At 43.2% G+C, this 144,179-nt stretch overlaps 2 protein-coding genes across 2 annotated transcripts; both read left to right on the forward strand.

Annotated features, from left to right (window-relative positions):
- Nucleotides 1–17,738: 17,738 nt before the first annotated feature.
- On the forward strand, nucleotides 17,739–69,543 carry LOC132871268 (calcium homeostasis modulator protein 5-like). Its single transcript, XM_060905389.1, has 5 exons — nucleotides 17,739–18,013; nucleotides 25,974–26,244; nucleotides 27,473–27,741; nucleotides 62,300–62,407; nucleotides 69,537–69,543. Exons 1-5 carry the CDS (start codon nucleotides 17,739–17,741, stop codon nucleotides 69,541–69,543), a joined length of 930 nt encoding a protein of 309 aa, XP_060761372.1.
- A 20,606-nt stretch (nucleotides 69,544–90,149) lies between these two features.
- Nucleotides 90,150–117,771, forward strand: LOC132871597 (calcium homeostasis modulator protein 5-like). The gene is made up of 3 exons (XM_060905878.1): nucleotides 90,150–90,675; nucleotides 114,310–114,580; nucleotides 115,674–117,771. Exons 1-3 carry the CDS (start codon nucleotides 90,401–90,403, stop codon nucleotides 116,049–116,051), a joined length of 924 nt encoding a protein of 307 aa, XP_060761861.1. The 5' UTR covers nucleotides 90,150–90,400; the 3' UTR covers nucleotides 116,052–117,771.
- The last annotated feature ends 26,408 nt before the right edge of the window (nucleotides 117,772–144,179 follow it).

Consider the following 144,179-nt stretch of genomic DNA (forward strand, 5'->3'; position numbering starts at 1 on the left):
TTTATTTATTTATTTATTTATTTATTTTTTTGGTGCCTGAGGTCCTGGGGGAGTGGAATCTTAAGAGATCAAATCAAGTCAAATCAAGTTTATTTGTACAGCGCTTTTAACAATAAACATTGTCGCAAAGCAGCTTTACAGAATTTGAACGACTTAAAACATGAGCTAATTTTATCCCTAATCTATCCCCAATAAGCAAGCCTGTGGCGACGGTGGCAAGGAAAAACTCCCTCAGATGACATGAGGAAGAAACCTCGAGAGGAACCAGACTCAAAAGGGAACCCACCCTCATTTGGGCAACAACAGACAGCCTGACTATAATATTAACAGTTTTAACAGGTATAACCCTCAACTGTCCTCATGGGGCCGTCCTTCACAGGAGTGGGGCGATAAAACTCCGACCAGACACAGGGCACCAGGATGGATCAAGCAGGTCCGAGGGGCAGAAGAGGCCAGCATCTCAATCCCAGGATCAACATGTAACTCAGAGGGACAGATTGGGGGGGGGGGGGGGGGGGGGGGGGGGAGAAAACACGTTGTTAGGTATGCCCTAAAAATGACAAGTATTAAATCTGTGTGGTAGGCTCACAGAGACGAGAGTCTTTACATCAGGCATAACACACAATGGCATGTTAATATGGTAAAATATATCATGACCTGCTCTGGCTGGATGCTTGATTGGGTGATGGGAGCACACTCCTCAGCAATGATGAGATGCAGATGGGACCCTTAGGGCTGGCCAAGACAATTCAGTTACATTTCACCGGGTCTGGGACATGCGACAGAATGTCTGACGGCCGATTCCCTGCAGGCTACGATAGCCAGTCGAGGTCTCCACCGTCTCCACCAAAAGATTTCCTGCTGACTCCATGTAACTCAGAGGGACAGATTTGGGGTGGGGGGGAGGGAAAGAAAACACAGGTGGTTAGGTATGCCCAATGTCACCTGAATAAGTAGGAACAGTATACATACTGCACCGAGTACAAGCAGGGACTCCGGCAACTAACTATGACAGCATAACTAAAAGGAGAGAGCCAGAAGGTAACACAGGCATGAGGGAGCCCCGGGACATAAAGCAGCCAGCCACTACACCGTCAACAAACTCGAGTGAACAAGCGAGTGGGGACTGACAGCATCCATACATCCCAGTTTACCAAAACACTATGTCTGAGGACCCTCCAGATCTACTCCTTTACCTCATAAACACCATTAACAAAAGGCTTGACTAAACAGACATGTTTTCAGCCTAGACTTAAATGCTGAGATGTTTGAATGTTGAAATGGGAAAAAAAATAAACTTGTTGCAATGCTACACATGTCGTCAACTTGATTCAAGATGGTCTCTGGTCTCATATCTAGAGTATTTTACTAATTACAGGTCACAAAAGGAGAATCTTTTAAGCTAGCAATGCTTAGTTGTAGAATTTAACAATCCTAATATTAGTATATTTATCTTAAATTCAGTTTTTACTGCTAAGACTTTGTCATGAATTTAAGTGAAATACCCTTAAAATGAAATAAATAAAAATGACTTGAATGGCTAAATATAAGAAGTATGATCTTGTTATAAGAACTATTTTGATTATTTTGAGTTAATCAGATTTCGCATAATAAGTTCCCCAATCTTATTTTGGAATTATTTAATCTAAAAACAGGTTAGATTTTTCATCTTACTTTAAGAAATCTTACCAAGTCAAATTTGACTAGTTCCATTTGCAGATTTTTTTTTCACCTGATTCAAGCAAATATGCTTTGTTTTAATCTTTTATTTATTATTTTTGAAAGGCCATTTTTTGCAGTGTGGCTAGTTACTTTGGAAGGTAACTAGTCTGGCTGGCGGGAAAAAAAAGAATTTTGAGCCCTGTTGTACATACAGGAACTCATCTAAACACACATTGTCTACAACACTACTGTTTTATATTTAACCAATAACTACAACTGTACTGTTTTAATATAAAAACACATTAACAAAATAAACTGTGTGGAAAATAATCCCAGCCATGCCAAAACAGCCTCACACACAAAATAACTTATCCCAAACAACCTTAGCTTCATTCTGTAAAATACTATGGTTATTCAACTTAATGTAGAAAAGGCACTTACTGAAAAAGTCTGCCAAGTGCATACATGTCAACCTATATGGATTGTCCGGAAATTATATGGATTTTAGCTCATTTCAAGGGCATACGGGCGTATAAACAAAGTCTTACAGATTTTCAGTATTTTCTGACCTAAATTTTTGTGTATCTTACTTGAACATCATCAGCTGATCGTCGCAAAAACATATAAAAGCTCGATTTATAGACAAAGAACAGCATGTATGCAGGGGCAGATAACCCAGACTATGTGAAACTGGATGTTTATTCATCAAGCCTCGTGCAGTATTGCGACTGCGAGACTTCGCTCGTTCCGGTCATGCGCACGATCTGCATTTAAACGTGCCAAACGGTCATTGTTCGAACGAGCGACATTGTTTACACCTGAGAGATTTTGAATAGCGTCTGCTGAGTGAAAGAATGGGACCACCAAGAAAGAAAATGAGATACGGTGGGCGGTATCTTCCTGAATGGAAGGAGACATTTAATGTTGTCATTGTTCAGGCGAAAAATGAGGAGTACGCACACTGCACAGTTTGTGTGCGAGATATAAAAGTTGCGGCGTCTGGAGTTTATGACGTGAGGGAACACACGAGGTCCAAACTACATCAGCGAAATTTGCACCAGAAACAGAATCAGCCACAAATGACGATGTTTGCAAAGCCTAAGACTGATGATCAAACAACAAGTGTAATAAGAGCAGAGGTCAGGAAAATCCACACTGACTGCAGAAAAAACCTGGGCACAGACACCCTTACTGCACTACTGCAATGCAAACTGAACACAGACTTCTGTTGTGACATCACCCCCACAGAAAGGTAGTTACAGCTGGCAAAGAAGGCTGCCAGTGATTATAATCAAGATCATATGTAAACATGACTGACTGTGGACAAAAATGGTGAAGTTTGAGTGCTTTCTCTGGCTATATGAAAAGTTGATTGTGGACAAAAATGGTCTCTGTGAAAAGTATCCCATTGAAATGGGAGCAGCCTACACTTTGACTGACAGTACACAGACAGTGGAGTTTGAGTATTTTCCCTGAGTCTGTAAAAAGTATTTTCCTTTGGAGTGGGAGCAGCCTACCCTATGAACAATAGGATAGCAGTAAATGTGTATTGTACAAATGTACATCAAAATAAAAGTTTGGTGCGATTCGAAGGCTATAAGGATTTTATGTTGATTTTATGGTTTTCTTCCTCTGATACTACAGGTGGACGCCCAAAGGGGTTGACATGTATGCAAGTGCTGCATACAGTGAGTGGACTGGACTGAAGTGGTGTCTGTTGAAACTATTGAAGAAATTGTTGATGTCTGTTGAAGAGCGCGCCCACATGGTCCCGCCCCGTGGGTGTATCATTCTGCTCACATCCGACACTGATCTGGGGAAAGGGTTGGTCTGTCAGACGGAGCCAATGCGGACCTGAGAACATCAGCCATGGACTGTAATGCTATCTGGGATATAACTTCTGGAGATGGCTAACTTTCTGGGCTTTTATTTAGTTTAGCACCACTACAGAAAACAAATAAACATGCTAGTTATTAAGCAACACAGCGAGCTAACAAGATAAGGTTCATGTTCAAGATAATTTATTGCTTATATACTTTATAGAGTGTGGGTAGCTGTGACATCCAGGTCAGACAATTCAGCTCCAGAGTGCCAAGTGTGCCCTTCCCTGAATTTTTAATGACTTCTTCGGTTACTCAGTTCATTTCCTGAGTAACTGGCATATAAGGAACATGGATATGGATAGATGGGTCATTCTATGAAAATGGTAGCTTTTTGAACAGGAATTTCATGTTTCATTTGTATACTTTAACAACTAAAACATGGTCACACAACAGTTAACCACTGACCATTCTAAATCAACATAAATTACAGCTTAATGTATTTTAATATTTTTATTACATTATATTAAAAAAAATGCTTGTTCTGCCTTTTTGTCACTGGTGTTACCTATGTTTTAGATGATAATTCAGGCTTCCTGGGATGTAATTGGACTATTTAATTTGCATATATAATCAAAGAAAGAAAAGGTTAATGACATTTATGAAGACATTTTTTTAAATGAGTAACAATTTAGTGTATACTATGTGTACAGTATTATAATGTGAATTTTTCAATTTGTCATTTACTTTTTAACATAACTTTAGAATTAATTGGCATTGAGTCTTCAAATTTGAAATATCATATCCTTAAAATGTTTACTAATGAATGTTGCAACAGTTAGCTACATAAAAAAAACCATTCAAATAAACTGGGCAACTCTGATGACAGAATACCAATATGCCATACAGTAACACCAGTGATGCACTGTAACACAAGTGACACAATGTGAAGGAAGTGGCACAACAGAAGATGCTTTAAACAGATGTTATCAATTTTTTAGTATCGTCTCGTCTTCTTCCGCTTATCCGGGACCGGGTCGCGGAGGCAGCAGTCTAAGCATGGAAGCCCAAACTTCCCTCTCCCCAGACACCTCGGCCAGCTCCTCGGGAAGAACACCGAGGTGTTCCCAGGCCAGCCGAGAGAAATAGTCCCTCCAGTGTGTCCTGGGTCTTCCCCGGGGCCTCCTCCCGGGGGGATATGCCTGGAACACCTCCCCAGGGAGGCGTCCAGGAGGCATCCGAAAAAGATGCCCGAGCCACCTCAGCTGATTCCTCTCGATGTGGAGGAGCAGCAGCTCTACTCCGAGCTCCTCCCGAGTGACTGTGCTTCTCACCCTATCTCTAAGGGAGCGCCCAGCCACCCTGCGAAGGAAACTCATTTCGGCCGCTTGTATCCGCGATCTTGTTCTTTCGATCATTACCCAAAGCTCATGACCATAGGTGAGAGTCGGAACATAGATCAACTGGTAAATTGAGAGCTTCACCTTTTGGCTCAGCTCCTTCTTCACTACGACGGACCAGTAAAGTGACCACATCACATCCACCTGTCGATCTCACGCTCCATCCTTCCCTCACTTGTGAACAAGATCCCAAGATACTTAAACTCCTCCACTTGAGGCAGGACTTCTCCACCAACCTGGAGAGGGCAAGCCACCCTTTTCCGGTCGAGAACCATGGCCTCGGACTTGGATGTGCTGATTCTCATCCCAGCCGCTTCACACTCTACTGCAAACTGCCCCAGTGCATGCTGAAGGTCCTGGTTTGAAGAAGCCAACAGGACAACATCATCCGCAAAAAGCAGAGATGAAATCCTGTGGTTCCCAAACAGGATTCCTTCCGGCCCCTGGCTGCACCTAGAAATTCGGTCCATAAAAATTATGAACAGAACCGGTGACAAAGGGCAGCCCTGCCGGAGTCCAACATGCACTGGGAACAGGTCTGACTGACTGCCGGCAATGCCAACCAGACTCCTGCTCTGTTCGTACAGGGACTGGACAGCCCTTAGCAAAGAGCCCCGAACCCCATACTCCCGAAGCACCCCCCACAGAATACCACGGGGGACACGGTCGAATGTCTTCTCCAGATCCACAAAACACATGTGGACTGGTTGGGCAAACTCCCATGAACCCTCAAGCACCCTATGAAGGGTATAGAGCTGGTCCAGTGTTCCACGACCAGGACGAAAACCGCATTGTTCCTCCTGGATCCGAGGTTCAACTATTGGTCAAATTCTCCTCTCCAGTACCCTAGAGTAAACTTTCCCCGGGAGGCTGAGAAGTGTGATTCCCCTATAATTGGAGCACACTCTCCGGTCCCCTTTCTTAAAAAGAGGGACCACTACCCCAGTCTGCCACTCCAGAGGCACTGTCCCCAACCGCCACGCAATGTTGCAGAGGCGTGTCAACCAAGACAGCCCCACAACATCCAGAGACTTGAGATACTCAGGGCGGATCTCATCCACCCCCGGTGCCTTGCCACAGAGGAGCTTGCAAACCACCTCAGTGACTTTGGCTTGGGTAATGGACAAGTCTACCTCTGAGTCATCAGCCTCAGTCTCCTCAATGGAAGACATGATGGTGGGATTGAGGAGATCCTCAAAATTATTCCTTCCACCGCCCAGCAATGTCCCCAGTCGAGGTCAACAGCTCCCTACCCGCACTGTAAAGTGTTGGCAGAGTACTGCTTCCCCCTCCTGAGGCGCCGGACAGTTTGCCAGAATTTCTTCGAGGCCGACCGATAGTCCTTCTCCATGGCCTCCCCAAACTCCTCCCAGTTCCTAGTTTTTGCCTCCGCAACTGCCCGAGCTGCAGCACGCCTGGCCTGCCGATACCCGTCAGCTGCCTCAGGAGTCCCGGAGGTCAACATGGCCCAATAGGACTCCTTCTTCAGCTTGACGGCATCCCTTACTTCCGGTGTCCACCACCGGGTTCGGGGATTGCCGCCACGACAGGCACCGGAGACCTTGCGGCCACAGCTCCGAACAGCTGCATCCACAATGGAGGTAGAGAACATGGTCCACTCAGACTCAATGTCCCCTGCCTCCCTCGGAAGCTGGGAAAAGCTCTCCCGGAGGTGGGAGTTAAAGACCTCCCCAACAGAGTGCTCGGCCAGATGTTCCCAGCAGACCCTCACCATACGTTTGGGCCTGCCAGGTCTGTCCAGCTTCCTCCTCCGCCAGCAGATCCAACTCACCACCAGGTGGTGATCAGTTGACAGCTCAGCCCCTCTCTTCACCCGAGTGTCCAAGACATAGGGCCGGAGATCAGATGAAACGACTACAAAGTCGATCATCGACCTCCGACCTAAGATGTCCTGGTGCCATGTGCACTTATGGACATCCCTATGCTCGAACATGCTGTTCATTATGGACAAACCATGACTAGCACAGAAGTCCAATAACAAAACACCACTCGGGTTCAGATCGGGGAGGCTGTTCCTCCCAACCACGCCCCTCCAGGTGTCACTGTCATTGCCCACATGAGCATTGAAGTCCCCCAGTAACACAATGGAGTCCCCAGTCTGAGCACCCCTCAGTACCTCTCCCAGGGACTCCAAGAAGGCCGGATACTCTATACTGCTATTTGGCCCGTAGGCACAAACAACAGCAAGAGCCCTCTCCCCAATCCGAAGGCGCAGAGAGGCGACCCTCTCGTTCACTGGGGTAAACTCCAACACATGGCGGCTGAGCTGGGGAGCTATAAGCAAGCCCACACCAGCCCGCCGCCGCTCACCATGGGCGACTCCAGAGAAGTGGAGAGTCCAGCCCTTCTCGAGGAGCTGGGTTCCAGAGCCCAAGCTGTGCGTGGAGGTGAGCCCGACTATCTCTAGCTAAGACAACACCTTACTGGATAGAACGAACCTCACCATGGACCAGATTTGCACCCTGCTTGACCTCTGCCTGACTACCACTTATTTCCAGTTTAATGAAAGTTTCTACAGACAGAAGCATGGATGCGCCATGGGCTCACCGGTGTCACCTATTGTGGCCAATCTTTACATGGAGGAAGTGGAACATAAAGCTTTGACCACTTTTTCAGGAGTTGCTCCCAGCCACTGGTTCAGATATGTGAATGATACCTGGGTTAAAATCAAAACCCATGAAGTGGAAGCCTTCTCTAAGCACATCAATGCAGTGGATATCAACATCAATTTCACTCGGGAGGACGTCAGTGGGAATAATCTAGCCTTCTTGGATTCTGATGTATACATTAGACAAGACAGAAGCCTTAGCATCGAGGTCTACCGGAACCCCCCCCCCCACACACAGACCAGTACCTACTCTTCGACTCTCACCACCCACTGGAACACAAATTGGGGGTCATTAGGACCTTGCAACACAGGGCTCAGAACATCCCTACAATGGTAGAGGGAAAAGAGAAGGAGCAGAATCACATCAAGAAAGCACTTCAGAACTGTGGGTATCCCAACTGGTCTTTCTTCAAGAGCAGAAAAAGGAACATAACGAACAAGGAGGATAACAGGAACAAATGGAAAAACATTGTCATTCCCTACATTTCTGGTCTATCTGAGAAACTCAGGAGGATTTTCTACAAACACAACATTCCGGTACATTTCAGACCCAGTAACACCCTGAAGCAGAAACTGGTCCACCCTAAGGACAGAATACCCAGACACAAACAGGACAATGTAGTGTATGCAATTCAGTGCAGTGAGGAATGCCCAGACTCATATATTGGGGAAACTAAACAACCGCTCCACAGGCGTATGGCTCAACACAGGACAGCCAGTTCCTCAGGCCAGGACTCTGCTGTCTACCTTCATCTTAACAACAAAGGACATTCATTTCAGGATTGCAATGTACGCATTTTAGCCAGAGAGGATCGTTGGTATGAGCGAGGAGTTAAAGAAGCCATTTTTGTCAACCTGGAACGGCCATCACTGAACAGAGGTGGGGGTCTAAGACATCATTTATCAGCCACCTACAATGCAGTCCTTGGCACACTTCCCAGACAACTGAATGCACACCAAAACCCAGCTGTTTTCAGTCAGTGAATTTACATGCACATCCAAATCGAGCTACTGTCGGTAATCAAGCTAAGGGTCCCAGCAGGGGTGCCAGAGAAATCCAATCCTACATGTACACAAAGAAATTGAGCTATTGTGTGAGGTACATTGTGCACCCGAGCCACAGGTGGCGCTACATGCCCCATCGTGTTGGTACACTTCCGGTTGTCATCATGAAGAAGAGCTATTCAAGAGTATGAACAAAGTTATCAGCAGTGTTGCCAGATACTGCTGATGTTTTCCAGCCCAAAACATGTTCAAATCCGCCAAAATGCACTTAAAACTGCCCAATCTGGCAACACTGGTTATCAGTTCTGTGTTCACAAGTTCCGTGCTCAAGCTGTTAGGCTTGCTCTAACAGACTGTATGGCTACAAACTGTCCTGCGCAGACCACTGTTTTGTAAGACAACTTATTTTGCACAATTGTATATTTTTCTAAAGTCCATTTTTTGCTTACAAAATATTTTTCTAAAGTCAATTTTTTGCTTACAATTTAACTTATGTCTTAATAAACACAAAGTTCAATTGTTTTGTTTTTGACATTCTTCAGATATTGGACACACATATATACACAAATACAGTGACTTGTTTATGTACACAATTCACAGCTATGCAACAGCTGTACAGATGTATTTGGTGATACAGTAAGTGAGCTAAATTTTAACAGTGCAAACAATGCCACAAAAAGAAAAGATTCATGCCGTTGTCATGATTCGTTGTCATGCCGACCGAGGCTGTTGTGTTTCCCGCTTGTGGTCTCGTCACTCGTCACTTCCGGAAGGGGCAGTGCTGAAGTAAGCAGCTCGACTACGTAGCTCGACAGGGTTTACATGCACTAAGTAGCTCGGCTACAATCGCATAATCTAGGTCATGTAGCTCAATTACGAGAAATCAAGTTCGGTTCGATTTCAGCCTAGCTAAGGTGTTTCCATGGCATTTAGAACTTCAATTTCAGTCGAGCAACGGCAGAAATTCGATTTTCTCTATGTGCATGTAAACGCACTGAGTGACTCACAAGAGGACAGAGAGAATCAGCATTCCATTGACCACCTTAACGATCAATCCATTGATCACCCTAACGACTCTCGAGGCCATTCACATCCAGCCCCCAGTGACCCACACCAACAGGATGACTCAACGACACCTTAGATGAGCTTTTCATCCACGAGAGGATAAATACCTGATACTCACTATTAGTCAGACAGAACTGAAGAAGCCTTTCGGATGAGAGGTGAAACGTCTTCAAGAATCTTCAAGCAAGTCCAGTCACTCTCTTTTACCACCCACAGCTAGTTAATTCTTAAAATTGTCAACATATGAAGAGAAGGTACTGACATACCATGTGCTCTTCAAAATGGCCACGCCTCCAATGACCTCTTGACCCAAGATAATGTTTGCAGGGATGCAGCAGTTTTTCAAAATAAAGGTTTTTACAAATAGTAACACCAGTGACATACAATCAAGGGACAGCTATTTTTTGTAAACTGTTTTAATTATTAATTTATATTTTCAGTTTTTTTAGTATTATACTAAGTAACTATAACACTTTACTTTGTATTATGATCTTTAAAAGAGGAGAAAAGCATTAATTTAAATTCAAAATTTGTCACTAAACCATGACTCCTAACCCAAGGGACAAGCCAAATTCATGGCACTAACCATGCTTTTCAAGATATATAAATGTGTATTATAACTGTCTCATGTATGGTTTAATAACAAGAACACACTTCAATTACAACAAAACACATATATATTGTGTCATTGTTTAACACTTTTGAGTGTTTTTCCTGGTGAATAGTGCAGGGACAGGAAAGCTACCATTTTCATAGAATGACCCAGATATGGTGTGAACCCTTAAAGGAGATACACAGAACCATGGCCTCACTTTTTGTTTATAAATGCCTTGAGACCTTAAGAACGGCATAGGAATAGTTTTAAGCCTTAACAATAAATCTCATCTCATCTCATCTCATCTCATTATCTCTAGCCGCTTTATCCTGTTCTACAGGGTCGCAGGCAAGCTGGAGCCTATCCCTGCTGACTACGGGCGAAAGGCGGGGTACACCCTGGACAAGTCGCCAGGTCATCACAGGGCTGACACATAGACACAGACAACCATTCACATTCACACCTACGGTCAATTTAGAGTCACCAGTTCACCTAACCTGCATGTCTTTGGACTGTGGGGGAAACCGGAGCACCTGGAGGAAACCCACGCGGACACGGGGAGAACATGCAAACTCCGCACAGAAAGGCCCTAGCTGGCCATGGGGCTCGAACCCGGACCTTCTTGCTGTGAGGCGACAGTGCTAAACACTACACCACCGTGCCGCCCAACAATAAATCTAATCTAGTAATTTTTATGATTAAAAGGATTCATATAGGTAGTGGTCTGAGTGAATGACCTTGACATCTGTGACATCACCACAGGAAGGCTATCGGTCTCATCGCCATTTCCGCTATACTAAAACACAGAGTTGACTGCAACTTTAAGCTTCCATTTTGAGCTAATTTATCGCCATGCCATGTAGATGTGTTGCTGGCGGTGGATTTATGTTGCAGAAGGTGGATTTTTGTTGCATTCATGGCCCAAGAATGTTCAAACTGCAAATATTTGGATGAGTTTTGTGAGAAGTTCACAGGCACAATGGGTGCCTACGAAGTGGCCTCTTCTCTGCTCTGCATATTTAACTGAAGACTCGTACAAGACCTCTGATCTGTCGAGGAGTGTTGGCTATAAGCCCGTATTGAAAGAGGGTGCAGTACCAACAATTAAAGGAAAAGAAAACTACAAGAAAAGGAAAGTAAGTTCAGTTGCACCAGTTCTCCCGGAGTGTGAGCCAAGGGTTGTTGCTAAAACCCAGGATGGAACGGAATGGGACGTGACATATTATAGCTCGGGACGTTACATGTTATACGTCCCGTCCCAGGTTTTAGTAATTGCCTGAGCCGATCAGTAATGGTGAAATACTTAGTGTGGAGAAAATGGAGAATGAGTGGACCAGCCATCTGATTTCTCCACTGGATATGCTTGCCTCAGCAGCAATATCTTGCCCTTACGTGGAAGAAGCGAATGAACGGAGAACTGAACGAACAACTGAAAGTCAGATTGTTTCATTACAATCGGCCACAAGGTCGGCCTTCAAGAAGCGAGAACACAGATGGGTAAGATGCAACTCTCATTTGGATATAAAACAACAAAAAGAACACTCACTGTTTACCTGCATTTAGATTAATACATGTAACTTGTATTGTGTATTTAAGTTACCAGTATAAGATTAGTTAATTTGCTTCAGAATGTGATTGTCTCAGTTCATCAGATTATTTAATTAGCCTTTTACATTTTATCAGTGAAAATGTATGCATGTACAGTACATGTATGTTGCATAAGTTATAACACCTATCCTGTTTTAATGAGAGTCAACCCACTAATGAAGTCAAATCAGTCTTAGTTAACAAGTCCGGAATGGTATTTCTTACTTTCACCATAAATTTTTATTTATATGACTTTGGTCTATAACTGTCAAAGGCTTCGGCCTTAAAACCGGTTCCTGCTGTGACGTCACACACTCAGGGCTGGCTGGCACAGCGGGGCAGCTCAAATGCCAACTTTGTGGTCAATTTTAACTCTCAAAAATATATATTTTTTTTATCCCCATTTTTGCAGCATACAAGAGTCAAAGATGGAGATACTATCCACTTAGAAATGTATTTAAAAATAAAGGTTCTGCGTATCTCCTTTAATGTTTGCCAAAAATTGTGCAAGTTCTGAGATGTGTTTTTGGACAGTGATCTTGTGTATGACTGTGTTTTGCCTTATAGCGTTTTTATACCTTCCCCAGCCCTCTGATCTCTGTGTGCTGTAGTGATGGCAAAACAAAGTTTTCCAAAGCACTGAAGCTTCAATATTCAAGTGTGTCGAAAAGTGAGCTCAAATATTGGCTCATTTGAAATTTCATGACAGCAACACATCTCAAAAAAGTTGGGACAGGGGCAATAAGAGGCTGGAAAAGTTAAAGGTACAAAAAAGGAACAGCTGGAGGACCAAATTGCAACTCATTAGGTCAATTGGCAATAGGTCCTTAACATGACTGGGTATAAAAAAAAGCATCTTGGAGTGGCAGCGGCTCTCAGAAGTAAAGCTGGGAAGAGGATCACCAATCCCCCTAATTCTGCACCGACAAATAGTGGAGCAATATCAGAAAGGAATTTGACAGTGTAAAATTGCAAAGAGTTTGAACATATCATCATCTACAGTGCATAATATCATCAAAGATTCAGAGAATCTGGAAGAATCTCTGTGCGTAAGGGTCAAGGCCGGAAAACCATACTGGGTGCCCATGATCTTCGGGCCCTTAGATGGCACTGCATCACAGACAGGCATGCTTCTGTATTGGAAATCACAAAATGGGCTCAGGAATATTTTCAGAGAACATTATCTGTGAACACAATTCACCGTGCCATCCGCTGTTGCCAGCTAAAACTCTATAGTTCAAAGACGAAGCCGTATCTAAACATGATCCAGAAGTGCAGACGTCTTCTCTGGGCCAAGGCTCATTTAAAATGGACTGTGGCAAAGTGGAAAACTGTTCTGTGGTCAGATGAATCAAAATTTGAAGTTCTTTATGGAAATCAGGGACGCTGTATCATTCGGACTAAAGAGGAGAAGGACGACCCAAGTTGTTATCAGCGCTCAGTTCAGAAGCCTGCATCTCTGATGGTATGGGGTTGCATTAGTGCGTGTGGCATGGGCAGCTTACACATCTGGAAAGACACCATTGATGCTGAAAGGTATATCCAGGTTCTAGAGCAACGTATGCTCCCATCCAGATGAAGTATCTTTCAGGGAAGACCTTGCATTTTCCAACATGACAATGCCAAACCACATACTGCATCAATTACAGCATCATGGCTGTGTAGAAGAAGGGTCCGGGTACTGAACTGGCCAGCCTGCAGTCCAGATCTTTCACCCATGGAAAACATTTGGCGCATCATAAAACAGAAGATACGACAAAAAAGACCTAAGACAGTTGAGCAACTAGAATCCTACATTAGACAAGAATGGGTTAACATTCCTATCCCTAAACTTGAGCAACTTGTCTCCTCAGTCCCCAGACATTTACAGACTGTTGTAAAGAGAAAAGGGGATGTCTCACAGTGGTAAACATGGCCTTGTCCCAACGTTTTTGAGATGTGTTGTTGTCATGAAATTTAAAATCACCTAATTTTTCTCTTTAAATGATACATTTTCTCAGTTTAAACATTTGGTATATCATCTATGTTCTATTCTGAATTAAATATGGAATTTTAAAACTTCCACATCATTGCATTCCGTTTTTATTTACAATTTGTACTTTGTCCCAACTTTTTAGGAATCGGGGTTGTAAAAATTTATGGTGAAAGTAAGAAATACCGTTACCAACTTGCTTAACTAAGACTTATTTGACTTCATTGATTGTGGGTTGACTCTCATTAAAACAGGATAGGTGTTATAACTTATGCAACATACATGTACATGCATGCATCTCATCTCATCTCATTATCTCTAGCCGCTTTATCCTGTTCTACAGGGTCGCAGGCAAGCTGGAGCCTATCCCAGCTGACTACGGGCAAAAGGCGGGGTACACCCTGGACAGGTCGCCAGGTCATCACAGGGCTGACACATAGACACAGACAACCATTCACACTCACATTCACACCTACGGTCAATTTAGAGTCACCAGTTAACCTAACCTGCATGTCTTTGGACTGTGGGGGAAACCGGAGCACCCGGAGGAAACCCACGCGGACACGGGGAGAACATGCAAACTCCGCACAGAAAGGCCCTCATCAGCCACGGGGCTCGAACCCGGACCTTCTTGCTGTGAGGCGACAGCGCTAACCACTACACCACTGTGCCACCTACATGCATGCATTTTCACTGATAAAACTTAAAAGGCTAATTAAATAATCAGATGAACTAAGACAATTGCGTTCTGAAGCAAATTAAATAATCTTATACCAGTAATTTAAACACACAATACAAGTTACATGTATTAATCTAAGTGCAGGTAAACAACGTGTTGTTTTTGTTGTTGCTTTTTATCCAAATGAGAGTCAGAGCTTACCCATCTGTGTTCTCACTTCCTGAAGGCTGATCTTGTGGCTGATTGTTTTGAAACAATCTGACTTTCAGTTGTTCGTTCAGTTCTCCGTTCATTCACTTCTTCCATGTAAGGGAGAGCTGGCAGCAATATCCAGTTTAGAAATAAGATGGCTGCTCCACTCATTCTCTCCATACTATGTATTCCGCCATTACTGCTCGGCTCAGGCAATTACTAAAACCCAGGATGGAATGGGATGTCAACCAGTTTTAGCAACAACCGCGGGGAGGTCACTGCCCGAGCAATATGTCCCATCCCGTTCCATCCCAGGTTTTACCAACAACCCTTGGCTCATGCTCCAGGAGGACTGGTGCAACTGAACTCACTTTAAAAAAACAAAATAAATACTTTCCTTTTCTTGTTTTATTTTTCTTTAATTGTTGGGACTGGACCCTCTTTCAATACAGGCTTATAGCCAACGATCCTCAACAGATCAGAGGTTTCGTACAAGTCCTCAGTAAAATGTTCAGAGTAGAGGAGAGACCACTTCATAGGCTCCCAATGTGCCCGTAAATTTCTCACAAAACGCGTCCAAATCTTTGCAGTTTGAACATTCTTGGGCTATGAATGCAATGTAAATCCACCTACTGTCATGTTGCTGTACCAGCCAAAAACACATCTACGTGGCATGGCGATAAATTAGCTCAAAGCGGAGGATCAGCATTGCAGTCAGCTCTGTGTTTTAGTATAGAGGAAATGGTGATATGACCAATAGACTTCCTGTTGTGATATTACGGACGTCAAGGTCATTCACTCAGACTGCTGCCTATATAACTCACTTTAATCATAAAAATTACTATATTAGATTTATTGTTAATGCTTAAAACTATTCTTGTGCTATTCTTGAGGTCTCAAGGCATTTATAAATGAAAGTGAGGCCATGGCTCTGCGTACATGCTTTCAGTTGCTCTCAGAAGGGCGGTGAAAGATACATTTTTCTTTGTCCTTCATTTCTGGCCACTAGCATACCTAAAAGTTTTTTGGTAGGGCCCTCAGGATCAAGGTCCTGATATCTCTTGTCAAAATCTCAAGCCTTTGATTATCGGTTGACTTGTCTTTATTGTTGAGTCACCGTGACATCTCAAGCACACTAAACCGCACCCTTAACGCTAGTGGTTGCACAATCAGGTGTACATGCACACGTGCGCGCACACACACACACACACACACACACTCTGCTCTACACAAACTTCTTTTTTTTTTTTGTTTGCACTACTGAGGAAATTAGAACCAACCAAATGCAAGAGTCGTAAACAAAGCCATGCACTTTTGGATGTTACTGGGCTATAATTATAACCATGGCACGCATGTTCAAAGACATGTAAATGAGGTAAAAATACCCAGCCACTGGGGTTGCACAAGCCAGTGCATACTTAGTGCCGGGGCCAAGCCTGGATAGCTTGGAGAGGGTTGCATCAGGAAGGGCATCCAGTGTAAAAACCTATGCCAAATCGAATATGCAGATCAGGATCCGCTGTGGCGACCTCTAGTGGGAGCATTGTTGTGAGTTGGCTGACAAGAAGTGCAAAAGGAGATGAGCAGCAAGGCTGGATTAACTATATGGGCCTGCGGCACAGTGCCCAGGGGCACTAACCACTCACAGCCAGTGGGGGGGCACCACATGACAGAAACTTTAAAAATATTTTTCGTGAATGTTTGTACACTTAAAATGGTTATACACTTGACATTGTTAAATAGTCATATATAATTCATTATGAACACTAATCTCATAACAACAACAACAATAATCATAATTCTGAGCAAGAGTGGCCTATGTGACCATTAACCCCCCTTTCCTCAACCTGTCAGTTGAGCCAGTCCACCTACGGTGAAATGCATCAATTTTTTAAAAACCGCGGTGGAAATGAAAAATGGACAGACATCAATTGAGTGGTTGTGCGAAGAGAAAATTAAAAAAAGAGAAAGACTCCAGGCGTGTAGCTGCAATTAAAAATGTTCCAGTGTTAGATCGTTTTTTTATAAAGACATCGACAACTGCTGTCACTACCAGCGCTGAAGCCGGGGAGGAGGGTATGTGCGAAGCCACTTTAAGCCAGGTAGAGATCAGTTCACACCATGGTGACGAGAAGGAAGACGAGGGTGTTATGGATGTCAACCCAGCGCAGCCGACGCCAGTAGAACACTTCTCTATTTCAACTGATCCTGCGCTATGGGGAGAACATGTCTAGGTTCATACAGAACAGATACTCTTTGAATTGATACACATATGTACATTGTAAATCTGAATATGCTGTACTGGATGTTATTTGAATTTATATTTCAAATTGAGACATTTGAATATGTTGCCTAGATCGATGCTATTTTTATTGATACACATTTTGAATTGACACATTTGAATATGCTGTATTGTATATAGATGGATGCTGTTTAAATTGCTGATGCTGTTTGAATTGATACACATTTTGAATTGAGACATTTGAATATGGATAGAATAGAGTATGGATGCTTTGAAGGTTTTTATTGAGACATACAAATATATGCTGCTCATTTTTGAATAAGACATTTCAATATGCCTACATGCATATCGTTGGTTGTTTTCAGTGAATTTGATGGGCGGATGTAGCCTACTTAATACATTTTCAATGAGGAAGAATGACCTTGTTTATGTGTACTATTGTTTATGTATATGCTACTATTTTTGACAGCAAAGGGTAAGGTTTGTGGGTGTGTGCAGGAGGTTACTGAACGCATGCGTGCAGGGTGGTGGTGGTGGGGGGGGGGGGGGGGGGCACTTGAGGTATAGTGCCCAGGGGCACCGCATTGGCTTAATACGGCACTGATGAGCAGGTGTGCTAAAGGAGGAATAATAAGCAGGGAGGAGTTAGAGAGAGAAACAGATGCATAGATTTACAGGGAGGAGCTTTTGGGGGGAGGGAAAGAAAAGAACAAACACAAAGCACTATAAGAGCAGTGCACACACATCACTTGTCAGAAAATTTTGGGTTTTTTTGTGCCAGATTTCCAGCCAAATAATTGCAATATACCATTCTGTTTCAAAAGTTTACAGTCCTCTTTCAGGTAGTTTTGATCTCCTCCTGAATTATTCCAGTGGCTTGGAAACCCACGATGGCTTTGGGCAGTAGTGTCTACAGCGTCCTCAACAATCAGAAGAATACACTCAGATATGGGTTCATGGCCTTCGGTACCCTCGGCGGACAGAAGGCCACCTTGCAGTCATTCTACCAGTGTCCATGCAACGTAAAGCAGAATATGGCATATGGGCTCTCGTTCCTCCTTGGACCGGCGCTCGTGCTCTTCATCATCAGCATTGTCCTGAGCAAGCATCTGTGGCGCCTCTACACGGGCTGCTGTCTCAACCCCAGAAAACTCTGTCCTCAAGGGTAAGGAGATTCTTACAGGCACAAAATAAATAATTATCACGTCATGTTTCATTGTGAGTGGTCATTGTTATGCTGTTAAGAACTGGTAGAAACTTCTGGCACAATTTTGGAAGAACACAATAGAATAGAATTTGTCTGTATGCTGTAGCATTTAAGATTTCCCTTCATTGGAACCAAGAGGCCCAGATCTATTCCAGCATGACTGTGCCCCTGTGCACAAAGTAACATATTTAGCAAAGGATGGAGTGGAAGAACTCTTGTGTCCTGCACAGACCCCTGACCTCAACCCCCCTCTGAAGCCTCAACTGACAGAAGTGCCTGACATTGCTAATGCTCTTGTGGCTAAAATCTCCACAGACACACTCTAAAACCTAGTGGAAAGCCTTCCCAGAAGAGTGGAGGTTATTATAATAGCAAAAGGAGAACTAAATGTGGAATGGTGTGTTCAACAAGCACATATGATTGTCAGGTATCAACAAATTTGGCCTTAAAGTGTAAATTGATTGATGGATTTACTTTATTGATCCATGAAGGGAAATTTTGGTGGGAAAAAAACCCCAGAAACAAATAAATAAAAGTTGTAACTTAACCCTTCACCAGGCATCTCATATACACAGTTAAACATTATCATTATAATTAGGGCTGTCAATTGGTTAAAACAAATACCTGATTAATTAAATGGTCATCATTAAGGTCATGATAAGCATTTAAAAAGATTTCACTTCAGATAGATTTTGCTAGATTAATGAAAACAGACATTACAAACTTTAAAGCTTAGCATGGCTTTTATTTAGATATATTCAGAACATTTTTTCCACTGTTCATATGTAATCATGGCCATAATGATTAATTATATGAGCTAATGAGTTGAGGAATTAAAACAAAAATTAGAAATGTTTCAGCAAGAACAATGATGGAAAAAAAATCCACAAGTTTCTCATTTTATCCTTGACATTGTAATTATTTTCAGTGTCATTTTTTAATGCAAAAAAAAAACAAAACCCTATACTAAAATTACTTAGGCAACATAAACTAGCAGTAATATATGGTGCAATTTAGGCATGAAACAATTCACGATTTGATTTTCCCATGATATTTCTGAAAAATTGCCGCATTTATAGAGCTTCCTGGTTCTTCAGGAGATGAGAGATCATGACAAACAACAAATTCCATCTTGTTGAAATATCCTGCATCACTTGCTCTCCTTGCCCAGGTTCTGTTTGCTGCAGGTGTAGTTTCTCCATATTAGCAGGGCTGTGTTAAAATAGCCCATTATCTTGCAACACTTTTCCATGTCACCAAACCTGCTGTCACCAAGGCACCAAGTGATGGTTCTCTGTATCATGTGAGCAGTACAAGGCATGTGCTGGAATGGAAGCTTTTTCACTGCAGCTACCATGTTTTAAGCGCTGTCTGTTCAGATGGTGGTGACTTTATGTTGAACTCCCCAGGCCACTGCCACAGACAGAAACTGTTCAGCACAAGCATCAACAAAGTGCCTGGTGTCCGTCTTCAGCATGGTTAACTTAACACAAACTGAAGTTTCCATTCACTGTCAATGATGTATGCCGTCACACAGAAGTAATTGTGATTGCTTACCAAGGTCCAGTGAGCCCCAGTCAGGGCAATATATTCGGCTCCTGCTAATATATCATCGTTTGCTCCCTTTTCTGTTTTGGACACGATTGAATTCAAGTTGTGTCAGAGGATACAATCTGTAAAGCCTCCATTAACCCCCTCTCTAGAATATGTCGAATAAAGTTTCCAAGTATATGTAGCATCGGATATGTAATATATATTATTTTGTTGTGTGTGTATTTTTTAACAGACCTTGATAGAAGCTGATAGTCATGGTTTTGTCTTGTCTAGGGTCTGTGGTAGACTAAATACCTAAAATGTTCAAAATTAATTACATTTGTAGTTATAAAATTAAACTATACTACTTGTCCATTGTGCTCAATAGACACGTCTATTACCTTAAACAGGCAACTCAATCAACTGGCTGACATCCCTTGGTCTTAATCTAAAGGATGAATAAAAAGAAAACTCAATGAATTAATTAAAATAAAACATATTTGAACAAGTATTTAATTATCTGTGCCAACTTTGTTGGAGGAGGTTATGTTTTCACCTCCATTTGTTTGACTTTTCCCAAAGTCACTCAAAAAGTAGTGAATGGATTTTGATGAAATTTTAAGCAACTGATTAGATTTTGATGCAAATCCGGATATGTATGTGCATATGTATGTTTTTGGACAGTGATCTTGTGTATGACTGTGTTTTGCCTTATAGCGTTTTTATACCTTCCCCAGCCCTCTGATCTCTGTGTGCTGTAGTGATGGCAAAACAAAGTTTTCCAAAGCACTGAAGCTTCAATATTCAAGTGTGTCGAAAAGTGGTTCATTCCTCAAAGCTTTTCTCAATGTTGAACATGAGTGACACCTGGTGGTCAAATAAGTAAAGGCGTGTGACTGGTTGTGCGAGTGTAGTGTATTCAGAATTCACGCACATAGGCCAAGCAGTCTTTACTTCTTGAGGAACACTTATCAGAACTTCTCGTTTTCAAAGAGTGCACCATTAACTGTCCTAGCATAGTGTGTGTGGGAGAATGCTAGAAGATTGCTAATATCTTAGATTGCAGAAGACGTCTGATCACTGATCCTGATAAATGATTAGTCTTTCAGATTAACTGAAGGTTTGCTCAATTCATAACAGTGGTGTCATTCTCTGCTGTAGATGGATGATGAATCGTCATGTGACAGGATGACTCATGTTTCATCTCGTCTCTGTCCATTAGCATCTGTACATTAACCAGTGAAGCTTTTATTGATTCTGAAGATTGGAGACTACATTCATTGGCTGTTGTATCAGTCATACCCACCAAATGATTCAGTCTGTCAGTGGACATGGTTTGACTGTAGCTCTTTTGTTACTGTGTACAATTTATATAGAATACAATGGAACAGGACCACACTAATACAGTGGAATAAGACTGCCGATGTTATTTGAGAGATGGACCAATCTCAAAAAAGGTTTAAACCCTCCAAAAGCAGCAGCTAATGACCATAGATGGTGGGGCAGGATACCATCAATAACAACACAACCTCAAAAGAAAAAAAAATTAAATCAGAAGACTATCATACTGGGCGGCACGGTGGTGTAGTGGTTAGCGCTGTCGCCTCACAGCAAGAAGGTCCTGGGTTCGAGCCCCAGGGCCGGCGAGGGCCTTTCTGTGTGGAGTTTGCATGTTCTCCCCGTGTCCGTGTGGGTTTCCTCCGGGTGCTCCGGTTTCCCCCACAGTCCAAAGACATGCAGGTTAGGTTAACTGGTGACTCTAAATTGACCGTAGGTGTGAATGTGAGTGTGAATGGTTGTCTGTGTCTATGTGTCAGCCCTGTGATGACCTGGCGACTTGTCCAGGGTGAACCCCGCCTTTCGCCTGTAGTCAGCTGGGATAGGCTCCAGCTTGCCTGCGACCCTGTAGAAGGATAAAGCGGCTAGAGATAATGAGATGAGATGAGACTATCATACTTGATTAGGCTATAGGCTACTATCTAGCTAATGTGTAGAATGACCCTGTAACAGGTAGCTGAGAGTTGTCATTCAGCAAAGACAGCATTTTGAAATGTTCAGAGACTATATGGGCAGCATAGTTCCTGCCCGAATTGGTCCTCAATTATCACTTGTTGCAGTTCCAATAATAAAAACTGAATGGGCAAATGAGTGGTATGACAGCTTACATCTGTCAAATAACAATTTTAAGTCAAGTCAAGTTTGTTTGTATAGTGCTTTTAACAATAGCTGCAAAGCAGCTTTACAGAATCTGAATGACCCAAGACATGAGCCAATTTTATCTCTAATCTATCCCCAATGAGCAAGCTCGTGGCGACGGTGGCAAGGAAAAACTCCCCCAGATGACACGAGGAAGAAACCTCGAGAGGAACCAGACCCAAAAGGGAACCCATCCTCACCTGGTCAACAACAGACAACATGACTATAACATTAACAGTTTTAACATGAATTCAGTTTCGTTGATGTTATAACTCTTCATTCATGGAAACTTGAGTGCAAAACTGTTCATGACAACCTCAATCCCAAAGTTAGCAAGCCAACTGTAGTCCTCAGCCACAAAAGCATTACTGTAAGTGTCCAGAGTGTCAATATGGGGTTGTCCTCCACAGGAGCGATGTGATGAGACGCCAACCAGACACAGGACATCAGGATGGATCAGGCAGGTCCGAGGAGCAGAAGAGGTCAGCACATCGATCCCAGGATTGACATGTAACTCAGATGGACAGATTTGGGGGGGGGGAGACACAAGTTGTTAGGTATGCCCAATGTTACCTGAATAAGTAGGTACAGTATACATTTTGCGCTGAGTACAAGCAGGGACTCTCTGTGCTAATTTTATTAAATCATTTGGCACTCAAAGAGTTAAATGGTATTTCAACAAAATTTAAAATGTATGTAATTGTGAATGAGATGAGCATTTGTTGAAAGGTGGGGCTCTGCTCAACATGCCCTGATGGAACAAGTGCCACTGCTGTGTACACGAGCACTTTTATTAGCCATGTCCAACTCCTGCTCTTCCATGCACAATTTGTGGTCATTACACACACACACACACACACACACACACACACACACACACACACACACAAACTATATCAGTGTTACTGCTATACTGCTACTGTGGTGGTCTGTTTCCACTGATAGACAGGGCAAAGGGGCAAATTTGTATAATATTGACATACGCTTGGCCAACCGATCCAGAGCAACTTACAGATGTGGTTTGTATTCCTCATCAAGAACATCTTTGTGATAGTACAAATAGGTCATGGATTAAGAGTACCTTTTTCATTAGTGCTCATTTAAGTGCTTGTAAAAGAGGTAAGTCTTTTATTCTTCATAATTATAACAACGCAATTCCACTTGCAGTAGGTAATGTAATTACTCTGATACAGCATGTAATGGGACTTGTTTTTGCTTCTATGTTTGAAGTAGCCTTATTGGGTAACTTTGCTGTAACTACAACAGTTGCTGAGCTGAGTTTGAGTTTATCGTTTCATAGGAAACTGAACTCCAGTGGAGGCAAAGAAAAAGCCTGAAATATCAGAATAAATAAGATTTAGGAAGGTAGAAATAGTTTGCTATCTAAATCATGCTAATCTGACTCCCACTGATAGATTTTTACCTCAAGGTTAACCTTCAAGTAACTAGAATAGCAACAGGATTCATTTAGATAAAGGATGCTTTCAATTAACTAGAAATACCAAGGTAATATTACAACCCCGATTCCAAAAAAAGTTGGGACAAAGTACAAATTGTAAATAAAAACGGAATGCAATGATGTGGAAGTTTCAAAATTCCATATTTTATTCAGAATAGAACATAGATGACATATCAAATGTTTAAACTGAGAAAATGTATCATTTAAAGAGAAAAATGAGGTGATTTTAAATTTTATGACAACAACACATCTCAAAAAAGTTGGGACAAGGCCATGTTTACCACTGTGAGACATCCCCTTTTCTCTTTACAACAGTCTGTAAACATCTGGGGACTGAGGAGACAAGTTGCTCAAGTTTAGGGATAGGAATGTTAACCCATTCTTGTCTAATGTAGGATTCTAGTTGCTCAACTGTCTTAGGTCTTTTTTGTCGTATCTTCCGTTTTATGATGCGCCAAATGTTTTCTATGGGTGAAAGATCTGGACTGCAGGCTGGCCAGTTCAGTACCCGGACCCTTCTTCTACGCAGCCATGATGCTGTAATTGATGCAGTATGTGGTTTGGCATTGTCATGTTGGAAAATGCAAGGTCTTCCCTGAAAGAGACGTCATCTGGATGGGAGCATATGTTGCTCTAGAACCTGGATATACCTTTCAGCATTGATGGTGTCTTTCCAGATGTGTAAGCTGCCCATGCCACACGCACTAATGCAACCCCATACCATCAGAGATGCAGGCTTCTGAACTGAGCGCTGATAATAACTTGGGTCGTCCTTCTCCTCTTTAGTCCGAATGACACGGGGTCCCTGATTTCCATAAAGAACTTCAAATTTTGATTCACAATTTTCCACTTTGCCACAGTCCATTTTAAATGAGCCTTGGCCCAGAGAAGACATCTGCGCTTCTGGATCATGTTTAGATATGGCTTCTTCTTTGAACTATAGAGTTTTAGCTGGCAACGGCAGATGGCACGGTGAATTGTGTTCACAGATAATGTTCTCTGGAAATATTCCTGAGCCCATTTTATGATTTCCAATACCTGTATATGATGCAGTGCCGTCTAAGGGCCCGAAGATCACGGGCACCCAGTATGGTTTTCCGGCCTTGACCCTTACGCACAGAGATTCTTCCAGATTCTCTGAATCTTTTGATGATATTATGCACTGTAGATGATGATATGTTCAAACTCTTTGCAATTTTACACTGTCGAACTCCTTTCTGATATTGCTCCACTATTTGTCGGCGCAGAATTAGGGGGATTGGTGATCCTCTTCCCATCTTTACTTCTGAGAGCCGCTGCCACTCCAAGATGCTCTTTTTATACCCAGTCATGTTAATGACCTATTGCCAATTGACCTAATGAGTTGCAATTTGGTCCTCCAGCTGTTCCTTTTTTGTACCTTTAACTTTTCCAGTCTCTTATTGCCTCTGTCCCAACTTTTTTGAGATGTGTTGCTGTAATGAAATTTCAAATGAGCCAATATTTGGCATGAAATTTCAAAATGTCTCACTGTCGACATCTGATATGTTGTCTATGTTCTATTGTGAATACAATGTCAGTTTTTGAGATCTGTAAATTATTGCATTCCATTTTTATTTACAATTTGTACTTTGTCCCAACTTTTTTGGAATTGGGGTTGTATATTGGGGAGGAACCAAGGAACTGATCATGGGCAATTCCATGTAAATGTCAACCTCACCATGCAAAAATAAAGCAACATGTAATTTGTAATTGTCTATGTTCTATTGTGAATACAATATCAGTTTTTGAGATTTGTAAATTATTGCATTCCATTTTTATTTACAATTTGTACTTTGTCCCAACTTTTTTGGAATCAGGGTTGTAGTTAAAGGATGCTATGAGTAATAAAAAATAACTTTTTTAAAATCTCACTGGTAGCATTCATTTGCTAACGCTTTCATCAATGCACAGTTTAAATATTTTGTAAAACGGTTAATGGAAATGAAATGGAAAATATGGTGAATATGAGAAAATCCGGATATGTATGTGCATCCAATGTAACTCAAAAATAATGAACAATTTTGATGAAATTTGGTGTACAGCTTTTGTATTATCCAAGGTTCAAGTGATTTGATTTTGATGTGGATTGGCAGAGGTATACACTCTACCAGATGCCCTTCTAGTTATGTGCCTGTTAAAGGGTTAAAACAACAATTACTTCGCAAATGATCAAAAAAAAATTGGCAAAGTTCAAACCACTGGTAAATAAATGTCAAATAAGTGGAAAAAGTCTCAAATTAAAGATAATGGACTGTCTGTATGTTACATTGTTTGTATGTTTTATTGCACTGAGGAAAGATCATAAACTTCTCTATGTGAATAATAATACTCATTTTTGAGGAGATTCATAAATAAAAGAAAGACCAATAATCAGCAGTAAAATGCTTAAAAAGTCTTCAAACTCATCATCAAATCCAGACTCTATGAAAATGCAAATTTGCCCCAGGATACACTCCGTTTTTCTCCCAAAACTGTTGTGGTTACAACTGTTACACTGACTATATACTCAAAATGGTAATTGTTCTCATATTTCTGGGGTATAAATGGAATGAAACACTTCAGACCATGCTTCTGATTAGTGATTACCAACCCTGTTATTGATTGTTTTCCAATAACTGCATTCCCCATTGTGTTTTATTCCTTAATTTACAGCATGTCAAGTGTCATGTTTTTCTTTTTGGAAATATGTTATCATATTGTGTGTTGTAGGAAGAAATACATGGGCTGCTTATCTGTGCTTTTAAAAGTGATTGTTGAAGCACTCGTGGCACCAATCATGTGGCTCAGCTTCGCTTTGCTGCATGGTGCATTCTATGTGTGTGCAGTGAGTGGTGTGGAAGAAGAAGTACTCGTGGACTGGTTTTGTAAAAATATGACCAACACATGCAAGTATGAGTTGGCCAAAGTCCCGTGTAATACGCCCAACCTGCTGCCAGTGGACAACAAGGAGCTTCTGCTAATGCTACATGCCCAGTCTCAGGTACTACTACAACAAATTACTGCTTCACAAATGATCAGATAAAATAATTGACAAATTTCAAACCACTGGTAAATAAATGTCAAATAAGTAGAAAGTCTCAAATAAAAGATAATGGACTGTCTGTATGTTACACAATTACTACTACTGAACCAATCCTAGTTTGGTGCTCCAATGCTTGCGTATCTACCAATTAGTTTTTTTCCCCACTCCATTGAATAAATTGCCATTTCTGTCACACCAATATTACAAAACTTGAAATGTAAATTAAAGGTAAAATACATTTTACAACAGCCCATGCGCATGTTTCAGATGTTGTATATGAACTTAAAGCATGAATAAAACCTACAGCAACTCATTATAACTACATTTTACTTTAAAGCATAATCAATAAATAATTCAAGAATCTTATTTTCACATGTCATGCTTGAAACATCTTTTTACATGAATCATCCATAATAGGTTATGAAAAAATGTATGTTTTAATCCAAGAACATTCAATCAGTACTGTTACCTCAACACATTCACCCCAGGGAAATATTTCAAATACTCCACAAGTCACATGCTCAACAGGAATTTGCATCATCTGAATTTCCTGAAGATCATAGGAAGAAAAAAAAAATGACATCCTGGCATTCTTTTTTCTTTATTTTCAGTGATGTGGCAGATATTGACTGCAATATTCCCTTTGAAAGTAAATCATTAGAACATCCCTAATATCCTCAGGCTATTAGCATGGATGCGAGTTCATGACTTTTTTTTTTTTGCTAATTCAGAGCAAAATGACACCACAAATGTGGAATCACCCTAAAATCATTAAGTTTCTCAGTTCATTTAATGAGTATTATCAGTGTCATCCTGTGTTCCAACACTGCATTGACCAATGAACTGATGTTTGTGAGACTATAGACAAGAGGTTATTTCAACACCACTGCAGACTTCCTGAGAGAACAAGTTTATCTATGTTTATTTCATATTTCAAAAATTTCATGCGTTTACACTGGATGTTATGCAAATACAGCTGTGATAGTTAAAGCTGTAATGCTGTCCTTTCCTAACAGATTAACATACCAGCTAGTTTCCATGCTAAGTAGTTAGCCATTTTTAGCAAGCTAATATTGATTCACTTTGGGTGAGACTTGACACTTTTTTGTATTTTTGTGCAGCTGGACAATTAATTCCATATTAATAAATAAATAATAAATTCATTCATAAACCTTCTTTTCCTTAGATCCTCGGCTGGGTCCTGATCGTGATCTATGCTTTGGCTGCTCTGATTGGCACGTGCTACAAAAACTGCCACTCTGAAGTGAGCTACCTGCAGCTCACTTTCCAGAATTTGTACAAGAAGAATGAGAAGATGATGTTTCAGTCCTATGCCAAAAACTACGCTACCAAACTGGCCGACCGAAACCTCAAGAGCTTCTTTGAGAACAAAGACCCTGAGGCATTTCCTTTTCCAAACCACACAGCCTGGGAACAGATCTCAGCCTTATACACATATAATAATTGTGAAGATTCTTACAGTATGCTGCATAAATATGTGGATGCTCGTAAACGTGACAACACTCCAGAGTAGGGCTGCAACAAACGACTAATTTGATAGTCGAATAATATATCGATTACTGAAACAAATAATTGATTAGTTGGATTATGTATTGCCCAGTTACCAAATGACACTTATTTAACCATCAGCTTTTAAATTTCACTTGAATTTGTTTTATGCATGTGCTAACTAACATTGAAGACAATAAAGATGAATACTTCATTCAAAAATTCAACCTTTCAGTGAATTTTCCTGCTGATACAAAAGACAAATAAAAATTCTACTATCCATTTTTCCTGTCAAACTTTAAAAGCAAGGATCAGCAAAGTAGCAGCAAGAAAATAACAAAACTACATCAGTTTCCCTTAATCAAGTAAATCAACCAACCCATCTTAATTTAAACAGTGAGGATCAAAACACACATTCTATGCTTTGTGCATTCTGCTGTCGCAAGTAAATTAGGCTACAATCACAGTACTGTATTGAACTGGAGGAAAGTCAGAATCTCCACATGCTCTTGTGAGAGGCTAGCTCCACCCACCAGACAAACCAAATTAACTATTTAATACCTCAATTATTATAAACTAATGATGCAACTAAACAAACACCAAACATACATACAAAACACTTTCTGTTCACCCAGACCCCTTTGCCCAGACAAAATATCCATATTTACCATTTATATTAAAAACATCCCTGTCAAAATGGACCATACCGCCAAACACCCCTATTTCTCTGTAGTGGTACTGTACAGCTGCCCAGATAAATGGCACAGTGAATAGTAAAACAGTCCAGAAACAGTAATAGTGGCAGTTCATCTCTTAGTTGTTTTTGCCGGTAAACGGTTTACTGTGTGCTCTCATGTGTCATGGCTCTGTCCATCACACTCTAAGAAATCTATATTTAAGCCATATTTTTGTTGCGATTCTAGAATCCTGTGGAGATATTGAACTACACATTGAAATTCACTCTAAATAAATGTTTCCCCTCTTTCCGTCCAGTTTCATGATAAATGGAGATGTTAGTTATTCAGACTGTCACTTCTTCCCCAAAAGTCAGACTCTGATGAGAACAAACCCATAAATCATTCACTTTGACTACACACATAAACAGAAGGTGTAGAATTTTCTTTGTGATTTAGTGAGAAAATATCAAATTCTCCAGACATCTGCAAACTTGTGCAGTAAGCAGCAACACCATCTCCAGCCATAAACATCGCCATGACATTATGACAACGATGCAACATTTAAAATTATAAACATTATTTGGACTCAACAGGTTCGCTGTAAATAGCAGGTTGTTACTTGCTTCACTGTTCCAACTCCATTAACAATTCAAAAGAATATGCATTTCAAATAAATGTGACAGCTCATAACATGAAGGAAGACAGCTTTTAACATTCATGAACTAGTTAGCTAGCTAATTTGCTGAGGTAAATCTTCAGTGAGCCGACCTGCTTCCTCTTCACATGCTCCAACATGAAGGCTGTGCTTCCATGTCAGCTAAGGTCAGCTTTACAAATTATGCAATTCACAACCTTTTTTTTTTTTTTTTCCAGAGTTCAGGGTGAAATGCACTTTGGAGGTTTTTGTTTTTGAAGCTGTCATCACCCTTTTGGTAGCTTCTCTCAAGTAAGCAGCAATGTTAAAACCTTCTTAGCACGAAAAACACGTGATGACATCACCAGTTAATCAAGTATTAAATTAGTGTGCAACTAATTTTGTCGTCGACTAAGTCGATTAATCGTTGCACCCCTACTCTAGAGAAAATACAACTGGAAATGGAGCAGAACCTCTGATAGACATGGACCTCAAGGTCTTTCAGTAAACAACATTCTACTTTGACCTGTTGTTTCAGCTTACTGTCTAACTAGCATTGTACCAAAGCTAGCTAGAAAAACATCCAGATTCGACATGATGGTGATATTTTAAAGTTCACAGTTGCCAAAGTGTTGGCGAAACAACTTTTTTCTCTTTCAGGATTGGTGACAGCCATGGTAACTGGGTCCTAATAAAGCACTTTTAAGATTGTACATAAATGTCATTAAACTTAAGCTGTCTGGGCTAACCACGAACTTAAAACACCACTAACAGGTGAAGTTGTTACTTACTGTACTTACTAGAATGTCGGCCATTTCAGTGCTCCACCCGATGAGAATCAATTCTACATTGAGTGTGTAATACGTGTAAAGTTAATTTTAGTTTAAATGACAAAAATATGGTTTTGTCTAAAGTTTTTTCCTGCCAAAAATATACTTTGACGACTCGAAGCAAACAAAACTATATTTTAATACAATGTTTTATTTTGGTTTTATTTAAGCTATCCTTCACTGTGTAAGAAAGGATGTTGATAGAAATATATGTTTGACATGATTGAAACTGGAACAGGCAGGCTGTTCTGATTGCTACTTCTTTTGGTTAGTTAAATCCTTCAGATTTATCTTTGGTCACACATTCTGATCTCTGGTTACTGAAGGTTATGTTGACCAGTAATGTCTTTCTTCTTTCATAAGATTATGATTCTAACAGGTGATGTAATGGTACATAATGTCTCTCTTTAATAAAGTAGTGTAGTCTAAACTAGTGATGTAATGCTTCATCACCCATTTACGTTACTCTGTCACACATGGACAACTTGGCTTCTGAAATTATCATCATCCAATCATTTCGCTACAGCACACTCTTGAATGTGAATATATACTCATGTTTATCCTACAATAAACTGAAAACCATCTCTGAGCAGCTGTGTCTGTGTCCTGTTTGCTCCCAGATCGATCCATGAGGCAGAATCTCTTAAGCCTCACTCACAACCTGCCGTATGTGCTGCTATGGGTGGTCTACGGTAAAAAATTTGGCAAAACCGTGCTTGAGACTTGCATGACACTTGCATGTGTTCAGCGCCGTAGAAGGTCGCAGACTGCATCTGGAGACTTTTGGTCCTGCACATGCAAATTCTACGGGTCTTGTAACAAATCAAGAACGCATACACTATGTGTAGGACCCGTACTCCTTTTGTATGCCTGAACCAAGTCAGCAGCACGGCTAGTAGGGGCTTTTTGCGATGACAGTAAGATGCATGAGTGACGCATGGTCATTGTACGAGTGACGTGTCTCAGAAGCACTACACAAGTATTGCTATTTGTACTTGCTATTTGTGTGGCCCACAAGACAGAAGTACATCTCACTTTCTACCCCTATGTGTGGCGTGCACGCAGTGCATGTGATCCACATGGAGCGCACGCGACCCACACACACACACGACACGAGGGGCAAGACTCTGGGTATATACAACCCCGATTCCAAAAAAGTTGGGACAAAGTGCAAATTGTAAATTAAAACGGAATGCAATGATGTGGAAGTTTCAAAATTCCTTATTTTATTCAGAATAGAACATAGATGACATATCAAACATCACTCTCAAAAGAGATGTGTTAAAAACAACACATATTTAACACATCAGCGTGTTTATATAAGGACAACACAGTTTGTGTTAATAAATGTTTTGAACTCTATAACACAGTAACTGTGTTGAACTATTTAACACACTAGTGTGTTAAAACAACACAGTTTGTGGTTTTCTATTTATTTATTTATTTATTTATTTAAATAAATAAAACACAAACTGTGTTGTTTTAACACACTAGTGTGTTAAATAGTTCAACACAGTTACTGTGTTATAGAGTTCAACACATTTATTAACACAAACTGTGTTGTCCTTATATAAACACGCTGATGTGTTAAATATGTGTTGTTTTTAACACATCTCTTTTGAGAGTGATTTAAACTGAGAAAATGTATCATTTAAAGAGAAAAATGAGGTGATTTTAAATTTCATGACAACAACACATCTCAAAAAAGTTGGGACAAGGCCATGTTTACCACCCTTTTCTCTTTACAACAGTCTGTAAACGTCTGGGGACTGAGGAGACAAGTTGCTCAAGTTTAGGGATAGGAATGTTAACCCATTCTTGTCTAATGTAGGATTCTAGTTGCTCAACTGTCTTAGGTCTTTTTTGTCGTATCTTCCGTTTTATGATGCGCCAAATGTTTTCTATGGGTGAAAGATCTGGACTGCAGGCTGGCCAGTTCAGTACCCGGACCCTTCTTCTACGCAGCCATGATGCTGTAATTGATGCAGTATGTGGTTTGGCATTGTCATGTTGGAAAATGCAAGGTCTTCCCTGAAAGAGAATGCAATGCAATTCTGAGAGTCTGGATGGGAGCATATGTTGCTCTAGAACCTGGATATACCTTTCAGCATTGATGGTGTCTTTCCAGATGTGTAAGCTGCCCATGCCACACGCACTAATGCAACCCCATACCATCAGAGATGCAGGCTTCTGAACTAAGCGCTGATAACAACTTGGGTCGTCCTTCTCCTCTTTAGTCCGAATGACACGGTGTCCCTGATTTCCATAAAGAACTTCAAATTTTGATTCGTCTGACCACAGAACAGTTTTCCACTTTGCCACAGTCCATTTTAAATGATCCTTGGCCCAGAAAAGACGTCTGCGCTTCTGGATCATGTTTAGGTATGGCTTCTTCTTTGAACTATAGAGTTTTAGCTGGCAACGGCGGATGGCATGGTGAATTGTGTTCACAGATAATGTTCTCTGGAAATATTCCTGAGCCAATTTTGTGATTTCCAATACAGAAGCATGCCTGTATGTGATGCAGTGCCGTCTAAGGGCCCGAAGATCACGGGCACCCAGTATGGTTTTCCGGCCTTGACCCTTACGCACAGAGATTCTTCCAGATTCTCTGAATCTTTTGATGATATTATGCACTGTAGATGATATGTTCAAACTCTTTGCAATTTTACACTGTCGAACTCCTTTCTGATATTGCTCCACTATTTGTCGGCGCAGAATTAGGGGGATTGGTGATCCTCTTCCCATCTTTACTTCTGAGAGCCGCTGCCACTCCAAGATGCTCTTTTTATACCCAGTCATGTTAATGACCTATTGCCAATTGACCTAATGAGTTGCAATTTGGTCCTCCAGCTGTTCCTTTTTTGTACCTTTAACTTTTCCAGTCTCTTATTGCCCCTGTCCCAACTTTTTTGAGATGTGTTGCTGTAATGAAATTTCAAATGAGCCAATATTTGGCATGAAATTTCAAAATGTCTCACTGTCGACATCTGATATGTTGTCTATGTTCTATTGTGAATACAATGTCAGTTTTTGAGATCTGTAAATTATTGCATTCCATTTTTATTTACAATTTGTACTTTGTCCCAACTTTTTTGGAATTGGGGTTGTATATTGGGGAGGAACCAAGGAACTGATCATGGGCAATTCCATGTAAATGTCAACCTCACCATGCAAAAATAAAGCAACATGTAATACATCAAAACCACTCCCAGAGATATCACCTCGGCCTGTATTTTACAGATGTGAATAAGTTGAACCAATTTGTAACCAACCTAATATGTCACTGTCAGTCTTTCTTTCTTATAATGTAAAACCCAAGCTAAAATCAACTTTGATCATGTACAATTCTATATTATTGCCACAAGCCACAGAAATGTATGCTAAAATCCACAAAACAGCAAAACAATAGCCATCCTAAATATTATTTAAGAACTTTGATAGTTTTAGCTGATATTTAGAGAGTTTTTCAAAGGGTTATGGTGGTTAAATTGCTGATTTTCTAAACATATGCCATGTCTATTTCAGACGCGTCACATCCATAACGGAATTTCGTCACATCCATAACGCTGACTTTTCCTTCCGAAACTCTGCATGAAATACAAAATATTTTAAACAAAGATTTTTTAATATTCACCTTGGACCCCTCTATCAAATGGATATCTCCATTTCGACATTAGGTTTACAATTTCACAGAGTTTGATAAAAATGTACAGTCACCCAAGAAAAGTGATACTTTTTCTGTCACATCCATAACGCATCTTTTATTGGCATTTTCTGGCATGCCCTAGATGTACTATGGGAATTGTTCTTGTTCTATCACTTCTCCAGTATGGTACAGCCTTAAAATATGCAACACCTGTTTAAATACTGGGAGACAATAAAACATGCACTGGGTCATTTGTTGCCATTTTGAGTTCAAGTGTCACATCCATAACGCTGGAATTGCTCTCATGTAGCGTGTAGCATTGTAGAAGGGAAGAAGGCCACCTCATTTGCTGTTTTTATCTGAGTATATGTTAATTTACCATGCAAACGTCAAATAATAAAACACGAGTATAAGGGAATAACACATTTTGTTACATTGTAAAAAATCCCAACTAAATAGCCCAACAGTCTGAGCACTGAAACACACTTTGACTCTGACTCCGAGCTACTGTCCTGCTCCTACTTCTGCTGAGTGGTGGGAGGGGGTGTTGGGATGTCCTTGTCCTTACCACTGAGCATGGCACAATGGCCTGACAGCGATGATGAGACTGCAATGTCCTCACTTCTGGGTGTCGTTAGCTGAAACATACATGAAAATCAGCATATTACTTGTGTTTGGGTGCTGTGTGAGACAGCTGCCTCTCCAGTAGTTCTTTAGTTTTTAGCTCTTTAAACCTCTTTTATTCCACCTTTTTTTTTACTTTTTTGCTCTTCTTAGGAAGACATAGTGTGTTTTACTATATAACATGGATATATTTAACTTTAACATGCAACCAGGAGCCAGTTTTCTCACTTATTCGAGAGAGGAGCTGCTGGCCCTGAAAACAATGGGACAGGCCAGGATACGATACCCCATCCCGGCCGAGCTGAGGAGGAAACCCAGGGGCTGCAAAGCTGGAGCTAAGCTAAAGGCTAGGCTAGCGGGCAACCGGTGGCGCTACAAACCATCCATTCCCTCCGTTATCATGGGGAATGTGAACTCGCTGCCGAATAAAGTCGATGAGCTTTCCGCTCTGAACAACCAGAGGATTTACCAGGAGAGCAGCTTATTTATCTTTACAGAGACATGGCTAACACACCTTGTACCGGATGCTAACGTGGACCTGCGGGGATTCACTGCTGTGAGAGCTGACAGAGATACTAACACATGTGGGAAAAGCAAAGGTGGGGGACTCTTCATTTATGTTAACAACTGCTGGTGTAACCCAGGACATATCTCCGTAAAGACAGTTTTATGTTGCCTGGACTTGGAGCTGCTAGCCATTAGCCTGCAGCTATATTATCTGCCGAGGGAGTTCAGTCACGTGATCACCATCTGTGTTTACATCCCTCCGAGGGCAGATGCAGCCGCTGCATGTGAGAGGATTCACTCTGTCACAGCAAGGCTGCAGACACAGCACCCTGAGGCATTTATGATCATTTCTGGGGACTTTAATCATGCTACTTTGGACTCTACTTTGGCTGCTTTTTACCAGGCTGTGGATTGTCCAACAAGGAACAACAGGACAATTGACTTGCTGTATGCTAATGTGAGGGATGCATACAGAGTCACACCCCTCCCCCCACTAGGGAAGTCTGACCACAACCTGGTTCTTCTACAGCTGAAGTACACCCCCCTGGTTCAAAGGCAGCCTGCAACAACTAGCTCCATCAGGAGGTGGTCCCCTGAAATTGAAGATGCCCTCAGAGACTGCTATGACATCACGGACTGGGATGTGCTGCTTAGCCCACACTGTGAGGACATAGAGGGGCTGACACATTGTCTGACAGATTACCTCCACTTCTGTGCAGACGTGGTCTCCCCCGCTAAGACTGTACGGTGTTACCCAATAACAAGCCATGAGTAACACAGGAAGTCAAAGCTGTCCTCAACAGGAAGAAGGCCGCCTTCAGGAGCAGGGATAGGGAGGTGATGAAAGCAGCACAGCAGGAGGTGAAACGCTGCGTGAGGGAAGCTAAGGACAGCTACAGGAGAAAGGTGGAACAGAAGCTGAAGGAGAACAGCATGAGGGAGGTCTGGGAAGGTGTGAAAACCATCACAGGCCACAATACAAAGACCAGAGTCGTTGAGGTGACAGCGGAGAGGGCGAACGAGTTGAATGACTTCTTCAATTGGTTCAACCAGTCCACATCCCCCCCACCCTCTCCCTCACTGCAGCTATCTCTCCTTCTTCCCTCAACACACCTTCCCCCAGTCATCACAGCAGCCCCCTCCTCCCCCACCTCAACACAGACTCCTCTATGCATTACTGCAGACCAGGTCAGAGGTCAACTGAGGAAGCTTCACTCCAGGAAAGCAGCAGGCCCGGACAAGATGTGTCCATAACTACTGAAGACCTGCACTGCTGAACTGGGTGAACCACTCCAGCACATCTTCAACCTCAGCCTGCAGCTGAGGAGAGTGCCAACCCTCTGGAAGACATCATGTATCATTCCAGTTCCCAAAAAGAATCGGCCCAGTGAGCTGAACGACTTCCGACCAGTGTCACTCACTTGTTTTTGAAGGCACTCGAGAAGTCCAAGAAGAGGATCCTCATCTGGATAAGTCCAGATGCGAGTGGGCTCGGTGTCGCAGGTAGAGGATGGCGTCTTCCACACCAACACCTGCACGGTACGCAAACTGCAGACAGTCCTGGGCATGTTGTACCTGGGGTCTGAGGAGGCTGAGGAACAGCTGCTCCAACGTCTTCATCAGATGTTGGAGCGGCTGTTCCTCAGCCTCCTCAGACCCCAGGTACAACATGCCCAGGACTGTCTGCAGTTTGCGTACCGTGCAGGTGTTGGTGTGGAAGACGCCATCCTCTACCTGCGACACCGAGCCCACTCGCATCTGGACTTATCCAGATGAGGATCCTCTTCTTGGACTTCTCGAGTGCCTTCAACACCATCCAGCCCCTATTGCTTCAGGACAAACTGAACAGGATGTGAGTGGACCCCTGCCTGGTCACCTGGATCTCCAGCTACCTCACTGACAGGCCGCAGTATGTCAGGCTGAAGGACATCACGTCTGACACTGTAATTAGCAGCACCGGAGCACCCCAAGGCATGGTGCTGGCCCCTCTTCTCTTCACCCTGTACACCGCGGACTTCTGCTACAACTCGGAGCTGTGTCACATTCAGAAGTTTACCGATGACACAGCCATCGTTGGGTGTATCAGTGACGACAGAGAGGAGGAGTATAGGAGTATAGTGCGTAAACCAGGAAGTGCTTCCTGGTTTACGCACTTCCTGTTTCCTGAGTTGTTCGCGCCGAGTCCTTTTTCCCGCGAGTGCCGGCGTTAATTACTAATCCTTTTTAAACTTTTTTTCTATAAATAAATTTCCAGTATCCTCTTCATTTTTATTATACTGTCGCTTTCATTTTTGTACTTTTCACTTTCGCTTTCCTTTTTCCGGTTTTTTTCCCCGGTTTTTTCTCTTTCTTTTTTCGGAAGAACGCCGAGACTGGAAGCTTTCTTTTTCTCTCCTCCTGTGTAAAGTCTACAAGCGGAGGCCATCTGATCTGCTTTAATATCAACAGATCTTCATTTAAGGTACGTGAATCTTTTCATCATGGCACACCTTCAGCCTGTTCAGTGTGCTGAGTGCAGGATGTTTAGTCATTCTTCCTCCGTCACTAGCGATAGCTCTATTAGCTTTACTTGTGATAAGTGCAGATTAGTTAGCTCTCTGACGGAGAAGATTTCAGTGCTAGAAGCGCGTGTCCAGGCTTTAGAGCAGGTTAGTGAGCGTGAGAACAGTGTAGTTTCTGTTAGGGAAAGTCTGGACGCCCTAGGTGGAGTTAGCAATCCCCCAACTCCGGCATTAGAGCCCTTACAGCGGGGCGAATGGGTGACGGCTCGGCGGCATAAGCGTAGAGCCAAAGCTACCGCTGAGGCTCGCCCACGGGAGCACCACTCCTCTCCGCGTCACGTGTCGAACAGGTTTGCTCTCCTTAGTGATGCACCCACTGAGAAACCTGAAAGAGCTCTGGTTATAGGGGACTCTATCATACGGCACGTGAAATTAGCTCAGCCTTTAGGGGCACCAGCAGCTTTAGTCAGGTGTATACCGGGAGCCAGGGCGCCGGACATAGCAGGTAATCTTAGGGTCCTAGGCAAGCACAGGTTCTCAAAGATAGTTATCCATGCAGGAGCTAATGATATACACCTTCGTCAGTCTGAGGTTACTAAGAGTAACTTTGTAGAGGTGTTTAAATTAGCGAAGGCGATGTCCGATGCTGTAGTATGCTCTGGCCCCATCCCAATGCGGCGTGGCGATGTAGCTTACAGCAGGTTATGGTCGCTGAACTGCTGGCTGTCCAGGTGGTGCTCTGAAAACAGTGTGGGCTTTATAGATAATTGGGCTAATTTTGAGGGCACTGCTGGCCTGTTAGGGCGGGACGGTATCCATCCCACTCGGGAAGGTGCTGCTCTCATTTCCTGCAGCATAGATCATAGTCTCAGAACAGGCCTAGTTAATTTCTGACAATCCAGAGCCAAGGCCAGGGAGCAGACGAACAGGCTAAACCAACTGTCTGCTAGCTGCACAGAGTCGTCACTCAGGGCCCACTACATCGAGACTGTGTCTGTTCCCCGAGCTCAACAAAAAGGTAGAAATTTTCAGAGAGTTTGTTCCAGTAACCTAATCAATATAAAATTAGATCAGACTGACTGTACAGCTGCTGCCAGCACCTTTGATCTAAAGGTGGGGCTATTAAATATTAGATCTCTTACATCTAAAGCGCTAATGGTTAATGAACTCATTACTGATCAGGAGTTTAATGTACTGTGTTTAACAGAAACATGGATTAAGCCAAATGAATATATAGCATTAAATGAAGCGAGTCCTCCTGGATACAGTTATATACACCAGCCTCGTCTAACTGGCAGAGGAGGAGGCGTCGCGGTTATTTATAACGATTATCTAGGTGTAACACACAAACCTGGTTATAAATTTAATACATTTGAAGTTCTTCATACTCATATAATGTATGTAGCCTCGAAAAATAAGTCTACCCAGTTAATTCCATTGCTTATTATTTACAGGCCCCCGGGGCCATATTCCGAGTTTCTTTCTGAATTTGCAGATTTTATCTCAGATTTGGTTATTTCCTTAGACAAAGCTTTAGTTGTCGGAGATTTTAATATTCACTTCGATAACCCAGAAGACCCTTTAAAAACAGCGTTTGTGTCCATCTTAGATTCAGTCGGGATTAAGCAGAATGTCATAGGACCGACCCATAATGGTGGTCACACCCTTGATCTAATACTAACATTCAGATTAAACGTAGACAATATAGTCATACTTCCACAGTCTGAAGTTATCTCAGATCATTGTCTCATCTCATTCAAAATATGTCTGAGTAATAATATATGCACCTCACCACGCTACTGTATTAAACGTACTTTCACGTCAACTACTGCACAGAGTTTTATAAATGATCTCCCAGAGCTGTCAACTTTGATTGGGTCACTGTCAGCCCCTGCAGAACTTGATCAGGCAACTGAATGCTTAGAGTCAACATTCCGCTATACTTTAGATAATGTAGCTCCTCTAAAAAGGAAAATGGTCAGAGACAAAAAATTAGCACCCTGGTATAATGATGACACTCGCACATTAAAACAGACCACTCGAAAATTGGAACGTAAATGGCGTCAAACAAAATTGGTAGTGTTCAAATTAGCTTGGAAGGAGAGCTTCCTGAAGTATAGAAAAGTTCTTAGTGCTGCGAGATCAACATATTTCTCCTCCCTAATAGAAGATAACAAAAATAATCCTAGATTCCTATTTAATACTGTAGCAAAATTAACCAGGAATAAGTCCACTATCAACACATGCACACCTGCAGTATGTAGTAGCAACGACTTTATGAATTTTTTTAATGACAAAATTGAGAATATCCGACAAAAAATTCAAACTACTAATTTAAGGTTAGACAATGAAAGTGACCTTGTAGTTAACAATATAACTGTATCAGATCATCAGTTAGAATGTTTTACTCCCCTAAAAGAAACTGAATTACTTTCATTAATCTCTACATCAAAAGCCTCAACTTGCGTACTAGATCCCTTACCGACACATCTATTCAAACAGATAATGCCTGGAGTAATTGAACCGCTTCTAAAAATAATAAATTCTTCTCTTATGATTGGCTATGTACCCAAATCCTTTAAACTAGCAGTTATCAAACCCCTGATTAAAAAACCTGACCTTGATCCCTGTCAGCTGTCCAATTATCGGCCAATATCAAACCTCCCCTTTATCTCCAAGATCCTTGAAAAAGCTGTGGCACAGCAGTTATGCTCATATTTACATAGGAATAACATCCATGAAATGTATCAGTCAGGATTTAGACCTCATCATAGCACAGAGACAGCACTGGTTAAAGTAGTAAACGATCTACTGTTGGCGTCTGATCAGGGCTGTGTCTCGCTACTTGTGTTGCTTGACCTTAGTGCAGCATTTGATACCATTGATCATTCCATTCTTCTGGATAGACTAGAAAATGTTGTGGGAGTTAAGGGAATGGCCCTCTCCTGGCTCAGGTCTTATCTAACTGATCGTTATCAGTATGTTGATATAAATGGTGATATTTCTAGACGTACCGAGGTAAAGTTTGGTGTTCCACAAGGTTCTGTCTTGGGTCCACTGCTTTTTTCTCTATATATGTTACCTCTGGGCGATATTATTCGTAAACATTGTATTAGTTTCCACTGTTATGCTGATGACACACAGTTGTATGTCTCTGCAAAACCTGATGAGAGACACCAGCTTAATAAAATTGAGGTATGTGTTAAGGACATTAGACACTGGATGCTTATTAATTTCCTTCTGCTTAACTCTGACAAGACTGAAGTACTTGTGCTAGGACCACATACAGCTAGAAGTAAGTTTTCTGATTCCACAGTAACTCTGGATGGCCTTTCTGTTTCTTCACGTGCAGCAGTAAAAGACCTCGGAGTGATTATTGACTCCAGTCTTTCATTCGAAACTCACATTGATAACATCACCCGGATAGCTTTCTTTCATCTCAAAAATATTGCAAAGATAAGAAATTTAATGTCATTGCATGATGCAGAAAAACTAGTCCATGCTTTCGTTACCTCCAGGTTGGATTATTGTAATGCCTTACTGTCTGGATGTTCCAATAAGTGCATAAACAAGCTCCAGTTAGTTCAAAATGCCGCAGCAAGAGTCCTTACTAGAACTAGAAAATATGACCACATCACGCCTGTCTTGTCCACACTGCATTGGCTCCCAATCAAGTTTCGTATTGATTATAAAATACTACTATTGACCTTTAAAGCACTAAATGGTCTCGCACCACAGTACCTGAGTGAACTTCTGCTCCTCTATGACCCGCCACGCCTACTTAGATCAAAAGGTGCAGGCTATCTGCTGGTACCTCGTATAGTGAAGGCTACATCAGGGGGCAGAGCCTTTTCTTACAAAGCCCCACTGTTATGGAACAGCCTTCCAAGTAATGTTCGGGAATCAGACACAGTCTCAGCATTTAAGTCTAGGCTGAAAACATATCTGTTTAGTCAAGCCTTTTGTTAATGGTGTTTATGAGGTAAAGGAGTAGATCTGGAGGGTCCTCAGACATAGAGTGTTTTGGTAAACTGGGATGTATGGATGCTGTCAGTCCCCACTCGCTTGCTCACTTGAGTTTGTTGACGGTGTAGTGGCTGGCTGCTTTATGTCCCGGGGCTCCCTCATGCCTGTGTTACCTTCTGGCTCTCTCCTTTTAGTTATGCTGTCATAGTTAGTTGCCGGAGTCCCTGCTTGTACTCGGTGCAATATGTATACTGTTCCTACTTATTCAGGTGACATTGGGCATACCTAACCACCTGTGTTTTCTTTCTCTCCCCCCCCACCCCAAATCTGTCCCTCTGAGTTACATGGAGTCAACAGGAAATCTTTTGGTGGAGACGGTGGGGACCTCGACTGGCTATCGTAGCCTGCAGGGAATCGGCCGTCAGACATTCTGTCGCATGTCCCAGACCCGGTGAAATGTAACTGAATTGTCTTGGCCAGGCCTAAGGGTCCCATCTGCATCTCATCATTGCTGAGGAGTGTGCTCCCATCACCCAATCAAGCATCCAGCCAGAGCAGGGTCATGATATATTTTTTACCATATTAACATGCCATTGTGTGTTATGCCTGATGTAAAGACTCTCGTCTCTGCGAGCCTACCACACAGATTTAAATACTTGTCATTTTTAGGGCATACCTAACAACGTGTTTTCTTTCTCTCTCTCTCTTCCCCCCCCCCATCTGTCCCTCTGAGTTACATGTTGATCCTGGGATTGAGATGCTGGCCTCTTCTGCCCCTCGGACCTGCTTGATCCATCCTGGTGCCCTGTGTCTGGTCGGAGTTTTATCGCCCCACTCCTGTGAAGGACGGCCCCATGAGGACAGTTGAGGGTTATACCTGTTAAAACTGTTAATATTATAGTCAGGCTGTCTGTTGTTGCCCAAATGAGGATGGGTTCCCTTTTGAGTCTGGTTCCTCTCGAGGTTTCTTCCTCATGTCGTCTGGGGGAGTTTTTCCTTGCCACCGTCGCCACAGGCTTGCTCATTGGGGATAGATTAGGGATAAAATTAGCTCATGTTTTAAGTCGTTCAAATTCTGTAAAGCTGCTTTGCGACAATGTTTATTGTTAAAAGCGCTGTACAAATAAACTTGATTTGATTTGACTTGATAGGAGCCTGGTGAGGGACTTTGCTGTGTGGTGCAACAGGAACCATCTGCAGCTCAACACCTCGAAGACCAGTCATTGACTTTGGGAGGTCCAGACCAAGGTCACGACCAGTTCTGATCGAGGTCATCGAGGTGGAGGCTGTGGATTCCTACAAGTACCTCGGGCTGTGGCTGGACAGCAAGCTGGACTGGACTTGCAACACCAAACACTTATACAGGAAGGGACAGAGCAGACTATACTTCCTTAGGAGGCTGTGGTCCTTTAACACCTGCAGGAAACTCCTGTGGATGTTCTATCAGTCTGTGGTCGCCAGTGTCCTGTTTTACACCGTGGTGTGCTGGGGTGGCAGCACATCCAAGAAGGACACATCCAGGCTGGGCAAACTGATCAGGCGGGCTGGCTCTGTTGTCGGCATGAAGCTGGACTCTCTAGTGACGGTGGCAGAGAAGAGGTCTATGGACAAACTATTGAACATCATGGATGATGCCAGTCACCCTCTGCATACCGTCATCAGCAACCAGAGGAGCCTGTTCAGTGATACAATGCTCCTTCCCAAGTGCAGGACGAACAGACTCAAAAACTCCTTTGTCCCTCATGCCATCAGACAGCTCTCTGGGGGGGAGGAGGGGTAACAGGAGGACAGAGGATGGGAAGGAGCAGTAGCCTAGCCTAACAATAAGCAATTCTGGACAATGTGCAATATAATGTGCAATATCTTTCCTGCTCCCTCCCCCCCCACACACACATGCACTTACCCTAACCCCACTTCTCCCCCCCTTTCCCCCTCCCCCTTTCTCTCTTCCCCATATCTTATTCTTTTATACTTGTATATGTAAATACTTAATTTATTTTAATTTATCTAGAAGTTTTTCCTCTATTTCTTTTCTCTGTTTATCTGTAATGATGCTACTGGAATCTTAATTTCCCTGAGGGAACCCTCCCAAAGGGATCAATAAAGTTTTATCTAATCTAATCTAATCTAATCTAATCTAATCTAATATTAATTACATAAGCATATAGATACTGAAATTATTGTTTAAAACATGTATTTACCTGTGAAAATACCTCTAGCGGGGTGCTGTGCCTTCTGCCGGCTTGAAAGCATACTTCTCCCTGTCCATGCAGAGCTTGCCGGTGCTGCTACCATCATCATCAAATTCTTCCTCCTCCTCCCCCTCTGCTGTTTCAGGCTGGGTTACTTCATTTTTGCTCGCTTCTTCTTGGGTCACATTTTCTAAACTTTAAACTGAAAATTTACAAATTTTTCCCACAAAATATCCAATGTTCTTCAGCTGAAAGACAGATGCAGAATGCTGCAGACACACTAGTTTTATACCCACTCCTGGCTTGTATCACACGCAAGTTATGAGTGATTGTAACGTGCTAATCACATGCGTCACACATGCTTCACAAGTGCGGCCCGTACTCATAGCGCAGGAAACTGGTAAAATGCAAGTCACATGCACTCCACACTCACTGAACACGCGCTGATCACGTGCATCAGACATGCACTTTCCACGGGGCACAATTTTTCCCACGCCTCAAGGAAGTCAGGCGTGCAACCTGTACTTGACAAGTACTTTGCCTGTACTCCTCCCCCAAACTTTCCCCTGGGTTCACCGCGACCCTGTGGCACGGCTGCGAGCTACCAAACCCTGCAACCTGTGCGTGTCCAAAATACTTACAGTGGGTTGTGAGTGAGGCTTTAGGCAGCAGAAGTCTACATTCCTAGATCATACTTTGTCAGTTCAACCTCCTTCAGTACAGACAGGTCAAAACCTAAAGCTTCACTCACAGCTTCACTAAGTGTTTTGGACATGCATGGGTCGCAGGGTACTCATGTTTTATTATTTGATGTTTGCATGGTAAATTAACATATACTCAAATAAAAACAGCAAATGAGGTGGTCTTCTTCCCTTCTACAATGCTACATGCTACATGACTGGTTCCTTGGTTCCTCCCCAATATATATACCCAGAGTCTTGCCCCTCATGTCATGTGTGGGTCGCGTGCAGGTCACGTGTGCTGAGTGCAGGTCACGTGCGCTGTGTGCATGCCACACATAGGGGTAGAAAGTGAGATGTACTTCTGTCTTGTGGGCTGCACAAATAGCAAGTACAAATAGCAATACTTGTGCAGTACTTCTGAGGCACGTCACTCGTACAATGACTGTGCGTCACTCGTGCATCTTACTGTCATCGCAAAAAGCCCCTACTAGCCATGCTGCTGACTTGGTTCAGGCATACAAAAGGAGTACAGGTCCCGTACATAGTGTATGCATTCATGATTTGTTGCAAGACCTGTAGAATTTGCATGTGCAGGACCAAAAGTCTCCATGGGCAGTCTGCGACCTTCTATGGCACTGAACACACGCAAGTGTTGCGCAAGTCTCAAGCATGGGTTGTGAGTTTATGGCTGTTACAGTCATGTGAAAAAATAAGCATATCCCACTGAAATTGTAGACTTTTCTCAATATATTTAAACAAGCAAACATTTCACTCTCTCTGATACAAGGCCTACAGATAAAGGTGATATATAAGTGAACAAAACAACAAGGACAATTAGCTCTTTCAATCATTTTTTCAACAAAAATATCATTTTGATGTAATATTTGGGGTGGCATGGTGGTGTAGTGGTTAGCACTGTCGCTAACCCAGGTGGTCTGTACAGTGGTTAGCACTGTCGTAAGAAGGTCCTGGGTTCGAGGCCAGCGGCTGGCGAGGGCCTTTCTGTGTGGAGTTTGCATGTTCTCCCTGTGTCTGTGTGGGTTTCCTCTGGGCGCTCCGGTTTCCCCCACAGTCCAAAGACATGCAGGTTAGGTTAATTGGTGGCTCTAAATTGACCATAGGTGTGAACGTGAATGGCTGTTTGTCTCTGTGTCAGCCCTGCGATGACCTGGCGACTTGTCCAGGGTTTACTCCGCCTCTCGTCCATAGTCAGCTGGGATAGGCTCCAGCTTGCCTGCAACCCTGTCGAACAGGATAAGTGGCTACAGATAATGGATGGATGTGATATTTGTCTGTGGAGAAAGTAAGTACACCCTTGGATTCAGAAGCTAGTATTGCCACCTTTAACAGAAATAACTTCTTGTAGGCATTTTGCATGACTGTCCATCAGTCTCTGACATCAGTTTACTGAATTTTTTGACAACTCTTCCATGCAAAATTCCACCACCTGGATCTGTCAGTGAATCATGTCTGAGTCTTTACATGGGAAACAAGTGGTGCACACACTTTTTAAAATAAACTTAAAATATATAGGCCACACAGACCACACACTTGGGATGGGGCAGTACATCTTTGCTGGGGTCTCCAGAAAATAATAAAATTAATATTAAAATATATTTTTGGATGTTCATTCCATTGTTTCTTGTTGTTCTTAAATGATAATACTCCATTGTTATTTCAGGGTTTTTTTCCCAATGTTTTTGGGACATAGTAGTAGGATCTTCATTTAAAAAAAATAAAATAAAAATATTTAAATTCTTCTGATATAGACCACTTCTGCTCAAACACGAATACAAATATTTGGAGCATTAAACAAATCCAGATAGTGGGGTTGCATTACATCACACCTCAAGTTCATAAATTTAATGGTAAAACCAATGTGTTAATTTTTCAGTTTTACTCTTGTACCCCTTTGCGGCCAACAGGGAATGGGTTCTTAAACTGATTCCATTCAGGATTCTTTGAATCCTGGTGCTAGCTAGCAAACCAGCCCACATTTGTACCAGTTTTGAGTAGAAATATTTTAATCAAGCATGCATCATCAACAGAAGGCGTTGCCCAATGCACAATGAAAAGAAACAGTAAGATGATTACCTGGAAGCTTTTTTCTGTCATTGCAGATATTTGTTTTCATCCAAAAAAAAAAAAACAAGCAAGGGCCAACTACTAATTATAAGATGATGTAGAAACTCTCCAAACTAATCACACCCACTGATGCATCATGGTCGGTGCTGGAAAAACCAGCTATCTTTTGGCTCCAGCTGGGAACCAGCTTTTCAGGTTGCAAACCTGTTTATTTTTGGTCAAAATGCTCTGAATGTTTCAAAATTTGGTGCGCGGACCAGAATGGAATCCATTTGTTGTTGGTGCAAAATGGGTATTAGTGTAATGTCCTGGATCTTTATTTTCTCCTAGATGATATTTTGGTATTTTGATGTTAAACTGACATGCAAGGGAAAACTGAAAACCTTTTTCCTGAGTAATCGGAGTGTTTGACCACTCAGTTATAGGTAGTTAAATTAAGCACTTAATATCTCATCTCATTATCTCTAGCCGTTTTATCCTGTTCTACAGGGTCGCAGGCAAGCTGGAGCCTATCCCAGCTGACTACGGGCGAAAGGCGGGGTACACCCTGGACAAGTCACCAGGTCATCACAGGGCTGACACATATGCTGTGTTCACACTTATACCGGTACGAAAGTGGTATAACTGTATCGATACAAAGTATACCGGTACAGTTTAGTGCATCTGTCCACACGAGCGAGAAATGTTTGCGGTTTTCTTTCACGGTAGTTGAAGTGCGCGAAATGTTTCCGTGGTTACCGAGTAACTTCCTTCCGAGAATATATGGCATCCGTTATTTCGAGATCTCGAGAAAACAAAACAATTATTTCATGATCTCAGCTGGATCACTGTATCTCCGTCAGTAGAGACGAAGCCGGGCCAGTCTTCTGTGGAGATGCCGCGGACTAATTTTGAAATTATCCCTTATTAAAAGACTTAATGCAATCTCTCCCTGTGTCAACCCCTGATCAAAATATTGACTAGGTGATCGATTATTCCAGTCTTTCTAATGACCAAAGTTGCGTCTATACAGAATGAGAAATAGCCCCAAAGTCAGCATATCACAAGTCTCTTGGCGCACCCGAATGAACCATTTCTCAGCTGTTTACTTGAGATCATGAAATAATTGTTTTGTTTTCTCGAGATCCTGAATTAATTATGTCATTATCTCGGGATAACAAGGTGAATAAAAAAAAAAGGATTATATGAAGGGCCTCTCTCGGCTTCCGTACGGATGGAACAACGTGTGTGTGCTTTTTGTTGTCAATGTACAGTCTGTATGGTGGTCATTTATTCAGTCGAATCGTATAAAACGTGCGAGGCAGTTGAGAAAGAAACAAACGAATCTCCGTTCTTCACTATTTTATTCAGCGAAGACATCGATTGAGGTGTGTGACTTTGCTTATGCGCATTATATTTGTATCGATACAGAGCCACTTCATCTGTCCACACTACAGCGAAGCGCTACAGTACCGATACGAAACCCATACATTTGTGGGTTTTGTACCGATACAGTTATACCGCTACAGTACCGGTATAGTTGCTAGTGTGGACAGGTGTTGCGGTACGAAAGTAGTTTCGTATCGGTACAAAATCCCTAGTGTGGACAGGGTAATAGACACAGACAACCATTTACACTCACATTCACACCTACGGTCAATTTAGAGTCCCCAGTTAACCTAACCTGCATGTCTTTGGACTGTGGAGGAAACCGGAGCGCCTGGAGGAAACCCACACGGACACGGGGAGAACATGCAAACTCCACACAGAAAGGCCCTCGCCAGCCACAGGGCTTGAACCCGGACCTTCTTGCTGTGAGGCGACAGCGCTAACCACTACACCACCGTGCCGCCCCAGCACTTAATATATAAACTGAAATCTCAAACAATCACATTTCCATGCTTCCAAATTCTAACAAACTAAAAAGTGCTGCTTCATCAAAGAAGCTTTTCCACCTTTAAAATTTTACTTCAACCTTTAATAATCTACGGTACACTGGTTCAATTCCAAACAGGAGATAAATTTGTTACATGTGTTAGAACCAGTATGTTTTGGTATCGTTGTATATTGTTGTGGGGGGTTTTCCCATAGACATATAAACATAGATGCTGCATTCTGTGTAGAATCATACGTCATCCTCGCCGCCATATTGGATGTGGCAAAGTGGAGATTCTTCAACTGTCTCTGGTATAGCATCTAGACAGTAGCCGAGAATAAAGATGCCTCATTCATGTGCTGCGTTTAACTGTACCAACAGGTTTACCGTCCAAACGAGATCACATGGGATTACCTTTCACAGGTGAGACTGGAAAAATACTTTTCAATACTGTTCCTTCAGTCTTCAGTTTCCCAGCTCATCTCCACCGGGTAGGTGTATAGTTATAAGCAGTGAGAATTAGATAATACAGTGCCACACTATGATGAACGTTTTTGAATGTATGATGAATGTTTTTAACCTTTCTGAATGTGAAGGAATCAGTGATGTATTTTGTTTTGGTATGACATTAGAACCTGGCCAAACTCAGTTTGGCGGTCATTCAGCTCACTTTATTCAACGAGAGTAGGTCTGTGTGGTGACTCAATAAATAAAACAGTAAATTTTTATTTTCATTCACTATTTCCAGTTTTTCCACTATTTCCATCATTTATCATATTCAGTCTTGTAGGTTGGTTATTGTGGCCTCAGGTTTTGGTAGCTTGCTACGGTATGCTGACTGATTAGCTTACCTGAGCTATCTATCGCGTATCTGTCGCTAGTTTGCAGTGTACAGGGTATTTCGCACACTATTTATAACCATCACATTAAAAGTTATGTGTTGTTTTGATGCCTGTTTGTTTCCCAAATATATACGTGTGTGTCTTAATGGGTGAATAAAAGGCATCGAGTTAAATATTATTGTAGAAAGGGGCTTTATGAAGTTCAGTCCATTTACTTGCATTGGTTTACGGGGAAGATTTGCCACATCAAATATGGCGGACACTCTGATGTATCCCAGCAGCGGGGCCACCAGCTCAATGCGGCGTCTATGTTTATATGTCTATGGGTTTTCCCCCCAAGTGAAAAAAAAAGAAAAAGAAACAGCAGCTCAGGAAACCCTGACTCGCCTCTTTATAACTACACGAGAAGGAAATGCCAGTTAAACGTGTTTCAATCATCTGAGGCATAATTTACAAACTCTTCAGTAAGCATTTTTATTATTTTTATGTTATTGTAAATACAGTGGTGCTTGAAAGTTTGTGAACCCTTTAGAATTTTCTATATTTCTGCATAAATATGACCTAAAACATCATCAGCTTTTCACACAAGTCCTAAAAGTAGATAAAGAGAACCCAGTTAAACAAATGAGACAAAAATATTATACTTGGTCATTTATTTATTGAGGAAAATGATCCAATATTACATATCTGTGAGTGGCAAAAGAATGTGAACCTCTAGGATTAGCAGTTAATTTGAAGGTGAAATTAGAGTCAGATGTTTTCAATCAATGGGATGACAATCAGGTGTGAGTGGGCACCCTGTTTTATTTAAAGAACAGGGATCTATCAAAGTCTGATCTTCACAACACATGTTTGTGGAAGTGTATCATGGCACAAACAAAGGAGGTTTCTGAGGACCTCAGAAAAAGCGTTGTTGATGCTCATCAGGAAAAGGTTACAAAACCATCTCTAAAGAGTTTGGACTCCACCATTCCACAGTCAGATAGATTGTGTACAAATGGAGGGAATTCAAGACCACTGTTACCCTCCCCAGGAGTGGTCGACCAACAAAGATCACTCCAATAGCAAGGCGTGTAATAGTCGGCGAGGTCACAAAGGACCCCAGGGGAACTTCTAAGCAACTGAAGACCTCTCTCACATTGGCTAATGTTAATGTTCATGAGTCCACAATCAGGAGAACACTGAACAACAATGGTGTGCATGGCAGGGCTGCAAGGAAAAAGCCACTGCTCTCCAAAAAGAACATTGCTGCTCATCTGCAGTTTGCTAAAGATCACGTGGACAAGCCAGAAGGCTATTGGAAAAATGTTTTGTGGACGGATGAGACCAAAATAGAACTTTTTGGTTTAAATGAGAAGTGTTATGTTTGGAGAAAGGAAAACACTGCATTCCAGCATAAGAACCTTATCCCATCTGTGAAACATGGTGGTGGCAGTATCATGGTTTGGGCCTGTTTTGCTGCATCTGGGCCAGGACAGCTTGCCATCATTGATGAAACAATGAATTCTGAATTATACCAGTGAATTCTAAAGGAAAATGTCAGGACATCTGTCCATGAACTGAATCTCAAGAGAAGGTGGGTCATGCAGCAAGACAACGACCCTAAGCACACAAGTCATTCTACCAAAGAATGGTTAAAGAAGAATAAAGTTAATGTTTTGAAAAGGCCAAGTCAAAGTCCTGACCTTAATCCAATCGAAATGTTGTGGATGGACCTGAAGCGAGCAGTTCATGTGAGGAAACCCACCAACATCCCAGAGTTGAAGCTGTTCTGTACGGAGGAATGGGCTAAAATTCCTCCAAGCCAGCATGCAGGACTGATCAACAGTTACCAGAAACGTTTAATTGCAGTTATTGCTGCACAAGGGTTCACACCAGATAAGCCTAGGTCACAACCGGACGTACGATTTTTTGGCCATGCGATTTTTGGCGTTTCCCAAATCGCTGTGTTTTTTTTGTTCATGGAGAAAGACGCACGTTGGCCGTAAGTTTGTCTTGCAACCTGAAAAAACGTAAGCGCCCGTAGAGTTTGTTTGACATGAGAAAGAACCTCTGCGGCCAGTCTGCGGCCAGTCTACGGCTCGAAAATCAGCACGTCACATGTGTGCCCTCCGTGCGTTTCACGCGCGCCCTCCATGCGTTTCTTGCAAGTAGACCGGCCGTAGGAGCATGTATGCCCGGTTGTGACCGAGGCTATACTGAAAGCAAAGCTTCACATACTTTTGCCGCTCACAGATATGTCATATTGGATCATTTTTCTCAATAAATAAATAACCAAGTCTACTATTTTCGTCTCATTTGTTTAACTGGTTTCTCTTTATCTATTTTTAGGACCTGTGTGAAAATCTGATGTTTTAGGTCATTATGCAGAAATATAGAAAATTCTAAAAGGTTCACAAACTTTCAAGCACCACTGTAGATGTTCATGTGATTTCTAAGCATCAGTGAACAATCTGACCAAAAAGTAAGTAAGTAAATAAATAAATAAATTTTACCCCAACACAATAGATTTACAAGATCCAGAATGTCACCTTGTTTAAAATTTCTGGAGAATTTATGCATTATGAATACAAGAAGTAGTAAATTTCTTTTTTTCCCCCATAATTCTAATTTCATCACATGTAATAAGCATGATGTTTCTAAAACTTGTTGGGTTTGTTGTGTAACTGAAGAAACATGAAACAGCTCATCTGGCCTTTCATAAACTCATGCACACAGGAAATGCCCACCCCAATTTTGGTTTCATTCAGCTCGTGAAGGAATTGATTAATTTTTACACGTGAATTTGCTGATTCTGCTCCTGATTTTAAAAAAAAAAAAAGGAAAAATTGTATTATGATGCAACTTACCCAGGGTGTACACTGCCTGTTGCCCAAAATCATCTAGGATTGACTCCAGCTCTCCCGCAACCCTGACGGATAAGTGCTATAGATGGTGGGCAGATGGATGGATGGATTATGATGCATTTAATTTATACAGTACCTTTCTTGACTTGGGCCCTAACTATGAAAAAGAAGACCTTTAAATAAATGCATTTTAGTCTTTTTCAGTATCCTCACATGCTTCAGTAAGTGTGTGTATACACACACACTACCGTTCAAAAGTTTGGGGTCACTTTGAAATGTCCTTATTTTTGAAAGAAAAGCACTGTTCTTTTCAATGAAGATCACTTTAAACTAATCAGAAATACACTCTATACATTGCTAATGTGGTAAATGACTATTCTAGCTAAATTCTACTAAATGTCTGGTTTTTGGTGCAATATCTACATAGGTGTATAGAGGCCCATTTCCAGCAACTATCACTCCAGTGTTCTAATGGTACAATGTGTTTGCTCATTGCCTCAGAAAGCTAATGGATGATTAGAAAACCCTTGTACAATCATGTTAGCACAGCTGAAAACAGTTTAGCTCTTTAGAGAAGCTATAAAACTGACCTTCCTTTGAGCAGATTGAGTTTCTGGAGCATCACATTTGTGGGGTCGATTAAATGCTCAAAATGGCCAGAAAAATGTCTTGACTATATTTTCTATTCATTTTACAACTTATGGTGGTAAATAAAAGTGTGACTTTTTCATGGAAAACACAAAATTGTCTGGGTGACCCCAAACTTTTGAACGGTGGTATATATATATATATATATATATATATATATATATATATATGCGGCATGGTGGTGTAGTGGTAAGCACTGTCACCTCACAGTAAGAAGGTCCTGGGTTCGAGCCCAGAAGCTGACGAGGTCTTGTCTGTGTGGAGTTTACATGTTCTCCCCGTGTCTCTGTGGGTTTCCTCCGGGTGCTCCGGTTTCCCCCACAGTCCAAAGACATGCAGGTTAGGCTAATTGGTGGCTCTGAATTGACTGTAGGTGTGAGTGTGAATGGTTGTTTGTGTCTATGTGTCAGCCCTGCGATGACCTGGCCGCTTGTCCAGGGTTTACTGGACAGCTGGGATAGGCTCCAGCTTGCCTGCAACCCTATACAGGATAAGCGGCTACAGATAATGGATGGATGGATGTATATATATACACACACACACACACACACACAGGTTTTTCTGATGTAAAAAAAATGAAACCATGATATTTCAAAACTTTCCCACCTTTAATGTGGCCTATAACCTGTACAATTCAATGGAAAAACAAACAAATCTGTTAGGGGGAAAAACATAAAAAAAAACAAGTGTTGCCAGGCAAAACAAACCTCACCCAGTCACGCTTATGCTGAACATGAAGGAAAATATCGTGAAAAAATAGGTACCCTATGGGTACGTGTGGCTACTGCTTATAAATAAAATTGTTTTCTGATACCATGTCCATTCAGTAAATATAGCACATATGAGGCAGTAGCCACAAAAATTAAGCATAATCCAAAAACGAACAAGTTATAAATCACAGAAGTAAAATATACCAAGTGTCTGTACTTTATATTATTCTACTCTTACTTCATACAGTTTTCGAAACTGAAACATTCAAACCAAGGCTGACATACACACGCTGTCACCATGATCGAAACTCTTATTTCCCAGAAATAGCCTGGTGCTAGAGCTCAGTGGAACACACTTTCCCTCTGTAATAAGCATAAACATATCTGAAAGCGATTTCTTTAGTCTAGTCCATTTATTTCGAATGGTGAACCAAATTGTATACACTCACCAGCCATTTTAATCTGAACCTGTGTATGCGCATGCACTGTTACATTCTTCCAGCATGATGACATAGTGGCTAGTGCCTCTATATGAGGCAGTAGCCACAACAAAAATGATTTTGACCTTTTTGGTGACCTTGACCGGATGACCCCCAAAAAGTTGGAGGTTCTATTTGAGACCAATGCCCATCTATCCTGAAAGTTTCATGAAGATTGATCCAGCTGTTTTCCCATAATATAATTAACAAAAAAAAAACAAAGAAACCCAACTGAAAACAATACCTCATCCCCTGGTGGACTCCGTCCCAGGCGAGCTAATAAAAAATGTACAATAAGCTGGTTGCATAAGTGTGCACACCCTTAAACTAATATTTTGTTGAAGCACCTTTTGATTTAATTACAGCATTCGGTCTTTTTGGATGGGAGGCTATATCCTGCTACATCTAGACTTGGCAATATTTGCCCACTCTTCCTTGTAAAAGCACTCCAAATCTGTCAGATTGTGAGGGTATATCTTTTGCACAGCCCTCTTCAGGTCACCCCACAGATTTTCAATTGGATTTAGGTCTGGGCTCTGGCTGGGCCATTCCAAAACTTTAATTTTCTTCTGGTGAAGCCATTCTTTTGTTGATTTTGATGTATGCTTGGGGTCATTGTTGTGCTGAAAGATGAAATTCCTCTTCATCTTCAGCTTTCTAGCAGACACCTGAAGGTTTTGGGCCAAAATTGACTGGCATTTAGAACTGTTCATAATTCCCTCCCCCTTGACTAAAGCCCCTGTTCCAGCTGAAAAACAAAAAACAAAACATGATGCTACCACCACCATGCTTCACCATGGGTATGCTGTTTTTTTTTTTGGTGATGTGCAGTGTTGTTTTTGTGCCAAACATACCTTTTGGAATTGTGGCCAAAAAGTTCAACCTTGGTTTCATCAGACACACATTTTCCCACATGCTTTTGGGAGAGCTGATGTATTTTTTTTTGCCAAATGTAGCTGGGCCTGGATGCTTTTCTTTGTAAGAAAAGGCTTCCATCTTGTGACCCTACCCCATAGTCCAGACATATGGAGAATAGGGGAGATTGTTGTCACATGTAGTACACAACCAGTACTTGTCAGACATTCCTTCAGCTCCTTCAGTATTGCTGTAGGCCTCTTGGCAGCCTCTCTGACCAGTTTTCGTCTTGTCTTTTCATCAATTTTAGAGAGACATCCAGTTCTCAGTAATGTCACTGTTGTTCCATATTTTCTCCACTTCTTGATGACTGATTTCACTGTGCTCCATGACATATGTAATGCTGTGGAGATTTTTTTGTACCCTTCTCCTGGCTGATACCTTTCAACAATGAGATCCTTTTGATGCTTTGTAAGCTCTCTGCGAACCATGGCTTTTGCTGGAGGATGCAACTGAGTAAATGTCAGGAAATTACAGCACGTGAAATTAGCTCAGTCTTTAGGAGCACCAGCAGCTTTAGTCAGGTGTATACCGGGAGCCAGGGTGCTGGACATAGCAGGTAATCTTCGGGTCCTAGGCAAGCACAGGTTCTCAAAGATAGTTATCCATGCAGGAACTAATGATATGCGCCTTCATCAGTCTGAGGGCACTAAGAGTAACTTTGTAGAGGTGTTTAAATTAGTGAAGGCAATGCCCGATGCTGTGGTATGCTCTGGCCCCATCCCAATGTGACGTGATGATGTCGCTTACAGCAGGTTATGGTCACTGAACTGCTGGTTGTCCTGGTGGTGTTCTGAAAACAGTGTGGCCTTTATAGATAATTGGGCTAATTTTGAGGGCACTGCTGGCCTGTTAGGGTGGGACGTATCCATCCCACTCAGGAAGGTGCTGCTTTCATTTCCTGCAGCATAGGTCATTGTCTCAGAACAGGCCTACTTAATTTCTGACAATCCAGAGCCAAGGCCAGGGAGCAGACGAACAGGCTAAACCAACTGTCTGCTAGCTGCACAGAGTCGTCACTCAGGGTCCACTACACCAAGACTGTGTCTGTTCCCCGAGCTAAACAAAAAGGTAGAAATATTCAGAGAGTTTGTTCCAGTAACCTAATCAATATAAAATTAGATCATACTGACTGTACAGCTGCTGCCAGCACCTTTGATCTAAAGGTGGGGCTATTAAATATTAGATCTCTTACATCTAAAGTGCTAATGGTTAATGAACTCATTACTGATCAGGAGTTTAATGTACTTTGTTTAACTGAAACATGGATTAAGCCAAATGAATATATAGTATTAAATGAAGCAAGTCCTCCTGGATACAGTGCCTTGAAAAAGTATTCATACCCCTTGAACTTTTTCACATTTTTCCACCTTACAACCATGAACTTAAGTTTTTTATTGAGATTTTATATGATAGACCAACACAGAGTAGCACATAATTGTGAAGTGAAATGAAAATGATAAATGGTCTTCAAAATTTTAAACAAATAAAAATCTGAAAAATGTGGTGTGCATTAGTATTCAGCCCCCCTGTGTCAATACTTTGTAGAGCCACCTTTTGCTGCAATTACAGCTGCAAGTCTTTTGTGGTACGGTATGTCTCTACCAGCTTTGCACATCTAGACACTGAAATTTTTGCCCATTCTTCTTTGCAAAATAGCTCAAGCTCAGCCAGATTGGATGGAGAGCGTCTGTGAACAGCAATTTTCAAGTCTTGACAGATGCTCAATGGGATTTAGGTCTGGACTTTGACTGGGCCATTCTAACACATGAATATTCTTTGATTTAAACCATTCCATTGTAGCTCTGGCTGTATGTTTAGGGTCATTGTCTTGCTGGAAGGTGAATCTCCTTCCCAGTCTCAAGTCTTTTGCAGCCTCCAACAGGTTTTCTTCCAGGATTGCCCTGTATATCCATCTTCCCATCAACTCTGACCAGCTTCCCTGTCCCTGCTGAAGAAAAGCATCCCCATAGCATGATGCTGCCACCACCATGTTTCATAATGGGGATGGTGTGTGCAGGGTGATGAGCAGTGTTAGTTTTCCGCCACACATAGCGCTTTGCATTTAGGCCAAAAAGTTCAACTTTGGTCTCATCTGACCAAAGCACCTTCTTCCACATGTTTGATGTGTCCCCTACATGGCTTCTGGCAATCTGCAAACAGGACTTCTTATGCCTGTCTTTCAACAATGGCTTTCTTCTTGCCACTCTTCCAAAAAGGCTAGATTTGTGGAGTGTACGACTTATAGTTGTCCTGTGCACAGATTCTCCCACCTGAGCTGTGGATTTCTACAGCTCCTCCAGAGTGATCATGGGCCTCTTGGCTGCTTCTCTGATCAGTGCTCTCCTTGCTCACTCTGTCAGTTTAGGTGGACGGCCATGTCTTGGTAGGTTTGCAGTTGTGTCATACTTTTTCCATTTTTGAATGATGGATTGAATAGTGCTTCTTGAGATGTTCAGAGCTTGGGATATTTTTTTATAACCTAACCCTGCTTTAAACTTCTCCAGAACTTTATCCCTGACCTGTCTGGTGAGTTCTTTGGTCTTCATGATGCTGTTTGTTCTTCAGTGTTCTCTATCAAACCACTGAGGCCTTCACAGAACAAGTGTATTTATGCTGAGAGTAAATTACACACAGTAAGACTCTATTAACTAATTAGATGACTTCTGAAGGCAGTTGATTGCACTGGATTGTATTTAGAGGTATCAGAGTACAGGGGGCTGAATACTAATGCACACCACATTTTTCAGATTTTTATTTGTTTAAAATTTTGAAGACCATTTATCATTTTCGTTTCACATCACAATTATGTGCTACTCTGTGTTGGTCTAACATAAAATCTCAATAAAAAACGTTTAAGTTCGTGGTTGTAAGGTGGAAAAATGTGAAAAAGTTCAAGGGGTATGAATACTTTTTCAAGGCACTGTACAGTTATATGCACCAGCCTCGTCTAACTGGCAGAGGAGGAGGCATTGCAGTTATTTATAATGATTATCTAGGTGTAACACAAAAATCTGGTTATAAATTTAATACATTTGAAGTTCTTCATACTCATATAATGTACAGTATGTAGCCTCGAAAAATAAGTCTACCCAGTTAATTCCGTTACTTATTATTTACAGGCCCCCGGGGCCATATTCTGAGTTTTTTTCTGAATTTGCAGATTTTATCTCAGATCTGGTTATTTCCTTAGAAAAAGCTTTAGTTGTCTGAGATTTAAATATTCACTTCGATAACCCAGAAGACCCTTTGAAAACAGCATTTGTGTCCATTTTAGATTCAGTAGGGATTAATCAGAATGTCATAGGACCGACCCATAATGGTGGTCACACCCTCGATCTAATACTAAAACATAGGGTTAAACATAGAAAATATAGTCATACTTCCACAGTCTGAAGTTATCTCAGGTCATTATCTCATCTGATTCAAAATATGTCTGAGTAATAATACAGTATATGCACCTCACCACACTACTGTATTAAACTTACATTCATGTCAACTACTGCACAGAGCTTTATAAATGATCTCCCAGAGTTATCAACTTTGATTGGGTCACTGTCAGCCCCTGCAGAACTTGATCAGGCAACTGAATGCTTAGAGTCAACATTCCGCCATACTTTAGATAATGTAGCTCCTCTTAAAAGGAAAATGATCAGAGTCAAAAAATTAGCACCCTGGTATAATGATGACACTCGCACATTAAAAAAAGACCACTCAAAAATTGGAACGTAAATGGCGTTAAACAAAATTGGTAGTGTTCAAATTAGCATGGAAGGAGAGCTTCCTGAAGTATAGAAAAGCTCTTAGTGCTGCTAGATCAACATATCTCTTCTCCCTAATAGAAGATAACAAAAATAATCCTAGATTCCTATTTAATACTGTAGCAAAAGTAACCAGAAATAAGTCCACTACAGACACATGCACACCTGTAGTATGTAGTAGCAACGATTTCATGAATTTTTTTAATGACAAAATTGAAAATATCTCATCTCATCTCATTATCTCTAGCTGCTTTGTCCTGTTCTACAGGGTCGCAGGCAAGCTGGAGCCTATCCCAGCTGACTACGGGCGAAAGGCGGGGTACACCCTGGACAAGTTGCCAGGTAAAATTGAGAATATTCGACAAAAAATTCAAACTACTAATTTAAGGTCAGACAATGTAAGTGACCCTGTAGTTAACAATATAACTGTATCAGATCATCAATTAGAATGTTTTACTCCCCTAAAAGAAACTGAATTTTGTATGGTCAAAAGCCTCAACTTGTGTACTAGATCCCTTACCTACACGTCTATTCAAACAGATAATACCTGAAGTAATTGAACCGCTTCTAAAAATAATAAATTCTTCTCTTACGATTGGCTATGTACCCAAACCCTAGCAGTTATCAAACCCCTGATTAAAAAACCTGACCTTGATCCCTGTCAGCTGTCCAATTATCGGTCAATATCAAACCTCCCCTTTATCTCCAAGATCCTTGAAAAAGCTGTGGCACAGCAGTTGTGCTTATATTTACATAGGAATAACATCCATGAAATGCATCAGTCAGGATTTAGACCTCATCATAGCACAGAGACAGCTCTGGTTAAAGTAGTAAATGACCTACATGCAAAGACGAGTTGACCAAAGTCCCATGTAAAGTGTCCAGTCTGTTGCCCATGGACAGCAAGGAGCTTCTACCCATGCTACATGCCCAGTCTCAGGTATTACTACTACTTAAAAGAAAAAAAAAACAGCCCTAACACTACTGTAGCTACCACTTAGTCCCCCCCACTCTATGAATGGATTGCCATCTTTGTCACACTAATATTACAAACTTGTAATGTAAATTAAAGGTAAAAGATGTTTTACACTCACATAAAGTGTCTTTTACAACAGCCTGTGTACATATTTCAGATGTTATATATGAACTTAAAGCATGAATAAAACCTACAGCAGCCCATTATACTTCAATGCAGTTATAATCAATAAATACTTCAAGATTTTTATTTTCACATTAATGTTTAACATCTCATGCTTGAAACATCTTTTTCCATGAGTCATCAATTATAGGTTATGAAAAAAAATTACATTTTAATCCCAGAATGTTCACTCAGTACTGTTACCTGAACACATTCACCCCAGGGAAATATTTCAAATATTCGTGAAATTATATGCTCAACAGGAAGTTGCATCATCTGAATTTCTGAAAGATCATAGGAAGAAGAAAATGACATCCTGGTATTCTTTTTTCTTTATTTTCAATGATTTAGCAGATATTGACTGTGATATTCCCTTTGACAAGAAATCATTGGAACATCCCTAATGTCCTCAGGCCATTAACATGGATGCTAGTTAATGACTTTTTTTCCTAATTCAGAAAAAATGACATCACAAATGTGTAATCACCCAAAAATCATGAAATTTCTCAGTTCATTTAATGAGTATTATCAGTTTTAACATGGATGGGAATATTAACACTTCCTCTTGTCCACTTCCTCTTAGTCTAGACGCTTTGACCAATGAACTGATACTCGTGAGAATCTAGAGATAAGAGGCTGATTCAACACCACTGCAGACTTCCTGAGAGCACACGTTTACCCATGTTTATTTCATATTTCAAAAATTTCATGCGTTTACACTGGATTTTCTGCAAATACAGCTGTGATGGTTAAAGCTGCAATGCTGCCCTTTCCTATGGTGACCAGATTTCCCTAGTCTGAAACCAGGACACTTTTGCACACGACCATGCTCGTGCATGCACACCTTTTTTTTTTTACGTAAACGTGACACTCAGAGAGGTGCTCTTATCATTTTGTTGAAGCTCACATTTATCAACATCTCACATGAAATAAAACAAACAGGCATTTTGTTATCTAGTAGCATAGTAGTATACAGATCAGTTAAATTATGGTCAGACAACAGATTTTGTAATGGCTGAGAATAGGCCAGGCTATGTCCATAGGCCAAATTTAAACTGATTTATTTCACCTGTTTGTGAGAACACCAAGGAGAATGCATATGCACATGTAGGCTATATCTCTAAAATTATATGCACTATAGCATGAACTTAAAAAGTAGATATGTGACCTCAACATAGCTTAGGTCAGAATCAACCTTACTAACCATTCCTCACAACTGAATGAATAAAGCAAGAAGATGTGTACAAAAGTGAACACTTTAATGGAAGGTGCAACAAGCTGTTCAACACAGCAATATGGCCAAACTGTCAGAATGGTATGTTAAACAGAAACAAAAAAGAGATAAGTGATTTGAGAATATATACCTACGAAAGCCGAGAGAGGCCCTTCATATAATCCTTTTTTTATTCACCTTGTTATCCCGAGATAACAACATAATTAATTCAGGATCTCGAGAAAACAAAACCATTATTCCGAGATCTCGAGAAAACAAAATTATTCCGTGATCTCGAGAAAACAAAACAATTATTTCATGATCTCGAGTAAACAGCTGAGAAATGGTTCATTCAGGTGCGCCAAGAGACTTGTGATATGCTGACTTTGGGGCTATTTCTCATTCTGTATAGACGCAACTTTGGTCATTAGAATGTCTGGAATAATCGATCACCTAATAAGGCAATATTTTGATCAGGGGTTGACACAGGGAGAGATTGCATTAAGTCTTTTAATAAGGGATAATTTCAAAATTAGTCCGCGGCATCTCCACAGAAGACTGGCCCGGCTTCGTCTCTACCGACGGAGATCCAGCTGAGATCATGAAATAATTGTTTTATTTTCTCGAGATCTCGAAATAACGGTTTTGTTTTCTCGAGATCTCGAATTAATTATGTCGTTATCTCGGGATAACAAGGTGAATAAAAAAAGATTATATGAAGGGCCTCTTGCGGCTTCCGTAAACATACACTCAAACAAAACAGCACTAAAGGAGGAGAGGGGCGACAGCCCGAGGAAAGCCCCCACAGGAGCGCACAGCATTTGCAACATAGGCTACCCAACTCAGTACAAGAACAAAGCACTTACAGTGTGTGCAGTAGGCTTCGTGTGCATTGTTCTGCACCTCTCGGAGGAAGGGGTAGGTGCCCTGTAAATCTTTGGAAAAGGTACATTTTCTTTTTGGCATAATTGCTGCAGCATTACTGCTGCTAGCTACTAGACAAAGAACATTCGCGCCAGTTAATGTTTATTTTATTGTTGCATGACAACACGTTCTGTTGTCTGGAATAATGTGGCTAAATAAACACCCATGCCACAGGGCCAGGGGGCAGTAACCAGGAAAGTTTGCGATTCCTGTCAATTAATCAAAATAGTAAATGCAGACATTTCTCCGCTAATGATTCCCACGCTGCTCAGTCGCAAACGTCGTGAGTGGCAAAAACCGGGACATATCCGTGTCCCGACAGACTTTTGTCGGGACTCGGGACACACAACCCCAAATCGGGACTGTCCCGGTAAAACCGGGACGTCTGGTCACCCTACCCTTTCCTAACAGATTAGCACACTAGCTAGTCTCCATGCTAAGTAGTTAGCCATTTTTAGCAAGCTAACATTGATTCACTTTGGGTGAGAGTCGACACATTTGTATTTTTGTGCAACTGAGCAATTAATTCCATATTAATGAATAAGTAATAAATAATTCACAAATCTTCTTTCCTTATACCGGTATCCTCGGCTGGATCCTGATCATGAGCTCTGCTTTGGCTCCTCTGATTGGCACGTGTTACAAAAACTGCTGCTCTCAAGTGAGCTACCTGCAGCTCACTTTCTGGAAAGTGTACAAAGAGAAAGAGAGGGAGAATTTTGAATCTTATTTAGATGAGTATGCTACCCAGCTGGCCGAGCAAAACCTCAACAGCTGGATAGCGTAAGAACAAAGACACTGAGGCATTTCCACAGCCTTATACACATATAATCATGGTGAACACTATTATAGCACGCTGCAGAGATATGTGGAAGCTCCTAATCGTGACTACACTCCAGAGAAAATACCAGTGGAAATGGAGCACAACCTCTGGTCAGCATGGACCTCAAGGTCTTTCAGTAAACAATATTCTGCTTACATTTGACCTGTGGTTTTGGCTCACTGACTAGGTAGCATTATATCAAAGCTAGCGAGAAAAAGCTTCCAAAATAGACGTGATGGTGATAAGATAGTACTTAAATGTCCTTCAACAAATAGTACCCAAACTTATCAAAGCAATTCATCATTATCTTCATAAGTGACATATTGAAAAATATGTCACTTGATGTCCTGGATGTCTTTCCCAGTAAAAAACACACACACACACACACACACACACACACACACACACACAGCTTTGGAAAAAAGAAGAGACCACTGCAAAATTATCAGTTTCTCTGTATTTACTAGTTATATGTATTTGAGGAAGTTGAATATTTTTTGTTTTAGTCCATAAACTGACTGCAAGTTGGCCTAGTGATTAGCGTGTCCGCCTCTCAACTGGGAGCTTGCGAGTTCTACCCGTGGTTGGATCATACCAAAGATCATCATAAAAATGGTACCTACTACTAAGGCAAGGCATGCTGCAATACAGATGCAAGTGGGGAAGTCAAACTCTAGCGGTTACCAGAGGACTAGCCCCCCACTGTAACCCTAGCTGTAGTGGCTAGAGGCCAAGGGCTAGCGAAACAGAGATAGGCACCTTAAAGAGTTGTAACCGACTCTTTATTGGGACAAGAGACTGCCCTGGAAGACCAGATTCTGGCGTGAGAGGGACTTTGACTTTGATTCCATAAACTGCTGACAAAATTTTCCCCCAACTTCCACATAATATTCTCAGTTGGAGCATTTAATTGCAGAAAACGACAACTGGTCAAAATAACAAAAAAAGATGGAGTGTTTTCAGACCTTGAATAATGCACATAAATCAAGATCATATTCAATTTTAAACAACACAGTACTAATGTTTGAACTTAGGATGAGTTCAGAAATCAGCATTTGGTGGAATAACCCTGACATTTAATCACAGCTTTCATGCACCTTGGCATGCTCTCCACCAGTCTTTCATGATGCTCTTGGGTGATTTTATGCCACTCCTGGCACAAAACTTAAATCAGCTCAGCTTTGTTTGATAGCCTGTGACCATCCATCTTCCTCCTGATCACATCACAGAGGTTTTCAGTGGGGTTCAGGTCTGGAGATTGGGCTGGCCATGAGAGGGTCTTGATCTTGTGGTCCTCCATCCACACCTTGATTGACCTGGCTGTGTGGCATGGACCATTGGCCTGCTGGAAAACCCAATCCTCAGAGTTAGGGAACCTTGTCAGTGCAGAGGAAGCAAGTTTTCTTCCAGGATAACCGTGTACATGGCTTGATTCATGTGTCCTTTTCAAACAAAAATCTGCCCCATTCCAGCCTTGCTGAAGCACACCCAGATCTGTTAGGACTGGGACTGTTTTGGCCTCTAGAGGCAGCTGTTATTTCCTTTGTTTGGTCATGTTTGTTTTGGCCTCTAGAGGTCGCCACTGTGTTCTGTGTTTTGTGTTTGTCTTATTGCCTGTTTCCTGCCCCGCCCTGTCCTTAATTAGTGTGTGTATAAATACCCCTCTGTTTGTTCCCTTGTCACGGAGTCTTTTTCCTATGTTATGCTGTTAGTGCTAGTTCCCTCTGTCCCATGTACCTTGCCTGTGTCTTTGTATTCTTGGTTTTTGCTTCTTTCTTTTGGACTTTGTGGATTTTGTTTTTGACTTTGAACCTTGGGATATTTTATTTTTGTTTATCTTCTGAGCTTTGGATTATTCTTTTTGTTTTTTCCCTTGGATTGTACATAGTGTAAATAAACTGTTTTTGATACTTTTCTACTTCCACCTCACGCCTCTGCACTTGAGTCATCCCCCTGGTGGCCTAGTGGGGGTTTGCTGGATTATCACACCAGCGAACCAGGTTCGAATCCCAGCAAAACCCTAACAGAAAGACTCCATCATGACCGACTCAGCAGAGGCTTCTTCATCTGTCTACCCGGCCAACCCTCAGGGAATGATGGCTGCATTAACATGCCTCGGATCCACAATGGACACTCATGGACGGACTCTCGCAAGCCAACGTGAGACCCTTACTCGCCACGAGGTACTGCTTCAGCAGATTGGGAAAACCCTGGCACAGCTGACTTCTCTGCCCCCATCTCCTCCACCTGATTCTGCTCCACCATCCACTCCTGCTCCAGTGCCTCCTGCCATGCTGCCTTCTTCACCTCATGAACCCAGCCTTCCTGCACCACAGAGGTATGATGGCAAGCACAGTGAGTGTCGAGAGTTCCTTACCCAGTTCCAACTCACCTTTGAGCTTCAGCCTACCACCTACACTATGGATTGCCGCAAGATTGCCTTTGTGATAACCTTGTTAGCTGGTAAGGCACGAGCCTGGGCCACTGTTATCTGGCAGAGACAGGGACCTGAATGCTCTGATTTCCAGCTGTTTACTGAGGAGATGCTTCGTGTCTTCGATCAAGCAGACATCAGTAAAGACGCAGCCAGAAAGTTCATGTCCATCCGGCAAGGGGGAAGCGTCGCAGACTATGCCATCTCGTTCCGGACGCTTGCAGCAGTAAGTGGATGGAACGAGATGGTCTGTCTGACCCCATCAAAGACGGTCTGGCTTCTATCGGATGCTCAAGTGACCTCAAAACACTGATCTCACATTCTACTCGTCTGGACAACAGGATGAGAACGCCGCCAAGTCCTGAGCCTCCCCAGCCTCCCTGCCTCTACCTGGAGCCCATCTACCTCCTCCAGTGACTGTCCAGAACCCATGCAAGTGGGTTGTACTCGCCTCTCCGCATCTGAGAGGGAGCGCAGAAGGAGGGACAAGTGATGCATCTACTGTGGCAAGCCTGGTCACTTCCAAGCATCATGTCCCGAACTCTCAGGAAAAGGACCGCCCCATCCAGCTGAGGGAGGGTTGTGACGGGGCCTACCCTCTCTCCTGAACTCCCTGGCCAAGGAGTCTACATCCCGGTCTCCATCTCCTGGGGTGAGTCTGTCCACTCTTGTCAGGCCTTGTTAGACTCCGGGGCGGCTGGAAACTTTATGGATATTCACTTCGCCCAAAGTATCAATGTCCCGACTGCACCTCTTGAAGTCCCACTGTCTGTGTCTGCCCTGGATGGCCAAGCCTTAGGTGACGGAAGAGTCACCCAAGTAACTTCTCCAGTCTTCCTCCAGTCTCAAGGTCACAAGGAAGAAATATCCCTGCACCTGATTCCTTCACCTGAGTTCCCAGTTATTCTAGGTCTCCCTTGGCTTACCCACCACAACCCTCGTATAGACTGGGTCACTAGCCAGGTTGTGGAGTGGGGTCCTGCTTGCTATGCCTCTTGTCTGCTCTCTAGCTCTCCTGTGTCTCCTGCCGAGCCTCCTGATCTCACCGAGTTATCTCAAGTTCCCACAGAGTACTGGGATCTTAAGGAAGTTTTCAGCAAGAGCAGGGCCGCCGTTCTTCCTCCGCACCGTGCCTACGACTGTGCCATCGACTTGCTCCCTGGGACTACCCCTCCTCATGGCAGACTGTTTTCCCTCTCTCAGCCAGAACGCAAGGCCATGGAGGAATACCTCAAAGACGCCCTGGTCTCTGGATTCATTCGACGCTCCACCTCACCCGCTGGTGCCGGCTTCTTCTTTGTTGGCAAGAAGGATGGGGGGCTCCGACCATGTATTGACTACAGGGGCCTGAACAAGATCACTGTGCGCAACCGATATCCCCTTCCGCTGATGTCCACAGCATTCAACCTGCTCCAAGGCGCCACTGTCTTCACCAAGTTGGACCTACGGAACGCATACCACCTCATCCGTATCCGACAGGGAGACGAGTGGAAGACTGCCTTCAACACCCCGTCTGGGCACTATGAATACCAGGTGATGCCCTTCGGACTCACCAATGCACCAGCTGTTTTTCAGGCCCTAATCAACGACGTCTTGAGGGACATGATTAACCCGACATCATGGAGCACCTGGCTGCCATGGGCAGAGTACGCCCACAACACCCTGCAGTCATCGGCTACCAAGCTGTTGCCATTCCAGTGCCAATTCGGGTTCCAGCCACCTCTGTTCCCGGACCAGGAGGAGGACGCGGGGGTGCCCTCGGTCAACCAATATGTGAGACGGTGTCGCAAGACCTGGAGCAAGGTCAGGAAGACCCTCATCCAGACCTCCAGAACCAACCAGACTCAGACCAACCGCCATAGAAGACCTGCCCACGCTTTCTGCCCTGGGCAGCAGGTTTGGCTGTCCACTAAGGACCTTCTGCTGCGGGTGGAGAACTGCAAGCTTGCTCCTCGCTACATTGGCCCCTTCAAGGTGGTGCACAGGGTGAACCCTGTCGCCTACCGGCTCCAGTTGCCCCGGACTCTAAGGATTAACCCCACATTCCATGTTTCCCTGTTGCAGCCCGTACTGACGTCCACGTATGCCCCTGCCCCTAGGAACCCCCCACCCCCCCGCATCTTCCAGGGTCAGACTGTGTTCACCGTGCGCCGCCTGCTGGACTCCCGCTGGGTTCGCGGGGGTCTCCAATATCTTGTGGACTGGGAGGGCTATGGCCCTGAGGAACGCTGCTGGGTCCCAGCTCGGGACATACTTGATAAAGAACTTTGTCGGGACTTCCATTCGGCCCATCCTGATCGCCCTGGGAACGTCAGTAGACGCTCCTAGAGGGGGGGGGGTCCTGTTAGGACTGGGACTGTTTTGGCCTCTAGAGGTCGCCACTGTGTTCTGTGTTTGTCTTATTGCCTGTTTCCTGCCCCGCCCTGTCCTTAATTAGTGTGTGTATAAATACCCCTCTGTTTGTTCCCTTGTCACGGAGTCTTTTTCCTATGTTATGCTGTTAGTGCTAGTTCCCTCTGTCCCATGTACTTTGCCTGTGTCTTTGTATTCTTGGTTTTTGCTTCTTTCTTTTGGACTTTGTGGATTTTGTTTTTGACCTTTTTGATCTTCTGAGCATTTGAGTTTTTGCCTTTTTTCTTATTTGGATTTTGGACTTTGAACCTTGGGATATTTTACTTTTGTTTATCTTCTGAGCTTTGGATTATTCTTTTTGTTTTTTCCCTTGGATTGTACATAGTGTAAATAAACTGTTTTTGATACTTTTCTACTTCCGCCTCACACCTCTGCACTTGAGTCATCCCCCTGGTGGCCTAGTGGGGGTTTGCTGGATTATCACACCAGCGAACCAGGTTCAAATCACAGCAAAACCCTAACAAGATCATCATCGATCATCCACCCAATTTCACAGTGGGTGCGAGATACTGTCTTGTAGGCCTCTCCAGGTCGCTGTCTGACCATTAGATGACCAGGTGATGGGAAAAGCTGAAAATTGGATTCATCAGAGAAGATGACCTGCCTCTATGGTCTAATCCTTATGGTCTTTAGCAAGTCTCAGACTGGCTCCTCTTTGCTTCTCATTGATGAAGGGCGTTTTTATTATTATTATAATTTTTTTTTTTAGCTTTGCATCACTTCAACCCCACCCAGAAGAACCTGTTTCAAACTCTCCTTGCTGTGCACTTAACCCCAGCTGCCATTTGCCATTCTTTTTGTTGGTCACTTGATGTCATCCTACGGTTGTTGAGTGACATTCAAAGGTCACTGGATTTACAAGCTGATGATCATCCTTGTCAGTGGAGAGTAGTTTTCACTCTCTGCCAGTCTGTAACTTTGTTGTCCCCAGTGTCTGCTGCTTGAGCTCATTCTTATGAACTACAGTCTTTGAAATTTTGAGGATGGAAGCAACCTGACGCTCACTGTATCCCTCTGCCAGTAAAGCCAGAATTTAACCCTTATTTTTCTTGCTCAAAACTTTTCCTTTTAACTCTTTTGGCATGATGAATAGATATTTTTGTATTCCAATTAAATTTTAGGTGCTACTAGTACTGTTTTTGTGATCCAACCTGGTCCTACTGCAAGAGGATAGTGATGACCACAGCAGTGGGTTTCATACTTTTCCTTATTAAATAAGATTTGTTTCAGGTGATCACATAATCAGTACCTCATTAGGTAAAATGAGGCATGCTTGTGTTGGAATTCCAGTGCAGACACTGGAACGAAATGGTTGCCATACATAGAGATGCTGATTTAAGAGAAAAAAAATGAACTGGTCTCTTTGACCGATCATTATCAGTTTATGGTCATTGTTACCATGTATGGTGTGGAAAGCACTTAGTTGTAGGGTGCTACACCCAACCTCAAATCTAGGGTTCTAGATTGAACATTATTTAATGAGCATTCATTCAGAAAAGGTCGTGTTAACACAACAAATATACAGACATAATTTTGATAAAAAGTTCATTTTAGTGATTGTATAGTAAAACAATGCTGCCACCTACTGGATATATTGTGAGCTGCATGCTTAAGATAAAAGTTTAATCAAGGGTTTTTAAGGGTTTCTAGGATAATTAAGGGTTCTGAGCTTACAAAATAGGGTTCTACTTGGAACCATGTTGTTTCTTTTATCTTTAATTTCTTAATTTGTTCTTTGTTTAATGGAACACACACCAAAAACAACAAATGGCACATAATTACTCAAATAGATGTACTACCATATAGCAGCAATTATCTACAAATGAAAAATATGACAGATAAAATTCTAGTACTATAAGAGAATAATGCATGTGATTTACTGTTAGTTTCATAGGGCTTACATATTCCAAAACTAGGACAGTTTCTTCTGTAAAATTCTGCAAAAATCCTGTGAATAATGAGTCTTCATCAGTATATATTTGAAAATTAGCGCAGTTTCACAGACTCTCATTCAAGGGCGGGGCTTGGGGAAGGTGGGCCGCCCTCTTCTGCTTAGAGGGTGTTAACATTCACTCTTTTTTTTTAAATAAAAATTTCATGATGTAGAGAAGTACCAAATGGTTGACTCTACGTCAGCAACAGCCTTGCAAGATTCAGGGAGATTTTAACCAGTAGATGGAGTTTTAAGCCATTTTCAATCCAAAAAAAAATGCTGATTTTTCTAAAAATTGAATTTGTTAAAAATATTAACATGAGCACTGATGTGTTTCATGTCATTTAGTTTACAGCTCAAAATCTATGTCAGTCTGCAGCACGTCTTTAAAGATGAATGGACAGAGAAGTATTTATTCTCCTGTCACCACATTTAAAACAGATCTGTCTTATCTGTTCAGGGTCTAACATGAAGTGATACTACAATCCAAACATAACCATCTCCAACTTTCTTAATTATAGCCATAGACTAATCATTAGTGGTTAAATATTGAAATCCCAGATAGCAAAAATCAGTTGAATCAACATTGAAATAGCATTTGGCAGAAAACATTGAAATAATGTTGAAATGATATTGAAAGTGTCCCCTTGAATTTGGGTTGAATCAATGTTGAATTTTCAACCCTATCAGCATTGAATCAATAGTGATTCAACCATCATCTAAATAGAAATTTCTATTGATTCAATGCTGATAGGGTTGAAAATTCAACATTGATTCAACCCAAATTCAAGGGGACACTTTCAATATCATTTCAATGTTTTCTGCCAAACGCTATTTCAATGTTGATTCAACTGATTTTTGCTATCTGGGAATTGCTCAAGGGCACCTCAGCCCAAGGCCACCCCACGTCAACCTAACTGCACATCTTTGGACTGTGGAGGAAACCCACACAGACATGGGGAGAACATGCAAACTCCACACAGAAAGGCCCTTGCTGGCCGCTGGGTTCGAACCTGGAACCTTCTTGCTGTGAGGCGACCGTGCTAACCACTGCACCACCGTGAGAAATTGGGTTGATGTTGATGTTTCACCGTACACAATGATGGAAAGGCCTGTCTGTGGATATGAACCAGATATGATATGAACCAGAAAGGATTATACAGTCTTTACCTGGACAATAAAATATTGCCTAAATACAGTACTAGCAGTTAAACTTACTGTACAATTCAAATAACTGCCTGACTAACAAAATATTTGAATATTTGCTCCGGTTTCCCCCACAGTCCAAAGACATGCAGGTTAGGTTAACTGGTGACTCTAAATTGACCATAGGTGTGAATGTGAGTGTGAATGGTTGTCTGTGTCTATGTGTCAGCCCTGTGATGACCTGGCGACTTGTCCAGGGTGTAGATACGCCGCCTTTCGCCCATAGTCAGCTGGGATAGGCTCCAACTTGCCTGCAACCCTGTAGAAGGATAAAGTGGCTAGAGATAATGAGATGAGAATACATAACATGTCATAATAAGTCTGTATAGTAATCCTCAGTCACTGTTTTATCCTACTCAGTATGGTGGTGAATCTGGAGCCTATGCCAGGAACACTGGGCGTGAGGTGGGATGGGGTTCTTGTCCATCAGAGTACCATGTGTACAAGCACATGTTCACTTAACCACTATTTTTAACCACACTACCACAAAGAGGAGAACTGGCCAGTGTTGTTGAAGCAAATTTCTTCAGTCGCAAGCACAGACAGTCTATGGTCGCAAGTCTCGTCGTCAACGGAGCTCGAGCTCTTCTGAAAGTTCTTCTGAGAGACGGTTATTTGGACCATTCCAAATAGCGGCCGGTACGGTAGAATTTTCTGTTCGTTTTTTCCTTACATGTTGCACACACAAGATTTGCACATAACCATAAATAATAATCTATTCTTCATAGTTCCTTGTGCTCTATTAAAATTCTAAATTAAATAAATGAAATTCAATGAAATATAGGAAACCCCCCTCCCACAAAATGGTCTCACCCAGAGTGCACCCCAGGCTCCCGTCCAGTGGTGCAGTGTATGATGACAACAAAATCAACATATATTCAACATTGATCAAATGTTTCCTTCATTGAGTCGAACACATTTTTTCAACTTTTTATCAGTGGTGGATTAATGGTTGATCCACCATCAGTGTTCAACTATAACTGTAAATCAACCATCTTGACCAGATATCAACATTGAAATAACATCATTTGCTATCTGGGATTTAAGTGTTCTCATCATTCAGTCATGTCTGTGAAGATTCTCAGTCATCCAGTCATGGGCGGATCTACCGGGGTGGCATAGGGTGGCAAATGCCACCCTAAAAGAAAGCCTTGCCACCCCTGCTGCCACCCCAGTTGGCAGCGACGAATTCAAAGAAAAATTACGGCCAATTTGACATTTACATGCGCAAATTTCCAATGTCCGACTGCGGCGAATGCAGCACTAGATAACGCCAGAGATTGGTTGTTTTGGAAAATTGAGAGGCGCGAAGCGAGGGAGCCAGGAGTCGCGAGGAAAGGAGACACGGGAGGAAAGAGGTTAAAGCTGATTAACTATCAAGAAATGAAATTATAATGAATGAACAGTGCTAGCATAGTTGCGATGCTGATTTTGAGAGGATAAAAATCAGGTTGGAGAACGTTATTTAGCTAACTATACATGTAAGGTGAAGCGTTTTGCTGAGCAACATGGAAATTGCCGCATTCAGCTGTTGTAGGCATGACAAGTTCATGTTATGCTCACTGGTGAGCCTTTACAAAGTGTGAGGAAAAAAAAACCTATAAAATGTGACACTGGTGTAAATGGTTTAAATCATGCTGAACTTGAAGCAGTGTTGTTATTGTTGTTGTTTTTTAGTGTCTGTTCTTTTGCATATACAGTATAAAACTGTCCAGAAACGGTATAGACCTCATCTGAGAATGTGTGTTCTTCGTGAACAATAAAAGCATAAGATTAAGTTTGTCTGTATGAGTTTGTAAATGGCAGCCCATGCCCTTTTGTAGTGTGTACATACTATTTGTCATCAGACTGTGATAACTGTGATTAAATTCAGTATACAGTTAGGTCCATAAATATTTGGACAGAGGCAACATTTTTTAAATTTTGGTTCTGTACATTACCACAATGAATTGTGAACAAAACAATTCAGATGCAGTTGAAGTTCAGACTTTCAGTTTTAATTCAGTGGGTTGAACAAAATGATTGCATAAAAATGTGAGGAACTAAAGCATTTTTTAAAACACAATCCCTTCATTTCAGGGGCTCAAAAGTAATTGGACAAATTAAATAATTGTAAATAAATTGTTCATTTCTAATACTTAGTTGAAAACCCTTTGTTGGCAATGACTGCCTGAAGTCTTGAACTCATGGACATCACCAGACGCTGTGTTTCCTCCTTTTTAATGCTCTGCCAGGCCTTTACTGCAGTGGTTTTCAGTTGCTGTTTGTTTGTGGGCCTTTCTGTCTGAAGTTTAGTCTTTAACAAGTGAAATAAATAAACTTTAATAAACTCCTGGGCTCAATTGGGTTGAGATCAGGTGACTGACTTGGCCATTCAAGAATATTCCACTTCTTTGCTTTAATAAACTCCTGGGTTGCTTTGTCTTTATGTTTTGGGTCATTGTCCATCTGTATTATGAAATGCCGACCAATCAGTTTGGCTGGATTTGAGCACACAGTATGTCTCTGAATACCTCAGAATTCATCCGGCTGCTTCTGTCCTGTGTCACATCATCAATAAACACTAGTGACCCAGTGCCACTGGCAGCCATGCATGCCCAAGCCATCACACTGTCTCCGCCGTGTTTTACAGATGATGTGGTATGCTTTGGATCATGAGCTGTACCACGCCTTCACCATACTTTTTTCTTTCCATCGTTCTGGTAGAGGTTGATCTTGGTTTCATCTGTCCAAAGAATGTTCTTCCAGAACTGTGCTGGCTTTTTTAGATGTTTTTTAGCAAAGTCCAATCTAGCCTTTTTATTCTTGAGGCTTATGAGTGGCTTGCACCATGCAGTGAACCCATGCAGTCTTCTCTTTATGGTAGATTTGGATATTGATAGGCCTACCTCCTGAGTGTTGTTCACTTGGTTGGCTGTTGTGAAGGGGTTTCTCTTCACCATGGACATTATTCTGGGATCATACACTACTGTTGTCTTCTGTGAGTGTCCAGGTCTTTTTGCATTGATGAGTTCATCAGTGCTTTCTTTCTTTCTCAGGATGTACCAAAGTGTAGATTTTGCCACTCCTAATATTGTAGCAATTTCTCGGATGGGTTTTTTCTGTTTTCGCAGCTTAAGGATGGCTTGTTTCACCTGCATGGAGAGCTCCTTTGACCGCATGTTTTCTTCACAGCAAAATCTTCCAAATGCAAGCACTACACCTCAAATCAACTCCAGGCCTTTTATCTGCTTAATTGAGAATGACATAATGAAGGAATTTCCCACACCTGCCCATGAAATAGCCTTTGAGTCAATTGTCCAATTACTTTTGGTCCCTTTAAAAACAGGGTGGCACATGTTAAGGAGCTGAAACTCCTAAACCCTTCATCCAATTTTAATGTGGATACCCTCAAATGAAAACTGAAAGTCTGGACTTTATGCCCATGTCCATTATATAACTATAACTTGAATATGTTTCAGTAAACAGGTAAAAAAACAAAATTTGTGTCAGTGTCCAAATATATATGGACCTAACTGTATATACGTCTGTAGTACGTTGCCACCCCTCAAAAATTCCTACCCCCTCTTGCCATCCCATAAATATTTTTCTAGATCCGCCCCCGCATCCAGTAAACTGTGGGTGGTAAAAGAGAGCAACTGGACTTGCTTGAAGATTCTTGAAGACGTTTCACCTCTCATCCGAAAGGCTTCTTCAGTTCTGTCTGACTAATAGGGAGTATGAGGTATTTATCCTCTCATGGATGAAAAGCAATCCTAAGGTGTCGTTGAGTCATCCTGTTGGTGTGGGTCACTGGGGGCTGGGTGTGAACGGCCTAGAGAGTCGTTGGGGTGATCAATGGTTGTTGGTTTTCTCTGTCCTCCTGTGAGTCACTGAAAACAGCTGGGTTTTGGTGTGCATTCAGTTGTCTGGGAAGTGTGCCAAGGACTGCATTGTAGGTGGCTGATAAATGGTGTCTTAGACCACCACCTCTGTTCAGTGATGGCGGTTCCAGGTTGACAAAAATGGCTTCTTTAACTCCTCGCTCATACCAACGATCCTCTCTGGCTAAAATGCGTACGTTGCAATCCTGAAGTGAGTGTCGTTTGTTGTTAAGATGAAGATAGACAGCAGAGTCCTGGCCTGAGGAACTAGCTCTCCTGTGTTGAGCCATGCACCTGTGAAGTAGTTGTTTTGTTTCCCCAGTATATGAGTCCGTGCATACCTCACTGCACTGAAATGCATACACTACGTTGTCCTGTTTGTGTCTGGCTATTCTGTCCTTAGGGTGGACCAGTTTCTGCTTCAGGGTGTTACTGGGTCTGAAATGTACTGTAATGTTGTGTTTGTAGAAGATCCTCCTGAGTTTCTCAGATAGACCAGAAATGTAGGGAATGACAATGTTCTTGCATTTGTTCCTGTTATCCTCCTTGTCCATTATGTTCCCTTTTCTGCTCTTGAAGAAAGCCCAGTTGGGATACCCGCAGTTCTGAAGTGCTTTCTTGATGTGATTTTACTCCTTCTCTTTTCTCTCTACCGTTGTAGGAATGTTCTGAGCCCTGTGTTGCAAGGTCCTAATGACCCTCAATTTGTGTTCCAGTGGGTGGTGTGAGTCGAAGAGTAGGTACTGGTCTGTGTGTGGGGGTTTCTGGTAGACCTCGAAAGTGTGTAGTGAGGGTATGCTGGGAATGTCTGGCAGAGGCTCCTGTCTGTTGGATCTTCAACTGTCACCTCTGGCAGAACTTCAACTGCATGCCAGGGGAGGATGGGACATTGAATCTGAGTGGACCATGTTCCACACCTCCATTGCTGAGGTGGCCATGTGGAGCTGCAGCTGCATAGTTGTTGGTGCCTGTCGTGGTGGTAATCCCCGAACCTGGTAGTGAACACCGTCAAGCTGAAGGAGTCCTATCAGGATTGGTTAGCCTGTGGGTCTCCAGAGGCAGCTGACAGGTACTGACAGGCCAAGCAGAACGCGGCTCTGGCGGTCGCTGAAGCAAAAAACTCAGGTGTGGGAGGAGTTTGGTGAGGTCACAGAAAGTGACTTTTGATCGGCCTCAAGGAGATTCTGGAAAACCGCCCAGCGGCTCAGGAGGGGGAAGCAGTGCTCTGTTCTGACTGTCTACAGTGGGGATGGAGTGCTGTTGACCTCAACTGGGGATATTGTCTGACAGTGGAAGGAATATTTGAGGATTTCCTCAATCCCACCTTCATGTTGTCCAAAGAGGATGCAGAGTCTGAGGGCGATTGGGAGGACTCCAGGGGTGGATGAGAGTCGCCCTGAGTTCCTGAAGGCGCTGGATGTTGCTGGGCTTTCTTGGCCAGCACGCCTTTTCCACGTTGTGTGGAGATCAGGGACAGTGCCTCTGGACAGTGCCTCTGGATTGGCAGACTGGGGTGGTGGTTAGGGATGGGAATTGATAAGATTTTTACGATTCTGATTCCATTTCAGATTCTGCTTAATGATTCGGTTCTTTATCAATTCTCTTATCGATTCTCATTTGAAAAAAGAGGAGAACAAACAGGTCGATTAGCATCAACTTTGTTTAGTTTAGGCGTAACACACATGACCTTACAAACCCAACAGTGAATTACTCACATGTTAAACATTATTCTAATAGAAAATAAAATTCTCCTTCTTAAAAGGATATGTGAGATGAGCACTCAAAAAAAACCTGTCATAGACAAATACAATCAAGTAACTGTGCATTGTTCAAATCTGCAAATACCAACTATGAAGAATTAACAATTCTTTTGCAGAAAAATTAGCATGTCTGCTTTTTCAGGAAGGATATGTGATCTTTCTGGACTAATGGTGTCTCCAGCTGTGGAGAACACCCTTTCAGATGGAGTGGAGGATGCCTGCACACACAGATGGTCATCTTCTAAATGTAATGCATGAGAAGGCATTCATTTAATGTTAACTGTTAGTAATAGGTTTTACAAAGAAGCAAATGGCGCTAACATGATGTGTGTTACTTAATTACCTGCCGTAGTAACCGCAGAAGACATGCTAGCATGGCTGCTGCTGCTGGGTTGAGATTCACCAGTCCGAAGCATGTTGAAAACATGACATTCATTTAAAAGTATCGTATGCTGTGTGTGCAAATGTTTTTGCATATTACTCGTGTTCCCTCCCGACGATGTAATATCTACTTTGCAATGGCTGCAGGTCGCCCGGTTGTCATCTTTCCTTGAAAAATGCAGCCAAACTTTTGAGCGTTTAAACCGCTTGGTTGCCATGTTTACTGCTTACTGCATGTCGCTACGCACATTGCGTAACTTGCGTAATATACATGACGTTAGTCATGCCCGCTGGAATCGATAAGGGAATCATTAGCAAATCTGGCAAACGATTCCATGGAATTGAAACACTGGGAACCGGTTCTCAACAAGAACCGGTTTTCGATTCCCATTCCTAGTGGTGGTCCCCCTTTTCAAAAAGAGGGACTGGAGATTGTATTCAAACTATAGGGGGATCACACTTCTCAGCCTCCTCAGGAAAGCCTATGCTGGGGTGCTGGAGAGGAGAGTCCGGGTGATAGTTGAACCTCAGATTCAGGAGGAACAAAGTGGTTTTCGTCTTGGGCGTGGAACACTGGACCAGCTCCATACCCTTGCAAGGGTGCTGGAGGGTGCATGGGAGTTTGCCCAACTGGTATACATGTGTTTTGTGGACCTGGAGAAGGCTTATGACCATGTCCCTTGTGGTGCCCTGTGGGGGGTGCTTCGGGAGTATGGGGTTCAGGGCCCACTACTGCAGGCCATTTGGTCCCTGTATGACCGGAGCAGGAGTTTGGTTCGCATTGCTGGCAGTAAGTCAGACTCATTCCCGATGCAGGTGGGACTCTGCCAGGTCTGCCCTCTGTCACCGGTTCTGTTTATAACTTTTATGGGCAGAACTCAGTTTCTAGGTGCAGCCAAGGGACGGAGGGTATCTGGTTTGGTGGCCTCAGGATCACATCTCTGCTTTTTGCGGATGATGTGGTCCTGTTGGCCTCATCAATCTGTGACCTCCAGCAGGTGCTGGGACAGTTTGCAGCCAAGTGTGAAGCAGCTGGGATGAGGATCAGCACCTCCAAGTCTGAGGCCATGGTACTCAGCCGGAAACGGGTGGAGTGCCCACTTCAGGTCAGGGGGGAGTTACTGCCTCAAGTGGAGGAGTATCTCAGAGTCTTGTTCACAAGTGAGGGTAGGGGGGAGCAGGAGTTGGACAGATGGATTGGGGCAGCATCAGCAGTGTCGCGGATGCTAAACCGGTCTGTTGTGGTAAAGACAGAGCTGAGCCAAAAGGCAAAGCTCTCAATTTACTGGTCCATCTACATTCCCACCCTCACCTATGGTCATGAGTTATGGGTAGTGACCAAAAGAATGAGATTGCGGATACAAGCAGTCAAAATGACTATTCTCCGCAGGGTGGCTGGGCTCTCCCTTAGAGATGGGGTGAGAAGCTTGATCATTTGGGAGAGGCTCAGAGTAGAACCACTGCTCCTCCACATCAAAAGGAGTCAGTTGAGGTGGTTCAGGCACCTTGTTAGGATGCCCCCTGGACGTCTCCCAAGGGAGACTTTCTGGGCATCTCCCATGGGCAGGAGACCCCAGGGCAGACCCAGGACATGCTGGAGAGATTACATCTGGGAACACCTTGGTTTTCCCCTGGAAGAGTTGGTGGAGGTGGCCAGAGAAAGGGAGGTCTGGACAGCTCTGCTTAGGCTGCTACCCCCGCGACCCGGACCTGGATAAGTGGCAGAAAATAGATGGATGGATGGGTAAATATGTATTGCACTAAAAAAGAATGCACTTGCAATTGAAATTTTATATATATATATATATATATATATATATATATATATATATATATATATATATACTGGAGATCAAAATTAGAGAACAACTTATAAAAACTTGAATAATTTTGAAATAATACCATCTTCACTGCTCAACAGTTTAAGGACATTTTGTTGTGTCTATACCATGCTACAACAACACTTTTTCACAAAATGGATAACGCATTTCAACAAAAAACCTGCATTTTGCAAAAAATGCACTGATCAAAATTAGAGAACACTTTCAGGTGCCTCCCACTTAATGGTGCTAATCTAGCACATGGTGCTAATTTCCTTGATTATCAGTCAACCCCTATTTAAGTGGCATTCTAACTGCCAGTTTCATTGACTTTGCAAGATGGTGGGTCGTTCTAAAGTGACTGAAAGCCTCCGGCAGCAGGTTGTCCAGATGAAAACCAAAGGGATGACCCTATCAGCCATAGCAAGACAAGTTGATCGTTCCAAATCTGTGATTTCAAGAATATTGAATCTTTACAAAACTACAAACTCATTCAAGTCGCCCAAGAAGGCTGGTCGTCCACGGAAGACAAATGCAAGAGAGGACAGGTCACTGCGAAGGATGTCAATGGGTAATCGTTTCCATATTGCAGGTGGAATTGCTCGCCAGTTCAGTGCTGAACATGGTAAGGATCTGTCTCGGCATACAGTGGCTCGCCGTTTAAGAGCATTTGGACTGAAGGCCCACACTGCAGTGACCAAACCTCTCATTAGCAAAAAAAATCAAAAAGCTAGACTGAGCTTTGCTGAGAAGCATGTTGTGTGGACAGAGGAGAACTGGTCCAGGGTTCACTTCAGTGATGAAAGCAAATTTAATTTATTTGGGTCTGATGGGAAGCATTATGTTCGGCGACACATTGGAGAAAGACTAAACCCAAAGTGTGTAAAGAAGTCAGTGAAAGGTGGAGGAGGAAGTGTCATGGTTTGGGGCATGTTTTCTGCTGCGGGAGTTGGGCCTCTTGTACAGCTACATGGCCGAGTGAATGCAAATGTGTATCAGAACCTTCTTCAACAGCACATGGTTCCTTACTTGCGTTCATCGCCCAATCAGCCTGCAGTCTTTATGCAGGACAATGCTCCATGTCACACAGCAAAACGGGTAAAGAATTTCCTTGAAGGTGAAAACATTGAATTAATGGCATGGCCTGCCCAGAGTCCTGATCTCAACCCAATAGAGAACCTCTGGAAAATCCTTGGTGACAAAGTTATGGTCAAGAAACCCTCTACAATCACCGAACTGTGGAGGAGGCTGGAAGAAGAATGGACCAAAATCACACCAGAGCAGTGTGAGAGACTAGTGCTATCCTGTGGCCGCAGATGTGCTGAAGTCATTCACAGCAGAGGCCTGTACACTTCTTACTAATTGCTGACTGTTGTAACCTTCAGATTTTTGTTCCAGATTGTTGTTCTCTAATTTTGATCAGTGTGTTCTCTAATTTTGATCAGTGCGTTTTCTGAAAAATATTTTTTTTTGTGAAATGCCTTTAGTCATTTTGTGAAAAAAATGTTGTTGAACCATGATATGGACACAATAAAATGTCATTTAACTGTTGAGCAGTGAAGATGGTATTATTTCAAAATTATTCAAGTTTTTATAAGTTGTTCTCTAATTTTTGAAATTGCATGAAGAGGTACAATTGTGGTGGAAATGTACTGTACATATTGCATTTTAGTGAGATGAAATTGCATGAAGAGGTGTAAGAGATGGGGGCAATGAGGGTGAAGTGGTGACAAGACCTAGTTATTGTTAGTTATTGTCTTGGTTAAGAGCCTGAATGGCCTGAGGGAAGAAACAGCTCCTCTTCATTCTCTCTGTGTTGGCCCTAAGGGAGTAAAAGCGCTTCCCTGACCTCAACTGAGAGAAGAGTCCATAGTTGGGATGGCTGAGGTCCTTCATTATCTCCCTGGCTTTGGTCCGGCATCGCTTGGTGTAAGTAGATTGCAGGTCGGGGAGCTTGGCGTGGATGATGTGCTCGGCTGATCGCACCGCTCTCTGGAGAGCTCATCTGTCCTACTTGGTGCTATTCCCAAACCAGGTGGAGATATTTCCCATCAGGATGTGCAGGAGTAAAAGTTCCTCAGCACCCTTGGTGGAAGATGGAAGTCTCTGAGACATTTTAGATGGAACAAACACTGGAGGGCCTTCTTTACCAGGATGTTGATGTGGCAAGACCATGACAGGTCTTGTGTAATGTGAACACCCAGGTACTGAAAACTATCCATGCTCTCCACTGGGGTCCTGTTAATGTAGAGGGGCTTGTAAGTCCTTTCCTGCTTTGTGCAGAAGTCCATGATCAGCTCCTTTGTCTTGCTGATGTTTAGGAGGAGGTTTTTGTTCTGGCACCAGTTCTCTAGGTTTCTGACCTCCTCAAGGTAGGCCTCATTGTTATCTGAGATCAAGTCTACCACAACAGTGTCACCAGCAAACTTGACAATGGTGGTGGAGTCTGATGAGGCTACGCAGTCATATGTGTACAGAGAGTACAACAGGGGGCTCAGAACACAGCCCCAGGGGGCTCCAGCAGGTTTCCTCCGGCTGCTCCAGTTTCCCCCACAGTCCCCACATGCAGGTTAGGCTAATTGGTGGCTCTAAATTGACCATAGGTGTGAATGTGAGTGTGAATGGTTGTTTGTCTCTATGTGTCAGCCCTGCGATGATCTGGTGACTTGTCCAGGGTGTACCCTGCCTCTCGCCCATAGTGAGCTGGGATAGGCTCCAGCTTGCCCGCGACCCTGCACAGGATAAGTACTTATGGATAATGGATGGATGGATGGATGGATGGATATTTAATGTACAACATAATAGTATGAAATTAAATAGTTACCATCTATTGATGCCTTGCTTTCTGCTATGTTTGTTTGTGCCATCCCCTACTTGGCAGCTTGGGGATCATAGGAAAGTTTCCCCTTAATTACTAAACAAACAACTTTGTTTGACCATTTATGTGCTTGGAACAACGTAATTATGATATTTCCAATAGCACATGCAGGTCACAAAATTCACACAAAAGTCATACTGTTTTTTCTGCACCGCCATTTCAGTCAAATGTGTTTTTGGGCACCAATGTGCTTCATAATGCAGTTCAATGAATCACTAATGAAATTTGTTGCCAACTATTTATTTTTACTATCAAATTTGTCGATTAGTTGTTTCAGCCCTAGAAAACACATTCTATCAAAAATGTCTAACCTGTTGTGGCATTCTGTTTCACCTTGGGAAATGAAATTAGCTTGTTAGCACATCAACACACACACACACACACACGATCCCAGTTTAACTTTTTTCTAATAATGTTACTCCAACACCAAACTGATGACGTTATCAACTAAATGTCGCCAGATAACAAAATCTGCTGTATACAGGTTCGACAGTAAGCATTTGTTCATTGTACAGTAAAAATGCTGTGAAAACTACAGAAATTTGTCACAGTGCATAGGTTAGGAGTACCTTTTTAGTCGTGCTCATTTAAGTGCTTGTCACAGAGATCGGTCTTTATGCTTCATAATTATCTCAGTGATGTAATTTCATTTGCAGTAAGTAATGTAATTACTAAGATACAGCCTGTAATGGGCCTTTTTCCTGCTTCCATGTTTGAAGTAGCTTTACAGGGTAACTTTGCTTTCACTACAATCACAGTGGCTGAGCTGAACACTGTTTGAGTTGATAGTTTCATAGAAAACTGTGAACTCCAGTGGAGTCAAATAAACAACTCGAAATAGAATAAATTTCACTTCAAGTTTAATCTTCAAGTAACTATAGAATAGCAACGGGATTCATCGAGATAAAGGATACTCTCAATTAAATAGAAATACCTAGATAATATAAAATTAAAGGATGCTATGAGTAATAAAAAGAATTTAAATATCACAGGTAGCGTCCTTTTGCTAACTCTTTCATCTATGCACAGTTTTAGCAATTTGTAAAGTGATTAATGGAAATGAAATGGAAAATATGCTGAATATGAAATAATACATATTGTATTAAGTGCATATCTAGCTACGCATCATCGATGCTAAATTATCAAATGCCACCAATCTAAGCTGTGAGTCGAGTGATGTTTTGTGAAGACTGATAGAAAATGAGTACCACAAATGACCAGGTTGCCTCTGCCAGAAGGTTACACATTGGCAGTCGGTGGATATTTGAAGAAGATTGAGCTCAATTTTATACAATGTTTGTTTCAAACATTAAGATTTGAACACCGGTCCAAATTTCATGCACGAAGAGATTGAATGCATGACATTAGCATTGTTAGACATACATTTGTAAGACATAACTTCAGAAGCTTGATATTGCAGGACTTCCGGTGGCTACCCAGGTGTGATGCATGTGTAGTTCTGAGCTCCGTCTCAAAAGTCCGATAACCTACAAAATATCCTACAATTCGGAAACTACTTTGGTTTAACTGACGTCTAAATATCGCTACACAATGTCGAGCGGGAGAGGAGCGAAAAATAAATCGTCTACGGACGAGACAGCGGGCAAAAAGAAAGTTTTGGGCCAAGAACCGGAGGACACTTCAAACACAGCCATTTTGTTAGCATTGCGCGAGCAAGAAGAAAGGCTAACCGGAAAAGTTAAGTTGGCTGTAAGAGAGGCAGTCGAGGAAATGCTGGCCGGTGAAATACAAGCCCTGAAAGCTATGATTGAAGCCTCCAACTCGGCAGTGAATAAACTCAGCGTGGATATTGCACAGCAAACCAAGGTCGGTAGAAAGCTGCAAGGTAGGCTAGACGCTACATCGGCTAACATCAGAGCAGTGAAACACGACGTTGGTGACCTCCAGAAAGAGCTACTGAACTTCCGCCAGAAAGTCGCGGAGATGGAGGACAGATCACGGAGGTCTAACCTCCGACTTGTCAACCTACCAGAGACAGCGGAGGGGGAAAACGCTATTTAGTTTTTACAAGATAACTTGCCTCTGTGGATCCCCTCCCTGGCCGGGGAGAAAATTGAAATTCAACGGGCTCATCGTATATTCACCACTCAGGACAAGACCAGCCGTCCGCGGACACTCATCTTCCGGCTACTTTGTTACCAGGACAGGGAGAAAATTTTCAATGGAGCCAGGGCCCTTTCGTCCACACCTACACACCAGATAACCAGCGAGGGGCAGACATCGACATCCAGGCTGCTGTTCTTTCCCGACTACAGCAACGATACCGCGCAGAGTAGGAAAGCCTTCGATGCGGTGAGGAAACAACTTGCCAACAGAGGGCTACGGCTGTTCCTGAGATATCCTGCAACGCTGAAGGTTAGACACAACAGCTCGTTGCATTTTTTTGAAAGTGTGGCGGACGCGGAGACCTTTATGGCCAGGCTCGACCGGAGCCCTCGCTCAACATCCAGTGAAGCCGACACCCCCCGTGTTTCTTTCCCCACCATATTGGATGATGAGGGACCCTCAGCGGATACTTTCCCCGCCTCAACTTGATCCAGACAGCGGATCACTTAATGTTTCATGCTGCTTACTCTCCTCTAGACTGTACTAAGTATTTGGCTTAGATTTATTTAAAGCATGCTACCTTTTAATACTGATGGAGTTACTATAAGTTTTTAGTTCAGGTTAATGCAGACTGATTCTGTGGAGATAATTTAATCAAAGCCCAATTTTGTCTCACAAGTGGATGGTTAATTAAGTTAATGTTTCCGATACCCATACAGGCTCGGACGGGAGGCGTGTATCACTGTTGAGGCCATAGTTAGTCGATAAAAAGCCCCCCCCCCTTTTGTTTGTTTTAAATTTTTATTTTCTTCTCCATCCTAAGAGAACATTTATCATCTCTTGCGGATGGATTGTTTTGTTGTAAATGTTCTGTGTTTGCTGCCTGAGCCTTGCCATTTATGTAGAAGTTGTTAAACGTTTTTTTCTGATTTGCTTGTTTTACATTTGAGGAGCCCCATTTTGCATAGACCTACATGTGTTATCCTCCAGGTGATAAGATGGCACAAGCTTGTGTATGAGTAACTCCTTTAATGTAAATGTCGTGGAATGTACGGGGCCTAAATTCTCCAGTAAAACGCACCAAATGCCTAGAATTCCTTAAACGTAAAGAGATCGCCATTGCTTTGATCCAAGAAACACATCTGAAAACAACTGATATTCATAGGTTTCAGAATAGGTTTTATAAGTGTGTTGCTCACTCTTCTGCATCAAACAGGACAAAGGGAGTAGCTATTTTATTCAGTAGGAAGTTAGGGGTGAAGGTGGAAAAATCAGGTAATGATGACATTGGCAGAATGAGTTACATCTGTGTTACAATTAACAATACAAAAATTTGTCTTGCATCAATATATGCCCCAACCATCCATGATCCAAATTTCTTAAGCTCAATCTCTAATACTCTCTTAGACCTTCCAGGTCATCAGCTTATAGTTGGGGGTGACTTTAACCAGGTGTGTGACACAAATTTAGACAAATCTGAAAGTGCAAGCTCAACTCAGGACTCCCCTCGTGGGATTAACACCTTTATTTCCGAGCTTAATATTATTGACCCATGGCGCTTAAGGAACCCTTCAGTTAAGAATTATACCTTTTTCTTGGCCAGACACAAGACATACTCAAGAATTACATATTAATTTCTGCCTCCCTGAATCATTGTGTCAATTCCACCGATATCCTTCCTATTATAATATCAGATCATGCCCCTGTGTTATATAACTTTAAGTTCCTACCGACATGCAGTAAGGATACACACAGGTGGCGTTTCAATAAGACATTACTTCAGAATGCAGATTTTTTGAAAAAACTAAAAAAATAACCTTAAAGTATTTTTAGAAATTAACTCAGAGATGGGCACGGTGGTGTAGTGGTTAGCGCTGTCGCCTCACAGCAAGAAGGTCCGGGTTCGAGCCCCGTGGCCGGCGAGGGCCTTTCTGTGTGGAGTTTGCATGTTCTCCCCATGTCCGTGTGGGTTTCCTCCGGGTTCTCCAGTTTCCCCCACAGTCCAAAGACATGCAGGTTAGGTTAACTGGTGACTCTAAATTGACCGTAGGTGTGAATGGTTGTCTGTGTCTATGTGTCAGCCCTGTGATGACCTGGCGACTTGTCCAGGGTGTACCCCGCCTTTCGCCCGTAGTCAGCTGGGATAGGCTCCAGCTTGCCTGCGACCCTGTAGAACAGGATAAAGCGGCTAGAGATAATGAGATGAGATGAGAACTCAGAGATGGCAGCCTCACCCCAAATACTTTGGGAAACTACTAAATGCTTTATAAGGGGAGAGGCTTTGTCATTTGCCACTCATTTGAAGGCGACCAGGAGGCGCAGGGTTACGCAGTTGGAAGATGAGATACGGACCTTGGAATCAAACCTAAAACAGCAGTTTTCTGAACAAAACCACTCAGCTCTCTCGGCCCTGAAATTTGAACTGAATAATCTGCTTAAGGCTAAAGCTGAGTTTATAATTCATCATACGAGACTCACATATTATGATCAGAGTGAAAGATCAAGTAAGCTTTTAGCTGCCAGATTAAAACAAAATGAATCCTATTCCACTATTAGTGCAATCCAAACATCATCCGGATCAGTCACCTATGACCCAGGTGAAATAAATAATACTTTTGCTGAATTTTATTCTCATCTCTATATGGCGGACCCTGCTCCTGACTTGCCTGCCCTTAAATCGTATCTGTCAGAACTTAAATTACCATCACTAGCTGTCAATGATGCAGAATCCCTTGAAGCACCACTTCCTCTTTTAGAACTTAAAGAGGCATTGAGCTTGATGCAAAAAGGGAAATCGCCTGGTCTTGACAGGCTTCCTCCAGAGCTGTTTTTGGTACTGTCGGATGTCATTGGGCCATTGCTTTTAAATTCGCTTAACTATGCTTTAGACACTGGTTCCTTTCATCGTGATTAAAATGCATCTATATCAGTCCTACTTAAGAAAGATAAGCCACCTTTGAGATGTGGTAGTTACAGGCCGATATCACTTATCACAACAGAACTGAAGCTTTTTGCCAAAGTGTTAGTCAGAAGATTGGAGCCATGTGTAGGTAAATTAATTCATTGCGACCAAACAGGAATTTTAAAGGGGAGACTTGCATCAGATAATATCAGACGCCTTTTCCATATATTACAGGTGTCCGAATTGGATAAACACCCTGCAGCGATATTCAGCTTGGATGCACTAAAAGCCTTTGATCGAGTGAGCTGGATATATCTGCGGCAGGTTTTGGAGAATTTCGGATTTGGCAAAAAATTTATATCAATGATCAAAACACTATATACCAACCCTTGTGCAGTTGTACAAACAAATAATATTCTGTCCAAAACATTCCATCTGCAGCGTGGAACTCGGCAAGGCTGTCCACTGTCTCCGCTCCTTTTTGCTTTATCACTTGAACCGCTAGCCCAGACGATTAGATTAGACCCACACATATCACCCATCAATATACAAGGTACACTACATAAAATTTCGCTTTACGTGGATGATGTATTACTTTTTTTTACTAGAATTTTTGAGTCTCTACCTCAAATATCAAATCAAATCAAGTTTATTTGTATAGCGCTTTTAACAATAAACATTGTCGCAAAGCAGCTTTACAGAATTTGAACGACTTAAAACATGAGCTAACTTTATCCCTAATCTATCCCCAATGAGCAAGCCTGTGGTGATGGTGGCAAGGAAAAACTCCCTCAGACGACATGAGGAAGAAACCTCGAGAGGAACCAGACTCAGAAGGGAACCCATCCTCATTTGGGCAACAACAGACAGCCTGACTATAATATTAACAGTTTTAACAGGTATAACCCTTAACTGTCCTCATGGGGCCATCCTTCACAGGAGCGGTGCGATAAAACTCCGACCAGACACAGGGCACCAGGATGGATCAAGCAGGTCAGAGGGGCAGAAGAGGCCAGCATCTCAATCCCAGGATCAACATGTAACTCAGAGGGACAGATTGGGGGGGGGGAAGAGAGAGAGAAAGAAAACACAGGTTGTTAGGTATGCCCTAAAAATGACAAGTATTAAATCTGTGTGGTAGGCTCGCAGAGACGAGAGTCTTTACATCAGGCATAACACACAACAATGGCATGTTAATATGGTAAAAAATACTTAAAGTTTTCACGCAGTTCAGCCTATTTTCCGGTTATAAAATTAACTGGGATAAATCCCTCCTCATTCCTTTAAATGCCCCTGCAAAAGACCTCACTTGACCAGTTATTCAACATATTCAATGGCATAACTCTGCATTTACATACTTAGGCATAATTGTAATCAATTTCTCAGATATATCACATGCTAATTACAATAAGCTTAAAACAGAGATTGCATCAGATATTCAGAGGTGGTCTACTCTCAAGATGTCATTGCAAGGTAGAATGAATGTACTGAAAATGAATGTACTTGGCCGACTGAATTTCCTGTTCTCTATGATCCCTATACCTCCTCCACCTAATTATTTTGAGGAGCTACAGTCCATGACCACTAAATTCATATGGAATGATAAAAGAGCTCGTATTCGTCTACGCACGTTACAGCGACCAAAACACTCTGGAGGCTTGGCAGTTCCTGACTTTAAACTATATTATTGGTCATTTCAAATAAAGCAATTGACAATTTGGTGCAAAGAGAATGTAGTCACACCCTGGCGTCAGATAGAGAAAGAGATGGTAAAACCACATAGGATGATAGACATACTCTTACTGTGTGCTGGAACCTAGATCTGTGTGTAGAAAGTTTGGACCAATCATAGGCAACTCCCTGAAAATTTGGTTTGCTGTCCAGAAACATATGGGGTGCAAGGTAAAGCTCTGTGACCGCTCTCCTGTTTGGTATAATTACAATCTATTACAGCATTCTGGTCCCTATTATAATGACAGTTGGGCTTCTGGAGGAATTTATACTCTCCAAGGTCTGTATGGTAGAAATGGTTTGATTTCGTTCCAAGAGCTTAAAGAACGTTATTCTCTCCAGGGGTTTCCTATTTACAGTTGAGATCTGCAATCCGTGCTCATGGAGTTCCATGGGACTCGCCTTTACTCTCTCATCCGTTGGACTCTTGGATTTCCGCTCGAACACCCTCTGCTGGATTAGTGTCTGTTATCTACAATGAACCGATATCTAAGGATGTTAAACCTTTGGGAGTGATCAGTTCTTGGAACCGTGAACTTGAGGGTCAGGGTTATAATCTGGACTGGGACAATATTTGGTCCAACATACCCATCTCATCAAGAAATCCAGCACATCAACTTATTCATTACAAGTTTGTGCACAAATTTTACGCCACACCATACAGACACTTTAGAATGAAACTGACAGAAAATCCCAACTGTACAACTGTGATCAGAATGTTGTTGGCACCTTCATATTTTTTGGGAATGTCCCTCTGTGTCTGGCCTCTGGATCAGGGTGCATAGTTGCCTTGAAAATATTTTAGGTTTTCACATTCCCATGCACCCCCCTCTACTTCTATTCAATGATGACACCATTCTCAGTGGCAATACCAGATTGGCACAGAGGAAAGTTATATTTGCAGGTTTAACGGCCGCTAAGAAGACAATAATACATTCATGGTTTTCCCCGGACATATGGTACCATCGGCAAAAGAGTGGCTAAATCATTTTAGAGACATTGCTGTTTTAGAAAGGTCATTGGCTGTCATACATAAAGCACGAGCATCTACTATGGAGGCCTGGGACGCTCTTATCAGTTCTCTTTCTGACAGAACATTGCTTGCGCGCATGTAAGGTGTATAGCTCCTCTTTTTATTTACTTAGGTGTATAATGTAAGTGTGTATATAAGTGTGTATGTGTATATGTCTTAAAAGTCTTTTATGGCAAGGCAAGGGCATTATGTTTGTAATACAAGGTTCAAAATGTTCAATAAAAAAAAGTTTGTCACAAAAAAAGAAGCTTGATATTGCACACTTTTTGTTGTTGTTGTTTAAAAAATAGTAGTTAAGTTGCTTTCACAAATGTGATCTTTCTTTGTTCTTCATTTCTGACCACTAGTATACCTACAATCTTTTTGTTGGGGCCCTCAGGATTAAGGTCCTGATACCGGTATCTCTCGTCAAAATCTCAAGCCTCTGTCTATGTTTTGACTTGTCTTTTATTGTCAAGTCGCCATTCCATCTCGAGTCTGCATGATTCACTCACACACACAAACTTATTTAGCACAGCAGCACAATGCCAGACTAAGCTCTCGAACTGCATGCACAATGAAACACACCCTTAACATTCAGGGATAGGGTGGTTATCCCCAATCATGTTACCAATTAACCTGCTTATTGTGGAATCTTCCAAAATGGTGTTACGTGAATATCCTATAAACTTTTCAGTGTGTTGCAGTCTTATTTTGCCTCTGTCCCAACTTTGTGTGTGTGTGTTTGTGCGTGTGTTTTGCAGGCATCAAATTCTAATCTTTGTTTATCTCATCTCATTATCTCTAGCCACTTTATCCTGTTCTACAGGGTCGCAGGCAAGCTGGAACCTATCCTAGCTGACTATGGGAGAAAGGTGGGGTACACCCTGGACAAGTCACCAGGTCATCACAGGGCTGACACATAGACACAGACAACCATTCACACTCACGGTCAATTTAGAGTCACCAGTTAACCTAACCTGCATGTCTTTGGACTGTGGGGAAAACCGGAGCACCCGGAGAACATGCAAACTCCACACAGAAAGGCCCTCGCCGGCAACGGGGCTCGAACTTGGACCTTCTTGCTGTGAGGCGACAGCGCTAACCACTACACCACCATGCCGCCCATCTTTGTTTATATTTCCAAAATACAATTAAGTTGGTCAGTAAATTGATTGAAAATCCGTTCTTTGTACTTTTGTTGGTTAAATAAAGGTTCACTTGAATTAACACGGATTTGCGGTTTTATTGCATTTTGGAAAATATCCCAACTTTTCCGGAAATGGGGTTAGGTAACCAAAGTCAAGAGTGGTAAATGAAACCATGCACTTTCGGATGTTATTGAGCTATAATTATAGCCATAGTGTGTGCAGGGAAAGGTTGTGAGTTGTCTGACAAGGAAGTGCAAAACAGATGAACAGGTATGCTGAAGGAAGAATAACAAGCAGGGAGGAGTTAGAGAGAGACGCATATATTTACAGAGAGGAGATTTTCGGGAGGAAAAGAAAATAACAAATAGGAAGCACAATAAAAGCAGCGTGCGTCTCTCTAGTCAGGAAGTTCGGTTTTGTTTTGGGGTTTGTTTGGGGGGGGTTGTCCCAGACTTCCAGCTACAGAATTGCAATATCGTGTTCTGTTTCAAAAGTTTGCATTCCTTTTTCAGGAGGAGAACAAAAATACCTGAATGATTCCAGCGATTCAGATATGGATACGCCCAGAGCTGTCTTGCGCTTCTTCAGCAATCAGAAGACCAAAATCGGATATGGTTTCATGGTCATTGCTACCATCGGTGGACAGAAGATCTTCTCGCTCTCATCCTTCCAGTGTCCGTGTAACGTAAAGCAGAACATGGTCTACGGGCTCTCTTTCCTCCTCGGACCGGCGTTCGTGCTCTTCACCGTCGGCGTTTTCCTGAGCACGCGCCTATGGCGCCTCTACACAGGCTGCTGTCTCAATCCCAGAAAACTCTGTCCTCATAGGTAAGGAGACCCTTACAGGCACAAAATAAATAATAATCAGGTCATGTTTTTTGGTGAATAGTTATTGTTATGCTCTGAGGAAACGATGGAAACTTTTGGCACAAATTTGGAAGAACACAATACTATAGAATGTGTTCGTATGCTGTAGCATTAAAGTCAAACAAAACCCAAGAATAAATGCTGTTTGCTGATCATGGGCAAGTGCCCTGATGTTGCCCTCCACACATCTCATCTCGTCTCATTATCTCTAGCTGCTTTATCCTGTTCTACAGGGTTGCAGGCAAGCTGGAGCCTATCCCAGCTGACTACGGGCGAAAGGCAGGGTACACTCTGGACAAGTCACCAGGTCATCACAGGGCTGACACATAGACACAGACAACCATTCACACTCACGCTTACGGTCAATTTAGAGTCACCAGTTAACCTAACCTGCATGTCTTTGGACTGTGGGGGAAACCGGAGCACCCGGAGGAAACCCACGCGGACATGGGGAGAACATGCAAACTCCGCACAGAAGGGCCCTTGCCGGCCACAGGGCTCGAACCTGGACCTTCTTGCTGTGAGGCGACAGCACTAACCACTACACCATCGTGCCGCCACCCTCCACACATTTAAATTAAAAATAAAACTTTATAACAATAATTTGTCCATTTTAAAAGTTTTTATATTGCTAAAAAATAGGCTTACCTGGATGCAACCATATGCACTGAAACGAGATGTCCACCTGTGACGTAACTGGCACACTAGTAATATTTATGTAACATTTGACATTGTTACATAAAGCCATCAAATAAATGCTTTGAATTCTAAAAAAAAATCCCCAGGCACCACTGCTCTCTCTCTCTCTCTGTGTTCACTGCTTCAGCAGGGTTGAATACAGAGAAAGAATTTCACTGTGCTGTAATGTATATGTAATAAATAAAGGCTTCCAATTCTAAAAAAAATCCACAGACACTGGAGCACAGCCCCTCACTGCTCTGGGTATGTGTGTGCTCACTGTTCGTGTGTGTGTGGGTGTGTGTGTTTCACTGCTTCAGTGATAGGGCTTATTTTTTACAGCCAAACATTTGACACTCAGACATCTTGAGGGTTGTTTACAACAAGTTAGAAGCGATGTGTCCACGAGATCCACTAGCCTCGGTAAGTCATGTAGTAAGTGCCATCTTAATCTTGGATTCTCTTGTGTAATTTGGACGTAGAACATGATATTTGAACCTCAAAGAGAGTGTGATGGCAGCATCAGCAATATCGTTTTTCTTTGAACATAAAACAGTACACAGTATACAGTACAAAACACAGTATACAGTACTGTGAACATAAAACAGTACACAGTATACAGGTCCAAACATGAACAAGTGAACACTTCAACATGTCTTGTATGGATATTATCTGTCAGTATAAAGGAGTTTATTTTGGGGTTTTGTTAATCTTTAAGATTTCCCTTTACTGAAGCCAAGAGGCCCAGACCTGTTCCAGCATGGCTGTGCTCCTGTGCACAAAGTGACATATTTAGCCAAGGATGGAGTGGAAGAATTCTTGTGTCCTGCACAGAGCCCTGACCTCAACCCTACTGAACACATTTGGGATAAACTGGAACACTGACTGCACCCAAGGCCTGCTCACCTGACATAAGTGCCTGACATTGCTAATGCTCTTGTGACTAAAATCCCCACAGACACACTCCAAAATCTAGTGGAAAGCCTTCTCAGAAGAGTGGAGGTTGTTATAACAGTAAAATTAGGACTAAATGTGCAATGGGATGTTCAACAAACACATATTTTCAGGTGTCAACAAACTTTTGGCCTTAAGGCTTCCAATTCTAAAAAATCCACAGACACTGGAGCACAGCCAATTGATTGATTGATCCATGAAGGGAAAGTTTGGCTTAAAAAACACATAAACAAGTACAAACCCCATTTCCAGAAATGTTGGGATATTTTCCAAAATATAACAAAAACAAAAATCTGTGAGTTGTTAATTCATGTGAAACTTTATTTAACTTGCACAAGTACAAAGAAAAGGCGGCACGGTGGTGTAGTGGTTAGCGCTGTCGCCTCACAGCAAGAAGGTCCTGGGTTCGAGCCCCGGGGCCGGCGAGGGCCTTTCTGTGTGGAGTTTGCATGTTCTCCCCGTGTCCGCGTGGGTTTCCTCCGGGTGCTCCAGTTTCCCCCACAGTCCAAAGACATGCAGGTTAGGTTAACTGGTGACTCTAAATTGACCGTAGGTGTGAGTGTGAATGGGTGTCTATGTGTTTGTACAGAATGTTTGTACAGAAAAACCTATGAATGTTGGCACGCGTGCTGTTGAACAATACTCATGCCAAAACGAAAGACATCCTTTAAAGGGATAGTTCGGGATTTTTGACATGAATCTATATGGTATCCCCGTCAGCAGTGTCGTGCATCCACACTGACTTTGTTATAATTGTGACAGTGTTCTGTGAGCCTAGATATTGTACAGTGTTGGTCAGTGCACAAGTAGTTCCGGCAGGTTTCCTGGGGTCTGCAAAGTAACACGTTTTTCTTCTCAAAACAGCTCATGTTCGAATGAGTGATTTATTAGCATAACAAAACCCTTGTAGTCCAAAAAGTCACACCTTGTAATTGCTTGGGGCTACTTTCTCTCAATAGCGATCAGTGCGCGCTGTCACTGTTAACAGTTGTGTGCGAGCTAGCCAACAACTTTCATTAGTTGTTCGACAGTGTTTAGCAGCAGCAAATTGCTTTCCTCCTCAGTATACAAGTGCGCTTCCATGGCAGGGAAAAAGAAACTACCACTGCTGCCTATGTAGTGCCCTCTTTATACAAATAGGAGTCATTCAGGATTCAGCCATGTTTTTGCTCTGTGTCATGGCTGAATCCTGAATGACTCCTATTTGTATAAATAGGGCACTACATAGGCAGCAGTGGTAGTTTCTTTGTCCCTGCCATGGAAGCACACTTGTATACTGAGGAGGAAAGCAATTTGCTGCTGCTAAACACTGTCAAACAACTAATGAAAGTTGTTGGCTAGCTCGCACACAACTGTTAACAGTGACAGCGCGCACTGATCGCTATTGAGAGAAAGTAGCCCCAAGCAATTACAAGGTGTGACTTTTTGGACTACAAGGGTTTTGTTATGCTAATAAATCACTCATTCGAACACGAGCTGTTTTGAGAAGAAAAACGTGTTACTTTGCAGACCCCAGGAAACCTGCCGGAACTACTTGTGCACTGACCAACACTGTACAATATCTAGGCTCACAGAACACTGTCGGGGGTAAGTCAGTGTGGATGCACGACACTGCTGACGGGGATACCATATAGATTCATGTCAAAAATCCCGAACTATCCCTTTAAAAATGCTTGGTGCTTAGAGCATCGTTTTGTCGGCAAGAGCCAAAAAGGAGAACACTTCGCCTTCTGCAAGCTCTGCCGCATTGACATTGATGTGGGGAGCAGAGGGAAAGGTGCGATAGACAGACAGACCGCCACAGAGAGAATGCCAAATGTAAATGACATGGTTGACTGTCATTTTTCATGTTTTTCTTTTTGATATTTTTTTTGGATGAGCATAAATGAACACAACAATGTTTTGTTTTTAGTTTAGTTCCTGTGGATAAGCCAAGGCCAGTATAGTAGGCTAAATGACAGTAGGCCTACATGTTTCTTGACTCATTTTTCGATTTTTCATTTTTTTTTCTTTTTGATGGTCATTTTCAAGTGAATAAATATGTTGGCCTATGGCATGGCAAAGACTGTTTTTTTTTTTCAGTGTCTATAGATGGACACAACTCTTTACAGTGACTTTACAGTGATGTTTTGTTTCTTGTTGACATGGTCTTGACCATCATTTTCCACATTTCTCTTTTTGATAGGTGTTCCAAGTTAACAAATATATATTGACTTCATACGTTTTTTTTTTATAAGTTTTTCTTACCCCCCCCCCCCCCGTAACGCGACGGTGTCCTAACTTTAGGGCCTTTGTCCTCACTTTTGGACACAAGTGTCCTAACTTACAGACTCATGTCGGTGGTCACCCTACAGGTAAGACACAGCCAACTTTTTCCAGTCCCGTAAAGTAACCCCAACCAAGGCACGTGCGGCACGCAATTCATGTTACAAATGAGGGGAGAGCAAATCACACTGAACACCATATCAAACGCACAGGGCACTGAATCATTTCATAACCACAACGGCTTAATAACATTGTGTTTCATATATCTGATTGAAGCTAAGAATATTCACATTAGCCCGCAATCATATCCCGCCGTTTCTCGAGTGGTGTGTTCTTCTCTGCTTTTCACACTGGACAGTACGCACGCACAGTATACTATGTTCGCCCCCAGCCCTGTCCGAAATCCCCCGTCCATCGCTGCTCCTTCAAGAGCACCCCAATCGCGTGATTATAGTAGACTATCCACGAGTTTAGGAAGGCATTGCGGAGGCTGTCGCATGCAGGCTTGGGGCGTAACGGAATACATTTAATGGCGTTCGGTTAAAGGATGTGTGTGGGGGTTGGCCCGGGGGGGGCCCATTCAGAGCATTTTGTCCCGGGCCCAGCCAAAGCTGTCAGCGGCCCTGGTTTTACTGACCAACTTAATTGTAACTGGTTAACTGGTTTTCCCGAAAACAAGCTGAAATGTGGACTCATCTGACCACAGCACGTTTCCACTGTCTTTTGGTCTGTCTGAGATGAGTTCAGGCCCAGACAAGTGGGTGGTGTTTCTGCATAAAATTAATGAATGGCAACGATCTCATGGTTAACGAGATCCCTGCAAGACTCCTGAAGGATGCAGCCAAATATAGCCAAAGCGATTACATCTTTGATGAATCAGACGTTGCTAACAGAAAAAATTCCAACTCAGTGGAAGGAGGCCAAAGTCATGCCAATCTTCAAGTCTGTTGAAATGGATGATAAAAACAACTATCGCCCCATCTCAGTACTCTCTCTTATCTCCAAGGTTATGGAACACGCGATACAAGTTCAGTTGCTGCAATTTTTAAAGGATAACAATGTTCTCTTGACATTCCAGTCAGGCTTCTGTAAAAAGCACTCAACAGAAGCTGCTGCTGTTTCCCTGGTAGAACATATCTTGGAAAACATGGACCAACAGAATCTTATTGGTGCTGTCTTTATTGACCTTAAAAAAAGCTTTTGATCTAGTAAACCATTAATGTCTTCTCCACACATTGGAACATTATGGAGTCAGAGGTCAGAGCCTAAATTGGTTCAAAGAGTATCTAACTACACACTTTCAAAAAGTACAGTATAAACAGGACTTACCACCTCGTCTACACCTTGATTACGGTATCCCACAGAGTTCTTTACTTAGGCCTTTACTTTTTGTCATTCATACAAATGACTTACCACTGTGTTTAAAAAGATCTTTGATCAGCATGTATCCCGACGATACTGTCATCTACTTCTTTGGAACCAGAGTAAGTGCTATCAAGGATGCATTACTAAACCGTGTTCAGCAGTGGATGGAGGGAAGTCAACTGGTACTAAATCAGAGTAAGACCAAAGAACTACTCTTTGGAATGAGACAGAAGTTAGAAGACACTGCAGATTTCATTCTCCAACTCAAAGGAAAGACCATTGAAAGAGTCACAAAATTTAACTATCTAGGCATTATGCTACATGAAAATCTTGCGTGGAAGGAACATTCTGACTTTGTCTCCAATAAAGTGGTTAAATGCTTGGGTCTTCTCTCATGTGCTCGACACTGTCTCATTTTCAAAGCTGCAAAATGTGTTTACCATAGTAGCACCAGTTCTAAACTATGCTGATAGTGTATGGGGTAGTTTATCCGTTGGAAGTTGCACGAACTTACAGAGGCTACAAAATCGAGCTACTCGCATTATCACCAGACAAGACTCCTGTAAAGATGCTATAGAAGTTTTAAACTGGATTGATTTAGAGAAAAACAGAAAAATTCATAAGTGTTTGCTAGTATTTGAATGCCTTCATAATTTAGTTCCTAAATATTTGAGTAATTATTTCGTTAGGCACTCAAGTATTCATAGTTATAACACTCGAAGTAAATCTGACCTGCATTTACTAAGCTCACATTAGGTAAATGAACTTTTGGATATTCCGGTTGTTGGAGCCATATTTGAGATTGATAGAAATTAGCTTTGAGTTGCTGGCAACCTGTAAAAGAAAAAGATTTTTAGTTACTTATTATAAATACTTACCTGTTATGTTTATATGCCTACCTCTTTGTTTATATACTTACCTCTTATGTATACTTACCTGGACCTAAACACCCTCTGTCTGGCCCAATGCACCTGTGATGTGGGTGGTACTGTGAAACCCCTCCCTCCGACGTGCATTGGTGGTGCGAATCACAGGTGCCTCGCAGACAGAGAGTGAGTAAGACACAGTTTTCGACCGCATAGCGTACCCTCTTAGTTTATACCTTTTTTTTTTTTTACCTTGTTTGTTGGATTCATTGAAAGTCAACCGGACTGTGGAAAATAAATGGAACAACATCTCATTTTATTTCACTCTCCGTGTGTGCTCACTTTGGAATGCGCGTCTAAACAACCCCACACTCTGCCTCGTGTGGCCAAGGAAATGTTTGGTATAAAAAATGGCCACAACATTAGTCGAAAACTACTCCGAAGATTGACGCAGGAACAAAGGATTACAAACCTGGAAGATACCATTGTGGATTATACGGAAGCAAGGACAGGAGAAAGTTTGCTGCGTGAGCCGACATTTAAGGACACAGCACAATGAAGAGACTTCACCTGGCATTGTGAGTAATTAATGAATGAACTTTTGGAAATTACTTTGACGGACACAAAAGCAGCAGAACTTTATTCTTTGATCCTCTATCATTTGTTAAAAACGGACAGTTAATTGTTTAAGTTAAAATGACTGACACGGAAGCCCAGACGGAAGCGGAGGAACTTTTAAAATCACTCTGTGCAACGTGAAGAGGAAAATTAGGAACATGTACAAGGAAAAGCAATGAAATTAAAGCCTTGCTTATCGAAAATGGAGATGTGGAGCTAGAGCTGCTTATGAAAGACTTTGTAGCATACTTAAATGACTTTAAAGATCTACATGGAAAGGTGCAGGATCTTCTCGGCGAAGATGAAAGGGAGACTGATTACGTGGAGTGGTACGAGCCCCGAATGATGAACTTTGAATATTTTATGAAGGATATGGACACTTGGAAAACGCAACAGCTCAAGCTGCAAGAGCTCGTTGACCACAAAGACTGTTTCCATTGTTTCCCGGGTCTCGACTAAATCGTCTTCCTCCTCCTCTTCTGTTAAAGTCGCTGCGGCTGAGAAGGCTGCACTGGAGGCGCGCTCCAAAGCTCTGCCTACATTGCATGCGCTGAAGATGGAAGAAACTGCTGTAAAATCAAAAATGGAACAACTAGAACTTAAGACAAAGCTGGATGCTGCTGACGCTAAATTAAAAGTGTTGTGTGAGGATTCTGAACACCAGGGAAACGTAATGAATGAATATTATGATCAGAATGTGCCCCACAGAGAACGAACACACTCTCACTGATGCATCCACCATTGAATACGCTCCCGTTACTACAGTGCCCAGGACGCCATTGCAAAAGGCAGTGAAACACATCAGCAAAAGTGAGCAATTACCAACTACTTCATCTAGCCCCCATGGTAACTCTAGTCATAACAATGTCACAGATCTCAGTGCTACAATGTTACAAACACAAAAGGAGCTCATGGAATTAATGTTACAGCAGCAAAATCTCTCATTATTGCCACAGAGAGAAGTGCCAGTGTTTAATGGAGATCCACTGTCTTATCAGTCATTTGTACACGCATTCAAGTATCTCATTGAAGACAAAACAAGCAATTGCCAGGATCGGCTTTATTTTTTAGAGCAGTTTACATCAGGGCAGGCCAAAGTTCTAGTGCGTAGCTGCATGCACATGAACCCTCGCCAAGGCTACACTGAGGCCAAACAGTTGCTCGAACAACACTTTGGCAATGAAATGAAAATAGCTAATGCCTACATTGAAAAGGCCTTGAATTGGACACCCATTAAGCCTGATGATGGAAAATCATTATAGTCTCATCTCGTCTCGTCTTCTTCCGCTTTATCCGGGACCGGGTCGCGGAGGCAGCAGTCTAAGCATGGAAGCCCAAACTTCCCTTTCCCCAGACACCTCGGCCAGCTCCTCAGGAAGAACACCGAGGCATTCCCAGGCCTGCCGAGAGACATAGTCCCTCCAGCGTGTCCTGGGTCTTCCCCGTGGCCTCCTCCCGGGGGGACATGCCTGGAACACCTCCCCAGGGAGGCATCCAGGAGGCATCCGAAAGAGATGCCCGAGCCAATTCAGCTGATTCCTCTCGATGTGGAGGAGCAGTGGCTCTACTCCGAGCTCCTCCTGAGTGACTGTGCTTCTCACCCTGTCTCTAAGGGAGCGCCCAGCCACCCTGCGAAGGAAACTCATTTCGGCCGCTTGTATCCACGATTTTGTTCTTTCGGTCATTACCCAAAGCTCATGACCATAGGTGAGAGTCGGAACGTAGATCGACCAGTAAATTGAGAGCTTTGCCTTTTGGCTCAGCTCCTTCTTCACCACGACGGACCGGTAAAGCGACCGCATCACTGCGGAGGCTGCACCAATCCGCCTGTCGATCTCACGCTCCATCCTTCCCTCACTCGTGAACAAGATCCCAAGATACTTAAACTCCTCCACTTGAGGCAGGACTTCTCCACCAACCTGAAGAGGGCAAGCCACCCTTTTCTGGTCGAGAACCATGGCCTCAGACTTGGAGGTGCTGATTCTCATCCCAGCTGCTTCACACTCAACTGCAAACCACCCCAGTGCATGCTGGAGGTCCTGGTTTGAAGAAGCCAACAGGACAACATCATCTGCAAAAAGCAGAGATGAAATCCTGTGGCTCCCAAACAGGATTCCTTCCGGCCCCTGGCTGTGCCTAGAAATTCTGTCCATAAAAATTATGAACAGAACCGGTGACAAAGGGCAGCCCTGCCAGAGTCCAACATGCACTGGGAACAGGTCTGACTTACTGCCGGCAATGCCAACCAGACTCTTGCTCCCTTCGTACAGGGACCGGACAGCCCTTAGCAAAGGGCCCCGAACCCCATACTCCCGAAACACCCCCCACAGAATACCACGGGGGACCTGGTCGAATGCCTTCTCCAGATCCACAAAGCACATGTGGACTGGTTGAGCAAACTCCCATGAACCCTCGAGCACCCTATGAAGGGTATCGAGCTGGTCCAGTGTTCCACGACCAGGACGAAAACCGCATTGTTCCTCCTGGATCCGAGGTTCGACTATCGGTCGAATTCTCCTCTCCAGTACCCTGGAGTAAACCTTCCCTGGGAGGCTGAGAAGTGTGATTCCCCTATAATTGGAGCACACTCTCCGGTCCCCTTTCTTAAAAAGAGGGACCACCACCCCAGTCTGCTACTTCAGAGGCACTGTCCCTGACCGCCACGCGATGTTGCAGAGGCGTGTCAACCAAGACAGCCCCACAACATCCAGAGACTTGAGATACTCAGGGCGGATCTCATCCACCCCCGGTGCCTTGCCACCAAGGAGCTTGCAAACCACCTCAGTGACTTTGCTTGGGTAATGGATGAGTCCACCTCTGAGTCATCAGCCTCAGTCTCCTCAATGGAAGACATGACGGTGGGATTGAGGAGATCTTCAAAGTATTCCTTCCACCGCCTGACAATGTCCCCAGTCGAGGTCAACAGCTCCCCACCCGCACTGTAAACAGTGTTGGCAGAGTACTACTTCCCCCTCCTGAGGTGCCGGACGGTTTGCCAGAATTTCTTCGAGGCCGACCGATAGTCCTTCTCCATGGCCTCCCCAAACTCCTCCCAGTTCCGAGTTTTTGCCTCCGCAACTGCCCCAGCTGCAGCACGCCTGGCCTGCCGATACCTGTCAGCTGCCTCAGGACTCCTGGAGGTCAACATGGCCTGATAGGACTCCTTCAGCTTGACGGCATCCCTTACTTCCGGTGTCCAACACTGGGTTCGGGGATTGCCGCCACGACAGGCACCGGAGACCTTGCGGCCACAGCTCCGAACAGCCGCGTCCACAATGGAGGTAGAGAACATGGTCCACTCAGACTCAATGTCGCCCATCTCCCCCGGAAGCTGGGAAAAGCTCTCCCGGAGGTGGGAGTTAAAGACCTCCCCAACAGAGTGCTCGGCCAGACGTTCCCAGCAGACCCTCACCATATGTTTGAGCCTGCCAGGTCTGTCCAGCTTCCTCCTCCGCCAGCGGATCCAACTCACCACCAGGTGGTGATCAGTTGACAGCTCAGCCCCTCTCTTCACCCGAGTGTCCAAGACATAGGGCCGGAGATCAGATGAAACAACAACAAAGTCTCTCATCGACCTCCGACCTAAGGTGTCCTGGTGCCACGTGCACTTATGGACACCCCTATGCTCGAACATGGTGTTTGTTATGGACAAACCGTGACTAGCACAGAAGTCCAATAACAAAACACCACTCGGGTTCAGATCAGGGAGGCCGTTCCTCCCAACCACGCCCCTCCATGTGTCACTGTCGTCGCCCATGTTTGCATTGAAGTCCCCCAGTAGCACAATGGAGTCCCCAGTCTGAGCACCTCTCAGTACCTCTCCCAGGGATTCCAAGAAGGCCGGATACTCTACACTGCTATTCGGCCCATAGGCACAAACAACAGCAAGAGCCCTCTCCCCAATCTGAAGGCGCAGAGAGGCGACCCTCTCGTTCACTGGGGTAAACTCCAACACATGGCGGCTGAGCTGGGGAGCTATAAGCAAGCCCACACCAGCCCGCCGCCGCTCACCATGGGCGACTCCAGAGAAGTGAAGAGTCCAGCCCCTCTCGAGGAGCTGGGTTCCAGAGCCCAAGCTGTGCGTGGAGGTGAGCCCGACTATCTCTAGCCTACCTCTCAACCTCCCGCACAAGCTCAGGCTCTTTCCCCCCCAGCGAAGTGACATTCCATGTCCCAACAGCTAGCCGCTGTGTCCGGGGATCAGGTCGTCGAGGCCCCTGCCTTCGACTGCCACCCAATCCACACTGCACCAGCCCCCTACTGCTACCTCTGTGGGTGGTGAACCCACAGGAGGTCGGGCCCACGTCACCTCTTCGGGCTGAGCCCGGCCAGGCCCCATGGGCAAAGGCCTGGCCACCAAGAGCTCGCATGCAAGCCCCAACCCCGGGCTTGGCTCCAGGGTGGAGCCCCGGCTGCACCATACCAGGCGACGTCTCGGTCCTTGGTTGTTGCTCCATTCGGGGTTTTGGTGAACTGCTCTTGGTCTGGCCTGTCACCTAGGACCTGTCTGCCTTGGGAAACCCTGACAGGGGCATAATGCCCCCGACAACATAGCTCCTAGGATCATTCAAGCACACAAACCCCTCCACCACAATAAGGTGGCATTTCTAGGAGGGGATCATTACAGTCATATGTTCTATACCTGAGAGAATGCCTTAACGCCATGAACGACCTGGAGCACATGGATGAATTAAATGTTGCATCCAACTTGAAATTGCTGTTGTCAAAAGTTCCATACAAACTGCATGAAAGATGGCGCACTATAGCGTATGAATCTGAACAGAAAAGGACTCGCATTAAATTCAGACAACTTGTGGAATTTCTGGAGACCCAGGCCAACATCTTGCTGCATCCCATATTTGGGGATATCAAAGATCCTGTCCCAGTCAAAAGCGTAATATCAAAATCAAGACTGACCAGTTCAAAGACTCCCAAGAAGAGCTTTGCAACCACTATGGCATCAACTGTGGGCCAAAAACACAGACAGCTACCTACCTTGCCAACATGCAGTTTCTGTGATGATGCCCATTCAGTAATTTACTGCACCAAGTTTGCACTGGAGCCTCATGTTGCGAAAGTAGAACATCTGAAAAACAACAGTCACTGCTTTGGCTGTCTTAGAAGGGGTCACATGAGCAAAACCTGTCAAAAAAGACTAGAATGCCAAACATGTAAAGGAAGACACCCCACACTGCTGCACATTGACCATGCCGACCACAAGCAGCAGCAGCCTTCAGCAAAGCCCACCAACTCAAACACCCCTGTGGAAAGCACTCAGGTGTCAGCAAATCATGCAGCAACAGGGGCCAGTAACAACTGTGCTATGGCCATTGTACCAGTTCAGATCAAAGTGGCAAATGAAAGTAAGACCATCCAAACCTATGCTTTCCTTGATCCTGGCAGCATGGCCTCATTCTGCACTGAACACCTGATGGAAAAGCTGAACACCAGAGGGTGCAGTACTCAAATTATCCTGAAGACCATGGGCCAAGAAAGACCTGTGAAATGCTATGAGCTCACAGGATTGGAGGTTGGTAGCATAGACAGTAGTGTGTATATTGACCTGCCAAAAGTGTACACACAAAAACACATCCCAGTCTCAAAAGGGGACCTGTTACAGTAACTCAACAAGACCTGAGTCAATGGCCATACCTGAGTGAAGTCACACTTCACAACATTGATGCTGAAATTGAGCTACTGATTGGGATTAACGTTCCAAAGGCTAGGGAACCTTGGCAAATCATACACAGACAAGGCAATGGACCGTATGCAGTTAAAACACTCTTTGGATGGGTGGTCAATGGCCCAATCAGCAACACTGCTACGGAAGAGGATGGAACAAGAATGGTGACAACAAATCGTATCTCTCTGGGAAATATCAAACCACTACTGATATCTCAGTACAATCATGACTTCCCTGAAAAGGAGTATGAAGAGAAGCGAGAGATGTCTGTTGAGGATCAAATGTTCATGGACATGGCATCCAATTCTCTCATTCGTAAAGATGGACACTACTACTTACCTTTACCTTTTCGTGTCACGGATCCAACTTTGCCTGACAACTATGACATGGCAGCACAGCGTGCATGGAGCCTGGCTAAGAGATTGAAGAAGGATTTTGCCTATGCCTCTGAATACAAGACTTTCATGGAAAGCGTCCTGGAGAAGGGCTATACAGAAAAGGTGCCACAAAGCCAATTGCAAAAGTGTGATGGCCGCATACGGTATATACCACACCATGGCGTGTACCACAAACAAAAGGGAAAGCTTTGTGTAGTCTTCGATTGCTCATCGTCATACAAAGGCAAATCACTCAACACCATGCTCCTTCAAGGCCCTGATCTTGCCAATCCACTCCTGGGCATCCTGCTGAGATTCAGACATGAGAGAATCGCATTAATGGCAGACATTGAAGCAATGTATTATCAGGTGAAAGTCCATGAACATCAACGTGACTTCCTGAGATTCCTTTGGTGGCCACAAGGAGACACCAGCCAACCAATAGCAGTCTATCGGATGACTGTTCACCTTTTTGGCGCAGTGTTGTCACCAAGCATTGCGAACTTTGCTTTGAAACAGACAGCAGTGGACAATTCGCATCAATTCAGCATTGAAGTGCAGGACACAATCAAACACAGCTTTTATGTGGATGACTACTTGAAGAGTGTGCCCACTGTACAAGAAGCAATCCACCTCACCAGTGACTTGAGAAAGGCATGTGCCCAAGGTGGCTTCACCTTAAACAAATGGGTGAGCAACAGCTACAAAGTTCTGGAAACCATCCCTGAAAGCCACAGAGCTGCAATTGTGAAACATCTTGACTTGGATTTAGATAAACCACCACTGGAAAGGGCATTGGGAATACAGTGGAACATCAAAAATGACAAATTCACCTTCCGTGTGGCTGTGAAAAACAAAGCCCCTACCAGACGCAACATTCTCTCTGTGGTGAGTTCCATTTATGACCCACTAGGGGTCCTTTCTCCCTTTACACTTCAGGCCAAACAAATCTTGCAGAAACTCTGTCAGGAAAACTATGGATGGGACGACATGATTCCTGATGAGATGACCGGACCCTGGAAAAGATGGCTCGCAGAATTAGATCAGTTATGCAGATTTGAGATGGACAGGTGCATGAAGCCTGAGAATTTCACTACGAAGACTGCTGAGCTGCACCATTTCTGTGATGCAAGCGAGTCAGGATACGGAACCGTAAGTTACATCCGACTTATCATTGACACCAATAATGTTCATGTTGCATTCGTTCTTGGGAAGGCTAGAGTAGCTCCTCTGAAACAGCTAACAATCCCAAGACTGGAGCTTGCAGTTGCAACACTGGCTGTGAAGGTTGACAGGATGTTACAACAAGAACTCCACAGGGAACTGTGTACTTCCACCTTCTGGACAGACAGTACAACAGTACTGAAGTACATTCACAATACAACAAAACGATTTCATACTTACGTGGCAAACAGAGTTGCAGTAATCCACAACCTCTCCAACGAACACCAATGGAGGTATGTACGCTCTGAACAAAATCCAGCGGATGATGCATCACGTGGCTTGTGTATAACGTCACTCTTGAATTCCACCAGGTGGCTCAATGGCCCCCTCTTCCTGTCACAGGATGAAAGTGAATGGCCTGGCATGCCACAGGAACTCGGCCATATCCCTCCTGGTGACCCAGAGGTAAAGCCTGATGTCACTGTGAACACCGTCAACCTCAACAATGCTGTGGCCACCACCACTCTGAGTATTACTCTTCATGGAAGAAATTAGTAAGAGCTGTGGCATGGCTAATCAAGCTTAAGAGATGTCTGCTACAAAATTACAAAGGGAAAATACTTACCAACAAACAGGATGAGCCAAAAGGCTTAACAGTGGAGGACCTGGACGAAGCAGAGAAATCAATCATTCATTATGAACAGCAACAACACTTTGATTCAGAATTGAGACTCTTAAGAATGGACAAACCAGTGAAACCTGATAGCTCTGTATTCAGACTGGATCCAATCATCGAAGATGGCATCATGAAGGTTGGAGGATAGATAGGTAAAGCACCAATATCTGTGAGTACAAAGAACCCAATTATACTCCCCAAGTTATCTTGTATATCCAAGTTGATCCTGAGGGATATCCATCAGCAAATTGGACACTCAGGAAGGAATCACATACTTTCAAGACTTAGACAAAAATTCTGGCTTCCTTCTGCTAACTCTTGTGCTAGACACATTGTAAGATCTTGTGTGTTTTGCAGACGGATGCAGGCCAGACCTGGAACCCAGAAGATGGTGGAGCTACCACAGGATCAGGTCACTCCCAGATTGCCACCATTTTCACATGTGGGCATCGACTTCTTTGGACCTATGGAGGTCAGGAGAGGCCGCTCACATGTGAAACGTTGGGGAGTGGTCTTCACCTGCCTGGTATGCTGAGCCATCCATCTTGAAGCAGCCTGGAGTCTGGACACCGACTCCTGCATCAATGCCATCTGGCAGTTCTTGTGTAGGAGAGGACAAGTACTTACCATAAGAACAGACTGTGGCACCAACTTCACATATGCACAGAAGGAACTGGAAACTGCGTTGAATCAGTTAGATAATGAAAAGATCCAAGATTCTCTGCTAGCCAACTATGTCAAGTGGCTATTCAACCCACCATCTGCAGCATACTTTGGAGGAGTATGGGAAAGACTTATCTGCCTGGTTAAGAAGATACTCCTCTCAATCATACGGCAACAAACACTGGATGACGAAATGCTACAGGCAGCCTTGTGTGAGGTTGAATGCATTCTCAAGGACCGACCCCCCACCACCACATCCAGTGACCCAAATGATCTGACACCCTTGACGCCTAACCACCTGCTGCCGTTGAAAGGTGAACCGCTGTCACCTCCTGGTCTCTTCAACAAAAAGGATGTGTACAGCAGGAAACGGTGGAGACAAGTCCAATATCTGACAGATCTGTTCTGGCGAAGGTGGACCACGGAATACCTACCACTAATGCAGCAATGACAGAAGTGGACCCACGCTAAGAGGAACTTCAGAGTTAATGACATTGTGGTGCTGGTAGACCCGGCAGCACCTAGGAATTCTTGGCCCCTTGGTAGGGTGGTCAAGGCCCTGCCCAGGCCCAAAGGTCTTGTGCGAAGCGTGTTGGTGAAAACCAAAACCAATGTGCTGCAAAGACCCATCAGCAAGCCCTGCTTGCTTCTTGAAGGTGAAGAGTCACCCTAGTTTGGCTCTAAAATTCCCATTGCACGCTCCCATTACTGACAAACCCAAACATTCCTGTGCGTGCTCACACACCAGCCCATACACTTGCATTCATGGACTTCACAATTCTGCACCACATTTACATTCATTGTTTGCACATACATTGACTTTGCCATATTGCACTACATTTACATTGGACTTCAACTTTTTTCAACTTCTTTGAACCTTTTTGACCTTTTTCACCTGAAGGACTTTACTGGCGCACAAAAAAAAGAACAAAATGTGAAAAAAAACAAATGTAAACATTGTTGTGATTGATATTTGGTATTACCGGTACCTGATGTATAGTAATGTAAGAACATCAGAAGTTCTATTGCATTTCATTCAGTACTTCTGGCTCCCTTTAGTAGCTTATGGCTTCCTTTGTATATATGGACTGATGTATTATGGTTATGGAACATGAGAAGGTGTCTTGCATGGCATCCATTTAGTGTCGTATGGCTCCTTTTGGTAAATAATGTTAGTAATTGTGCTGCAGTAGCCATGACAATTAGGGGCCAGTGAGTTGGAGCCATATTTGAGATTGATAGAAATTTGCTTTGAGTTGCTGGCAACCTGTTAAAGAAAAATATTTTTAGTTAGTTATTATAAATACTTACCTGTTATGTTTATATGCCTACCTCTTTGTTTATATACTTACCTCTTATGTTATGTATACTTACCTGGACCTAAACACACTCTGTCTGGCCCAATACACCTGTGATGTGGGTGGTACTGTGAAACCCCTCTCTCCGACGTGCATTGGTGGCGCGAATCACAGATTTAATTGGTACACTCACAGGTGCCTCACAGACAGAGTCTGAGTAGGACACAGTTTTCGACCGCATAGCGTACCCTCTTAGTTTATACCTTTTTTTTACCTTGTTTGTTGGATTCATTGAAAGTCAACCGGACTGTGGAAAACAAATGGAACAACATCTCGTTTTATTTCACTCTCTGTGTGTGCTCACTTTGGAATGCGCGTCTAAACAACCCCACACTCTGCCTCGCGTGGCCAAGGAAATGTTTGGTATAAAAAATGGCCACAACACAGGTTCAATACTTTTTAATTCACTGCCAGCAAATATTAAATCAACTACATCTCTACATCAATTTAAAAGGCTCATTAGGTCATTATAGTCTTATTATATTATTGACATTTTTGTTAGTTTCATATATCTATTTTTATAATTTTCATTGTATTTTTTCCTCTTAAGACCATAATAGTTTTAATTAAATTTTTAGATTATTCATATTAATGAGATTATTAAATATTATTGTAGCATATTTTTGAATTTACAATTTCAAAAATATGCTACAATAATCTTTAATAATCTCACATGATTAATGAGATTTAATAATCTCATTAATATGAAACAGCAGTGAGGTGTGCAGTTGGAACGACTGAATGATTCAAGGTGAAGGTGGGACTTCATCAAGGATCTGCTTTGAGTCCTTTCTTGTTTGCCAGAGTGATGGATAGCTTGACGGACAAAGTGAGGCAAGAGTCACCATGCAACATGATATTTGCGAATGATATTGTGATATGTGGTGAAAGTAGAAAGGAGGTTGAGCTGGGTTTGGAGAGATGGAGGTATGCATTGGAATGAAGATGAGCAGTAGCAAAACAGAATGCATGTGTGTCAATGAGAATGGGGATGGGAGTGTAGTGAAGATGCAAGGAGCAGACGTAAAGAAAGTTGGTGAATTCAAGTACCTGGGGTCAACTGTGCAGGAAAATGGGGGCTGCGATAGTGAGGTGAGAAAGAGAGTGCAGGCAGGGTGGAGCAGTTGGAGAAGGATTTCGGGAGTCATTTGTGAAAGGAAAGTCCCAGCAAAAGTGAAAGGTAAGATGTATAAGACAGTAGTGAGACCAGCTGTGATGTATGGATTGGAGACCATACCCTTAACGAAGAGACAGGAGGCAAAGTTGGAGGTGCCGGAGTTGAGGATGTTAAGGTTTGCAATGGGAGTGACAAGGTTGGACAGGATAAGGAACGGGCACATCAGAGGGACAGCGCATGTGGAGAGCTTGGGAATTAAGCTAAGAGAGATGAGACTGAGATGGTATGGGCACATCCTGAGAAGAGTTGCAGAGCATGTTGGAAGGAGAATGTTGAGGATGGAGCTGCCAGGCACATGAAAATGAGGAAGGCCAAAGAGGAGATGCATGGATGTGGTAAGAGAGGACATGAAAGTGGCAGGTGTGGTAGAGAAGGATGTGGAAGACAGGAAGCAATGGAGACAAAAGATCCACTGTGGCAACCCCTAATCAGGAGCAGCCAAAAGAAGAAGAAGAAGATTTTTGAAATTGTAAATTAGTATAGTTTTGCAGGGTCCCTATGGATACCAGCTGTGTTGAATGGGCCACCCTGTTAAAATGAAGTCTGTCTGTCTGTCTGTCTGTCTGTCTATCTATCTATCTATCTATCTATCTATCTATCTATCTATCTATCTATCTATCTATCTATCTATCTATCTATCTATCTATCGGTTTCCTCCTTGTATAATACAGGTTCAGGTGGCATTTCTGGATGCAGTGGCGGACTGTGTTAAGTGACAACAGTTTTCCAAAGTATTTCCGAGCTCACGTGGCTTTATTTGTCACATTTAGCCTGACGGTTTCTCAGGCAGTGCTGCCTGAGGGCTTGAAGGTCACACACATTCAACAGTGACTTTGCCCTTTACGCACTGAGATGTCTCCAAATTCCCTGAATCTTTTCACAATATTATGTACTGTAGATTTTGAAATACCTATGATATTTTGTTGAGAAATGTTCTTTTTGAATTGATTAATATTTCCCTCATGAATTTTACCATAAAGAAGTGAGCTATGACCCATCCTTGCTTGTAAAGACTGAGCCTTTGGTGCATGACAGCAATTAACCTGCTTATTGTGGAATCTTACAAAATTGTGTTACTTGAATATCCTGTAAACTTTTCAGTCTTATTTTGCCTCTGTACCAACTTTTTTTTTTTTGAGTGTGTTGCAGCCATCAAATTCTAATTTTGGTTATATTTACAAAATACAATTAGTTGGTCAGTAAAATGACCAAAAATCCTTTCTTTGTACTTTTGTCAGTGAAATAAAGGTTCACTTGAATTAACAAATCACAGATTTTTTTTGTTTTTATTGCATCTTGGAAAATATCCTAACTTTTCTGGAAATAAAAGTTGTAACTTAACCCTTTATCAGGCATCTCATGTACATATTTACACATATCATTATAACTAGGGTTGTCAATTGATTAAATTAATTAATTAGGTAATTGTTTTAATGTTTAATTAAGGTTAATCACAAATCCATCTGTATTTGTCATGATAAGCATTTAAAAAGATTTTACTTCAAATGAATTTTGGTAGATAAGTGCATTAATGATAAGACTAATGTCTTTAAAGGTAATAAACTTTAAAGGTTAACATCACTTTTATTTCCTATAAATTCAGAACATTTTTTTTCGCTGTTCCTATGTAATCATGGCCATAACAATCAATAATATGACCTAATGAATTGACAAATCTAAAAAAACCCAGAAATGTTTCAGCAAGAATAAAGATGGAAATAAGTCCATAAGTTTCCCATGTTATTCTTGACATTATAATGATTTTCACTGTCACTTTAGATGCAGAAGAAGAAAAAAAAATTACTGAGGCAACATAGACCAGCTGTAATATATGGTGCAGTTTAGGCATGAAATGATTCATGATTGAATTGATTCAATTCACAATATTGGGTTCATGATTTGATTTTCACATGACATTTTGAAAAAAAAAATAGCTGCATTTACGATGTACTGGTTCATTAGGAGACGAGAGATCACAGCAAGCAACAAATTCCATCTAGTTGAAGTATCCTGTAACACTTGCTCTCCTTGCCTAAGTTCTGTTTGCTGCAGGTGTAGTTCCTCCATATTAGCAGGGCTGTGTTAAAATAGCCCACTATCTTGCCAACACCTTTCCAATGTGTCACCAAACCTGCTGTCACCAAGGCAACCAGTGTTGGTTATCTGTAACACGTGAGCAATACAAAGGCACGTGCTTTACCCAGGCCACTGGTAATAATAATGATAATTTTTGTGGTGATTTTATATATATATATATATACACACACACACACAGTGGTGCTTGAAAGTTTGTGAACCTTTTAGAATTTTCTATATTTCTGCATAAATATGACCAAAAACATCATCAGATTTTCACACAAGTCGTAAAAGTAGATAAAGAGAACCCAGTTAAACAAATGAGACAAAAATATTATACTTGGTCATTTATTTATTGAGGAAAATGAGCCAATATTACATATCTGTGAGTGGCAAAAGTATGTGAACCTTTGCTTTCAGTATCTGGTGTGACCCCGTTGTGCAGCAATAACTGCAACTAAATGTTTCTGGTAACTGTTGATCAGTCCTGCACACCGGCTTGGAGGAATTTTAGCCCGTTCCTCCGTACAGAACAGCTTCAACTCTGGGATGTTGGTGGGTTTCCTCACATGAACTGCTCGCTTCAGGTCCTTCCACAACATTTCAATTGGATTAAGGTCAGGACTTTGACTTGGCCGTTCCAAAACATTAACTTTATTCTTCTTTAACCATTCTTTGGTAGAATGACTTGTGTGCTTAGGGTTGTTGTCTTGCTGCATGACCCACCTTCTCTTGAGATTCAGTTCATGGACAGATGTCCTGACATTTTCCTTTAGAATTCGCTGGTATAATTCAGAATTCATTGTTCCATCAACGATAGCAAGCTGTCCTGGCCCAGATGCAGCAAAACAGGCCCAAACCATGATACTACCACCACCATGTTTCACAGATGGGATAAGGTTCTTATGCTGGAATGCAGTGTTTTCCTTTCTCCAAATATAACGCTTCTCATTTAAACCAAAAAGTTCTATTTTGGTCTCATCCGTCCACAAAACATTTTTCCAATAGCCTTCTGGCTTCTCCACATGATCTTTAGCAAACTGCAGACAAGCAGCAATGTTCTTTTTGGAGAGCAGTGGCTTTCTCCTTGCAACCCTGCAATGCACACCATTGTTGTTCAGTGTTCTCCTGATGGTGGACTCATGAACATTAACATTAGCCAATGTGAGAGAGGCCTTCAGTTACCCTGGGGTCCTTTGTGACCTCGCCGACTATTACACGCCTTGCTCTTGGAGTGATCTTTGTTGGTTGACCACTCCTGGGGAGGGTAACAATGGTCTTGAATTTCCTCCATTTGTACACAATCTGTCTGACTGTGGATTGGTGGAGTTCAAACTCTTTAGAGATGGTTTTGTAACCTTTTCCAGCTGATGAGCATCAATAACGCTTTTTCTGAGGTCCTCAGAAATCTCCTTTGTTTGTGCCATGATACACTTCCACAAACATTTGTTGTGAAGATCAGACTTTGATAGATCCCTGTTCTTTAAATACAACCCCGATTCCAAAAAAGTTGGGACAAAGTACAAATTATAAATAAAAACGGAATGCAATGATGTGGAAGTTTCAAAATTCCATATTTTATTCAGAATAGAACATAGATGACATATCAAATGTTTAAACTGAGAAAATGTATCATTTAAAGAGAAAAATTAGGTGATTTTAAATTTCATGACAACAACACATCTCAAAAAAGTTGGGACAAGGCCATGTTTACCACTGTGAGACATCCCCTTTTTCTTTACAACAGTCTGTAAATGTCCGGGGACTGAGGAGACAAGTTGCTCAAGTTTAGGGATAGGAATGTTAACCCATTCTTTTCTAATGTAGGATTCTAGTTGCTCAACTGTCTTAGGTCTTTTTTTGTTGTATCTTCCATTTTATGATGCGCCAAATGTTTTCTATGGGTGAAAGATCTGGACTGCAGACTGGCCAGTTCAGTACCCGGACCCTTCTTCTACGCAGCCATGATGCTGTAATTGATGCCGTATGTGGTTTGGCATTGTTATGTTGGAAAATGCAAGGTCTTCCCTGAAAGAGACGTCATCTGGATGGGAGCATATGTTGCTCTAGAACCTGGATATACCTTTCAGCATTGATGGTGTCTTTCCAGATGTGTAAGCTGCCCATGCCACACGCACTAATGCAACCCCATACCATCAGAGATGCAGGCTTCTGAACTGAGCGCTGATAACAGCTTGGGTCGTCCTTCTCCTCTTTAGTCCGAATGACACAGCATCCCTGATTTCCATAAAGAACTTCAAATTTTGATTTGTATGACCACAGAACAGTTTTCCACTTAGCCACAGTCCATTTTAAATGAGGCTTGGCTCAGAGAAGACGTCTGCACTTCTGGATCGTGTTTAGATACGGCTTCTTCTTTGAACTTTAGAGTTTTAGCTGGCAACAGCGGATGGCACGGTGAATTGTGTTCACAGATAATGTTCTTTGGAAATATTCCTGAGCCCATTTTGTGATTTCCAATACAGAAGTATGCCTGTATGTGATGCAGTGCCGTCTAAGGGCCCGAAGATCACGGGCACCCAGTATGGTTTTCCGGCCTTGACCCTTACGCACAGAGATTCTTCCAGATTCTCTGAATCTTCTGATGATATTATGCACTGTAGATGATGATATGTTCAAACTCTTTGCAATTTTACACTGTCGAACTCCTTTCTGATATTGCTCCACTATTTGTCGATGCAGAATTAGGGGGATTGGTGATCCTCTTCCCATCTTTACTTTTGAGAGCCGCTGCCACTCCAAGATGCTCTTTTTATACCCAGTCATGTTAATGACCTATTGCCAATTGACCTAATGAGTTGCAATTTGGTCCTCTGGCTGTTCCTTTTTTGTACCTTTAACTTTTCCAGCCTCTTATTGCCCCTATCCCAACTTTTTTGAGATGTGTTGCTGGCATGAAATTTCAAAATGTCTCACTTTCGACATTTGATATGTTGTCTATGTTCTATTGTGAATACAATATCAGTTTTTGAGATTTGTAAATTATTGCATTCCGTTTTTATTTACAATTTGTACTTTGTCCCAACTTTTTTGGAATTGGGGTTGTAAAACAGGGTGTCCACTCACACCTGATTGTCATCCCATTGATCGGAAACACCTGACTCTAATTTCACCTTCGAATTAACTGCTAATCCTAGAGGTTCACACACTTTTGCCACTCACAGACATGTAATATTGGATCATTTTCCTCAATAAATAAATGACCAAGTATAATATTTTTGTATCATTTGTTTAACTGGGTTCTCTTTATCTACTTTTAGGACTTGTGTGAAAATCTGATGATGTTTTAGGTCATATTTATGCAGAAATATGGAAAATTCTAAACAATTAAAGTCTTTAAACTCATTAGGAATTCCAGACTCTATGAAAATACAAATTTACCCCCAGGAAACACTCTGTTTTTATCCCAAAACTGTTGTGGTTACAATTGTCACACTGACTGTATACTCAAATAAAATTGTAATTGTTCTCATATTTCTGTGGTGAAAGTGGAATGAAATGCTTCAGACCATGCTTCTGATTAGTGATTACCAACCCTGTTATTGACGGTTTTCCAATAACTGCATTCCCCATTGTGTTTTATTCCTTAATTTACAGCATGGCAAGTGTCATGTTCTTGTTGGAAATATAATGTTATCATATTGTTTGTTGTAGGAGGAACTGCGTGGGCTGTTTATCTGTGCTTTTAAAAGTGATTGTTGGAGCACTCGTGGCACCAATCATATGGCTCAGCATCACTTTGCTGAATGGCAGGTTCTATGAGTGTGCAGTGAGTGGTGTGGAAGAACGGGTACTTGTGGACTGGTTTTGTAAAAATAGGACCAGCACATGCAAGGACGAGCTGGCCAAAGTCCCATGTAAAACATCCAACCTGTCGCCGGAGGACAGCAAGGAGCTTCTGCTAATGCTACACGCCCAGTCTCAGGTATCACGACTACTACTACTACTACTAAAAAAACAGTCTTGGTGTGGTGTTCTGATACTACTGTAGCTAACAAGTAGCTCTCCCCCCATGAATGGATTGCAATTTCTGTGACACTGATATTACAAGCGGGCGGCACGGTGGTGTAGTGGTTAGCGCTGTCGCTTCACAGCAAGAAGGTCCAGGTTCTCCCCGTGTCCGTGTGGGTTTCCTCCAGGTGCTCCGGTTTCCCCCACAGTCCAAAGACATGCAGGTTAGGTTAACTGGTGACTCTAAATTGACCGTGAGTGTGAATGGTTGTCTGTGTCTATGTGTCAGCCCTGTGATGACCTGGCGACTTGTCCAGGGTGTACCCCGCCTTTCGCCCGTAGTCAGCTGGGATAGGCTCCTGCGACCCTGTAGAACAGGATAAAGCGGCTAGAGATAATGAGATGAGATGATATTACAAGCTTGTAATGTAAATCAAAGGTAAAAGACATTTTACACCCACATAAAGCGTCTTTTACAACAGCCTGTGTGCATGTTTCAAATGTTGTATATGAACTTAAAACATGAATAAAACCTACAGCAGCCCATTCTAACTGCATTTTACTTTGAAGTATAATCAGTAAATACTTCAAGAATCTTATTTTCACATTAATGTTTAACATTCATGCTTGAAACATCTTTTTCCATGAGTAATCTCTTATAGTTTATGAAAAAATGTACATTTTAATCCCAGAATATTCACTCAGTACTGTTAGCTGAACACATTCACCCCAGGGAAATATTTGGAATATTCCACAAGTCACATGCTCAGCAGGAAATTCCATCATCTGAATTTCCGAAAGATCATGGAAAGAAGAAAATGACATTGTGGCATTGTTTTTTCTTTATTTTCAGTGATATGGCAGATATTGGCTGCCATATTCCCTTTGAAAGCAAATCATCAGAACATCCCTATTTTCCTCAGGCCATTAGCATAGATGCTAGTTCATGATTTTTTTTTTTTTGCTAATTCAGAGCAAAATGACACCACAAAACTGGAATCACTCAAAAATCATGACTTTCTTAATTCATTTAATGTTTATTAAAAGTTTAATAATCTTTTCCTTAGATCCTCGGCTGGATCATGATCATGAGCTCTGCTTTGGCTGCTCTGATTTACACATGTTACAAAAACTGCCGCTCTCAAGTGAGCTACCTGCAGCTCACTTTCTGGAAAGTATACAAGGAGAAGGAGAGGGAGAAGTTTGAATCATTCGCAAATGAGTACGCTACCCGGCTGGCCGAGCGAAACTTCAAGAGCTTCTTTGAGAACAAAGACCCTGAGGCATTTCCTTTTCCAAACCACAAAGCCTGGGAGCAGATCTCAGCCTTATACACTTATAATCGTGGTGAACAGTATTACAGCATGCTGCAGAGATATGTGGAAGCTCCTAATCGTGACTACTCTCCAGAGAAAATACCACTGGAAATGGACTGCAACCTCTGATAGACATGGACCTCAAGGTCTTTCAGTAAACAGTATTCTACTTACATTTGACCTGTGGCTTTGGCTTACTGACTGGCTAACATTGTACCAAAGCTAGTAAGGGAAAAAAAATCCAAAGTCTAAATGATGGTGATATTTTAAAGGTCACAGTTGCCAAAGTGTTGAAGAAACAACAACTTTTTTTCTCTCTTTCAGGATTGGCGACAGCCATGTTAAATGGGTGCTAATGAAGTAGATTTAATATTGTACTTAAATGTCTTTAAACTTAAGCTGCCTGGGCTAACCATGAACTTAAAACACCACCACTAACAGCTGAAGCTGATTGAAGAACTAAATACAAGCATGATACAATATAAGACTCAGGTTTCATCCCAGGCGGCACGGTGGTGTAGTGGTTAGTACTGTCGCCTCACAGCGAGAAGGTCCGGGTTCGAGCCCCGTGGCCGGCGAGGGCCTTTCTGTGCGGAGTTTGCATGTTCTCCCCGTGTCCACGTGGGTTTCCTCCAGCTGCTCTGGTTTCCCCCACAGTCCAAAGACATGCAGGTTAGGTTAACTGGTGACTCTAAATTGACCGTAGGTGTGAATGTGAGTGTGAATGGTTGTCTGTGTCTGTCAGCCCTGTGATGACCTGGCGACTTGTCCAGGGTGTACCCCACCTTTCGCCCGTAGTTAGCTGGGATAGGCTCCAGCTTGCCTGCGACCCTGTAGAACAGGATAAAGTGGCTAGAGATAATGAGATGAGATGAGGTTTCATCCCAAGTCATATTCATATCTACTTACTGTGCTTACAAGAATGTCAGCCATTTCAGTGCTCCACCCTAAGGGAATCCATTCTACATCGAGTGTGTAATAAGCCACCAAAGTGGCTTTTTTTAAAAAAGTGGCTTTTTCTGACCAAAGTTTTTCTGCCAAAAGTATACTTTGACATCACTACTCTCCACAAACATAAATATATTTTAACAAAATGTTTTATTTTGGTTTTATTTAAGCTATCCTTCTATGTAAGAAAGGGAATGAATGTTTATAGCTATTATAACCAATGTTATAATGAATAACTCCATAAAAATATGGAGTTATTCTTTAATTAATAAACAATTGTGACTGTTTTGATTGTGAATTAAAATTTCTCTTTCCCCTCCAATAAAGATTGCAGGCAGGCACAGAGACTTAAAGAGAGAGAAAGATAGATTTTATTAAAGAAGCTTCATGTATGTACACTGGTGTTGTCTGAGACACTCTCTGCCCCAGACACTCTCTCTGAATGCCCAAAAAAACAAACTCTCACTCACTCTCTGGCTTCTCACATCATTCTCTTTCTCAAAAAATTTAATCCATAACACAGATAAGGATGTTACTGTGGGCACATACACATGCTGTTTTTCTCCATCAGGCAGTGGATTACAAATATTCTGAAATAATACGAATTTTAAGACGCCCTTAACCATTCTTCCGGTCAGCAAGTTGCTGTTATATAAGTCAAAGTCCCTTCCACACCAGAATCTGGTCTTCCCTGGCAGTCTCCTATCCCAGTACTAACCAGTTCTTTGAGGTGCATGGGTGTGGCTGTGCAAAGGAAATGTGGATGTTCGGGAAGCTAAATTGAAGATGAAAATGGATTCTTACCCAACTGCTATTTGAATTCATCAGGCCTGCCAAGCAAGAATGTCAAGACAATTTGATAATTGTTTTTATTCATTTACAGTGCCTTGCAAAAGTATTCACCCCCCTTGGTGTTTATCCTGTTTTGTCACATTACAAGCTGGAATTAAAATGGATTTTTGGAGAGTTAGCACCATTTGATTTACACAACATGCATATCACTTTAAAGGTACACATTGTTTTTTTTTATTATGACACAAACAATAATTAAGACAAAAAAAACAGAAATCTGGAGTGTGCATAAGTATTCACCCCCTTTTGTATGAAACAAACTGTGACAAACCTGACAAGAAAAGGCCGTCCACCAAAACTCACAGACTGGGCAAGGAGGGCATTAATCAGAGATGCAACAAAGACAACAAAGATAATGCTGAAGGAGCTGTAAAGATCCACAGCGGAGATTGGAGTATCTGTCCATAGGACCACTTTAAAGGGATAGTTCGGGATTTTTGACATGAATCTGTATGGCATCCCCATCAATAGTGTCGTGCAAACACACTGACTTACCCCTGACAGCATCCTGTGAGTCCAGTTCTTGTTCAGTTTTGGTCCAGACGAAAGTAGTCCGGCAAGTTTGTTGGGGTCACGAAAGTAAAACGTTTTTCGTCTCAAAACAGTATGTGTTCAAAAGAGTGATATATTTGCATCACACAACCGTTGTCAAATAAAAAGTCAGACCTCGAAATCGCTTGGCACTATTTTCTCTCCCTTCTTATCACTGCGCGCTGCCGCCAGGTGACAGCGAAACGCAGACCCACTAAGCTGGTGGGAGACCAAGGCTGCACTCTATCCACGGCTTACACACGTGATGGCATGGAGGATGTGTATAGTGGCAGCATCAGTCCCCCCAGAGAGGATCTTTTCAAAAGCAGGACAGATTATAACTGAGAGGAGAAATAGAATCAGAATTAACTAGTTAATTGCAGCAATTAAAGGAATAGGTAGGAAAAGGAAGGCGCAAAGACACTGCGCAGCGCCTGAAAACGGGTTTTCAGGCGCTGCGCACCCGTTTTCAGGCGCTGCGCGGTGTCTTTGCGCCTGCAGCGGTGCTTTGCCTGTGCTGTGGCTGAAAATAGTTTCAGATATAAATTGGTCTAGTAAATCCCTTCGTGTTAATTTGCATTGATATGTGTACTCGATGTGACTGTACAAGTCATGAGAAATAATTATAAAAAATCTTGAGTTATTTAATTCACTTTGTAACGACAATGCTAGCTGGACACGCCGGATTACAGCGACTAAGCTAACCTGGGTGTTTATAGATCAGGACAATGGCTGGGTCGGCTACAAAACGCTTTGGCTCACTCATCCAACTCTAGGGACTGCAGGGACTAACTCAATTTCATCTGGGGGTGGCGTATTACTTTAAATCAAAAATAAAATCTCAGGAGCCAAAAGAGCTGGCTCCTTATAGTAAGAAGAGCCAAAAGAGCCGGCTCCCGAAAAAGAGCTGAAATTCCCATCACTAGTAAACAATGAATGAAACAGCCGTGGCTGTCACCTGGCGGCAGTGCGCAGTGATACCGAGGGAGAGAAAATAGTGCCAAGCGATTTCGAGGTCTGACTTTTTATTTGACAAAGGTTTTGTGATGCAAATATATCACTCTTTTGAACACATACTGTTTTGAGACGAAAAACGTTTTACTTTCGTGACCCCAACAAACTTGCCGGACTACTTTCGTCTGGACCAAAACTGGACAAGAACTGGACTTACAGGATGCTGTCAGGGGTAAGTCAGTGTGTTTGCACGACACTATTGATGGGGATGCCATACAGATTCATGTCAAAAATCCCGAACTATCCTTTTAAGCCGTACACTCCACAGAGTGGGGCTTTATGGAAGAGTGGCCAGAAAAAAGTAATTGCTTAAAAAAACATTTTTGAAGTTTGCCCAACAGCATGTGGCAGACTCCCCAAACACATGGAAGAAGATTCTCTGGTTAAATGAGATAAAAATTAAACTTTGTGGCCATCATGGGAAATGCCATGTGTGGCACAAACCCAACACCCTGAGAACACCATCCCTACAATGAAGCATGGTGGTGGCAGCATCATGCTGTGGGGACATTTTTCATCTGCAGGGACAGGAAAGCTGGTCAGGACTGAAGGAAAGATGGACGGCACTAAATACAGGGCAATTCTGGAGGAAAACCTGTTTGAGTCAGTCAGAGGTTTGAGACTGGGACAAAGGTTCATGGTCTAACACAGGGGTGTCCAAACTGATCCATAAAGGGCTGTGTGGCTGCAGGTTTTCATTCCAGCCATGCAGCAGCACCCTGATTTGGCTTATTCAATCAACTGACACACCCACCCTTTAATCAAGGGTGGGTGTGGCTGCAAGTATTTGACTATGTGAAGACAGTTCAGTTGATTGAATGAGCCAAGTCAGGTGTGCTGCTGCATGGCTGGAATGAAAACCTGCAGCCACACGGCCCTTTATGGATCAGTTTGGACACCCCTGGTCTAACAGGACAATGACCCTAAACATACTGCTAAAGCTACACTGGAGTGGTTTAAAGGGAAACATTTAAATGTCTTGGAATGGCCTAATCAAAGTCCTAATTAAATTTATGCCACAGATTCTCAATTGGACTTCAATCCAATTGAGAATCTGTGGCATAACTTGAAGATTGCTGTACACCAACGCAACCCATCTAACTTGAAGGAGTTGGAGCAGTTTTGCCTTGAGGAATGGGCAAAAATCCCAGTGGCTAGATGTGCTAAGCTAATAGAGACATACCCCAAGAGACTTGCAGCTGTAATTGTAGCAAAAGGTGGCTCTATAAAGTATTGGGGGGGGGGCAATCTGGGGACACTCCAGATTTCTGTTTTTTCATCTTAATTATTGTTTGTGTCATAATGTGCACCTTTAAAGTGGTAGGCATGTTGTGTAAATCAAATGGTGCTAATCCACCAAAAATCAATTTTAATTCCAGCTTGTAATGCAACAAAACAGGACAAACACCAAGGGGGATGAATACTTTTGCAAGGCACTGTAAAACTCATGCCTGTGTCAGTATGCTGTGATACACATATAAATTTAAAATTTTGACAAACTGATTATAATCAGGGCTTTGAACCGGAATTTTTTTCCTATTGGTTCGTTCCGAACAGAAACGGAATTTTAACGTTTCCGGTTTTGGGTTCCACCATTAAATAGACGTTCCCGAACCGGTTAGAACAAAAAAATTTCGTTCCCGGAACGGTTAATTATGTTCCCTGCCAGCTGTTTAACAAATGGCTATAAAATTATGTCTCTGTCTCATCCAGCTTAAGCCAAATGTAGGCTAATTCTATTACAACCTTCATTAAATAAGACAAGAAATAATTCAAAACAATTATTATTTCAAATGTTGGCGATTTGGATTCTCAGTATGTCTTCCCATCTACACAAACAGAAAAAGTGCCAAAAATGAAAGAGAATTCGTTTAGTGTGTTACCAAAGGCTAGTCAGGCCCTATAGCGGGCTACCGCATGACGTCACCGCGCCGCGAGATTTTGTTAGGCGCCATATTGGAAGACCAAGTACACATCTATGCAAGTACATACATACATAACAAACTACAGCTGAAATGTAGCCAGGGCCGGTTCTGCCCTAATCTGGACCCGGGTGCAACATCGCACCCCCCCCCCCCCCCCCCCCCCCAAAAAAAAAACAGTCTAAATCAGGACAACCATCATATAACTATAACTATAAACATTTTATATCAACTATTTTAACTAAATGGGCTATAATAAATAAGCCTGCAGGCAGCCACGGCGGGCTGCCTCAGAAAAGTAACCATTTGTCCTACCTTAAAACTCGTTTTGCATTTTCTGCCTCCTTTTTTGTATTTTCGACCCTCCGTTTATTTTCTTTCCTTTTCTGAAAACCCGATTTGTGTCCAGACATTTTGTTCTGCTACCAACGAACTAACTGGTCAGGTCTCGTCTCTCGAGCCCGCGATGATTCCCGTGGGAAGGGCAACAACTGATACATTTTTACAAACAGCCAATAAACAGCCAATAGGGAGGTTGCATCGTTCAGGCTCTTCTTTGCTCAGACACTCAGTAATGCACTTACTCACTAGTAGTCCACCCTCCCGCTCTCTCCATTCAATCAGCGAACGTCACACAGGAAGTGAACCCCAGCGGGTCATAGAAACTTGCGCAGGAGAAGAATGACTATTTGTAGGCTACAGAAACTTTGAGGAACGAAATAAAAACCGGTATTAACCGGTTACCATTATTTTTAATAAGCGTTTCTGTTCCGGAACATAAAAAATAATAAAGTTTCTGGTTTCGTTTCTGTTCCATGTGAAATAGAAAAAGTTCCCGGTTTTCGTTTTCGTTCCTTGAACCGGTTCAAAGCCCTGATTATAATCGTGTAATATTTGATAATTTCTGTAAATTATCTGCTCTCTGTCTGAAGTGGAAGTTTCCCCCCATAATTCCACCTGCTCAATTCCTTACAAGTCCCTTTTCCCTTGACTTATATAGCTTTTCAGCTCACTCACTCTCTCACACACACATTTCTGGTCGGGAGAGAGCTCCCTTTCTCTGCTCTCTCTCTCCTTTTATAGGGCGCGGTCACTGGAGGAGACACACAAACACAGGTTAATTCACATCAGGTGCAGTGATACTACCACTTACCTTCCCTGACTCTGCCCTCCATTCACAGACCGACGCTTGACCACGCCCCTGCTACCACATAGACGTATTAATTTCATTGAAAATTTTTAATTCTTGGGTATGTTTTGGCAATTAATTAATAATTTACTGATTAATTAATCCATCCATTATCCATGGCTGCTTACTCTGTGCAGGGTCATGGGCAAGCTGGAGCCTATCCCAGCTGACTATGGGCGAGAGGCAGGGTACACCCTGGACAAGTCACCAGGTCATCACAGAGACAAACAACCATTCACACATTCACACTTACGGTCAATTTAGAGCCACTAATTGGCCTAGCCTAACCTGCATGTCTTTGGACTGTAGGGGAAACCAGGGCACCCAGAGGAAACCCACACAGACACGGGGAGAGCATGCAAACTCCATACAGAAAGGCCACTGTTGGCCTCGAACCCAGAACCTTCTTGCTGTGAGACGACAGTGCTAACCACTGCACCACCCTGATTAATTAATCAAAAAACAAAACTTTGTAAATTTTATCCATTTACAGTGCTCTCCATGATTATTGGCACCCCTTGTAACAATTAGTAAAAAGGGTTAGAAAAAAAATCCACCTTTTGGTGAAGTAGCAGAAATTAACAATGATTTCTGGACACTGCATAGTTACATTTAATGTTGTGGAATGTCTGTCTCTAGCTCCTGTTTCTTTTTTTTTTTTTTAAAGATTTTTTTTCTTGGGCCTTTTTCACCTCCATTGGACAGGACAGTGCAGAGACAGGAAACGAGCGGGGGGGAGAGAGAGAGATAGATCGGGAAATGACCTCGGGCCGGAATCGAACCCGGGTCCCCGGACCCATGGCACGGCGCCCCATCCACCCGAGCCATGACGCCCCCATCTAGCTCCTGTTTCACTTACATTATAACAGCAACAAACACTCATTCCATTACCAGCCTCACTTGTTTCTTTATTTTAAATTCAAAGACTTTCCCATGTTGGAAAACTTAAAGAAACAGCTGAGAAGAGCTTAACAACTTAGTTCCTGTTAGTACACTGTTACACTGTAGAATAAAACTGAAGACATCAAACCTATGAAACATAGATGGAACATGTATGGAATTATGTGGTAAACAAAAAAGTGTTAAAAAATATGTTTAATATTTTAGATTCTTCAAAGTATCCAGCGTTTACCTTGATGACACTTTGCACACTACTGGCATTATCTTATGAGCAATTCCAGCGTTATGGACGTGACACTTGAACTCAAAATGGCAACAAATGACCCAGTGCATGTTTTATTGTCTCCCAGTATTTAAACAGGTGTTGCACATTTTAAGGCTGTACCATACTGGAGAAGTGATAGAACAAGAACAATTCCCATAGTACATCTAGGGCATGCCAGAAAATGCCAATAAAAGATGCGTTATGGATGTGACAGAAAAAGTATCACTTTTCTTAGGTGACTGTACATTTTTATCAAACTCTGTGAAATTGTAAACCTAATGTCGAAATGGAGATATCCATTTGATAGAGGGGTCCAAGGTGAATATTAAAAAATCTTTGTTTAAAATATTTTGGATTTCATGCAGAGTTTCGGAAGGAAAAGTCAGCGTTATGGATGTGACGAAATTCCGTTATGGATGTGACGCGTCTGAAATAGACATGGCATATGTTTAGAAAAATCAGCAATTTAACCACCATAACCCTTTGAAAAACTCTAAATATCAGCTAAAACTATCAAAGTTCTTAAATAATATTTAGGATGGCTATTGTTTTGCTGTTTTGTGGATTTTAGCATACATTTCTGTGGCTTGTGGCAATAATATAGAATTGTACATGATCAAAGTTGATTTTAGCTTGGGTTTTACATTATAAGAAAGAAAGACTGACAGTGACATATTAGGTTGGTTACAAACTGGTTCAACTTATTCACATCTGTAAAATACAGGCCAAGGTGAGATCTCTGGGAGTGGTTTTGATGTATTACATGTTGCTTTATTTTTGCATGGTGAGGTTGACATTTACATGGAATTGCCCTTATCCATCTTCATGAGTCACCTGGAATGCTTTTCATTTAACATGTGTATCTCATCAAAAGTGAATTCACAAGTTTCTTACCTTCGTTTGAGATCAAATAGTAAACAGTAAATTATAAAAATACAGTAAAAACCCTATTCCATCCACAACTGTAGTAACTGTAATAAAAAAGTTATATCAAGGACCGCTCAACTAAGTAAAGAGAAACGACAAGTTTACATACACTCATCATGGACATGAATGTCATAGCAATATTGGGCTTTCAGTGATTTCTTTTAACTGTTCTTTTTCTGGGGCCGAATGATTGCACAGCATATGTTGTTAATAAAAAAAAACCTAATAATTTGGTGCATGGGTTTTAATTTATTTTAGGTTTTCTGAAGTCAACAAAGGGTCAAAATTATACATCCAAGGTCAAACATTTATATACACCCACTTAGATTATTAATTAAGTCCTGCTAAAAGTTCCAAAATGTCTTAACTTGCCAAGGCTTTTACTGTTCTGAGTGACAATATGTGGTTAAAAATTTAATAACTGGAAACACTTCGACTTGTTTTACAGTTCCAGGTGATGTTCCATGGGAATGGTTTCATCATAAATAAAAGTAACAAGATGGTGGATTTTGTGTTTTATATATCTGTGAAAGTTCTCAGTCATCCAGGCCATAGTAAACTATAGGTGCTAAAGAAGGCATTAAAATGAAGATGGCTTATTTTACTCCTCTTTCATGAGTGAAGACTGGTGGTTTGAAAGAGGAGTAAAAGAAGCCATCTTTGTCAACCTGTAACGACCATCGCTGAACAGAAGAGGTGGTCTGAGACACCACTTATCAACCACCTATAATACCTATAATACAGTCCTTGGCACACTTCCCAGACAGTTGAATACACATCCACACCAAGACTCAGCTGACTTCAATGACTCACATAATGGCAGAGAGAACCAACGACCCATAGATCACCCTAATGACCTTCTAGGCTGCTAACACCGTTCACACACAACCTCCAGTGACCTACACCTACAGGATGATTGAGAGGGTCAACGACCCATGTGACCTCAACAACTCTCTTTAGGATTGCTTTTGGCCCACTAGAGGATAAATACCTGGAACTCCCCACTAGTCAGACAGAACTGAAGAGGCCTTTCAGATGAGAGGTAAAACGTCTTCAAGAATTTCAAGCAAGTCCAGTTGCCTTCTTTAGCACCTACAGTTTGTGTAGGTGAGAGAATGTAGACACATGGCAATGATGACCAGTAAGCTTCAAAGACACTTGTTTCCAACAGCAACACTGGTATTGTCACGCTTCCGGGCTCGCCCAACACTCAGGACTCCACGTCCCACAATCCCCCTCACACACCAGTCACTACCACATGCACTCTGTCAGCCAACCCAGAGCCACTTCCTAGGAGTGGTTCCCCCGAGTTCTAATCACCATCACCTGTACCTTTTTGTTTATGTCTGTATTTATACCCCTTTGTTTTGTTCTTTGCACAGTATTGTCTCTACATTTCGTGAGCCTACTGAGCATTGTTATTCTGCTTGTTCACCTGTGTATGACCCTTTTTACCTTCTGGTTTTTTCCTGTTTCGCCTAGTCCTTGTGTTTGTTTGCCCATTTCTCTTGATTCTCGGTTTTTCAATCCTCGCCTGTTTCAATTACAGTTTGTCTAGCCCTTGTGTTTAGATTGCCCTTGTTTACTGATTCCTGGTTCTTGGACTCTTTGCCTGTTTCCTGACCATGTTTCTAGCCCTCTTTACTGTTTTGGATCTCTTGGTATTGACCTGGCCTGGCTTTTATACATTGTCTTTTTTCATTAAAACCTTGAGTTCATTCACAATCCATGAGCATCTGGTTTGTCACACCCACGTTACAGAATACTGTGCCATCATGCAGATGGCAGATTACATGGTTATAGATAGCGCTTAGCAGCCAAGGACAGATGCTGGGACAACATCACCAGCGTTTTGATGCTGTGACTCAGTCCATCCAGACTCTTACGCAACAGCAAGGTGAGCCCAAAAACAGTTGGTGCAAATTGTTGAAAGCATGAAAGAAATCACCACCCAACTCCAACGAGTCAGGTCCTCCAGCTTGCCTATGGTTATCAACCAAGCTGCTCCCCCCATGGCTGTTACCAGTTCGTTTGTTGTCAGTAAACCTGATAAATTTGATGGCCCACCTAATCAGTGTAAAGGGTTTTTGTAACAATGTTCAATATTTTTTGTGAATTCCCCTCTGAGCTCTGACAAGGCTCATATTTCTTTTATGAGTTCTCACCTTATGGGCAAGGCCTTAGATTGGGCTATTGCAATTTGGCCCATAGTCCAATCTGACACTTACAACCATTTCGTTAAAGGGTTTAAAGCGGTCTTCTATCATGCCAATGAAGGCCGCTCTCAAGGGGAATTACTCACCCAACTACATTAGGGTAATCACTCAGTTCTGATTACGCTTTGGAATTTCTCACTCTTGAGGCTGGGAGTGGTTGGAATGAGCCGGCATTACTAGTGACATTTTGCAACGGATTGAACTCTGCCATTCTAGCGGAGATGGCTTGCAAGGATGATGGTCTTTCACTAGAGAAGCTGATTTCATTAGCCATTTGCCTAGACCAACTGAAGCACAGAAGAGGTCTTTGTAAATCTCCCACAGTTCCAGCTGCTGCACTGACTCCTCGCCGCTTGTATCCACCAATGACCCGGACGCATGAGGACTCAGAACCCCCAGAACCTATGCAGTATGACTCATGTAATTTGTCTGTGGAGGAGAAGCAACGATGTCTCCATGATGGGCTGTGTCTCTATTGCAGAACTGCCGGTCACATTCTACATAACTGTCAAATCCATTGACACAGAACTTTGGCACTGACCCTGGGAAAGCGCGTGGAGCCTACTCCACGTGCTAATGTGGTGAGTACACCCACTAAGTGGTTGGTCTCCAAGTCCTTCCTCCTACCCCTGACAGTTCACTGCCAGTCTGTCTTCGTGTTCTCAGCATTAACTGATTCCGGAGCTGAAGGGGACTTTATTCATGCCGAGCTGGTAGAGCAACTCCAGATTCCTGTGGAGCCACTGGAGAGGCCGCTGAGATTGACTGCTGTCGTTGGGGATCCCGTGGGAGAAGGACTTGTTAACCGGGTCACGAAACCCATTAATATGATCGTCAGTGCTTTACATTCAGAAGAGATTATGAATTCTTGTGAGTATGCTATCATTTTAGGTTTGCCCTGGCTTTGAAAACATAACCCCGTCATATCTTGGTCTGATAAAGATTTGTTTGTTTATTTAATTTATTGCCATTTTAGCATCTGTGGCTATTTTATGGCCAAAGCAGGTAAACATAAATATTACACAATTTTTTTTAAACAATCAAACAAATAAAGAATTTAAATAAGTTTTTTTTTACATCAATACAAGTTAGAAAGTTTAAAACTTTTAAAAGGTGGGACCTTAGAAAAGATGTTTACAACATTATCTTCTTTATAAAAGCACTGTGTTGGACTTGTGGCAACCACAGCAAGACACATTCCTCAAGTGCCAGGAATTTTTCCTCCACTGACACAGGTAGCAACTCACGGCAAACAAGTCGCCCCATTTGTCGCCTCTTACGATCAGCAAGGGGGTGCTGGGGACCAATTCTACCTCGGGTCCCCATGGGGGTGGTCCAATAAAGAAATACTCTCATGGTCCAATTACTGTTATGATCACTGTCTAGTGCTTCCCACAGTTAGGGCATCATCAACGACTATAGAAAGCCCCAATGTCATAGTTTCCATTCCCCCTGAATACAGTGACCTCTTAGAAGTATTTAGCAAGAAAAGTACTACCAAACTTCCCCCTCACAGAGAATATGACTTCCATAGAGTTAATAGATGATGCTATTCAGGGCTCGAAATTCGCGGTGGTCCGGTCGCCCGAGGCGACTTAATTTGTCATTTGGCGAGTAATTCCTGTCACTAGCCAGCCCGGCTGGCTAGTTGAAAATAAAAAAGATATATGAAGCAAAGATTCAGACACACTGTCAACTAAAGCCTCCACTGTTAGGGTTTTGCTGGGATTCAAACCCAGGTCGCTGGTGTGATAATCCAGCAAACCCCCACTAGGCCACCAGGGGGATGACTCAAGTGCAGAGGCATGAGGCAAAAGTAGAGTATCAAAAAACAGTTTATTTACACTATGTACAATATTTACAATCCGATGAAAAAAAACAAGAAAAGAAAATCCAAAAGCTCAGAAGATAACAAAAATAAAAATATCCAAAGGTGCAAAGTCCAAAAACAAAAGGAAAGGCAAAATGCTGAACGCTCAGAAGATCCAAAAACACAGTAAATACTTAGGTCCAAAAAGCAAAGCAAAGTGCAAAACCAAAAAGACAAGGAACACAGTACAGAGGAAACTGGAGCTAAACATAACAGCACAACATAGGAAAAAGACTCCGTGACAAGGGAACAAACAGAGGGGTATTTATACACACAATAAATGGGAAACAGGTGACACTAATGAAGACAATCAGGCAATCAACACAAACACAAGACACAGGAACAGTGGCGGCCTCTAGAGGCCAAAACAAACATGACATGAAAAGTAAATAACAGCGGCCTCTAGAGGCCAAAACAGTCCCAGTCCTAACAGGACCCCCCCCCCCCCCCGTAGGAGCATCTCCTGACGTTCCCAGGGCGATCCGGATGGGCCGAATGGAAGTCCCGACAAAGTTCTTTATCAAGTATGTCCCGAGCTGGGACCCAGCAGCGCTCCTCAGGGGCATAGCCCTCCCAGTCCACAAGATATTGGAGACCCCCGCGAACCTGGCGGGAGTCCAGCAGACGGCGCACGGTGAACACAGTCTGACCCTGGAAGATGCGGGGGGGTGGGGGGGTTCCTAGGGGCAGGGGCATATGTGGACGTCAGTACGGGCCGCAACAGGGAAACATGGAATGTGGGGTTGATCCTCAGAGTCCGGGGCAACTGGAGCCGGTAGGCGACAGGGTTCACCCTGTGCACCACCTTGAAGGGGCCAATGTAGCAAGGAGCAAGCTTGCGGTTCTCCACCTGCAGCGGAAGGTCCTTAGTGGACAGCCAAACCCGCTGCCCAGGGCGGAAAGCATGGGCAGGTCTTCTATGGCGGTTGTCCTGAGTCTGGTTGGTTCTGGAGGTCTGGATAAGGGTCTTCCTGACCTTGCTCCAGGTCTTGCGACACCGTCTCACATATTGGTTGACCAAGGGCACCCCCGCATCCCCCTCCTGGTCCGGGAACAGAGGTGGCTGGAACCCGAATTGGCACTGGAATGGCAACAGCTTGGTGGCCGATGACTGCAGGGTGTTGTGGGCGTACTCTGCCCATGGCAGCCAGGTGCTCCACGATGTCGGGTTATCCATAGCCAGGCCTCGCAGGGTGGTTTCCAGGTCCTGGTTGAGCCTCTCCGTCTGGCCATTGGACTGTGGGTGAAACCCAGAGGAGAGGCTGGCAGTGGCTCCGATGACCTTGCAGAACCCGTGCCACACTCGGGAGGAGAACTGGGGCCCTCGGTCTGAGACGATGTCCTGCGGGAGACCAAAGACTCGGAAGACATGAGTGAATAACAATTTAGCAGTGTCAAGGGCAGAGGGGAGTTTGCACAGTGGCATAAAGCGGCAGGCCTTGGAGAATCTGTCCACTACGACCAATATGACAGTGTTACCTTGAGACTCAGGGAGACCCGTGATGAAGTCGACCGCCACGTGGGACCAGGGATGCCAGGGAATAGGCAGAGGATGCAGGAGACCCTGGGGACGCTGTCGCGGGTTCTTGGTTCTGGTGCAGACCTCACTGGACAGGACGAATGACCTCACTTCCTTCTCCATGTTAGGCCACCAGAAGCGTCTTTTCAGGAAATCCAGGGTCCTCCGAGCTCCCGGGTGGGCGGTGAGAGGGGAAGAGTGACCCCACTGGAGAACCTTGGCCCGGACTTGACGAGGGACGTACAGGAGGCCCGGTGGCCCCGTCCCAGGATCAGGGTCCCGGCGTTGAGCTTGTCGAACGGTCTCCTCAATACCCCAGCGGACAGGAGCCACAATCCGGGATATAGGGATGATAGGCCCGACTTCACTCTCCCTGTTAGTGGCAGAGAACAGCCTGGACAGTGCATCAGGTTTGGTGTTCTTGGAGCCGGGGCGGTACGATAGGGTGAAGTCAAACTGACTGAAAAACAAGGCCCACCTAGCCTGTCGTGGGTTCAATCTCTTGGCTTGCTGGAGGTACTCCAGGTTCTTGTGGTCCGTCCAAACCAGGAATGGATGTTGCGCTCCCTCCAGCCAGTGCCTCCACTCCTCAACGGCCAGTTTGACCGCTAGCAGTTCTCGATCCCCCACATCGTACTGGGACTCTGCAGGACTCAGGCAGTGGAAGAAGTAAGCGCAGGGGTGCAGCTTTCCTTCCGAACGTTGAGAGAGCACCGCGCTGACACCACTGTCTGAGGTGTCCACCTCCATGATGAATGGTTGGGAGGTGTCCGGGAGGACCAGAATGGGTGCCGTGCAGAAGTGGTCCTTGAGGTCTTTGAACGCCTTTTCCGCCTGAGGAGACCAGACATAAGATCCACCTGTCCCTTTGGTGAGGTCCGACATGGGTGCTGCTACAGAACTAAAGTTCCTGATAAATTTGCGGTAGAAGTTAGCAAATCCTAAGAACCGCTGAACCTCTTTGACGGACTTGGGAGTGGGCCAGTCCCGGACGGCCAGGGTCTTGGCTGGGTCCATTTGGAGTTGGCCTGTCCATACAATAAAACCCAGAAAGGAGACCTTGGGAACATGAAATTCGCATTTCTGGGCCTTGGCGAACAGATTGTTCTGTAGCAGCCTCTGGAGAACCTGGCAGACATGGTGGCGGTGCTCCTGCATGGTCTTGGAAAAGATAAGGATGTCGTCGAGGTAGACAAAAACGTACAGGTTAATCATGTCCCTCAAGACGTCGTTGATTAGGGCCTGAAAAACAGCTGGTGCGTTGGTGAGTCCGAAGGGCATCACCTGGTATTCGTAGTGCCCAGACGGGGTGTTGAAGGCAGTCTTCCACTCGTCATCCTGTCGGATACGGATGAGGTGGTATGCATTCCGTAGGTCCAACTTGGTGAAGACGGTGGCGCCTTGGAGCAGGTCGAATGCTGTGGACATCAGCGGAAGGGGATATCGGTTGCGCACAGTGATCTTGTTCAGGCCCCTGTAGTCAATACATGGTCGGAGCCCCCCATCCTTCTTGCCGACAAAGAAGAAGCCGGCACCAGCGGGTGAGGTGGAGGGTCGAATGAACCCAGAGACCAGGGCGTCTTTGAGGTATTCCTCCATGGCCTTGCGTTCTGGCTGAGAGAGGGGAAAACAGTCTGCCACGAGGAGGGGTAGTCCCAGGGAGCAAGTGGATGGCACAGTCGTAGGCACGGTGCGGAGGAAGAACGGCAGCCCTGCTCTTGCTGAAAACTTCCTTAAGATCCCAGTACCCTGTGGGAACTTGAGATAACTCGGTGAGATCAGGAGGCTCGACAGGAGACACAGGAGAGCTAGAGAGCAGACAAGAGGCATAGCAAGCAGGACCCCACTCCACAACCTGGCTAGTGACCCAGTCTATACAAGGGTTGTGGTGGGTAAGCCAAGGGAGACCTAGAATAACTGGGAACTCAGGTGAAGGAATCAGGTGCAGGGATATTTCTTCCTTGTGACCTTGAGACTGGAGGAAGACTGGAGAAGTTACTTGGGTGACTCTTCCATCACCTAAGGCTTGGCCATCCAGGGCAGACACAGAAAGTGGGACTTCAAGAGGTGCAGTCAGGACATTGATACTTTGGGCGAAGTGAATATCCATAAAGTTTCCAGCCGCCCCTGAGTCTAACAAAGCTTGACAAGAGTGGACGGACTCACCCCAGGAGATGGAGACCGGGATGTAGATACCTTGGCCAGGGAGTCCGGGAGAGAGGGTAGGCCCCGTCACAACCCTCCCTCGGCTGGACGGGGCGGTCCTTTTCCCAAGAGTTCAGGACATGATGCTTGGAAGTGACCAGGCTTGCCACAGTAGATGCAGCACTTGTCCCTCCTTCTGCGCTCCCTCTCAGATGCGGAGAGGCGAGTACGGCCCACTTGCATGGGTTCTGGACAGTCACTGGAGGAGGTAGACGGGCTCCAGGTAGAGGCAGGGAGGCCGGGGAGGCTCAGGACTTGGCGGCGTTCTCTCATCCTGTTGTCCAGACGAGTAGAATGTGAGATCAGTGTTTCGAGGTCACTTGGGCATCCGATAGAAGCCAGACCGTCTTTGATGGGGTCAGACAGACCATGGTGAAAGGCTGAAACCAGGGCAGTCTCATTCCATCCACTTACTGCTGCGAGCGTCCGGAACAAGACGGCGTAGTCTGCGACACTTCCTCCTTGCCAGATGGACATGAGCTTTCTGGCTGCGTCTTTACTGATGTCTGCTTGATCGAAGACACGCAGCATCTCCTCAGTAAACAGCTGGAAATCAGAGCACTCAGGTCCCTGTTAGATAGCAGTAGCCCAGGCTCGCACCTTACCAGCTAACAAAGTTATCACAAAGGCAATCTTGCAGCGATCCATAGTGTAGGTGGTAGGCTGAAGCTCAAAGGTGAGTTGACACTGGGTAAGGAACTCTCGACACTCACTGTGCTTGCCGTCATACCTCTGTGGTGCAGGAAGGCTGGGTTCACGAGGTGAAGAAGGCAGCATGGCAGGAGGCACTGGAGCAGTAGCAGGCAGAGAAGTCAGCAGTGCCAGGGTTCTCCCAATCTGCTGAAGCAGTACCTCAAGGCGAGCAAGGGTCTCACGTTGGCTTGCAAGAGTCCATCCATGAGTGTCCATGGTGGATCCGAGGTTTGTTAACGCAGCCATCATTCCCTGAAGGTTGGCCGGGTAGACAGATGAAGAAGCCTCTGCTGAGTCGGTCATGACGGAGTCTTTCTGTTAGGGTTTTGCTGGGATTCGAACCCAGGTCACTGGTGTGATAATCCAGCAAACCCCCACTAGGCCACCAGGGGGATGACTCAAGTGCAGAGGCGTGAGGCGAAAGTAGAGTATCAAAAAACAGTTTATTTACACTATGTACAATATTTACAATCCGATGAAAAAAAACAAAAAAAAAGAAAATCCAAAAGCTCAGAAGATAACAAAAATAAAAATATCCAAAGGTGCAAAGTCCAAAAACAAAATGAAAAGATGTTTACAACATTATCTTCTTTATAAAAGCACTGTGTTGGACTTGTGGCAGCCACAGCAAGACACATTCCTCAAGTGCCAGGAATTTTTCCTCCACTGACACAGGTAGCAACTCACGGCAAACAAGTCGCCCCATTTGTCGCCTCTTACGATCAGCAAGGGGGTGCTGGGGACCAATTCTACCCCGGGTCCCCACGGGGGTGGTCCGATAAAGAAATACTCTCATGGTCCAATTACTGTTATGATCACTGTCTAGTGCTTCCCACAGTTAGGGCATCATCAATGACTATAGAAAGCCCCAATGTCATAGTTTCCATTCCCCCTGAATACAGTGACCTCTTAGAAGTATTTAGCAAGAAAAGTGCTACCAAACTTCCCCCTCACAGAGAATATGACTTCCATAGAGTTAATAGATGATGCTATTCAGGGCTCGAAATTCGCGGTGGTCCGGTCGCCTGAGGCGACTTAATTTGTCATTTGGCGAGTAATTCCTGTCACTAGCCAGCCCGGCTGGCTAGTTGAAAATAAAAAAGATATATGAAGCAAAGATTCAGACACACTGTCAACTAAAGCCTCCACTGTTAGGGTTTTGCTGGGATTCAAACCCGGGTCACTGGTGTGATAATCCAGCAAACCCCCACTAGGCCACCAGGGGGATGACTCAAGTGCAGAGGCGTGAGGCGAAAGTAGAGTATCAAAAAACAGTTTATTTACACTATGTACAATATTTACAATCCGTTGAAAAGAACAAAAAAAAAGAAAATCCAAAAGCTCAGAAGATAACAAAAATAAAAATATCCAAAGGTGCAAAGTCCAAAAACAAAAGGAAAGGCAAAATGCTGAACGCTCAGAAGATCCAAAAACACAGTAAATACTTAGGTCCAAAAAGCAAAGCACAAAACCAAAAAGACAAGGAACACGGTACAGAGGAAACTGGAGCTAAACATAACAGCACAACATAGGAAAAAGACTCCGTGACAAGGGAACAAACAGAGGAGTATTTATACACACAATAAATGGGAAACAGGTGACACTAATGAAGACAATCAGGCAATCAACACAAACACAAGACACAGGAACAGTGGCGGCCTCTAGAGGCCAAAACAAACATGACATGAAAAGGAAATAACAGCGGCCTCTAGAGGCCAAAACAGTCCCAGTCCTAACATCCACATATTAAGCGCGTGCCGTGTCTGTGTTCATCGATGTGTTTATCGGCAGGACGGTCAGGCTGTCGGTTTTTTCACTACTAAAATAAATAAATGGAATATCTGTGGTATTTCAAATTAAAACAAAGTGTGAAGACTCGATTACTACTTTTGCAAACCACTAGTAAAGATAAATAAATATGTGCCAGGAATCAAGTGTTGATATAGTAGTGTGGATATAGTAGTGGGGATGGCTGTGCCAGGCTAGTAATCTCTACTACATAATGAGGCCTGCTGGTGGTCATATTTGTCTGGGTCATACAATTCTATGTTATATAGCTGACCCGACCCCGGCCCCCCATCACAGTCAGGAACGACAATGTGGCCCCCAGAGAAAAAAGTTTGGTGACCCCAGTGCTAGAACAACTTCGTGGAGCATCTATATTCACAAAACTTGACTTAAGAAGTGCATACAATTTAGTCCGCATAAAAGAAGGTGACAAATGGAAAACTGCATTTCTTACCACTAGTGGGCACTATGAATGAATGTTACCAGTGAAATTGGCCATCAACCTGTCCTTACAGTGGGGGAACAGGACAGGAAGACAGGGATAAAAGAAAAGAAACACAGTAGTAACATGAGGAAAGATGAGGAAAAAAGAACACCCCCACACTATGCTCCTGTCAGGAGTACAGTGTGGGAGCATTTAAAAACCTCCGCACAAGCACACAATAACACAAACAACAACACAAGTACACTTTAAACATGGGACTTGAGGGGGGGAATCAGGGGTAGGGGGTAAGGGGGGAGGGGTGGGGGGGAGGGGAGGAGGTAATCCAGCGCAAGCAAGCAGCCGTCCACTCCTGCAGCCATGAAGGCGCTGGTCACGCACCCGCTTGTCACACTGGGGGTAAAAATGGCGACCGCGGAAAGTTAGAGAAGGAATGTAAGGAATGCGAGAGTGTCTCCCGGCAGTAACCTTCAGGGGGAAATGTTGCCTCAGCAATGGCCTGAACCAAGGCCGGTGCTGTCTCAGGGCACCGAATGTCAATAAGATATGAATTGTTTGGTCTTTCCAGACGCAGTCTTTGCATGTCCACACCGCTCGTCCATATCTGTCCATTCCGTCCATTCTATTCAAATTGATCTCCGAAAAACGTATTCCTTGCAAAGCTGAAAGCTGCTCCGAGATAACAACCATTTTGTGGTTAAAGTTCTGAATGTCCACAGTCTGAATGCCAACAGCTTTGCCCACCACTTCAATCATATCGGGCAGCTTTGTGAGGCTTTGAACAGCTGTCACCTTTGTCTGATTTCCTCAATATACCAGGGCAATGCCTAATCCAATCAGCAAAAGTCCTGTAATCACGGTTCTGAATAAGTAGATATCTTCAATGTCCTCCACAGAAAGAATCGTCAGGCACACGACCCACCACCGCTCTCACACGTCCATCGTGTAACCAGCCGCAAACGTTCCGGCAGAACAGACGGGTTCCCCCGAACCCAAACTTCTCGTCGAGAAAACTGTGTCAATTTCGTTAGGAGACCAGTTTATCAATTCCATGCTTTTTTTAGTTTAGAAAGTAATGCAGGGAGAGTCTCTTCAAAAAGTACAGCAGACGAGACAAGACACAGAAGCACAAGCAGGGAAAAAAGGAGGGAGAGGGAGAGCAGAAAATGCGACCGCCTTCCGTGGAAGCACGGAGAGAAAAAAAAAGTATATAGTAATGCCCTCCGCATTGCATAATGCCCCATCCATATTACAAGCATTCATAAATGATGTCCTCAGGGATATGCTTGGCCAATATGTTATTGCCTACATCGACGACATCTTGATTTATTCCCCTAATCTTGAAACACATATTTGTCATGTTCGTTCTTGAAAACCAGCTGTATGTTAAAGGGGAGAAGTGTGAATTTCATCTTCCTTCTACTTCTTTCCTGGGCTACGTCATCAGTCTGGAGGGTGTCGTTATGGACAATAAGAAGGTAGAAGCCGTAACAAATTGGCCCATCCCTACTTCCATAAAGGAACTCCAGCGATTTCTTGGGTTTGCTAATTTCTGCTGTCATTTCATTCACAATTTCAGTAATCTAGCAGCTCCTCTTACCACCTTATTGAAGGGAAATGCCAAAAACTCTCATGGAATTCCCGGGCGCAGGAAGCGTTCAAATCCCTCAAGGTAGCCTTCACCTCTGCCCCCATTCTGAAGCATCCTGATCCCACTCAGCCTTTTGTGGTGGAGGTGGACGCCTCTGAGGTAGGCACTGGAGCTGTGCTGTCCCAGCGTGTAGGTGACCCCTGTAAATTACATTCGATAGCCTTCTACTCCCATAAACTGACCCCTGCCGAATGTAATTATGGTATTGAAGATAGAGAATTGCTGGCCATGAAACTAGCTTTCCAAGAATGGCGCTATTGGGTAGAGGGAGCTACGCATCCCTTCCTCATGTTAACGGATCATAAAAACCTTGAATATATATATTTTTCTCTCCGTGCTTCCATGGAAGGCGGTCGCATTTTCTGCTCTCCCTCTCCCTCCTTTTTTTCCCTGCTTGTGCTTCTGTGTCTTGTCTCGTCTGCTGTACTTTATGAAGAGACTCTCCCTGCATTACTTTCTAAACTAAAAAAAGCATGGAATTGATAAACTGGTCTCCTAACGAAATTGACAGTTTTCTCGACGAGAAGCCTGGGTTCAGGGGAACCCGTCTGTCCTGCCAGAACGTTTGCGGCTGGTTACACGATGGACGCATGGGAGCGGTGGTGGGTTGTGTGCCTGGCAATTCTTTCTGTGGAGGACATTGAAGATATCTACCTATTCGGAACCGTGATTACAGGACTTTTGCTGATTGGATTAGACATTGCCCTGGTATATCGAGGAAATCAGACAACGGTGACAGCTGTTCAAAGCCCCACAAAGCTGCCCGATATGATTGGAGTGGTGGGCAAAACTGTTGGCACTCGGACTGTGGACATTCAGAACTTTAACCAGAAAATGGTTGTTATCTCGGAGCAGCTTCAGCTTTGCAAGGAATACGTTTTTCGGAGATCAATTTGAATTTGAATAGAATGGATGGAATGGACAGATATGGACGAGCGGTGTGGACGTGCAAAGGCTGCGTTTGGAAAGACCAAACAATTTATATCTTATCGACATTCGGTGCCTTGAGACAGCACCGACCTTGGTTCAGGCCGTTGCTGGGGCAACATTTCCCCCTGAAGGTCACTGCCGGGAGACACTCTTGCATTCCTCGCATTCCTTCTCTAACTTTCCGCGGTCGCCATTTTTACCCCCAGTGTGACAAGCGGGTGCGTGACCAGCACCTTCATGGCTGCAGGAGCGGACGGCTGCTTGCTTGCGCTGGATTATCTCCTCCCCTCCCCCTCCCCCTGATTCCCCCCCTCAAGTCCCGTGTTTAAAGTGTACTTGTGTTGTTGTGTGCTTATGCACAAAGGTTTTTTAAATGTTCCCACACTGTACTCCTGACAGGAGCATAGTGTGGGGGGGGTGTTCTTTTTTTCCTTATCTCTCCTCATGTTGTGTTTCCTTTTTATCTTTATCCCTGTCTTCCTGTCTTGTCTACCCTATGTCAATTGTATGTTGTATATGTATGGACAGGTTGACGGCTAATTTCGCTGGTACATGTGACTAGTGACAATAAAGGGCATCATCATCATCATCATTTACGGTCAGCTAAATGACTCAATCCCTGTCAGGCTCAGTAGTCCCTATTCTTTTCCTGATTTAATTTTTCCATTTCTTATCATCCCATTTCCTGTAATACTAAAGCAGATGCCCTGTCTCATCCCAGTCCCGAATCCTCCCCTGAGATTTGCCTCCTCGTGCACCACCTGTTCAAAGTGCAAAACACCCAAAACTCTCCCTGCCGGTAAACTCATGTCCTTACCTGTCCCTTCTCATCCCTGGTCACATATAGTTGTAGACTTTGTTACTGACTTGCCCCCCTCACAGAACTACATGGTCATTCTGACCATTGTTGATAGGTTCTCATGAGGAGTTAGATTTATCCCCTTCGTTAGCCTACCTACCGCCTTTCAGATAGCTGAAGCCCTTTTTAACTATGTGTTCCATATATTTGGTGTTCCAGAATCGAGGGCCTCAATTCACCTCTCATGTATGGTCAGCATTTTTTGAGAGACTGGGAGTTAACGTCAGTCTCACCTCCGGTTACCATCCCCAGTCTAATGATCAATTTGAAAGGGTCAACCAAGAACTGGGAAAGTTTTTGAGAATGTACTGTCAAGATAATAAAGCCAACTGGTCAAACTATTTTCCCTGGGCAGAAATGGCTCAAAACTCGTTAATCAGCTCTGCAATGGGGCTCACACCCTTTCAATGTACACTACCGTTCAAAAGTTTGGGGTCACCCAGACAATTTTGTGTTTTCCATGAAAAGTCACACTTTTATTTACCACCATAAGTTGTAAAATGAATAGAAAATATAGTCAAGACATTTTTCTGGCCATTTTGAGCATTTAATCGACTCCACAAATGTGATGCTCCAGAAACTCAATCTGCTCAAAGGAAGGTCAGTTTTATAGCTTCTCTAAAGAGCTAAACTGTTTTCAGCTGTGCTAACATGATTGTACAAGGGTTTTCTAATCATCCATTAGCCTTCTGAGGCAATGAGCAAACACATTGTACCATTAGAACACTGGAGTGATAGTTGCTGGAAATGGGCCTCTATACACCTATGTAGATATTGCACCAAAAACCAGACATTTAGTAGAATTTAGCTAGAATAGTCATTTACCACATTAGCAATGTATAGAGTGTATTTCTGATTAGTTTAAAGTGATCTTCATTGAAAAGAACAGTGCTTTTCTTTCAAAAATAAGGAAATTTCAAAGTGACCCCAAACTTTTGAACGGCAGTGTATGCTGGGTTACCACCCCCCCCCTTAATGCCATGGTCTGCCACGCCCTCTGACAACCCAGCCATTGACCGTTGGATGCAAAGGAGTGAGCAGGTCTGGGAACAGACCCACCAGTGGATCGAGAACGTCCTCCGCCAACACAAGAGGCTGGCAGATCATCATAGAGGTGACACACCTACCTACCTACCTCCCTGGGGACTGAGTGTGGCTGTCGACCTGGTACTTCAGGTTTCCTGAGGGAGGTAGAAAATTTTTGCCCAAATACGTTGGTCCGTTTAAAATTCTCCAGCATATTAATGAGGTTACTTACAAACTAGATCTGCCTGTGCATTACCATGTTTCTAACTCGTTTCATGTATCTCTCTTGAAACCTGTTGTCTCAGGTCTGTTGGACGAGGCCACACCTGATGTTGTGCCCCCACCTCCAGTGTACATAGAAGACACTTCGGTGTATGCTGTCCACCGGTTGCAGGACTCCAGAAGGAGAGGAGGGACTCTGCAGTACCTAGTGGACTGGGAGGGCTATGGGCCCGAGGAGCATAGCTGGGTTCCCGCACAAGATATCCTGGACCCGGGGTTGGTGGATGAGTTCCATCAGCATCATCCAGAAAGCCCACACCTTGGCCTGGGGCTGTTCCAGGTGCCATGTGTCCAGCCCTCCCAGCAGTCTGCGCAGTGGGGGTTCCAGAGGTCATCCATGGTGACAGCCCTCTGTCCAGTACCGTGGAAGTTCTGATGGCTTGCACAGGAGTGTTCCCGGCAGCATGGAGGGTGGTCATTGTGGTGGTTCTCGTCCCTCGGCCTCCTTGGACTCCCGGGGGGGGATGGGACGGGACGACGAATGTCACGCTTCTGGGCTCACCCGACATTCAAGACTCCACTTCCCTCAATCCCCCTCATACACCAGTCACAACCACGTGCACTCTGTCAGCCAACCCAGAGCCACTTCCTAGGAGTGGTTCCCCCGAGTTCTAATCATAGACATATAAACATAGACGCCGCATTGAGCTGGGTGGCCCATTGCTGGGATACGTCAGAGTGGCATATTGGATGTGGCAAATCTTCCCCGTAAACCAGGGGTCGGGAACCTATGGCTCGCGAGCCAGATGTGGCTCTTTTGGTGACTGCATCTGGCTCGCGGACAAATCTGACATTTGTTAACAGTTGGTCAAAAATAATTTTGTTAGGCATATATTATCAAAGTTTAAAAAAATGACTTGCTTGGACAAATCTAAATGTTAAATTAGCTTTCAAAATATAAAATATGATCACGTATTTGCAATCCATTCCATCTGGGTTTTTTTTCACCGCTGAAGTTCACGGGTGCGTCAGATCAGCCAATCCCAGCAGGCGACACGTCAGACATTAAAAAAAAAACGCGATTTTTATTGGACAATAAGGTGCCTACGGGGTCGTGTGAGGTAAAATTACATCCGCTTTATTTAAAATTCCAGCTAGCTACCTGTTGCATGCACAACTAACAAAGAAGATGGCGAAGAGAAAAAAGGATGACGATTACCGAACATTTCAAAATGAGTGGACAGAAGAATTCGCATTTGTGGAGAGAGGAGGCTCGGCTTCGTGTCTAATATGCAATGACAAAATTGCTTCAATGAAACGCTCGAATATCAAGCGCCACTTTGAGACACGACATGCTGCATTTGCAACCAAATATCCAGCTGGGGACAGCAGAAAGAAGGCATGCGAAGAGCTACAGAGGAAAGTCCAAGCTAGTCAGCAGCAGCTCCGTGTATGGACCAGACAAGGTGACTTCAATTCAGCTAGTTTTGCTGGCGCATTAGCAATTGTGAGGAACGGAAAGCCATTTACTGATGGCGAGTTTGCGAACTGATTGTGAAAACATGGAACGCGCTTCCAGTCACATACCACGCACTGCAGCGAGTGAGCGTTGCTGTGTTGACCATGTTCGGATCTACGTATACATGTGAGCAGTCCTTCTCTCATCTAAAACACATCAAGACCAACCTAAGATCGCGTCTAACTGATGAAAGCATATCAGCCAGATTACAAAGCCATCAGTAAAACGATGCAGTCCCAGAAGTCTCATTAATGGTGAGAAGTGGTTTTTTTCCCCTTCTTGGCTTCAATATAAAAACGTAATTAAAAATAATACATTCGTACACTCTAAAATTGTTTGGTCTTTTTAAAAATACATAGGCCTACATTTAATTGTATTCATTTTTTTAATGGTATGGCTCTCACGGAAATTTTATTTTTTAAAAATGGGCATTTATGGCTCAGTCAGCCAAAAAGGTTCCCGACCCCTGCCGTAAACCAATGCAAGTAAATGGACTGAACTTCATAAAGCCCCTTTCTACACTAATATTTAACTCGATGCCTTTTATTCACCCATTAAGACACACACGTATATATTTGGGAAACAAACAGGCATCAAAACAATATAACTTTTAATGTGATGGTTATAAATAGTGTGCAAAATACCCTGTACACTGCAAACTAGCGACAGATATGCGATAGATAGCTCAGGTAAGCTAATCAGTCAGCATACCGTAGCAAGCTACCAAAACCTGAGGCCACAATAACCAACCTACAAGACTGAATATGATAAATGATGGAAATAGTGGAAAAACTGGAAATAGTGAATGAAAATAAAAATTTACTGTTTTATTTATTGAGTCACCACACAGACCTACTCTCGTTGAATAAAATGAGCTGAATGACTGCCAAACTGAGTTTGGCCAGGTTCTAATGTCATACCAAAACAAAATACATCACTGATTCCTTCACATTCAGAAAGGTTAAAAACATTCATCATACGTTCAAAAACATTCATCATAGTGTGGCACTGTATTATCTAATTCTCACTGCTTATAACTATACACCTACACAGTGGAGATAAGCTGGGAAACTGAAGACTGAAGGAACAGCTCCCTCTCTGATCCTGACTGTCTGATCTGTTCTGTCAAAATCCTCTGTTCTGAAGTGTTCACTGCAGAGCATGAATGACGGAGTAGCAGAAAACCCTTCCCGTCGCACAGCTGTCGCCCACTCCTTTTTCATGTCTTTATTTTTGGGAAACCTACATAGTATGTGAAAAGTTAGCTAAGCAACTCACAACAATCAGCGTAGTTACGAAGGAAATACTTCGTTGTTTGGAGGCAGGTTTCACCGAGCGGCTATTATGCGCGAGACTTCATATTAGCCACAAAGTCAGAAAAATCTGTTCGTAAAATTACGTTATAATGACCAAATACAATGAAAAGTATTTTTCCAGTCTCACCTGTGAAAGGTAATCCCATGTGATCTCGTTTGGACGGTAAACCTGTTGGTACAGTTAAACGTAGCACATGAATGAGGCATCTTTATTCTCAGCTACTGTCTAGACGCTATACCAGAGACGGTTGAAGAATCTCCACTTTGCCACATCCAATATGGCGGCGAGGATGACGTATGATTCTACGCAGAAGGCGGCGTCTATGTTTATATGTCTATGGTTCTAATTATAGACATATAAACATAGACGCCGCACTCTGTGTAGAATCATACGTCATCATCTTCATGCCTCATTCATGTGCTGCGTTTAACTGTACCAACAGGTTTACCGTTCAAACGTATGACCACTCTCACTTGGTCAAACGCATGCCGCAGAGTCTCGTCTCGCAACTGCTCTAACGGGAAATTCGCGAGGGATTCCCCGAGAGAGGGAGGAGGAGCCTGCTGCACCTCACTCTGACGTGGTGATGACGTAGACGGCTCTGTGACAGCTGCTCCCACCAATGCCACTCCGAGACCTCCCCCCGCTGAACTATGGCAGGACCCACTCTTTATTAAGTGTGTCATTAATTCCCGAAATCCCAGCCAATCAGTCCCCAAAATTATCGAGTGGGTAAGGTGAGGATTAACCACCGCCTGTACTCTAAATTTCTCCCCTCGAAACAGAATGTGGACTGACACTAAAGGGTAGTTGTGAACATCCCCGTGCACACACAACACCTTCACCAACTGTGCTCTTCCCAATGCCTCGTCTTGCACTAGGCTTTGGTGGATTGAGGTCTGATTACAGCCAGAGTCCACCAAAGCCTGATACGTATCCCCTTGGATACTCACCGGTATGCGATATGCTCCGGCCCGATCGAGGGCGGTCTCCGGCGTGTCGGGGATCTGGACCACCGCGCCCACCTCCATCACTGTGCACTGATGCTGGAGGTGCCCCGGTTCCCCGCAGCGCCAGCATACCAGCCCAGGCTCTCTCTCTGCACCGGTGTTCCGGAGATCACTCACCTGAGGGGGGGAAGACACAGACACAGAAGTAGGAAATGGTAGGACACTATGGGTGCGGCGGGCCGGCTGGGGTGGAGCCGGCCCCTGCCTCCGCGGTAGGGGAATGGGGTGAGGGCGAGGAACAGAAGGAGGGAGAGAGAGGGAGAGAGGAGAGGGGAGAAGGGGAGACATGCTGTCCTGCTGTCAGAACGGCCGCCATATGGTCCTCCGCCAGCTCGATGGCCTGATCCAGCGATGCCGGGCGATGGCACTGGACCCACTCCGCGGTTCCTTCCGGAAGTCGGGTGACGAATTGCTCCAGCACCACCAGATCGATGATTCCCTC

Source organism: Neoarius graeffei, chromosome 23, assembly GCF_027579695.1.
Source record: "Neoarius graeffei isolate fNeoGra1 chromosome 23, fNeoGra1.pri, whole genome shotgun sequence".
Taxonomy (NCBI): domain Eukaryota; kingdom Metazoa; phylum Chordata; class Actinopteri; order Siluriformes; family Ariidae; genus Neoarius; species Neoarius graeffei.

Coding starts and splice junctions, on each gene's coding strand:
- LOC132871268 (XM_060905389.1), top strand. CDS start 17,739: ATGGCTTTGGGCAGTAGTGTCTACAGCGTCCTCAACAATCAGAAGAAT. Junction 18,014..25,973: donor AGAAAACTCTGTCCTCAAGG/GTAAGGAGATTC, acceptor TGTGTGTTGTAG/GAAGAAATACATGGGCTGCT. Junction 27,742..62,299: donor CAGATCTCAGCCTTATACAC/ATATAATAATTG, acceptor AGCCTTATACAC/ATATAATCATGGTGAACACT.
- LOC132871597 (XM_060905878.1), top strand. CDS start 90,401: ATGGATACGCCCAGAGCTGTCTTGCGCTTCTTCAGCAATCAGAAGACC. Junction 90,676..114,309: donor AGAAAACTCTGTCCTCATAG/GTAAGGAGACCC, acceptor TGTTTGTTGTAG/GAGGAACTGCGTGGGCTGTT. Junction 114,581..115,673: donor TGCTACACGCCCAGTCTCAG/GTATCACGACTA, acceptor TCTTTTCCTTAG/ATCCTCGGCTGGATCATGAT.